This window comes from Anomaloglossus baeobatrachus, chromosome 5 (assembly GCF_048569485.1).
Source record: "Anomaloglossus baeobatrachus isolate aAnoBae1 chromosome 5, aAnoBae1.hap1, whole genome shotgun sequence".
NCBI lineage: Eukaryota > Metazoa > Chordata > Amphibia > Anura > Aromobatidae > Anomaloglossus > Anomaloglossus baeobatrachus.
The window spans coordinates 544,787,918-544,932,096 of record NC_134357.1 but is presented as its reverse complement, the minus strand read 5'-3'; the positions used below and the strand labels follow the sequence as shown (position 1 = coordinate 544,932,096).

The 144,179-nt window shown below is 46.6% G+C and overlaps 1 protein-coding gene across 1 annotated transcript; it reads left to right on the top strand.

The window, feature by feature from the left end:
• Positions 1-47,857: 47,857 nt before the first annotated feature.
• Positions 47,858-143,791, top strand: LOC142312235 (uncharacterized). Its single transcript, XM_075351149.1, has 7 exons — positions 47,858-47,919; positions 66,162-66,311; positions 66,441-66,620; positions 66,703-66,826; positions 66,910-67,007; positions 67,201-67,291; positions 139,459-143,791. The coding sequence occupies exons 2-7, from the start codon at positions 66,234-66,236 to the stop codon at positions 141,078-141,080; spliced, it is 2,193 nt and encodes a 730-aa protein (XP_075207264.1). The 5' UTR covers positions 47,858-47,919; positions 66,162-66,233; the 3' UTR covers positions 141,081-143,791.
• Positions 143,792-144,179: the final 388 nt, after the last annotated feature.

Here is a 144,179-nt window from a genome sequence, read left to right as displayed (position 1 = left end):
ATACCGAGTAGAGAAGGTCCAGGGACAAAGACCCCATCCTGTACTGACACGCTGGAAGCCTGAAGTCTCCAGCCCCGGGGCCCAGAATCTCTCATTTTTTACTCCAATGTTTCTTTAATAAATCCCCTTCTCATACCGTCCTGTAGTAATGACTTTGTTCATCACGTTTTGTAGGAGAATTCATCTGAATCTATCAAAGGCCTTGTGCTCACAGTGCATTTCTTGTGTGGTTTTTTTCAATAAAGCAAGGAAAAAGCATCCCAGCAAAGTCCATGAGAATTCTGACTTGCTGTGCCCACGTTGCTTCTTTTTTCCTTGCTGTTTTTGTTGCTGAAAAAAGTAGCAGCATGTCATGTGTTTAATTTTTTCCCCAATTGACTTTAATGGAGTCAGTGAAAAACACAGGAAAAAACGTTTGTGTAATGCCCACATTGCTTTTTTTGTGCGTTTTTATGTGCTTTTTGACGTCACTGGGGTTTCTTGCAGTAGAGATGAGCGATCCTGACTGGCAAAGACTGGAAAATGTTAAAATCATACGATCTTTGTCCAGATCGGGATCGGACATCCGATCATTTACTACAAAAGATCTGGCCAAGGATCAGTAAATGATCGGATGGCAAAAATCACCCTCTCCCTGCCCATCACAGCCATGTCAAGTATTGGCATGGCTGTGATTGGCCACTGTAGAAAAAAAAGGGAAGCAAAAGGGTTAAAGCAGTACATACTTACTGAGTCCCCGCTGCTGCAGCGTTACTTCTGGGTCCAACAATTATCTCTAATGAATATTCACTACTTTTTCCGCCCACTGGCGGTATCCTATTGTTTGAAGTCAGACCATGCCCCTAGACAGCATCTATGATTGGTTGGAATCACTGGTCTATATCGTGGTATAAAATAAATAAAACAATTGATGTAGGGTCTCCCCTGTATTAATACCAGCACAACCCCCAAAACACCCCTCAAGGTCCTATGTAATCTGCACAAGGTCCCACAACGATTCAGATCTGCTACATCTGAAATGACAACACGTGATCATGGGACATTGCCTGCAGTTACAGCGTTTGGTCCAGAGTGAGCCATGATCAGCGGTGATGTCACTCAGGTTAGTTATGGTCACAGCTGGACATTCACCTGTGACCGCAGGTAACCTGAGTGATGTCACAAGGTGAATCGAGTTCATCCTGGTGTGTCACCAGGATTTCCTCCAGATCTGCTGGCATGAACTCTGCTCACCTTGTGACGTCACCAGGGTTCCCTGAACCTAGGCCTCGTGGACCTTGCTGGAGGGAACTCCGGTGACGTAGGTGCCCTAGTCTGTGAGGTGATCCGTACCTCAGTAACCCCGGGTCGTCATTGTGACATCCCAGGGTTACTATGGCAGCGATTGGGCCCCCGTGATCGCATTCCAGGGACCCGATCGCCAGGGAGTGTTAAGAGATCACTCTCTCTGCCTTCTGAATGCTGCGATTGCACTGATCGCAGCATTCAAGGGGGTTAAACTACCGGGATCGGCGCGGGTACCGCTTCGAGCAGAGAGAGCCAGGTCCCAGCGGTAATATCAGCCGGTGACCTGGTGGCAATCTGAGATCACAGCGCCTAAACCCCCATGATTGCCATGAGTAAAAAACGCACAAAAAGAAGCGCAGAAAAAAGCATGTGTAAAAACTTGCAAACACAATAAAAAATGTGCATTTTGTCAGCTGCTTTTTCCTGCAAAAACATACACAGATTTTCTGCACATAAAAACGCAACGTGGGCACATAGCCTAAATGTTATCAATTTACGTGCATGAAACAATAACCTTTATAATCCACAGCATGTGTATAAGATCAGCAGGTTTTGCAAAGCACTTCGGGTCTTTGGCCTCTGTATGTATGCCGACCTTGTGGAGAAACAGATGGGTCACATATCCCCTATGGATAATTTAGGCTATGTGCCCATGGGACTTTGCCTCAGGTTTGTCCGCAGGTTTACCGCAGCTGCTCCTCTGAATCCGCAGCTATCCATTGCTGTGGGATTCGAGCATTTTTGTTGCGGTAAACCTGCGGGACAAGTGCGGAAATACCTGAGGAATTCCCGCCCTGTATCTCCATAGTGGAAACGCAAGAATTCCGCAGATATTTCCGCATTAATAATAGACATGCAGTTACGTGCGGCTGCGGGACATCCGCAGCATAGTCCGCAGCCGCACATACCGCGACATTGATACAGCACTCCCCAAATCCCATAGGATAACATGGGGAGTGCCTGTACTTGTGCAAACCTGAGGATTTATCTGAAAAATCCAGATAAATCTGCAGGTTTTCCGCAGCAAAATCCGCGGGTACGTTGTCCCATGGACACATAGCCTTAAGGCCACTTTACATGCTGCGATATCGGTACCGATATCGCTAGCGTGGGTACCCGCCCCCATCGGTTGTGCGACATGGACAAATCGCTGCCCGTGGCGCACAACATCGCCCAGACCCGTCACACTACTTACCTGCCCTGCGACATCACTGTGACCGGCGAAACGCCTCCTTTCTAAGGGAGGCGGTTCGTTCAGCGTCACAGCGACGTCACAGCTGCGTCACTGAACCGCTGCCCAATAGAAGCGGAGGGGCGGAGATGAGCGGGACGAACATCCCGCTCACCACCTTCCTTCCGCTTTGCGGGCGGGAGGCAGGTAAGGAGAGGTTCCTCGTTCCTGCGGTGTCACACGTACCGATGTGTGCTGCCGCAGGAACGAGGAACAACTTCGTTACTGCTGCAGCAATGATATTAGAGAATGGACCCCCCTCATGTCACCGATGAGCTCATAGGTGTCACACGCAACGGCATCGCTAAAGCGACCGGATGTGCATCACAAATTCCGTGACCCCAACGAGATCGCTTGAGCGATGTCGCAGTGTGTAAAGCGGCGTTTAAGCTATGTGCCCACGGGAGCTCGCACCTATGGATATATCCGCAGGTAAGGCCGCAGGTTTCCCGCAGCAGCTCCCCGGAATCCGCAGCTATACATAGCTAGGGGATTCTAGCGAAATAGCTGCGGGCATTCATGCGACTTACCTACAGAAGTCCCGGCCTCTAGCTCCATAGTGGAGGGCCAGGATTTCCGCAGGTAAATCCTCAGGAATAATTGACATGCAGATATGTGCGGTTGCGGGACACCCGCAGCATATTCCGCAGCCACACATACCGCAGCAGTGACACAGACACTCCCCATTTCCCATAGGTAACATGGGGAGTGTCTGTGTGCCGCCCCCACATCAGCAGACGGGTTGCTCGGATCCGGATCCGCAGTGGCTCGAGGGGTTTCCGGACCCGGGGGTCGCATGGACACTGAAATAAAAAGAGACGTATATGTACGGGGATTGCTGTAGTTACTTTGTGACGCCACCCACGATGTGTGGTAACATGGAGTGCCACCACTGCGGTTGGGAGGCACCTGGGGTCAATGGAGTGGCAGCTGGTTGTTTAACCCCTCCGTGGATAGGGGAGGATGCCCCTTGGCTCAGTGTCCAGGACACGGGGAGTGATGTAGGCTGGAGGTGGTGCACTGGGCCGGATCGGGGGATGTTGGTGTACTCACTGTTGAATAATTGCACACAAGTCTGATGGTAAACAAAGGTGTCAGTGGCCGGCTGCCGCTTCCGGGTGTACTCAGGTCCCACACCCGGCTGGTGTACCGATGTCCCTTCCTCCGGCACTCTGTAATTTTCCTCACTTCTGGACAACTCCGTATGGAACGGGGAAGTCCGCTCCCGGTATGTTCTGGTTGGGAGATGTGCACGCGAAAACTGACCCTTGGGATTTCAGTGGGTGTTTGCGGATACCCTATCCCCCGTGGTGGGCTGCCGTTTCGCTGTATCTGGGCTAACAATTCTGAAGCAATGTCTGGAACCTTGCTCCCGGCCTGGTGAATTAGAGAAGGGGCTTGCGACCGTCTTCTAACTAGGGTCCAGGTACCACGCCTGTGCACGGTTTCCGGACCGGATCTCCGCTGTCGGTACCGGCGGGCTCCAACCCTGTCCCGGTCCACTTTGGATCTCCCGAGACCGGACTCCCGTCGCCTTTGGACACGGTCCACTGCTTGCCACCTAGCCAGTAGACCAGGGTCAGTACCCTGGCTACCCTCCACTAGGTTCAGCCTTGACCTCCAGAGTCTGTCACTGTCACAGACTCTTCTCCACTTGAACTCCAACTTAGACTCTCTCTGACTTCAACTACTGTGTTCCCGCCCCCAGATCCTCAAGGCCCCTAGGTGGGCGCTCCCAATCTGCCTAGTCCTGCCCACTGGTGTGTCCTTCCTACCTTGAGGGGGGTGGCTAGGATTTTGTGGCTGATGGGACCTGGTATGAGAAGGTGTTATGTGGGATGTAGTATTCTTCTGTGACCACCTGGCGGCACCAGGGCGTCACATTCCTCCTTGGTTGAATACAGCCCGTCCGCGAGCTGTCCGACCACTGACGTTTATTTTTTTTTCTAAAGGAAACGGAAAAAAGGTAAAACATGGTAAACAAACATTTCTTCTCTTTATGGAAGGCACATTTCTTAAACGTTGCATAACATAAAACATTACATTCCCTTCTTCTTCACCCGCCACCCAAACAACCTAGTTCCATGGTGCCACCGCTAAGAATGGTAATGCCTACACGGGCCGGGTAAAAGGTTCCTTACCCGGCAGTACATTTCAAGGGCCCCAAGTCTGGGGGACCCTTGTCCTGGAGGTTAGCCACCGGTTTCAGTAGTGGCTGGGCCTTGGCCGACTCCACCGCAGGCCCATCCTCCAATCTACCTCTCCAGAGGCGAGGCAGTGTAGGTGGTGAAGAATAACAAGAAGGTGAAAACAAACTGTTCTAATACCGCTGCCGGGGCAGCCTCCTACTGCAGCTTTTCCCACAAGACCACCGCCGAACAACACGGATCCCCAGTGCCACCTTCACTCACGGTACTGCACTGTCCAGAGATCCCGTTTTCTTGCTGTTTGCGGTGCGCGTACAGCTGCTCCTCTGGGTCCGGCCTCATCCACCACCAAGGGCTCCAACCCCGGATTGCCTCTTCACTTTCAACAGGCAGGAGCGAAGACGTTCAACAAGTATGAGGCTTACAACTGGTTAACCTTTGTAATTGTTCTGCTACCCTCCACCTGGGGAATACAGATGGCCTCCTCCGGAACACGAGGACGTTCAACAAGGATAGCAGTCTTTTAACTTGAAACTTGAACTTGTTTTGCAGGTTCCGGTCTCTCTAAGGCCGGGCGCCTCCTGGGCACACACTGGCAAAGTGCCTGGGCAGACCGCAGCGCCAGCAAACAGGCACCACCACTCCAACGGCAGCAGGCGGGAGCTCGTCCTCGGAGGTGGACTCTGCTTCTACTTCGTACATCTCCAGGGTATGAAGCGCTCGTGACGACAAAGCCATCGAGTAGCCATTCCCACCGAATTGAGGAACCCATTCAGGCTCCGGGGTACTGGTACCGGAGTCACTGTCCTCATGCTCCGCTGACTCTGCATCTTCAGCAGCCAATTCATCATCATCATCGTCGGAGGCCGCAGATTCTGCTCCCAGTCCCATAGGCAGCGCCTTCGCAATGTCCGTTGCTACATGCCGGGAAGATAGTATCGCTTGGATGCCTGCCAGAACTGCAGGCTCTACCGCTCTTGCGTTCGGAGCGGGAGCCGCCGCTTGTCCATCATTCAGCTCCGCTGCGGGTGCTGCCGCTCCAGCGGGGACCGCTACTCCACCATCATTCTCGGGCGCCGACATCTTCCGGTTCTTCCTCCTTGGATTTTCAACAGCAGTCTCGCGGGACCCACTGTCCTTTTCGCTTCCTGTCTGGGGAGTCACCAACCTCCGCCCGCGTTCCTAGGGCATCACACCTGTACTTGCTGAAACCTGCGGATTTATTTAGAAAATCCAGATAAATCCGCAGCTTTTCCGCGGCAAAATCCGCAGGTGCGATCTCCTGTGGGCACATAGCCTTATAGTTGTGACAGACAGCAACTTTCCATTAGAACTTATTGAAATGTCAGTTTTTCTTGTTCAAGGTCTATGCGTGTGTTTCCTGGATAGAAGTCGTACCTATTATAGTCTATGAAGTTATTGACATGTCCGTGTATTTTTACGGACTAAGTTGTCTGCACAAAGTCACTGAAAAATGTCCAATTTGAGTCAAATCTGGGAGCAAATGTGTCAATACAAGTCTATGGGGCAATGAATAAATCGTACACTACTAGGGTGCCATCCATGTGCTGTCTGTTTCTCACGGACTGTTTATTATTAGAGATTTGAGAAATCTCCATCAGTTCAGTTTTTCATCCAAGAAAAATCAATGAAATTCTGAACTAGCTTGAATGGTAAAAACTGACACTGAAGGAAACTGTGATCAAGAATACTGAGAAACCCTATGTACGAAAACAATCACTGATGTCAGAATGAGCTCAGCTTCATGTTTGGCTGCATTTAGGGATTTTAATCCTATTTGTGCATCAAAAGATGTGAGATGTGAAAAATATCTCAAGGAAGTTACATTTTTCTTGTAATTGCTGAAATGAACAGAACAATACAAGTCTCGTAATATCAGATAAAATCCAATTTTCAAACCCATCCAATTGTGATAATTCAGGTGGGGTTTGGTTGCTCCACACAGATGTATACAAAGTGAGGCCCTTCAACTCTGATTGTTTTATTTACACCACAATTTATGGATCAGCCCAATAATCAGTGGTCTGGATCTTCCTTCATTTCAAGTGCCATTTTCCAAAGCAGCTAATGGATTCGTATACCTGATATATTGCGAGATGTCACCACTAACAGCCATTCCTAGTCCCTATCTAATGCTGTTATTGTGCTGCAATGTAATAGACCAACAGATTTGGAGGTGCCAGTTTTGCATCATCCTGAGCCCCAGTAACCTTTCTAGTTTTAGTCTACGGTGACCTCTGTTCCAAGTCACATCTCTGATATACACATTTAAGGCCTCTTTTACACATCCGTATTTTCGGTACATGAAGCATCCGTTTTTTACACGGCTGCTCATGCTCCCATTATTTTCTATGGTTTCACTCACATGTCTGTGTTTTCACATGGACCATGTGCCTGTGCGGCACACGGAGACATATCCATTTTTTTCCAGTCTGACGGCTCACACAGACCCATACAAGTCTATGGATGCGTTTAAAACACGGATGGCACACTGATGGCACCTACTGGATATAACTGAAATAAATGTTCTTTTATGTGTAAAAGATGAGAAAAGCCAGAAAAATGATAAATATTAGATAGATGGATAGATAGATAGCTAGATAGCTTGTACAGCTATTTAGCAGAATTAATGACTAATTTTAGAAAAAAAATGATGTGGGATTCCCCCCAATTTTCATAACCAGCACAGGTACAGCAGCACCTGCAACCCTCAGCTGTCCCTTGGCTGTTTTTAAAAATGAGGGGATCCCACGCTGATTTTTTTTAATTATTTGAACAAATAATTAAAAAAAAGAGTATAGAGTCCCCCCATATTTCAAAACCAGCCAAGGGACAGCAGACAACTGGGGCCTTATATTTTTAGGGTGGAAAGGGCTATGGTTATTTGGCTCTTCCCAGCCTAAAATTAGCAGCCCCCAGTTGCCCCAGAGGTAGCACATCTATTATATGCGCCAAATCTGCTGCTGTATGCGACTCTTCTCATTTCCCTGGTACGGTGGCAAATGGAGAAATATATGGGGTTGATGTCAGCTGTAAATTGCCAGCTAGCATCAAGCCCTGGTATTAGTAATGGGTGGGCATCTCTCAGATATCCCTATTACTAATCCACTAGTTGAAAAATGAAAACATCTTATTAGAGCAAATACCCCGCCAATTTCCCCCTTGTTCACTAATTTATTCAAAATTTTTACAAAAAAAAGTCCAACGTAATCTATGGCGACGTCCCACAATGTTTCCCAAAAGCGAACCTGAAAAACATAAAAAGAGAAAATTATTAAAGAAATAGACACACATCCTAATTTGATTTTGGGAAAGCAAATTTGATCAACAAGTTGCATTTGCAGGGCCCCCGAGATGCCAAAAAATGGAAACAATCACATGTGACCCCATTTGGCAAACTAAACTCTATAATAAAATAATCTATTGGTGTGGTGAGTATTTTTTAACCCAAAAATTACACAGAATGTTATTATATTGGGCCGTGAAAACAAAAATCGTAGTGTTTTTCCACTACAATTTTACTGTAGCCTCAATTTTGTATTCACACAAAGGGTAACAGGAGAAAATGGAAAGGACAATTTGTTATGCAATTTAGAATGGAGATTCCACTTGAATAGATTGGGGCCTCTATTAGCGAGCCTCTCAGATGCCAGATCAGCAGAAACCCCACAATTGATGCCATATTGGAATCGTCAATGCGTAAGGAATTCATCTAGAACTGCCGTGAGTATTTTGAAAACCACAAGTGCCTCACAGAATTTAATAAAGTTGGGATAAGGAAATATAATTTTTTTGTTACCTGCAAATTTGTCAATTACATAAGAGTTAAAGAATGAAAATGACCAGACAATTTATGGCGCAAATTTTCCCTGAACGCGGCGATGCTCTAATATTTTATCAGAAACTACTGTTTGGTCATGCGTCAGGGATGAGGAGGAAGGAGCGCTATTCGGTTTTTAGAACACGGATTTTGCTAGAATGCTTTGTGGGTGACATTTGCAGAGCCCCTAAGGTGCTAGAACAGCAGAAAAATCCCCAAAGTGACCCCATTATAGAAATTGCACCTGTCAAATAAGTTATCTATGACTGAAGTGACTATTTTGTAGCATCCATGCCACGCACTTTTTCACAAAAACTACAACTATGCCAGTTTAGTGCCCATACATTGTGCCCCCATATATTGTAGTGCCCCCATACATTGTGCTCAGCTTGTGCTTCTGGAGACATGCACTCCGTAAATTAAGTTCACTCTCCCCACTACAATAATGCCACACGTGGCCGCTTACAGCGGTTTAGGCACAGGGGGCTCAGAAGGAGGGGGCATTTGGACTTGGGAACACAGATTTCATAGTATTTTATTTGGGGGTGGGAGCCATTTCCCTTATCCAGAGCTTTGGTTCTACAAGTAAGGTGGGACATCCCCACCCTGATGTTTCAAGTGACAGATGATGTACCTGAATGGAGGCTGGTTTTGTAGGGGTAAGTTAGGGGTTTAGTTAGTAACATTGAGAACATTTTTTTCATCGCTGTCACTATAATGTGATTCTGCAAAAAACCCCCACGGAACCACTCACTCTAATCAGGCAGGTGGAGACACTTTGCACTCCGTTTAGCGTTTATTTCACTCTTGTCCATTTTTTTAAGCGTGTACAGAGCTGTGGTCGTCGACATTTGTGTACTAGAAAGATGCCTAAATTGAAGACACACCACCAGAACACAAACTAGACGGAGTCTAAAGTGGCTCCATTTGCCTCATTATAGAGAGCGGTTCTGGCTGGGGTTTTGTACAGTTTTTGGGATTTACATGTACTGTAAACCCTGACTCAACGCTCAACGGAGAGAGCAGGATAAATATCAGCCGAGCCTTATACAAATTTTTGGGTGGTAAAATGAAGAGATAGACCAGCGGTACAAGTATAGTTTTATCTTTGCGTGGTTCACCATGCGGTATTAGTGATAAGACGGATTTATCCTGTGGGTCGGTGCAATTACAACAATACCAGATTTATATATTATTTTTTTTATGTTTTACTTCTATCACAGTGAAAATGCTTTTTTTTAAATAATTTTTTTACGTCTCACTATTCTGAGAGCTGTAACTTTTTTATTTTTTGGCAAACAGGGCTGCATGAGAGCTTATTTTTTGTGCGACAATTTGTAGATTTTTGGTACCATTTTGCAGTATATAACATTTTCTTTTTCGCTTTTAATTCATAGTTTTCAGATGAAGAATGAAAAAAAAACCAGCAACTCACTTGTTTTTTTTTATATTTTTTTTGCTTTTGGCAAAAATGATGATAAAACCAATTTATTCGTTGGGTCAGTATGGTTACCGTGATATCAGACTTACAGTTGTGCTCAAAAGTTTACATACCCCAGCAGATTTTTTGCTTTCTTGGCCTTTTTTCAAAGAATATGAATGATAATACAAAAACATTTTTCCACTCATGGTTAGTGGTTGAGTGAAGCCATTTATTGTCAAAGTACAGTGTTTTCTCTTTTTAAATCAACATGACAACCAAAAACATCCAAATGACCCTGATCAAAAGTTCACATACCCTGGTGATTTTGGCCTGATAACATGCACAGAAGTTAACACAAATGGGTTTGAATGGCTAATAAAGGTAACATCCTCACCTGTGACCTGTTTGCTTGTAATCAGTGTGTGTGCATAAAAGCTGAGTGAGGGGGGGGGGCGTGTCCTGGCTATGGAGGAGTGACGACGTGTTTGTCTCAGCTCCTGCCACCGGACTACATTACTGACAATTAAACCAGGCCAAGAGCCTGGAAGAAAAGGATATGCAGTGGAGGAGAAGGGAGAGCTCCCAGGGGCACAGCAGAGGAGCGTCACGGACAGAGGAGAAGGGAATTAGAGGCTTCCTTACCGGGATGAAGCAGAGGACAGCACCGCAGACATCTCCCAAGATGGAGAGGCAGGGGAAGCCCCAGCAGCAGCACAGACAGAGGGAGGAAACCACCCGGGCAGTGGAGGAGAGACAGCCAGCGTGCAAGGTCTCAGGTACAGGGGATCCCTGGAGCAGGGAGCATGGGTACAACCCCCACAATTGCTGATTGCAGACCTGCAGTGTGGAGGCCTCAGGAGGGGGAGAGGTGCCCTTACCGCTGTCACAGAAGGAGGACAATAATAAATCTCAAGCAGAGGTTCTTAAAGGGGTGGTTCACCCATATTTTTTATTGTCTAGATCGATATTATATTGAGAAACAATGTTTCTCTCAAATACCTTATGTTGTCAATAGTGCCTGTGAGAGGCGCTATTGCAGACCGCTGCTCCCCGTCCAGTGACGTACCCGTCCAATGCTGCCACGTCACATCCGTGTGGCCGGCTACAGTCTTCTTCCAGACTCTGAGCTGTGAGCGGCGTTTCACCGCTTGTCACAGCCCATTTGCTCCCCCCTCCTCCTCCCTCCTCCCTCCTAGCACAGCAGCACGACGCGTCTCCTGCTCCCCCTTCCCCCCTCCCTCCTCCCTCCTAGCACGGCACATCTCCTGCTCCCCCTCCCTCCTCCCTCCTCGCAGAACGCTGCAAGCAAGTGACGCGCTGTGAGGGAGGAGGGAGGGGGAGCAGGGAGCAGATGGGCTCAGAACGCAGCCGGCCACACGGATGTGACGTGGCAGCATTGGACAGGTACGTCACTGGACGGGGAGCAGCGGTCTGCAATAGCGCCTCTCACAGGCACTATTGACAACATAAGGTATTTGAGAGAAACATTGTTTCTCAATATAATATCGATCTAGACAATAAAAAATATGGGTGAACCACCCCTTTAATGCTGCAAATGGGGAACAGGGCCCTGCTAGTGGAAATCTCCTATGTTCAGTGAGACACAGCCTGAGTCAAAGTGTGTATGATATGGAAAAGCAAGCAGAGTTAGAGCCTGCCACAAGTACAATAAGATCACATGAACCAGGAGTGCTGACAGAACTTAATGAAATCCGGGCACACATCTCTTCTATGCCCACCAGAGAAGATATGGAGACATATATAGCAAGGCTGGAACAGGCATACCGCACAGAGCTGTCGGCCCTGAGGGGGGAGGTGGAAAGAGTGGACACTCAGAACCAAATACAGGCAGCTAAAATACAGAATATAGAAGACACCACTCAGGCACAAGGGGCTATTTTGGATCAACACTCCCGCCAAATACAATATATGGTGGAAGCAATGGACGATGCTGAAAACAGGGGCCGGAGAAACAATTTAAGGGTCCGGGGTTTACCAGAGTCTGTTGAACCTACGAATCTCCAGAGAGCCCTCCAAGTGATGTTTAATGAGATCCTGGGTGAACCATCAAGCCAACCCCTGGAGCTAGACAGAGTGCATAGAGTGCTTGGCCCTAGACCTACACAGAATGACAGACCTCGAGATGTGATTTGCAGGGTCCACCGTTATGTCCTTAAAGAGGCCATCCTGTTTAAGCTGCGCAGTGGCTTCAGTGGTTTCACCAGCATACGAGGGGAGCCAAGTCCAGATTCTGCAGGACTTATCCCGTTTCACTTTACAAAGAAGGAGAGCACTGAAACCTCTCCTGGACATGCTCCGTTCGTATGAGTTTCAATACAGCTGGGGATTTCCCTTCCGCCTGCAGGTCCGACACGCGGGAAGAATGCATGTTCTTAGGAACCCGACTGATATGCCATTGTTTGCTGCAGCCCTGGACATTCCGTTGGTGCCTATAGAGGAATGGCCGGTGTTTCCAATGGGGGGGATTGGGTGCTGCCCCAGATGGTGATCGGATGCGTGGCCCTTGAAGAGGAAGACCAGTCTGATGTTTAAGGAGTTATTGGTTTATAAACAAAAATTCATTGGGTTGTTTCTCAGTAGAATGTACCTCCCAGTTTTGCCATAATTTTTTTGCCAGGGGGATTAAGTCTTTCTGATTATGAGGGAGGGGAGTTCCCTCCCACCTTTCTGGAAGGGGGGGCACCCCTTGACGGTGTATAACACAATATTCTCTCTAGACCTTGTGTCCTCACATTATATAGGGCTCTGGCTGACAACTAAGTTGAATAATTGCTTATTGTTAGTCCGGGGCAGGGGGCTCCTTTGTAGAAAGTTCCCTCCCTGATTGGGATAACACGCCATAAAAGAGTGGCGTAGTCTCACCATCCCTAGGTTAGACAGTTTGGTATTCTCTTATACCTATACAGTTACTGTGGAGACATGGGGCTCAGTGGGTGCTCTCGTCCACTAAAACCCACCGCCTTTAGAAAGACAGCGTGGCTCAGGGCTCATCCCAACTGAACGCCAGCCTCCTTAACCGTGGGCGTAACACTACTCAGACAACACAGGGTGAGGGAACCACAATAATTAGACTTTATTGGATCCCCAAACAATTAACGGCACATAACACATAACCAGCAAAACACAAAAGTAACAGGCAACAGAGTCTCACCCTTCCGCTGGCTCACCAGGGATTTAGAATGTCCTTGCCTCAGAGGTTCCAGGGTCGCTTACCCCAATCCAGCAGCACCCCGCTTTTGGCGGGCACCCACCGAGAAAGGAATAATGCCAGATTTAGAAAGCTGTCTGAGGTCTGCAAAGTCTGTAACAGGTGATTGACCTGTCCCAACCTGAGTGTCCTCCTTAGGTAGTCCTGGTTTGATATTCCAATCCTGGCAGCCGGAGTCGAAATCCCTAGGCTGTGGATATGGTCTCCAACCGGAACCGGAGTCCCTAGATTGAAGCCATAAGATATCCTGATCCTCTAGTCAACTCCGAAGAGCTTAGACTGGATCCATCAGCATCCAACAACCTGGTGGCTTAAAGAAGTCCCTTTTTATAGCCACAGGCTTCCACTTAGATACACTGCGTTCTCATCGATTGGTTGGACAAGAGCGCCTCTCCCATTGGATGAATCTCAAGCTGCATGGACAATGTTCATCCAAATGATGTCTACAGAAAGACTGAAGATTTCTACATGGAGTCTGCAAGTCACAGACTCAACAATGGCTACTAAGGTAATCACATTAGCAATACACAACTACAATACAATGGTTACTGGAAAAGTCTGGAGAACAATACGTCTGGCTTTCAGTGGCCAACATAATTACATTGAGTCAACAAGAGTCTTGTAAAAACAATGAGGGACTTCTCCCCCGTCTATAAACAATCTATCATGCTGTCTGGCTGAATTTTAAGAAACTTTAACCCATGAGAGTCCATGTCGTCACAGTTACTTTTAGTCTTTTTAGACCCGACGTTAGGGTCTTGTTGTGACCTTGCAAGCGGGAGGCACTCTGACCTCCTTGCCTTTGGTTTCTACTGCTTTGTTGGTAGTTTCTTTTGTATTCTCGACCTTCTTACCTCTTCTCTTTTATTTCCTCTTCTCTTTCCCTGCTCTTCCTATCCTACTTGCCTGCATATCTCTCTCTCTCCCTAATCCCCGAACCTATCCCTAGAGTCCCCACCGTTCCTCCACATTGGAATGACGCAGATTAATTGGGGTTCACTAAATGTGAGGGGACTTAATGTCCCGCAAAAACGCTCCCAGATATTTTTTGACATGCACAAAAAAAAAGAGTCCATATACTATTGATCCAAGAAACACATTTTAAAACGGGCCACCTCCCCATCTTTAGAGACAGATATTACACTAACTGGGTCCACAGTTCCAACACAGAGTCAAAATCCAAGGGAGTGTCCATAGGCATCCATAAGTCCCTAGTGCACACAGTTCTAGATACACGGGTGGACACAGAGGGAAGATTTATATTCCTGAAAATTAATCTTAACTCATCCATTTTTACCATTGTCAATTGGTATCTACCGAATAGAGATCTGGCGACGACCTGCTCCTCTCTCCTGTCATCACTGGATGAATTCGCAGAAGGGACCGTGATCGTGGGCCGTGATTTAAACTTCACTTTGGACCCTAAGGTAGACACAACATCGGGACATAACTTTCTCTCAATAAGGAAACTAACGAAGGTTAAACGTTGTATACAGGAACTCAGATTAGTGGATGCATGGAGAACACTACACCCAGTAGACCGTGACTACACATATTTTTCCCCGGCTCACTCTTCGTACAGCCGCATAGACCTATTCCTTGTAAGTCAGAAGGCCCTGACATGGCAGATACAGGCCTCTATAGGCAGTATCTCTTGGTCAGGTCATGCCCCCATATTTTTGAGCCTCACTATCCCGGATGGGCCTGGGAGGCCGTGGTCTTGGCGGTTGAATGATAGTCTGCTGAGGGACCAGGGATGCCTGAAAGACCTGCAGAACACAATAGATGAATTCTTGGAGATACACTCAGGAGACACTACTTCCCCACCTGTTCAATGGGAGACACTCAAGTGTGTGTTGAGAGGGATTCTGATCAACCATGGGGCTAGGATTAAGAGGGAGAGAGCCCAAACCATTCTGTCTCTACTTCAGAATATTTCAGACCTAGAGAAGATCCATAAGCAGACATTATCCCCGGTGACACGGACAGAGCTAGTTAAAAACAGAGAGGAACTTAAATCCATTCTGGACCGACAATACGAGCGCCACAGGAATAGACTAAAAAGATTTATGTATGAATATGCGGACAAATGTGGCAGACCACTAGCTAGGTTATTACATCCGAGGGGGACCCCAGTCACATCCCTACGATCAAAAAATTGGACGGCCTTTTGACTCAGAACCCAATCCACATAGCGGAGCAGTTTCAAAAATATTATAGTGACCTTTACGACATAAGGGGCAAATTTGGGGATATGCCACAGGAAGCTTTGGAGACTAAAATAAATGATTACATACTTAAAACAGCCCTGCCGACTATACCCAATACTGAGGTTGAAAACCTAGAAGCAGACTTTACAGAGACAGAAGTGGCATCTATTATCAGGGATTCTCCCTCAGGCAAAAGCCCAGGTCCGGACGGGTTTACCCCTAAGTTCTATAAACATTTTCAGACTCAGTTATCCCCGTTCATGACCAAAGTATTTAACTCCATATCTGAAAACTCCCAGTGGGTAGCACAGTCTCTTGAAGCACACATATGTGTTATCCCCAAACTGGGAAAGGACCACTTGCTGGTTACAAATTACAGACCCATCTCACTGATTAATTTAGATTTGAAATTTTTCTCTAAAGCACTTGCCAACAGACTTGCCCCGTCCCTGCCTGGGATAATACATACGTTCCAGGTGGGATTCGTAAAAGGCCAGGAGGCACGGGACAACACCAACAAATTGTTCCTCCTGATGGCTCGGTCGAAGGCTCAGTCTCTCCCAATGTGTTTACTTTCAGTGGACGCGGAGAAGGCCTTCGACCAGGTCAGTTGGAGCTTTATGATGGCAGCCTTGAGACAGGTGGGTTTGGGTCAGAAATTTTTGGGTAGAATTGCGTCCCTGTATACGAGACCCTCAGCAAAAGTCAGGACAAATGGGTTTCTATCATCATCCTTTCTGGTCCACAATGGAATAAGACAGGGATGTCCACTGTCGCCCCTCTTATACGTCATAGTCATGGAGCACCTTGCGGTCGCCCTGAGAAACAACACAAGCATCCACGGGATAGAGGCAGGGGGGATAACCGTAAGCTGGCTCTATTTGCGGATGACCTTCTCATGTTCATTTCCCAACCACACATATCCTTCCCGTCCTTGCTCAAGAACTTCAAAGAATTTGGCAACTTAAGCAACTTCAAAGTAAATTTTTCCAAATCAGAGGCCATGAACGTGACTTTATCGGCAGAAGACCTTGCGAGAGTATCACAAAACTTCCCTTTTAAGTGGCAACCGTCAGTTTTAACCCTAGAATGCATACCTGGGGCCTCTCAGGCTTGCTTGGTCACTTGTTTTCTATGGTAGATTTCTATGGTTGCGCGTTCTAGGGTTAAAATATCTGGGAGTTATGGTACCTAGGGATCCAGCAAAAATTGTACATCACAATTTTTTCCCCTTATTAGAAAGGACAATTAGGGACTTAAAGAAATATGACAAAAAGAGATTGATGTGGTTTGGGCGTATAAACGCGATAAAAATGGATGTGTTACCGAGGTTCCTCTTTCAGACAATACCCATACAGCTACCGCTAAGTTACTTCTCCAAGATCCGGACAGCCTTGTCTGGGTTTGTCTGGGGGAACAGGAGACCCCGAACAGGAATTAAAACTCTGACCAGACACAAAAGTGACAGGGGGGCGGGGCTCCCAAATTTTCAGTTATATTACAAGGCAGCTATCCTAACGAGATTACTGGACTGGCATTTTCATGGTAATTCAAAACAATGGGTGGTGATTGAACAGGATATGCTGGGACCTCCCTTACATTTACTTCCATGGTTAGAGAAAGAAAGTAGGATCAAGATAGCGAAAGGAATGGAGTTCACGTGGACAGCGATGGGGATGTGGGATGGAGAGGTAAAAAAGGGATCTCTCTCTCAGGAGCAGGGCCCACTTACCCCCGTATTCGGTAATAAGAAGTTCCCCCCCAGGACTCCACTCCCATAGATTCGGGGGATTTACTCGGGCGGATGATACTCTTTTTTATCACGTGCTCCAGGGACACACCCTACCAACTTATACTTCCATGCAGGCCACAGGGAAAGAGATTTCCTGGATGGAATATATGCAGTTGAAATCTTTCCTCTCGTACCAGGACAGGGAGAGAAGGATGAGGACACCCCCTACTACTTTTGAGAAAGTATTTTTACAGGGGTCATCATCTGGACATGGCATCTCACTCATTTATAAAATGCTGAATCAGAGAAATAGGGTGGATAAACCTTACTTTGTCTGTAGGTGGGGAGAGGAACTGTGAGAGGATATTCCAGAGGACAATTGGAGCAGAGCGTACCTGTGGACCCACAAGCTTTCCTTGGCGTGCGCCGCTCAAGAGAAAAGTTATAAAATTCTCTCAAGGTGGTACCATTACCCGACTAAATTACATGCTATATTTCCCTCTGTGTCTGATGTGTGCTGGAGGTGTGGCACAGACACAGGTACAATGCTGCACATATGGTGGAGCTGTACTAAGCTGCAACCCTTTTGGAACTCAGTGTTCTACTTGTACAAAAAGATGAGCGGAGGTGAAATAGAAAAGTCCCCCCAGGTTGCCCTTCTTTCTATGCTCACAGGAGCTATTAAAACACAAAAAAGGGACATGTTGCGATTTTGCCTGGCGACTGCCCATATGATTATCCCACAATTTTGGAAACAGACTAGATGCCCTACGGTGCTGGATTGGTTGGAGGAGATGACAAACCTCCAGAGAATAGAGGAGCTGACAGCAGAACTAAATGGGAACACAGAATAATTTACTACAGTTTGGGGACCATGGATTATATGTTCATGGAGTCCCCAGAGTTTGTGGAGAGTTTGGCGAGCTTTTTGAACTGAGAAACGGTGGGGAGTCTCATTCCTCCCCCCCTTTTTTCTTTTCTTGCTTTCCCCCCTCTCCCCCCTTCTCTCTAATTTCCTCTTGTTTATACTTGTATCTTTCCTCTTCTTTCTTTCTTTTCTGAGCATTAATCTGCATTTTTCTAGTTTAATTTTTTATGTGAAAAGATTTATCAATAATTCATAAAACAATAGACATACAATGAGAAAGAGTATATTAGGATACGGGAAGTCAAAAGAAGTGGGAATTCTGACCTATAATTTATAAGTAGTTGTATGGTAATAGCACAAAGATAATTTGAAGAATTCCAAGAAACGTAGTAATGTAAAAATTTCTGGATGTTATCCCGGCATTGAGAAAATGATGTTTATGTATTGTAATTGCACAAATGATATGTTTGTGTGGCGCCCTGGACAAGCCAGGGGCCACAAAGAACAACACCAACACACCCCACACTCCCGGTAGGCACATCAAAGTCAAAAGAAAAACCCTTGTTGCCTTCCTCCAGGGGCTGATGTCTACACCGGGGGGTGGAGCCAGGTGGTTGGTCTCCGCCCACCGAGGAGTTCACTTTCCTGGAGGCGGGAAAACAGTTCAGTGTAGTTTGGAGGAGATAGAGATAGAGTTTGGAGGTGAAAGTGAGCAGAAGGAAGTGGTAGTTGAGCAGCCTGAAGTTGGTCCGGGTGTGTGGTCCGGACAGATCAGCAAGGTTGGCAGACGGTGGTGACCGTCTGCAGGAGTGGCCTATCGGAGTTTACCGCAAGGACCGTGGACGGGCGGTGGCCCGGCGGTACCGGACCGGTACACAAAGAGAAGTCAGCACCATCTGGCAGGGGCTTACGGACCCCGGCAAGGCTAGGAGTCGCCGTGAAATTGCCAAATTCGTTAGCGAAGGGAACCTCCTGGGTTTCCCAGCAGCCAAGTCCCTACAGAAGGCAACAGTCCAACCAAGAGAGGGAAACACAGCCACCACCAAGGCTACCATTCCCAGGGCCAGAGCCTGCGGGCAAAAGGGGCTCCTCTGGCCCATATCCAAGCCGGGGAGCGTGTTACCGGTGGGAACCCATTGGAACCGTTCCACTACTTAGGTGCAGGGAAAGGCAGTCACCATCAACCTGCCGGGAGAAACAACACCGCAGCCGTCTGTGGGACCTGTCCATCCAGCCGTGTGTTTTACCGAAAACTGTGTCCTCATCATTGGCTGAGTGAGTACTCCCGCGACCCTGCACCTCACCAGGTCCCGTAACCCGCCTGCCATCCATTCCCTACCCCATCACCGGGCCCCGGGACAACAAACCCCCTACCCATGGAGGGGAGAACCAACATCCAAGCTGCTCCCTGTCATCGCTCCCGGGATCCCCGTCCAGAGCAGCGGTGGTGTCACCAATCTCACCACAACCGTGGGTGGTGTCACGGACAATATCCAATCCCCACAATCAAATCCCCTTTTCACTCACGGGCGAGGAGCGCCGCTTGAGGCCCCGGGATCCGGCCCACAGCTCGTGCCACCACCGAGCAGCAGTAGCCGCAGCAGCCGGACCCGAGCAGTGGGTGAGCGCAGCGCACCTCCTCCGCCCGCGACATTTGTATGTTGACAACAGTTTCATCAATAAAACAGATTTGAAATAAAAGCTGAGTGAGTTTCTGGGAACCAGACAGACTCTTGCATCTATCATCCAGCCACGGACAGTTCTGGATTATGAGTCATGGGGAAACCAAAAGAATTGTCAACGGATCTATCGGAAAAAATATTTGAGCTGTACAAAACAGGAAAGGAATACAAAAAGATAGCCAAGGAATTGATAATGCCAATCAGCAGTGTTCAAACTGTGATTCACAAATGGAAAATCAGGAACTCTGTAAAAACAAAACCACCATCAGGTAGACCAGGGTTCCCCAACTCCAGTCCTCGAGGGCCGCCAACAGTGCATGTTTTCAGGATTTCCTTAGCATTGCATGGATGTTGGAATCATCAACTGTGCAGGCGATTAAATTATCACATGTGCAATACTAAGGAAATCCTGAAAACATGCACTGTTGGCGGCACTCGAGGACTGGAATTGGGGACCCATGAGGTAGACCAACAAAAATATAGGCCACAGCTGCCAGGAAAATTGTTTAAGATGCAAAGAAAAACCCACAAATAACATCAGCTGAAATACAGGGCTCACTTAAAACTAATGGTGTGGCTGTTTCAAGATGCACAATAAGGAGGCACTTGAAGAAAAATGGGCTGCATGGTCGAGTCTCCAGAAGAAAGCTATTACTGTGCAAATGCCACAAAGTATCTCGCCTACAACATTCCAAACAGCACAGAGACAAGCCTCCAAACTTCAGGGAACAAGGTAATTTGGAGTGATGAGACCAAAATCAAACTTTTTGGCCACAACCATAAATGCTACATTTGGAGAGGTGTCACCAAGGCCTAAGGTGAAAGGAACACCATTCCTACTGTAAAGCACGGAGGAGGACTGCTGATAATGTGCAGATGTGTAAGCTACAAAAGCACAGGAAATTTGGTCAAAGTTAAAGGAAAGATGAATGCAGCACGTTATCAGCAAATACTGGAGGCAAATTTGCACTCATCAGCCCGGAAACTGCGCATGGGACGTACTTGGAAGTTCCAACATGACAACGATCCAAAACACAAGGCCAAGTCGACCTGTCATTGGCTACAGCAGAACAAAATGAAGGTTCTGGAGTGGTCATCTCAGTCTCCTGACCTCAATATCATTGAGCCACTCTGAGAAGAACTCAAGCACACAGTTAATGCAAGAAAGCCCAGGAATTTTCAGGGACTGGAGGCTTTTTGCCAAGAAGAATAGGCAGCTTTACCATCTGAGAAAATAAAGAGCCTCATCCACAACTACCGTAAAAGACTTCAAGCTGTCATTGATGTTAGAGGAGGCAATACATGGTATTAAGACCTGGGGTATGTGATCCTTTGATCAGGGTCATTTGGATGTTTTTGGTTGTCATTAACATTTAAAAAGAGAAAACACAGTGGTTTCACGATAAATGGCTTCACCCAACCACTAACCATAAGTAGAAAAAAAGTTATTTTTGTGTTATCCTTCATATTCTTTGAAAGGAAGCAAAGATTTGTTACGATGCCATTCCTTTTGTCTCTTGTCTTATACCTTGTTATGACTTAAAAAAATGTAAATAAAGAATTTATAAAAAAAAAAAAATCTGCCGGGGTATGTAAACTTTTGAGCACAACTGTATATTTTTTTTATGCTTTGCTACTTTTACACACTAAAATCTATATTTTACAAAAATATATTTTTTTTCATCTCCATATTCAGAGAGCTGTAACTTTTTTATTTTTTTTTCCTAATGAGCCATATTGGGTCTTGTTTTTTTGCGGGACGGTTTGGCGTTTTTATTTCTACATTTTTTTTTTCAACATGACTTTTTCATTTATTTTTACTAACTTTTTTGTGTTAGTATGAGTGAGAATGCCATTTTTAGTGGGGGGTTTTACAGTATAGGCCATATGAAAATCATATAAAAAAAAGACCCCAAATATAAAATGTATTCGTTATTATTATTACACATTACAGTTCAAAAGTTTGGGGTCACCCAGACAATTTTGTCTTTTCCATGAAAAATCATTCTTTTATTTATCAAATGAGTTGCATAATGAATAGAAAATACAGTCCAGACATTGACGAGGTTAGAAATAATGATTTTTACTTGAAATAATAATTTTCTCCTTTAAACTTTGCTTTCGTCAAAGAATGCTCCCACTGCAGCAATTACAGCTGTACAGACATTTGGCATTCTAGCTGTTAATTTGCGGAGTTAATGTGGAGATATTTCACCCCATGCTTCCAGAAGCCCCTCCCACAAGTTGGATTGGATTGATGGGCACTTTTTGCGTACCATAGAGTCGAGCTGCTCCTAAAACAGCTCAATAGGGTTGAGATCTGGTGACTGGGCTGGCCACTCCATTACAGATAGAATACCAGCTGCCTACTTTTTCCCTAAATAGTTCATGCATAATTTGGCAGTGTGCATTGGGTCATTGTCCTGTTGTAGGATGAAATTGGCTCCAATCAAACGCTGTCCTCGGGTATGGCATGGCGTTGCATAATGGAGTGATAGCCTTTCTTATTCAAAATCCCTTTTACCTTATACAAATCTCCCACTTTACCAGCACCAAAGCAGACCCCAGACCATCACATTACCTCCACCATGCGTGACAGATGGCATCATAAACTCTTCCAGCATCTTTTCACTTATTCTGCATCTCACAAATGTTCTTTTGTGTGATTCAAACACCTCAAACTTCAATTTATCTGTCCATAACACTTTTTTCCAATCTTCCTCTGTCCAATGTCTGTGTTATTTTGCCCATATTAATCTTTTCCTTTTATTAGCCAGTCTCAGATATGGTTTTATTCTTTGCCACTCTGCCCTGAAGGCCAGCATCCCGGAGGCGCCTCTTCACTGTAGACGTTGACACTGACGTTTTTCAGGTTCTATTTAATGAAGCTGCCAGTTGAGGACCTGTGAGGTGTCGATTTCTCAAACTAGAGACTCTAATGTACTTGTCTTGTTGCTCAGTTGTGCAGCGGGGCCTCCCACTTCTCTTTCTACTCTGGTTAGAGCCTGTTTGTGCTCTCCTCTGAAGGGAGTAATACACATCGTTGTAGGAAATCTTCAGTTTCTTGGCAATTTCTTGCATGGAATATCCTTCATTTCTAAGAAAAAGAATAGACTGTCGAGTTTCACATGAAAGTTCTCTTTTTCTGGCCCTTTTGAAAGTTTAATGGAACCAACAAATGTAATGCTCCAGATTCTCAACTAGCTCAAAGGAAGGTCAGTTTTATAGCTTCTCTAATCAGCAAAACTGTTTTCAGCTGTGCTAACATACTTGCACAAGGGTTTTCAAGGTATTTCTTAGCCTTCTAACATAGTTAGCAAACACAATGTACCATTAGAACACTGGAGTGGTGGTTGTTGGAAATGGGCCTCTATACACCTACACTACAGTTCAAAAGTTTAGGGTCACTTAGATATTTCCTTATTTTTGAAAGAAAAGCACATTTTTTTCAATGAAGCTAGCATTACAATAAACAAAAATACATTCTATACATTGCTAATGTGGTTAATGACTATTCTAGCTTCAAACGTCTGGTTTTTAGTGCAATATCTACATAGGTGTATAGAGGCCATTTCCAACAAAGGAGGGGGATAACAGATGAAATGCAGCTCGCCCCCGGGGCCAACAAACCTCATTACCATAGCAAAAGGTAATATTTTATAAAGTTGTAATTTAGGTCTAAAAGGGGGGCCAATAGCAAGATGAACCTTTATAGAATGCAGCCCATGATCTGCAGAAGGGGATTCTTTTAGTTTAATAGCGAAAATTCTGGTGCAAGGTTCCCTTTAAGAAGAGGAAGACTGGAGCATGGTCAGACCAAATTAATGAGTCAATGTGAGAGGCTGGGTCAAACGAGAGCAGTTTGTCATGCCTCGGCCCATGGGTCCAACCCATACTGGGCAGGCGGTCGGCACCCAGCACGCCTAAGTCGCTCTCTTTCTTTCTATACAAGTTACTCACTCGGTACTCCGTCCTGGACTTCCCTCCTGCTCTCCACCTGTGGCTTGTTCTTCCATGTTTGCCCTGAACAGGACTTCCAGAATCTTCCTTAGGCAACGCCCACCGCATCCTGCTGGGATTTAAAGGGCCAGTTTGCCGTAACCTGGAAGTGCTTCCTGGTCCATCGCAGAGAAGCACTGGACATATAAGGCATACACCTCTCCCGAGAGGTGCCTGAGGAATGTCTTCCTGTCCCTTGTGGCATTGCTTCCGTCAGGTCCCTGTTCTCGGTCTTGGCTGTTTATCCTTGTCCCTGTTCCTTGTCTCTGCTCAGAGGTGCTCATGCCTGCCCTCTGTTCCAGTCCTTACCTGGGGTTCCTGTGTCCCACAGAGTCCACACCTGGTCAGCTTTAAATACCCTGCTTCAGCTTGCTTAACCGGTTCAAGCACCACTTGTAGAGGTCCATCCTGATACGTCTGGTGTCTATGTACTTTCTGCTACTGGATTGAGTCCTGGCTCAGTGTTTTCATCTATCTCCACTTTGGACCGGACTCTGCTGATGCTCAGGTCGTACCTGCTGTTTATTGCTAGTCAGCCATACCTACTGGTAACTGGACTTCTCTGGTGCTGGTCACACGTGAACTCTATACTCTATAGCATCACTGGAGAAATAGACAGGAACTGAACATCCAAAAATCATCAGTTGATCTAATGCCAGTAGGCAAAAATGTAAATACCTGAACATGAGGTTTTTGGTTTAACATTCTGACCAGACTGTATAAAGACCATTGTCACGTCATGGTGAACATCTGAGTGGGTCCCTAATTTATCTGAAGCCTTATAGGTGCAACACCGCGTGCCAACCACCGCTTCAACGACAGGCGCTAGCAGGACAGGTAACCTGGTGCCTCATAACACTCATGCTGCAAGGCTCCGTCCCCATGATTCCAAGCTACGACGTTCCACTGGTCGCCACACAGCACAAACACCATGTGAAAAGAGCTGGACAACTCAGCTTCCACAAGCTCCCAGTATGTGAACAGAGATCAAAAAAAGGAACCCCTCCTTGCAGTCTCCTGCTAATCAAAAACACCTGTGCCAAATGGACCTGTGGAGACATCTGGCGTCTACGTCCTTTTGGCTACTGAACCAAGGCCTGGCTCAGTGTTACCATCTACCTCCACTTTGGACTGGACTCCGCTGATGCGCAGGTCATATCTGCTGTGTATTACTACTCAGCCATATCTACGGGTAACTGGACTTCTCTGGTGCTAGTCGCACATAAACTCTGGACTCTATTCTAGCATCCCTGTTATTTAGCGACAGTCACGCTTTGTCTGAATACGTTCCTGGAGTCAGCTGCCACAGTCCTCTGTGATCCAATGGCTTCACTACCGTGCTCATTTGCAGGGAGCGCAGCTGATTGCACAGGCCATGAACCCTGCTGTCCCAGCATTCTCAGCCGAATGGAGAATTCGCCCATGTGCGTTCAGAACAACACGGACTCACGACCATTCTACAAGCTATGGACACTCAATTGAGCTCCCTGCAGTTGGCAGATCCCATAACCTCCAACACTCAACTCACCAACCTCCAACAAGAACTCTCTTGCAAAGAAGGTACACAAAGGCAGGTGCTGGAGTACATTGCCTCCCTGGACGAACGATTGACATCCCTGTAAAATGTGACCTGCCAAGCCACTACACCATCAATTATGTTGCCTATCCCAGTCGGCTGCCTGCTCCCTCACCTCAGTAGACCTCCACTGTATCGAGGGGATCCAAAGCTTTGTTGTGGGTTTCTCAATTAGTGAACTTTCATCTCCTGCTGCAGCAGTTTCCCGCTAACGCCGCCAAAGTGGCCTTTCTGGCTTCCCACTTAAAGGCAGAGGCCCTGGACTGGATCAATCTGACTCTTGAAAGGCTTGATCCTCTGGTCTCCGATCTGCCTCTCTTCCTGGAGAGCTTCCGGAGAGTATTTGATGAACCTGACCCCATTGCATCAGCCACCAAAGCCCTGTTTGACCTGCAGCAAGGGGACCTCATCGTGGGTCCATACGCAATAAGATTCAGCAAACTATCTTCTGAGCTACAGTGGACCAATGAGCCATTGGTAAGAGCATTCTATCCTGTAAGATCAATAACCAGTTGGCTTGTCACATTTTACCTTCCTCTCTGGATGACCTCAGTAGCTTGGCCGTTCAAATTGACCTGTGCTTTCAGGAACATGCTTGAGAGAGAGTCTGATATAGGAGGCCATCTCGCCCAGTATCCACTATTCTGAGGTCCTCAGTTCTTTGTGCCAGTGTGTCCTCCGTTCCAACAGTCTCTGATGCAATGGAGGTGGAAAGAGTCAAGCTGCCAAAGATCTGGCAGAGAGAGAGATTGGCAAAGAACCTGCGTGTGTACTGTGGCAGTGTGACCCATCTCCTTTGCTGCTGTCCCGAGAGGCCAAAAAACTTCTGCACGTAGGCCAGGTAAGGGAGGCCTCCCTAGGTGACAATGATCCTTCCCTAACCCTGATCATGTCTGTCCAGATCTCTTGGAATAGTACTTGGCTCTCAGAGATGGCCTATCTCGACTCAGGTTCTGTGGGGAACTTCATCCAACAGGCGCTGGTCACTCATTTCAGGATTCCCATCTTCGCACCGTTTTCTCACCTCCGTGGGTGGGAAGACTCCTCAAGGACTCAGTGATCAGCATCACTGAATAGGTGGAAATGCAAATTGGCGCTCTTCATAAGGAGAAGCTTGCCTTTTTTTGTGCTGCCCAACCTCTATCCCACAGCACTGTTCAGTCTGACTTGGTTACGGAAACATGAGCCTGTCTTAGACTGGCGCACTGGTGATGTACTCCGTTGGGAACAGTCCTGCCAAGAGAGGTGGGTAACATCTCAGTGTCTTCAGGATACCCGCAAAATACCTGCTGCTCTGTCTGGGTTCCTCGCAGCGTACTAGTCATCCGCCGACGTTTGTGATAAAAAAAAGAAGCAGAAACGTTGTCCCCTCATAGACTATACGATTGCCCTATTAACCTAATTTTGGGGTCAACTCCTCCCAGGGGCCAAATTTACCCTGTCTCTCTGGCTGTAATAATTATAATGGAAAACTCAGGAATATTTTTCTGTGGAGCAAAAACACAACAGAACCCGGGTTATAGGTGATAAAGTCTATATTGAAACACATGGTGATAAACAAGCAAGTGCACAGGAAAAAGTGAAAGGGGTACTTTGCACACTGTGACATCGCTAGCCGATGCTAGCGATGCCGAGCGTGATAGTACCCGCCCCCGTCGCACATGCGATATCTTGTGATAGCTGCCGTAGCGAACATTATCGCTACGGCAGCTTCACACGCACTTACCTGCCCTGCGACGCCGCTCTGGCCGGCGACCTGTCTCCTTCCTAAGGGGGCGGGTCGTGCGGCGTCACAGCGACGTCACACGACAGCCATCCAATAGAAGCGGAGGGGCGGAGATGAGTGGGACGTAAACATCCCGCCCACCTCCTTCTTTCCGCATTGGCGGTGGAGGCAGGTAAGGAGATGTTCCTCGCTCCTGCGGCTTCACACACAGCGATGTGTGCTGCCACAGGAACGAGGAACAACATCGTATCTCCTATTGGTGTGACATTATGAAAATGTCCGACGCTACACAGATCACCGATTTACGATGCTTTTGCGATCGTTTATCGGCGCATCTAGGCTTTACACGTTGCGATGTCGTTACCGGCGCTGGATGTGCGTCACTTTCGATTTGACCCCGACGATATCGCAGTAGCGATGTTGCAACGTGCAAAGTACTCCAAAGTTCATAAAGACAAAGTGAAAGTATAACTGAAGACTTTAAGGAAAGTCTCTTGATAACTTCACAGGAATATGCAATTTAGCAGTACAGTCTTTAATCCTTTGTTGACAATAGGAGATGCTTACACAAAATCTATTTAACACAGTAAACATCCAGGGAGGCCTGGGAAAGGAAATCTCTGAAAGAACAGAACTAGATGCAGAGTAAATACTAACGTCCAGAACTGTCCCGTATTCTGCTACTGCATCAATTCAAACGTGGAAGCGACAGAGCACTTACTTAAGCAAACCAGCTTACGTGTCAACAAAGACAGGTCAGGCGAGCCACAGGCAGAGGGAAAAGCACAAGCAGCTGGGAGCAGCAGGCAAGCTGGCAACAGATGAAGGTAGCAGAACCCCTGATGAACACCAACCGAAGGATCACACAGGATTTGCAGGAGTGAGTGGAGGAACTTGAGATGTCATGAGGAACAAAAAAACAGGCAGAATCTATATATATAATTGCCTTATTCTGTCTGTCTGTCTGTCTTGCTCCAAAATTGTGTCCTTACAGTGACAACCGTCGGATTGGCCGCTGGGCTCGGCCTGGCCCCGCCCCCCACATGGATTGGTCGTTTGACCAGGCCACGCCCCCTCATTCTAGGCCACGCCTCTCATGCTGTGCCGCTAGGCCACTCCCCCTCACGCTGTTCCGCTAGGCCACGCCCCTCACGCTGTGCCGCTAGGCCACGCCCCTCACGCTGTGCCGCTAGGCCACGCCCTCACGCTGTGCCGCTAGGCCACGACCCTCACGCTGACCCAATAGGCCACGACCCTCACGCTATACCGCTAGGCCACGCCTCTTAGCGCTGTGCCGCTAGGCCACGCCCCTCATGCGGTGCTGCTAGGCCACGCCCCCTCACACTAAAGCGCTAGGCCATGCCCCCTCACACTATGCCGCTAGGCCACGCCCCCTCACACTATGCCGCTAGGCCACGCCCCCTCACACTATGCCGCTAGGTCACGCCCCCTCACACTATGCTGCTAGGCCCCGCCCCGCACTATGCCACTAGGCCACGCCCCCACTATCCCACTAGGCCACGCCCCCACTGTGCCGCTAGGCCACGCCCCCCGCACACATTGGGCACCTGTACACCTCCCCCCAGGACGATGGGGGGTGAAGCATGGGGGATGCAGCACGATGGGGGGTGCACACCTCCCCCCAAAACGCACACACACCGCCACACACGCACCGCACAACACACCACACACACACTGGGAACCACAAACACCCCCCTACACAGACACCCACACACACAGACAACGCCACACACACACAAACACCGTGGCACACACAAATATACGCACATACCGCGCAACACACACATTGCACAAAACATACCTCCCTCCAAAACACACACCCGCACCCCACACCCACACGCAGATAAACTGCGCAACACACACAGCACCACACACAGACAACACTGCAGACACACAGCGCTCCACAAACAACGCAACACACACAACGAAACACACAAACAACACTGCTCTCACACCCCCCCCCACACCCAGACAACACCCAGAACATGTACAGTGTCCTACACAAACACTTGGTAACTACACACAACAACACATACAGTTAGGTCCAGAAATATTTGGACAGTGACACAAGTTTTGTTATTTTAGCTGTTTACAAAAACATGTTCAGAAATACAATTATATATATAATATGGGCTGAAAGTGCACACTCCCAGCTGCAATATGAGAGTTTTCACATCCAAATCGGAGAAAGGGTTTAGGAATCATAGCTCTGTAATGCATAGCCTCCTCTTTTTCAAGGGACCAAAAGTAATTGGACAAGGGACTCTAAGGGCTGCAATTAACTCTGAAGGCGTCTCCCTCGTTAACCTGTAATCAATGAAGTAGTTAAAAGGTCTGGGGTTGATTACAGGTGTGTGGTTTTGCATTTGGAAGCTGTTGCTGTGACCAGACAACATGCAGTCTAAGGAACTCTCAATTGAGGTGAAGCAGAACATCCTGAGGCTGAAAAAAAAGAAAACATCCATCAGAGAGATAGCAGACATGCTTGGAGTAGCAAAATCAACAGTCGGGTACATTCTGAGAAAAAAGGAATTGACTGGTGAGCTTGGGAACTCAAAAAGGCCTGGGCGTCCATGGATGACAACAGTGGTGGATGATCGCCACATACTTTCTTTGGTGAAGAAGAACCCGTTCACAACATCAACTGAAGTCCAGAACACTCTCAGTGAAGTAGGTGTATCTGTCTCTAAGTCAACAGTAAAGAGAAGACTCCATGAAAGTAAATACAAAGGGTTCACATCTAGATGCAAACCATTCATCAATTCCAAAAATAGACAGGCCAGAGTTAATTTGCTGAAAAACACCTCATGAAGCCAGCTCAGTTCTGGAAAAGTATTCTATGGACAGATGAGACAAAGATCAACCTGTACCAGAATGATGGGAAGAAAAAAGTTTGGAGAAGAACGGGAACGGCACATGATCCAAGGCACACCACATCCTCTGTAAAACATGGTGGAGGCAACGTGATGGCATGGGCATGCATGGCTTTCAATGGCACTGGGTCACTTGTGTTTATTGATGACATAACAGCAGACAAGAGTAGCCGGATGAATTCTGAAGTGTACCGGGATATACTTTCAGCCCAGATTCAGCCAAATGTCGCAAAGTTGATCGGACGGCGCTTCATAGTACAGATGGACAATGACCCCAAGCATACAGCCAAAGCTACCCAGGAGTTCATGAGTGCAAAAAAGTGGAACATTCTGCAATGGCCAAGTCAATCACCAGATCTTAACCCAATTGAGCATGCATTTCACTTGCTCAAATCCAGACTTAAGATGGAAAGACCCACAAACAAGCAAGACCTGAAGGCTGCGGCTGTAAAGGCCTGGCAAAGCATTAAGAAGGAGGAAACCCAGCGTTTGGTGATGTCCATGGGTTCCAGACTTAAGGCAGTGATTACCTCCAAAGGATTCGCAACAAAATATTGAAAATAAAAATATTTTGTTTGGGTTTGGTTTATTTGTCCAATTACTTTTGACCTCCTAAAATGTGGAGTGTTTGTAAAGAAATGTGTACAATTCCTACAATTTCTATCAGATATTTTTGTTCAAACCTTCAAATTAAACGTTACAATCTGCACTTGAATTCTGTTGTAGAGGTTTCATTTCAAATCCAATGTGGTGGCATGCAGAGCCCAACTCGCGAAAATTGTGTCACTGTCCAAATATTTCTGGACCTAACTGTATATATATATATATAACAAAAATCATACATTAACTACACAATAAATTCTAGAATACCCGATGCGTTAGAATCAGGCCACCTTCTAGTACTCAATAAAAGTCTAGAGATTGCAGCGAGGCTTATAAATGCAGGAAGAAAAAAAACGCATGGAGAGGAATGAAGCAGAAGATGCCATCTTGGAAGAGGGCAAAATGCCCAAAAGGTAATTGGGATAACCAGAGTCCTGACATTACGCTGTCTTTAGAAGCGACCTCAGGACGATCATGGATGTGGTTTCTGAAAGAATCTCTGGTGAAAGTGAGCAATTTTCTGTGGGGCACTGATGTTATCCGCAGGTTCCCAAGAGTTTTCTTCAGGATGATACCCCTGCCATCTAATTAGATACTGGAGCTTATTCATTGAAATCCTAGAATCAATAATCTCCTCCACCACAAATTGCTTTTGGCCATCAATCACCACAGGTTGTGAAGAAGGCACAACATGTCCCTGAATGTATTAGGACACACAGACTTTAGCAAGGAAACATGGAAAACTGGGTTTACCTTGATAGTCCTAGGCAGCTTTAGACAGCAGGCCGCAGAGCTCACGATACCGTTGATCTTGAGAGGATTGATGGACTTCTGTCCAAGATTCCAAGAAGGAACATTTAATTTCAGATTCTTAGTAGACAACCACACAGAGTCTCCTACCTTGAACGTGGTTGCCGGTTCCCAAAATCTAGCAGTTATTTGTAACTTTCTTTTTTATATTGTGTAATATTCTTGAGCTGAGGTCAGAGATTCCTTTAGAACTTGTTTATTCTGTCTCAAAGCAGTCAACTTCTCTTCTGCCAGAAACAGAGCATCAATTGGAGACCTAGGTAAGATACTTGGATGGTAACCCAAATTGCCAAAGAAAGGCGTTACCTTAGTAGAGGCACTCTGAAAGTTGTTGTTTGAGAATTCCAAAGTCTTCGGTCTGACCATTCGTTTGAGGGTGAAAAGTGGAGAAAGAAAGACATTAATAATGAGTGTGGAACAAATCCTCTTCCAGAATCTTTAGGTAAACTGCAATCCTCGGTCAGAGATGATCTCATCCGGAACCTCATGTAGCCGAAAACTGTTCTGGATGACCAAGCTCACTGTATCCTTAGCTGAGGGAAAGCCGGCACATTGAATAAAATGAGGGGTCTTAGTCAGTCGATCAACCACCACTAGGATCGTATTCATGCCACCCGATGTAGGCAGCTCCACAATGAATATATATAAATAGGAGAATGAGAGTCAAAAGGTGCCAAAAAAGTAAATATAATTTTATTGTTTACAATCATGAATGTGCAACCAGCAAAAAAGAGGATAAAAACACAGAGGGGTGTGAAAAAACATAATCAGGACCGCCAGAGTGGATGATATTAAAGAGTGGCCAAATACATGAACAAAGTATGCAGGGGAAATATCAAAGCGAATGTTATAAGAGCAATACATATAAAGTACATGTGCATGAATGCATGTAAATAACCCGCTCAGACACCCCCAAAGCATAAATAGTCCAATTCAATCATATAATAAGGTAGCATATACAAAATAACGTGGTCAGTGCATATTAAAGTGGCAAGTGCATGATCCTGAGTATGCAAAGAGGCTCCCCCATACCCCACCAACGTTCGTTTCGCCTATTTGAGCGCCGTGCTCAAGTTCGGCTTCCTCATGGAGGGAGAAGGCAGCGCCATGCTCGTTGCAGCCTAGGGGTTTATATTCTGGAGCGTACAGCTACTTCCGCGCGCATCACATCCTCCAGTGATGTGCACGCACGCCAGAAGCATCCCGATGGGGGCGGGCCAGCCGTCGGGCAGCAACGCGCACGCGCGAGAGCAGGGACACGTCATCCCGCTCCCGCGAGAGCGCGGCAACCATGACGACGGCAAGCGCGCCCACAGCAGGAGGGAACAGGCGTGCTGCGCGTACAGAGGTATGCGACCATGTAAACATAGGATTCAGAAAGGAGAAATGGGGGCAACAGCCAAGGAAAACAGTAGGAATAGTATTAATGTAAAAGGCAAATCCGGTATCCTCATATACTTTATTGTAGTCAGATGTAATATGTTCAAAAGTAATAAGAATCCAATCACAGAAGAAAGGGAAGGCAGCAATCCAAAAACAGAGAACTAAAAAAATATACACAAGAAACATAGGAATTACTAGGTGCAGAAGATGTATACGTTAGCTAACAATGCAACAACGCTGAGCATGGCATATAAGAGAGAGAGAGGGAAAGCACAACAAGAATAAAAAAATTAAAAACAATGAGATGTAAAAGCACACAAACCCTGAGAGATAAAAAATAAAATCAATCCGGTGAGGATAAAAATAGGTTCGATGACCTTTTGTGCAAATCCAGCGATACCAATCCTTCCGGTGATGATATATGCCCCCAAGAAACCCTTGTCTCCAGATATAGGGACCTTCTTAAAAAAAGATTACGGTTGTCATGGAACTGAGCACTTTTGATTAGATATATCGAAAAAGATATGGTCCCCGGTGTCTGAGGATCCAGATCTTCCCATCTTTTCCCATCGATGAGGATGATTTCAGGGATAGATGGAAGGATCTGGCCCAGACCTGCTCTAAGGGCTTTTTAACATTACTTAAAGACCATAACAGTCAGTCCCTGACAACCATGGAAACTGATCTGGAGACACTGGAAAAATCTCTTAAGGAGAAATGTACTCCTGAGCAACTATCTAAAATTAATGAGGATATTGAGAGGGAACTCTCCAAAATTGAAAAGGAGACTAAAGACTACAAACTCCGGAAATTCAACAGGGATACTGCGGACTACGTTTCGCACAGTGCCTACAGGTGGCACTCTGGCTTCTCCAGGGGACGTTGTGGCTCGCGTCCTAGAGCCTCTCTCAGGGACCGTCCCCCTCTGCACGCTCCGCCGTTTCTGGTGAAGGATCTTTGTCTGAGGCATCTGGGGGCACACTCGATGTGGATGAGAGTGTCGGCGCCAGGGTTAAAGACCGTCGCAAACAACATTCTGCATGGAAAAAACCCCAGTACGTTGACAACCGTCTCCAAATTGTTAATCTTTCTGATCGTGTGCTCACAGATGCCCAGATTGAGGTCCTCTCCAAAGGATTATCTTTTTCACCGACTAATGGTTTTTATCTCTTTACAGCGGTAAAAGATATTAACCTCTTCGCCCGAAAAATACGTCTCAAGCGTTTCCATCAAAAGAGGGGTGCGGAGGCAGACAGTCCTATGGACCCTGTGGAGAGAGAGGCGCTTCGGGCTCTTGAGGACCTTCTACGTGAACAGACATCTACACATACAGGTGTGTTTCCTGATTCGCTACTGCCCAGATCCACCAGGTTCCCCCCCTTGTCCCTCTGCCCTGCATTAGAAATATTCGTGAGGTTGGTCAGTAGTGACTTCAAAAAAATTCCAACAAGAAGGACTAGAGACAACCTCACGCATAAGCAACGGGCTGCTTTAGAGGAACTTCATTCCTATAGGGATATTGTCATTAAGACGGCGGACAAGGGGGGCAACGTCGTGATCTGGGCAGTGGACAAATATGAAAAAGAGGCAATGAGACAACTGAGGGATAGGAAGTCCTATACGAGGCTTCCCAGTAGCCCTCTTGCTGCATATTCCAAAGAGCTGACCTGTATCCTACAGGCGGCGCTGGAGAAAGGCATTATAGACCAGAGGATGTGTGACGGACTCTCCAATAAGACACCTAAAATTCCGACTCTGTATTTTCTACCCAAAATCCACAAAGATCCCGTCAATCCTCCGGGGCGTCCTATCGTGTCCGGCATCGAGGGGTTGTGTGAACCCATTTGTAAGTTAAATGATTTCTACCTTAACCCCTTCATGACCTTGGACGGATCTATCCGTCCAGGATCGTGTCCCGTTAAGCCCCGCCCCCTGCCGCGGGCAGGCGGCGTGGATCGGCACACATATCAGCTGTTTTCAACAGCTGACATGTGTGCCTGCTAGCCGCGGGTGGAATCGCTTCCACCCGCAGCCATTAACCCCTTAAATCTTGCTGCCAAAGTCGGGCAGCAAGATTTAAATGCGCGCGGCCATGTATCTTACTTACCGCCGCCCCCACCAGAAGTCACGTGTGTTATCACGTGACTATCGGTGATTGCCATTGTAGCACAGGGTCATGTGATGACGCCTGCTGCTATGATCTTTCACTTTCGTTTTCCCTCGGCCGAGAGCAGAGGGAAAAACAAAGTGAGTGAATCTGCTGTTTACAGCTGTATTGCTGTGATCAGCAGATAGATAATAGCGATCGGATTGCTGATTGCTATAGCCCCCTAGGGGGACTAGTAAAATAAAAAAAAGTAAAAAAAAAAGTTTTAAAAAATAAAAAAAACCCAAAAAACCTAAAAGTTCAAATCACCCCCCTTTCCCCCCATTGAAAATTAATGGGTTAAAAAATAAATAAATATACACATATTTGGTATCGCCGCGTTCAGAAATGCCCGATCTATCAAAATATAAAATCAATTAATCTGATTGGTAAACGGCGTAGTGGCAAAAAAATTCCAAACGCCAAAATTACGTTTTTTGGTCGCCGCAAGTTTTACGCAAAATGCAATAACAGGCGATCAAAACATAGCATCGGCGCAAAAATGGTATCATTATAAACGTCAGCTCGAGATGCAAAAAATAAGCCATCACTGAGCCATAGATCCCAAAAAATAAGAACGCTACGTGTTTCGGAAAATGGCGCAAAACGTGCGCCACTTTTATTGGACAAACATGTGAATTTTTTTTAACCCCTTAGATACAAGTAAACCTATACATGTTTGGTGTCTAACAAACTCGCACCGACCTGAGGCATCACATAGATACATCAGTTTTATCATATAGTGAACACGGTGAATAAAACATCCCAAAAACTATTGTGCGATCACACTTTTTTTGCAGTTTTTCCATACTTGGAATTTTTTTGCTGTTTTCCAGTACAATATATGGTAAAACCTATGGTTTCATTTAAAAGTACAACTCGTCCCGCAAAAAATAAGTCCTCATATGGCAAGATTGACGGAATAATAAAAAAGTTACGGCTCTCGGAAGAAAAGGAGCAAAAAACAAAAACGGAAAGTGCCCGGGGGCTGAAGGGGTTAAACCTTTGGTTGAGACACTCCCCTCGTATGTTAAGGACACGACGGACGTCCTGAACAGGATTGACGGCATCTTTGTGGAGGACGATGTTTTGATCGTCACTGTCGATGTGGAGAGTCTGTACACATGCATCCGACATGTGGACGGTCTGGCGGCGGTTCGCTTTTTCCTGGGGATGGACAGTCGCTGCGGCAGGATGGGGGACTTTATTCTCGAGCTGCTCCACTTTGCCCTCACCCATAATTTTTTTGTTTTTAATGATCGGTATTACCTTCAGGGGCGCGGCACTGCGATGGGCGCGGCCTGTGCGCCTTCGTACGCCAACCTCTTCCTAGGTTTCTGGGAGAGGTTGGTTTTTGGTGACGGAGGTGCGGGGGCTGGCGCCCATGTGCAGTGCTGGCTAAGGTATATCGATGATATTTTGATTTTTTGGCAGGGCACTGTGGAGCAGCTCGAGACATTTATGGGGGAACTCAACAACAATACTTTTAACATCAAATTGACGCATAAGCATAGCAGCAGCTGTGTTGACTTCCTGGACATCAAAATCTCAGTCGGTCCTGAACGGATTGTTCAGACCGACGTCCATAGGAAGGAAACGTCAGTCAACGCACTGCTGCATGCTTCTTCTGCTCATACCCCCTCCACCATCCAGGCCGTACCGACTGGCCAGTTCCTCAGGATGAGGCGAATCTGTTCGACAGACAATGCCTTGGAATAACAGTCTGCTGATCTCCAGCGCCGTTTCTGGGACCGAGGCTACAGCAACCGACCCATACAAAAGGGTTACCTTCGTGCTAGGAATACCCCTAGACCTCAGTTGCTCTCATATAAGTCTGAAAAAGGTCCTTCAGAGCCCGAATTGCGCTTCATTGGCACTTTTAACCATGAATAGCACTGGCCGGTGCTTCTATCGAATCCTGTGCTCTCGGATTTCCTTCCACGGACTCCGTTGGTTGCAGCACGCCGTGCCAAAAACCTGCAGGACATTCTGGTGGCTAGTCACTATGTCCACCCCGCCCGTAATCCATTCGGCTCCAGGGGCCCAATTGTGGGTTGTTACAAGTGCGGCCACTGTATGGCCTGTAGAAACGTGGTTCGCAGCACGACGTTTTTTTCGTCTGATGGGGCTCAGACATTTCAAATCAGAAAATACATCACATGTGGTTCCACACACGTGGTGTACTTTGCTGTGTGCCCATGCTCTCTGATCTATGTGGGGCTCACCTCCCGTGAGCTCCGCATTAGGATCAGGGAGCATGTCCGTGACTTTGAGGCAGCCAAATCGGTCACGGATATTACATTGCTTAAAACGCTGCCTCGGCACTTTAAGATCTATCACAACTGTAATTCCGCACTGTTGGAGGTACGGGGCATCGACATGGTGAGCAGCGGGTCCAGGGGTGGTAACCTCAAAAAGACACTTGTCCAATGTGAGGCACGTTGGATCCACCGCCTGGACACGCTGGTCCCAAAGGGACTCAACGAAACAATGAGTTTTACCCCGTTTCTCTGACATGCATGATTTTTCATTTTTATCCTCACCGGATTGATTTTATTTTTTATCTCTCAGGGTTTGAGTGCTTTTACATCAAATTGTTTTTAATTTTTTTATTCTTGTTGTGCTTTCCCTCTCTCTCTCTTATATGCCATGCTCAGCCTTGTTGCATTGTTAGCTAACGTATACATCTTCTGCACCTAGTAATTCCTATGTTTCTTATGTATATTTTTTTAGTTCTCTGTTTTTGGATTGCTGCCTTCCCTTTCTTCTGTGATTGGATTCTTATTACTGTTGAACATATTACATCTGACTACAATCAAGTATATGAGGATACCGGATTTGCCTTTTACATTAATACTATTCCTACTGTTTTCCTTGGCTGTTGACCCCCTTTCTCCTTTCTGAATCCTATGTTTACATGGTCACATACCTCTGTACGCGCAGCACGCCTGTTCCCTCCTGCTGTGGGCGCGCTTGCCGTCGTCATGGTTGCCGCGCTCTCGCGGGATGATGCGTTCCCGCTCTCACACGTGCGCGTTGCTGCCCGACGGCTGGCCCGCCCCCATCGGGATGCTTCTGGCATGCGTGCGCGTCACTTGAGGATGTGACGCGCGCGGAAGTAGCTGTACGCTCCAGAATATAAACCCCTAGGCTGCAACGAGCATGGCACTGCCTTCTCCCTCTCTGAGGAAGCCGAACTTGAGCACGGCGCTCAAATAGGCAAAACGTACGTTGGTGGGGTATGGGGGAGCCTCTTTGCATACTCAGGATCAAGCACTGGCCACTTTAATATGCACTGGCCACTTTATTTTGTATATGCTACCTTATTATATGATTAAATTGGACTATTTATGCTTTGGGGGTGTCTGAGCGGGTTATTTACATGCATTCATGCACATGCACTTTATATGTATTGCTCTTATAACATTCGCTTTGATATTTCCCCTGCATACTTTGTTCATGTATTTGGCCACTCTTTAATATCATCCACTCTGGCAGTCCTGATTATGTTTTTTCACACCCCTCTGTGTTTTTATCCTCTTTTTTGCTGGTTGCACATTCATGATTGTAAACAATAAAATTATATTCACTTTTTTGGCACCTTTTGACTCTCGTTCTCCTATTTATATATATGTCAGTTTGAGTCTGTGCAATGGTCTTATTGACCAATCTGGGCTAGAATCTGCTTAGGAACTCTTTTGTCTTCTGTACCCCCCTATGGACCTCCTTGATCTCCTTCCACAAGTCTTGGTCATAGATTACTCCCATGAAGTTGGCATCAGATAGAATGATCAGATAGAATGACGGGGCTCCAGGTACACAATCCGCAGCATGGATTCGGGATAAAGCATCAGCCTTCCCATTACGAGAACCTAGACAGTATTTAGTTTTGTTATTTCATTGATTTAAAAATAAATTTCAACAAGCTTGACAAGGAGACAGACATCTAGTGGATCTGAGGAACTCTAACTTGTGGTGGTCAGTTAGCACTACGATCTATTGTGCAGCTCCTTGCAGATGTTGCCTCCACTGCATGAAAGTCACAATAATAGCCAGTAGTTCCTTGTCTCCTAAATCATAATTTTTCTCTGCAGGGGAAAGTCTACAAGAAAATAAAGCACAAGGATGCAGCAGACCCTTTTCTCCAGTTCATTGGGAGAGAATAGCCCCCAATCATTATCAGAATTATCCACCTCCATGATGAATAGATGTGCTAGGTCCGGGTGGATCAACAGCAGTGCTGAGGTGAAGCAGGTCTTAAGACGATCAAAAGCTATCTGAACCTGTAATGACGGTATTAAAGGGCTTTCCCTTCTTAGTCAAGGAAGTAATGGGACGGACAATCTCTGAAAATGTTCAAATAAAATGTCTAAATAAATTTGCAAACTCGGTAAAACGTTGGATCTCTTTAACGTTCTTGGGTACTAGCCAATAAAGGATTGCCTGAACATTACCGGATTCCATGTTTGGGGAGAAATGACATAACCTAAAAAATATATCTCAGAATGTTGGAATGCACACTTGTCCAGCATGATATAAAGATGGCTCTCTTTCAGATGCTTTAAAACTGATTTGACATGTTCTTCATGTTCCTGTAAAAAGCCAGAAAAAATTAGAATATCGTCCAAACAGGTCACAATTAGTCAAATAAATCTCTAAAGATGTCATTAGTAAGATGTTGAAACATTGCAGGGGCATTATAAAGCTCAAAAGGCATCACTAGATATTCAGAATGTCCATATCGATATTTAAATGCAGTCTTCCACTCATCACCGGGATGGATACGGACAAAATTATAGGCTCCGCGGAGATCCAACTTAGAGAATATATTGGCATGACTGATTCTTTCCAATAATTCGGGAATTAAAGGCAAATGATAACTATTCCAGATGGTCACCTTATTGAGTTCCCGATAGTCGATACAGGGCCTTAGGGTCCCATCCTTCTTCTTGACAAAAAAGATAGGCGCCCCTGCTGTTGAGGAAGAAGGGCGTATGAAGTCTTTGGCCAAGTTTTCATCAATATAAACCTTCAAAGCTTGAAGCTCAGGTGCCACCAAAGGGTGTACATTACTAAAAGGAAAAGATGCCCATGGAAGCAACTCAATAGGACAGTCATAATGCCTATGCAGAGGAAGCTGATCTACTTTCTTCTTGTCACAGATGTCAGAAAATTCTTTATACACGGAAGGTAAAGTAGATACCTGTACAGGAGATTCTGAAGCTGAAGACCTAGGAACTGCTTCGGTTATAGCTAAATTGCTCCTTGTTGGAAAGGTAATCTCCTTGGTCTGCCACTTCATAGTCGGATACTGAGAACGCAACCAAGGGATACCTAGTGTGGGGACACGGGGCTCAGTGGGTGCTCTCGTCCACTAAAACCCGCCGCCTTTAGAAAGACAGCGTGGCTCAGGGCTCATCCCAACTGAACGCCGGCCTCCTTAACCGTGGGCGTAACACTACTCAGACAACACAGGATGAGGGAACCACAATAATTAGACTTTATTGGATCCCCAAACAATTGACGGCACATAACACATAACCAGCAAAACACACAAATGTAACAGGCAACAGAGTCTCACCCTTCCGCTGGCTCACCAGGGATTTAGAATGTCCTTGCCTCAGAGGTTCCAGGGCCGCTTACTCCAGTCCAGCAGCACCCCGCTTTTGGCGGGCACCCACCGAGAAAGGAATAGCGCCAGATTTAGGAAGCTGGCTGAGGTCTGCAAAGTCTGTTCCAGGTGACTGAACTGTCCCAACCTGAGTGTCCTCCTTAGGTAGTCCTGTATGATGTTAAAATCCTGGCAGCCGGAGTCGTAATCCCTAGGCTGTGGATATGGTCTCCAACCGGGTCCGGAGTCCCTAGATTGAAGCCATAAGATATCCTGATCCTCTAGTCAGCTCCAAAGAGCTTAGACTGGATCCATCAACCTTCATCCACCCTGGTGGCTTAAAGAAGTCCCTTTTATAGCCATAACTTTCCCTTAGGATACACTGCGTCCTCATCGATTGGTTGGACAAGATTGCTTCTCCCATTGGATGAATTTCAAGCTGCATGGATAATGTTCATTTAAATGATGTGCATAGAAAGACTGAGGGTGTACATGTAATCTGGGAGTCACCGACTAGACAATGGCTACTAAGGTAATCATATTAGCAATACACAACTACAATACAATGGTTACTGGAAATGTCTGGCGAACAATACGTCTAGCTTTCAGTGGCCAACACAATTACATTGAGTCCACAGGAGTCTTGTAAAAACAATGAGGGACTTCTCCCCCGTCTATAAACAATTTATCATGCTGTCTGGCTGAATTTTAAGAAACTTTAACCCATGAGAGTCCATGTCGTCACATTCCTCCCCCTTCTTAATATTAGCAAGACATGATAGGCTTCCGATCATCCTTCTCCTCTTGACGGCATTGTCCTTTTTAATGGTGAGGTCAGCAACAGAGGCTCGCATCTATACACCTCCCCCTGATTACCTCCCCCAAGTTGAGCAGCCATATTGTGGACAAGCACTAAGGTGGAGTCCATGAGTTGGGCCTGCACAAATCTGCCACTATCAATCCTCCCCCAGTCAATAGCCACAGTGTGGTTAGGCTTACTCACGGTTCTTGGCTCAGAAGTGGATGATGGAGACCGGGAATGCAAACCATCCCTGGAAAAGATGTTAGAAAGATCCACATCAGGGTCCTGCTTGGCTTGGAGGTGGGTGATGGCTGCTTCAAACTGACTGGATAGTCCTTGTCCTAGGTCATTCTCCAAAATGACTGGTGTGAGCAGGTAATTCACAAGCCCCACTTTCACTCCCCTTTGAGTGGTATCCAAAACAACAGGCTTGGTGGGGCCATCTATGAACCCCACTTCAACTTCCTCCTGGCTAGACCCCAAAACAACAGGTGTTGGGAGGCTGTCCATAAACTCCATACGGACCTCTTCCTGGTCAGACCCCAAAGTAACTGGTGTGGGGACGGTGTCCATAAGCTCCACATCAGCCTTGCTCTGATTAGTCTCCACAATGACAGGTGTGGGGAGGCTGTTCACAAGTCTCACATCAACCTCTCCCTGGTCCTTTCCCGAAATAACTGGTGTGGGGACGGTGTCCATAAGCTCCACATCAGCCTTGCTCTGGTCAGTCTCCACAATGACAGGTATGGGGAAGCTGTTCACAATCTCTACCTCGACCTCTCCCTGGTCGGTCCTTAGGTCCACCTGCACACATGCCAGAGGGACGTCTGAGCGCTGGCCCTCAGCCAGGTAGACAGACAATTGGGAATCCGGTAAAGGGTCTTCCGGAGAAACAACAACTGGGCTTACCAGAGTGATGGAAGATCCAATGTCTCAAAGTCCCTGAGCCTGTATATCACCGATCTTGACCGTCTGAATGTGGGGATGGAGGTTGGCTGGTGTACGGTGTCCGGCCTGCCGTAGGGTGTGGACTGGATAAACCACTTCCTCAGCTATTGGTGTTTCTTGGGAGCAGCATTCCCCAGGTCTCGTTGGTTCATCTAGGCACATGTTGACTGGTTGGAGTGGCAGACGGGCTCCAAGCATGCGGCCTCGGTTTTGGAGACAATCTTTATCTATATGTCCATTGCGCCCACATGTATAACAGCGCCATAGATTGGGAGAGTCACAGGCCCTGTCTGTAGTCCTTTGTTTTGGCGCAGCTTCTGCTGGGTAGCGGGACCATCCTTCTCGACCGGCTGGTGTTAGTAGTACTGCAGCTGGAATCCCATAAACATATTCCAGAACATAAGCCCTCTCTTCTCTTGAGGATCTAGGCCACAATGCATCCAACAACGCTGTGGCTTGGGCCATCTTGGACAAAGTTGATTCCCGATTGTCACTAGATCCATGATGTGGCACATAGTCTACATCCTCTGGGTCAATATCGGCGGGATCCTCATCGTCCTCTGCATCATTCTGGGCATCCCAACGGACTAATTTCCGGATCAAGTCCGACCGAGTCCCAGCGCTCCAGCAGACAATCTCTCGCCTCTGGCACAGATCCTGCAGCATCCATTTACTGCAGCGGTCGTAACTCCTCTCTTGTCCTTGTCCCATGGCTGAGCTGGTGGGGTTGGACATGGCAGCGTCCGAAACCTGAATCCCTCCCCTATGGCCTGCTGGGTATGCTTATGTGCCTCCCTGGTTGTTGAGCCCTGGACGGTGTCCGAAAACACCAGTCCACTGCAGCTCCCCTGGCTGAGTGTAATTAACCCGATGTGTACTCTGGCTAGGAGTGCAGGGAGCCAGCGCTAAGCGGTGTGTGCTGGTAACGAAGGTAAATATCGGGTTGGTTACCCGATATTTACCTTAGTTACCAAGTGCAGCATCGCTTCCACGCGTCGCTGCTGGCTGGGGGCTGGTCACTGGTGAGATCTGCCTGTTTGACAGCTCACCAGCAACCAGTGTAGTGATGCTCCAGCGATCCCTGCCAGGTCAGGTTGCTGGTGGGATCGCTGGAGCTTCGCAAAGTGTGACGGTACCTTTAGGGAATGGACAGTAGTCCTTCTACCATAAAAACAAAAAAACACAATACTCAATCACATATTGTTCACAGTGACAGCGGTCAACGTGTACCAAGCAGATTGAATATACAGATAATGGAATGGTCTCACCAACTCCAAGAAGAGCCCAGGTGCAAAATGTTTCCAAGCAAGACAGGGTCCACAGTTGTTAGTGGGCCCAACTGGCCCTGAAAATTCCTAAGGAAAATAAAATCTGTGCTACCTCCCACAGGCTCAAGTCCTTACAAGGACAGTCCACTGCTCGCTATGCAAGACTGGACCCCTAAAATAACCCTTCATTTGTGCCGACGCGTTTCGTCATATTGAGTCTTCAGGGGACATGCTCTCATCTATGAAAAAGGTCCTCCAACCCAGCTAAGGCTGACTTCACACGTCAGTGAAAAACACAGACTTCACTGACGTGATAAAGGTGCATACAGTTAGGTCCAGAAATATTTGGACAGTGACACAATTTTCGCGAGTTGGGCTCTGCATGCCACCACATTGGATTTGAAATGAAACCTCTACAACAGAATTCAAGTGCAGATTGTAACGTTTAATTTGAAGGTTTGAACAAAAATATCTGATAGAAATTGTAGGAATTGTACACATTTCTTTACAAACACTCCACATTTTAGGAGGTCAAAAGTAATTGGACAAATAAACCAAACCCAAACAAAATATTTTTATTTTCAATATTTTGTTGCGAATCCTTTGGAGGTAATCACTGCCTTAAGTCTGGAACCCATGGACATCACCAAACGCTGGGTTTCCTCCTTCTTAATGCTTTGCCAGGCCTTTACAGCCGCAGCCTTCAGGTCTTGCTTGTTTGTGGGTCTTTCCATCTTAAGTCTGGATTTGAGCAAGTGAAATGCATGCTCAATTGGGTTAAGATCTGGTGATTGACTTGGCCATTGCAGAATGTTCCACTTTTTTGCACTCATGAACTCCTGGGTAGCTTTGGCTGTATGCTTGGGGTCATTGTCCATCTGTACTATGAAGCGCCGTCCGATCAACTTTGCGGCATTTGGCTGAATCTGGGCTGAAAGTATATCCCTGTACACTTCAGAATTCATCCGGCTACTCTTGTCTGCTGTTATGTCATCAATAAACACAAGTGACCCAGTGCCATTGAAAGCCATGCATGCCCATGCCATCACGTTGCCTCCACCATGTTTTACAGAGGATGTGGTGTGCCTTGGATCATGTGCCGTTCCCTTTCTTCTCCAAACTTTTTTCTTCCCATCATTCTGGTACAGGTTGATCTTTGTCTCATCTGTCCATAGAATACTTTTCCAGAACTGAGCTGGCTTCATGAGGTGTTTTTCACCAAATTTAACTCTGGCCTGTCTATTTTTGGAATTGATGAATGGTTTGCATCTAGATGTGAACCCTTTGCATTTACTTTCATGGAGTCTTCTCTTTACTGTTGACTTAGAGACAGATACACCTACTTCACTGAGAGTGTTCTGGACTTCAGTTGATGTTGTGAACGGGTTCTTCTTCACCAAAGAAAGTATGCGGCGATCATCCACCACTGTTGTCATCCGTGGACGCCCAGGCCTTTTTGAGTTCCCAAGCTCACCAGTCAATTCCTTTTTTCTCAGAATGTACCCGACTGTTGATTTTGCTACTCCAAGCATGTCTGCTATCTCTCTGATGGATTTTTTCTTTTTTTTCAGCCTCAGGATGTTCTGCTTCACCTCAATTGAGAGTTCCTTAGACCGCATGTTGTCTGGTCACAGCAACAGCTTCCAAATGCAAAACCACACACCTGTAATCAACCCCAGACCTTTTTACTACTTCATTGATTACAGGTTAACGAGGGAGACGCCTTCAAAGTTAATTGCAGCCCTTAGAGTCCCTTGTCCAATTACTTTTGGTCCCTTTAAAAAGAGGAGGCTATGCATTACAGAGCTATGATTCCTAAACCCTTTCTCCGATTTGGATGTGAAAACTCTCATATTGCAGCTGGGAGTGTGCACTTTCAGCCCATATTATATATATAATTGTATTTCTGAACATGCTTTTGTAAACAGCTAAAATAACAAAACTTGTGTCACTGTCCAAATATTTCTGGACCTAACTGTATGTCCGTTCGTGTGCCGTGATTATGCCACACGTGTGATCTGCTGCCGCTGTCTCCCCGCTGCAGCTACTTCCGGGTCGGCTGTGCAGTGCATAACTGCATACGCATGAGCATAATTAGCCGGCCTGAAAGTAGAAGAAGACAGCAGCGGCCGGAGACAGCGTCACTGGAGATGGGTGAGTTTAAAAATAATTTTATTTTAAATGTACGTGTTTTTCTGGTACTTGTTTCACGGATCACACAGTGTGGTTCGTGTGTCATCTGTGATGCCAGAAAAAAAATGGATAAGTCTCCGTACAAAAATCAATTACACGCGTGTACGCCGCACAGAGACAGAGGCCAGTGAGAAATCACTGATGTGTGTGCAGACCCACTGATTTTAATGGGTTTGCGTATGTCCGTGATTCTGGTACGTATAAAAACTGTCACATACGTACCAAAATCACTGATGTGTGAAGGGGGCCTAACACAGAGCCATAGTACTATCAGCAGTCGTTAAGAGGTTAAAACTTTAATTACTTTGATCCTTGTATACTGTAAAGAATCCATCGCCTTTTAGAGAGTGTGTGACCTTTTTGTTTGACATACAATAGTGTACAGTTCAGGGACTCCTTCCCCCTTGTAGTTGATGAGTGGTGGCAGTGTGTTCTGTAGCCGGGGTGAGTGGACGATGTCGGGGTGTGGTATTTACAATCGCTTTTCAGCTTTAAACAGAGGTTGAAGGCAAGATTGAGTGTGAGGAATCGAATTTATATTAGCCCGTGCAGGCGCACCCCACGTCACGTGCTGAGGTGGTCGTACATGACGCCCCCACACTGTAAAATATCCCCACAGTAACTAGTGCAGATAAAATGGAGGTGGCTCTGACTTTCTCATTGTACCTTAGATAAAATGGAAGAAGCCGCCTCTCCATCTACCTGAACTAAAATTGAGGCGGCTCTGTCTCTGTCATAGGTGAATGGAGGAGGATGGCGACGAGAGCTCGAACCAAACCTTAGTGATGACAGTTTGGGTAGTTGTTCATGAGTGCGAGATGAACATTGTGGGTTGTAATCTCTAGACAGATTACGTGGTCTTGTAGTGGTTATACCTGGTCAGTCATCATTCACAGATGGCGGCGCCCCCTACACCTCCTGCGCGCACACGGTCCAGCTCCCTACACCTCCTGCGCACACACGGTCCAGCTCTCTACACCACCTGCGCACACATGGTCCAGCTCCCTACACAACCTGCGCACACACGCTCCAGGTCTCTACACAACCTGCGCACACACACTCCAGCTCTCTACACAACCTGCGCACACACGCTCCAGCTCCCTACACCTCCTGCGCACACACGCTCCAGCTCCCTACACCTCCTGCGCACACACGCTCCAGCTCCCTACACCTCCTGCGCACACACGCTCCAGCTCCCTACACCTCCTGTGCGTACACGCTCCAGGTCCCTACACCTCCCATACTCACACACGCTCCAGCTCCCTACACCTCCTGTGCGTACACGCTCCAGCTCCCTACACCTCCTGCGTACACACGCTCCAGCTCCCTACACCTCCCATACTCACACACACTTGGTTTCGCTCTGTGGGCACAATAAACACACATAGTTGCGATTATAAATACACTTTCTAAACAAACTTCTGCTCAGTACACTTCATACACACAAACCTCTGCTCTGTAGGTATAGAATATACATGGCTCCGCTCTGTACACGTCCTACACACAACCCCGCACCATACACTTCACACATTGGCGACTCTGCTCCGAACATGTGTACACACGGCTCTGCTCCATACACCTCGTACACACACGGCTCCGCTCCGTACACCTCGTACACACACGGCTCTGCTCCATACACCTCGTACACACACGGCTCCGCTCCGTACACCTCATACACATAGGGCTCTGCTCCGTACACCTAGTACACACACGGCTCCGCTCCGTACACCTCGTACACACACGGCTCTGCTCCGTACACCTCGTACACACACGGCTCCGCTCCGTACACCTCATACACATAGGGCTCTGCTCCGTACACCTCGTACACACACGGCTCCGCTCCATACACCTCGTACACACACGGCTCCGCTCCATACACCTCGTACAAACACGGCTCCGCTCCGTACACCTCGTACACACACGGCTCCGCTCCGTACACCTCGTACACACACGGCTCCGCTCCGTACACCTCGTACACACACGGCTCTGCTCCGTACACCTCGTACACACACGGCTCCGCTCCGTACACCTCGTACACACACGGCTCTGCTCCGTACACCTCGTACACACACGGCTCCGCTCCATACACCTCGTACACACACGGCTCTGCTCCATCCACACTATAAACCCCTCCTGACCCCACACATAACCTTCCCCTCACCCAGCACCATGACACCCAGCACAGCAGAGTCCTGCACACACTGAGGAGCTGATCATGTGACCCCTGACTCCTCCCCTCCACGTGACATCATCACAGGTCCTGGAAGCACAGAGCAGCCATATATCTAGTGTGCGGCTCTGCAGGAGGAGGTGAGTGGAGAGTCCCCATTACTGGGGCAGGGGGCATTAACCCCTACAGCTCTGAGACTTTCTTGGGGTTTTTCTCTTGCTGATTTCTATGAATCGTGAGGTTTTTGTTCCTTTTCCTCTGATAGATACAGACGCCCCAACTATGAGAGGCCGGAAGTGAGGAAACCCGTCTGCCCTCAGTCCTCGGCCCCTTTCTGCCCTCGGTCCTCGGCCTCTTTCCTGCCTTCAGTCCTTGGGCCCCTTTCCTGCCCTTGCCACCTTTCTTGTCCCCGCATATGAAGGTTCTTAGGACCACATTTTGTCAATTCCTGTATACCCATCAACCGCGGCAAGGTGACCTTTCTTTGATGGGACCCTATCCTGGTGTCATGCCTCTCCAGGTCTAAAATTCTATAAATATATGGGCAGATACTATCTAGCATTTATTAAAACAACCCTGTGTCTGTTGGGCAGAGAGAACAATGAGAATAGCAGGCTGTCTACACCTCCAATATATACTGCAAAAAAAAAAAACTGCATCTCCAAATAAAACATAGCGAGTGTGAATGTGAACAGGTGCCAGCTGCTACAACTACAGGAAACACAAACAAAAGGATACAGCAGCACTCCTTGGTCTAGGAGAGGCCGTGAGAATAGGATAGGGTGTCATCAAATAAAGGTCACCTTGTCACAGGTGATTGCAATACAAGAATTGGCCAATTGTTGCCCTAAGAACCTACATTTTTCTCACCATGTTTTATGCAGCATTATTGCAGATTAAGTTTCATATGTTCTATGTTTGCGCATGTCTTGGCACCTACAGAATGTGGCTGTACCCTTTTTGTTTCTGGCTTTGTGTAGCTAAAGCAGCTGGCACCTGTTAACACTTGCTATGTTTCATTTGGAGATGCAGTTTTGGTGTTTGAGTGTTTTTTTGCAGTAAATATTGGAGATGTAGACAGCCTGCTATTCTGACTGTGCTCCCTACCCATCAGCCACAGGATTGTTTTAATAAATGCCAGATCGTATCTGCCCATATATTTATAGGGGTTTAGTCCAGTAGAGGCATGACACTTGGATAGGATCCCATCAAAGAAAGGTCACCTTGCCGCGGTGATGGGCATACAAGAATTGACCGATTTTTGCGCTAAAAACCTTCATTTTTCTAAGTATATTTTATATAGCATTAATACGGTTTAAATGTCATATATTCTATGTTTGCATACAAAGGACTGTTGCATCCTTTTGTTTGTGTTACATGTTATTTACTCAACCAGTTCCTCCTTGTATGAGCAGTTTCAGCAAGCTTTAGTCTAATGTGTATGGGAGCCTTAAGAGGTAACTTTAATAAAATGTTATAAAATAATAAAAATACCATCGTGCTGAGGTCCTCGCCAATCTCTGTATTTCCTGGTTTGTGCCAATGAACTGGTGGTTCCTACAGCCAATCAGTTGCCGGAGCAGTTGCCGACATAGCCAGTGATTGGGAACATGGATGAGACGTCTTAGTCAGCAACTCATCTTATCTTCCAGTCTGTACGAGACATGAGAGAATACATCATCTACACGCTCTATTTCCTGATATGTTTCCTTGTATTATCTCCAGTAATTGTATTATTACACAGGATTCTTTTTTTTTTTTAAACATATTTTATTTGATGTCAGCAAGCACATATCATCAACAAAAGAACATGTTGTTGCATTCCATAAAATTTCTCCGGATTGTACAATGCTTCTGCTACATCATTTTCTTTTTCATTGGCACAACAATTTCATCTCCATAGAATTATCTTAACAAAAATTTCCTTTAACTTAACAACCTAACCTATTTGTTCAATTCAGTTGGTCCTTTGGATGCTCCCTACCTTCAGTGTCCCTGCAATGTCTTCCACACAATACCAAGACGTGTGTTCAAATGCTTTAATTAACTGGGTGATTTCCGTCTGTGTGAAGCTTTGCTTAATAAATGTTCTCCACTTTTTGAAGAATCTTTTAGTGGACTTCTCCTTATGTTTTTCCGAATCCAGTTTGTCGTACATCATTATTGTTTTTAGGGTATCAACTATTTCTGTATTTCTCGGAGTCTGTCTTATCAGCCAATTCCTAAGTAGGCATTTCTTGACTACAAGCAATACTACGTGTATTACACCTGGAATGTGAGCACTTGCTCTGTCAGTTTCCTTGGGGCTTCTATACAGTGAAACAAACAGGACTGAGGGGTGACAGGTATAACTACTTTCCAAATCTTCAATATGTACGCCACCGCGTCCTCCCATACCCCCCTCACTCGTGGACATTCCCATATGCAGTGAAACAGTTTTGCATTATGGAGTCCACATTTAGGGCAATGGTCCAAGAAATGCACTGGTGAGCTGCTATGTGGTATATTAAAGGCGTAAATTGCGTTGTGTACTAGCTTAAATTGCATCTCCCTCCATTGTTCATTTATCATTACTTTCTTAACAGATTCCAACCCCTTAGAATTTTATCATAGATGTCCGGATCGCCCAGAGCCGTCTCCCAGGTTTTAAATATTTGCTCTTTCCAGGGGCCCTGTACTTGATCTCTCAATCGATGGTATATGATGGAAAGGGATTCATGTCCCGCTCCCTGACCAATCAATACATCAAAACTTCCCTTCTTTTCAGCCTTCCCGACCTCTTTTACCACTGATGTGTAATGTCTTGTTATTTGTAAATATTGTAGGTAATGGTGATTTTCCATGTTAAATTTTTCCGATACCTCCGCCCAGCTCAGAACTCTCCCCTCCTCAGTTTTCAGTAAATCACCCAACCTCCGTATCCCCCTCTGCTTCCATCCTTGAAATAATTTGTTTTGAGACCCTTGAATAAAATTTGGATCCTCCCACAACGGGGTAAATTATGAAAGACAATAAGGGAGTCTATACAGGTTTCTCAGTGCTCTCCAGGCCCCCACCGTGTCCTTTATTAAACAGCTCTGTTTCACGTACGTTGGTATTTTATCTAGCTTCATATGTAATACCGCTACCAAGTTAAAAGGGCTTGTTACCTCCCTCTCCAGCTGAACGTTAGAAAAGAAGGTTGTCCCATTGATCCAGTCTTTTATATGTCTGGCAAGCGCCGCTAAGTTGTACAATTTAATCATGGGCATTTGTACCCCTCCGTCTTTTTTCTGTAGAGACAGCTTTGAGTAGGCTACTCTTGGTCTCTTTCCCTGCCATAAAAATTTTACAAACGATTTTTGCAACTTGTTGATATTGGTGTGTTTCAGCAGTAAGGGAATAGTTTGTAGAGGATAGAGCAAACGGGAAAAGCTGATCATCTTTATCAGATGTGCTCTGCCAAACAGGGACAGGGAAAGATTTTTCCACCTGTCTAGCTCTTTAGTTATTTTTTCAATTAGGTGTGGATAGTTAAGTCTATATAATGACATTGAGTCTCTGCCTATTTTAATTCCTAAATAAGTGATGTAGTGGGGGGCTATGGCTACTTCTATTCCCTCACCTTGCCTATGTCCCAGGGGTGTCAAATATAGAATCTGACTTTTACTGATATTTATCCTGTAGCCTGAGAAGGAGCCAAAGTACGTCAGTTTGTCTATTATCTTCTTTAGTTGGTTTTCTGGGTCTGACATAAATAAAAGCATATCGTCTGCAAAGCAGGTTAGTTTTATCTCACTATTCCCCACCTTGATTCCTGAGAAATCTTCTGATTTTTTTAAGTATTGGGCTAGTGGTTCAAGGGCCATGTCAAACAGGAGAGGGGACAGGGGGCACCCCTGCCTAGTTCCCTTCTGTAGCTGAAAAGATTTTGACAGAAAGCCCATTGTGGAAATTCTAGCTTCAGGCGTAGCGTAAAGTGCCTCCATATAGTTCCGAAAAGTACCCATTATACCAAATTTATCTAATACTAGCCCTAACCAATGCCAATTTACATTGTCAAAGGCCTTTTCCGCGTCTAAGGCCAATAACACAGGGTTCCCCTTTATCAGGCCCGGTCTTTTTGTTCCATCTAGTACCGCCAACACTGTGCGAATGTTGAATACTGCTGACCTATTTCTAACGAACCCCACTTGATGTGGTCCTACTATCGATGGGAGGATCAATGCTAGCCGGTCTGCCAGGATTTTAGAGATTATTTTAATGTCTTGATTTAACAGCGATATGGGCCTGTATGATGAAGGGTCCGAGGGGTCTTTTCCTTGTTTGTGTATTACCTTAATATACGCCATATGGCCTGACTGTAGTAGAATTTTATTTTGGAGAGTGTAGTTGAAAACTTTTACTAAAGTGGGCATAACATCTTTCTGTAGTATTTTATAAAATTCCCCCGTCATTCCATCTGGGCCTGGGGCCTTGTTATTTTTAAGGTTTTTCACAACTGTTCTCACTTCCTCCTCTTTTATTGGGGCATTTAATATTTCCCTGTCCGATTCCGTAATTGTGGGTAATGACAGATTGTTTAGGAAGTTGCCTCCTTCTGTGTCATTTGCTGGACCTTTTTCATATAGTTTTTTGTAGAATTCTCCAAATATGTCATTGACTTTCTTTGGGTCATTGTGGCTAGCCCCAGGTGGTGTTTGTATGGGGAAACGCGTTGAGGTGGAGATAATCTATTTTCAATGAAGTTGAAGGCTCACTTTCATCAATAAAAAGGGAATTGTTGGAGAGCACCTTTATATACCTCTTTGGATTTATATGGACTGAAATCTTCCTTCCATACTATGGCGCTGCCTGAACCATTGTGTGTGTGGTCCTAAAGATAAGTTTGGGCCCTGACTCCATCCCTTATATGTGAACCTTCATTTCTGACAACTGTATATGTTCATTGTACACATTGTCTCTGTATTTATATGCAAGCGACCGATTTGGTCAATTACTTATACCTGTATATGCACGTTGGTGGTATGTTACCTTAATCTTAAATAAAAATTTATAAATTTGGAATAATTGAACTATTTACTAGCCCCAGATGGGTCCCTCAAATGAGTTATGGATGTTAAAGGAGTTATTCCCTTTGCCATTCGTGCCAGAAGCGAACCTGCCTTGTTCACGAATCTAAAATAAAGTGATGCAATTCTCTGGCCCCTCATCCTCTCTGACCTGTCCACCCACAAGTCAAATTCTGCTTTCTCTTTTATCCACTTGTTCCTATTACCAATAGATGGATTATTAATGTAGTTTGTGTATGCTTCTCTGGTCCTTCTGCTGGCTTCAGTGTATGCTTTAGTTGTTTTATTTCGCAATGCTTTCACATATCCCATTATTCTTCCCCTTAGTACTGCCTTAGCTGCGTCCCAGTATAAATGGGAGTTTTCCTCATGCTCCTTATTATCCCATGTATATTCCTGCCACCACATTTTCACCAGTTTTTGGAAGTTCTCGTCCTGGGCTAAGTGTGAAGGGAATCTCCACATTATGTCTGTTCCCTTGGGGTAGGTCTCTTCTAGGTCTAGGAGTAATGGGGCGTGATCTGATATCACCAGATCTTGTATGTCGATCCTCCTCATTTTGTTGAGTAGACCATGTGTTAGTAGAAAATAGTCTATTCTAGACCATGTGTTATGGACATGGGAGAAATGTGTGTACTCTCGGTCTGCCGGGTGTGAGTTTCGCCAAGCATCTATTACACTAGTATGTTCTGTGAATAGATTCAGCACCCTGTCATGTGTCCTGGCTACCATGCGTTTGTGTCCTGTGCCCGACCTATCTTCTTTGACGTTCATTACCGTATTAAGATCCACTCCTATTATTATGTTCCTCTCAGGGTCCTCAAAAACCTGCCTCTCCAACTCCTGGAAGAAAATCTTATTACTCTCATTTGGTGCATACACATTATAGATTTTGAGTCGTCCACATGGGGTATCAAGCAAAGCTTTTTGTATTCTCCCATCTCCATCATTTTCCTGTGTTATTACCTTACAATTTGCCTGCTTATGGAGTAGTATTAACACACCTGCTTTATTATTTTGGGCTGAGGATCCCATCACTTCTCCCACCCACATTTTGGACATTCTGGTGAAATCCTGATTTTTCAAATGGGTCTCCTGAAGTAGGGCAATGTCTAGTTTAAGCTTCTTTAAGTGCCTCAATATCATTCGTCTTTTGTGTGGCGACTGCAGGCCTTTAACGTTCCATGACACCATTTGCATCCTTCTATACTACTTGAAATCTTACTTCTTATCCTATCTTAACTAAAACCTTCTTAAAACCTGTCCACCGCGTCTCTCTCTGGTGGTGCAAAAAAAAAAAAAAGAAAAGTCAATTAAACCAACAAAATAACACCGCTATCCTATATCCTTTGTAGGAAAACACAGTTGCGGACTTCACTTTTTTTCCCGCATGTATGTAGGGACTCCTACTGATCCCTCTTTCTCTCCTCAAAATATTTTCGCTTTCTTGAGCTTCCACACTTCACTTAAAGGCATGCTAAACATAGCTACATAGCTTCATAAATATATACAAGTATCCCCAAGCCCTGAGGACTGAAAGTAGGTTGAGCCTTGACCCAGTATATAGAGGCTCATTCCCAGGAGAGATGAAGGAAAAGAAAAGAAAAGAAAGAAAAAGGAAACAAAAGGAAGAAAGGAGGGAAGAATGGAGGAGGGGTCCAGAGGATGGTTATGGGAAGGAGAAGGGTTGTAAATGGGGGAGGTGTGAATGGGATGGGGGAGATGATTGGGACGGATTGGGTGGGAGGTAGTTTGTGGGTGGGAGAAAGTGTGTAGTCGGGGGGGGCAGGAGAGGGTTTGTTTGTGGGTGGAAAAAGGGGGTGTGGGTGGGGAGGGGTGGAAAGTAGTTTGTGGGTGGGGGAGTGTAGTTGGAGGGAGTGGGAGGGGAGTGTGGGTATGGGGGTAGAGGGAGGCAGTTATGTGTGGGAGGGGGGTGTGTTTGGGTGATGGGATAATAAAGGGGTTGGGCAAGACAGGAAAAGAAAAAGGAAAGAGGAAGAAAGAAGAAGAAGAAGAAGAAAAAAAAAAGGGAGAAGCGGGGGTATGGAGAGGGACTGGGGGTGTCCGGGTTATGGTAGAGTTAACGCTTTCAGACCCACATCATGAACTCCAGACCCCCATACAAATCCCCCTCCCCCCATTGCTCCTTTACAAACAGCATCAATACTCCACATTAAACATTAGCAATTTTGCCCCTGTATGGGCTATTTTATGTCCTCACCCCCTCTGGGGAGTAGCATCCCCACTCTTTGCCAGGGGCGACGATTTTGCAAAAGTCTTGTCCACATAGCGTCTTGCCTGATCAGGGGCCATGAATGTCTCTGTACCTCCTCCTGGGGCAAAAATTTTAAGGATGGCCGGGAATTGCAAAGCAAATTTTATCTTCTTTCTGAAAAGCTCTGTGCAGACATCGCTGAAGGCTCTTCTTTTCTTTGTGACCTCCGCCGAATAGTCACTGAATATCAGAATCTTATTTCCCCTTACCACCGTGGGGGATGTCTTCTTCCGAAATGCTTGTAAGATGTTAGTTTTTTTTTTTCCAAACAATTTTTATTGATTTTACAAAATTTTATACAAAACCATAGCAAAAGAAGTATGATTGCAAAAAAAAAAACAAAAAAACCCGTACATTCATTGACAGAATATTTAAAAGAAAAGGATAACACCTCAACATGGTATTCCAAACCATTTTTCGATTTGCAATGACATACAATGAGTCAGTATTAGAAAATCCAAACGGAACACATGTAAAACAAACCCCTGAACCCCTTTGTCATCCTGTAATATTTCCAATATCAATGTTGAGCCTTGTTGTTGCCGTGACGTCTGTCCTTCCCCCTTCCCTCGAGTCCCCGCTAGTTGAACCTTAATTTTCCCAAGCTACCCTGGATTTCATTTAGAAGGTACCACTCCGAATGCCTGAAAGGTGTCACCAACTTATTTCTTCCCGTGTGAAATGAGACTCTATAAAGGTTTTCCATCTCCCAAAGAACTTGGTAGTCTTATTGTCTTTGTCCCTTTCTGCTTCTAGTTTCAGAAGATTATGTAGTTCGCCAATGACTTCCCTTGTGGATGGGGCCTCCTCCTTTATCCAATGTGTTAGGATGCACCTTTTAGCTATCATGGCTATGTCATGTATGATTGCAAATGTCTTTTTATCTTGAGTGTTCAGTCCCCCTCTAACTCCACCCTCAAAGACGTGAAAAATCCACACCATTAATTCTGGTTTGCAGTATATTTTCCATGTTGTCTGAACCAATGTTCTGACTTGATTCCAGAACCTCTTTATTGCCCTACATTCCCACAAACCATGTAGCATGTCTGTTTTTTCCTTGTGGCATTTAGGACACCGTGCATTTTTACCCGGTATGTTGAAACCCAACACCGCCCTGTGCAATATCCTAAATTGGGTGTCTCTCCAGCTCTCATTGGTGACCTGCCTCCGCATCTGCACCCATCCTTTCAGTATGTCACCCACTACTTCTCGTCCTTTCAGTTGCTTCTCCCACGCTAAAAGTGTACGACTGTCTTCCCGGGATATTAACAAACCTCTGAATGTTCGGTATATTTGAGAGACATTCACACTTGTTACATCGCACTCCATTAGCTCGTCAATCATGCTCTTGTTCAGTTCCCTTCCAATCTCTCCAAGATCCCTCATTACTCCATGCTTCAATTGTTCATATTGAATAATGTGGAAACAGTTGAGGTCATATTTATCCAGCACTTCCCGTCCTGTCAGCCACCTTCTCTCTTCCACACTCATAACATCTTTCATTTTTCTAATGCCTTTCTCTTTCCATCTAAGGAACAGTTTATTCTCCCGCCCCTTGGGGAAGTTTGGCGATGCCCAAGGATTTAGATATTTTGATACCTTCCATGAAAGTCCCAATTTCCGTCTTACCAACCTCCAGGCCAGCATGGTGTCTCGGAATATAATTGAATTTCTTATGTGACCTTCGACCTTGGACAGTGGGGAGTGTAGAATGGACGTCAGGTCCCATGGCTCCGCATACTTGTGTTCCATGCCATGATCTGGGTGTCTGCTCGTTCCTCTCAGCCAGTCAATGTCTCATGATGCACACAATGTTGTATCCCATGACGTCTGGGAAGTTTATTCCTCCCTCCTCCACTGACTTCATCAGGGTACGCAGCTTTATTCTAGGTTTCCTTCCCCTCCAAATAAAATCTGCATACGCTGAGTTGAGTCTATTGACATCCTTTAGTGTTATCAGTAACGGAATCGTTTGGAAGGGGTACAGCAACCTGGGAAAGCTCATCATTTTTATGAGATGGTATCTTGCCAATAGTGGAAGGGGTAATCCCTTCCAGCCTCTCAGTTGGTTTATAATTTTCCTAATCAGTGGACCATAGTTCAATTTGTAAATTGATTCCACCGTCCTCCCTATATACACTCCCAGGTATTTAACTGATGATTGTGCTATAGGGATCCCATTCACATGACCCTCGCTTAAGTTTCTCCCAGTTGGCCCTTGACCTCCCTTCAAATATAGAATTTCGCATTTCTTTTTGTTCAACTTGAAACCTGAGAACGATCCAAATTTTTCAATCATGTCAAGTGTCCGGGGCAGGTCCGTGCCTGAATCTCCCATAAATAAAATCACGTCGTCGGCGAAAAGTGCTATCTTCATTTCTGCTCCCCTTATGTTTATCCCTTTGAAACTATTGTGACCCTGCAGCACCCTTGATAATGGCTCAATTGCCAGGTTAAATAGTAGGGGGGATAACGGGCATCCCTGTCTCGTCCCTTTCATCAGAGGAAACACTTCCAACAGGAAGCCTGGGGTGTGTATCCTTGCTCCCGAGTTAGCATATAGATTTTTGATGTAGAGTCTCATTTTACCTATAAGCCCCGCAGCTTCCATCACCTTGTCCAACCAGCCCCAATTTACATTATCGAACGCTTTCTCAGCGTCGAGTGTGACTAAAGCAGGCCTTGCCCTTCCCTCAGTACGCCCCAGTCGAACCGCATCAACCACTATAATCGTCTTCCTGATGTTGGTCACCGCATTTCTCCCTTTAATAAACCCTACCTGATGTTCTGAAATTAACCCGGGTAGGACCATGGCCAATCTGTCAGCCATGATTTTGGCCATTATTTTTAAGTCCTGGTTGATGAGCGAGATGGGCCTGTAGCTCGAGGGGTCATCTAGATCTTTAGTTCCCTTAGGTATCAATTTAATGTATGCTATGTTGGCGTTTCTAGGGATTTCTGTTCCTCCCAGGATTGCATTAAAAACTAAGGTTAGATCTGGTGAAATCAGATCCTTAAGTGCTTTATAAAATTCGCTATTGAAACCATCAGGTCCTGGTGCCTTATTAGTGTTGAGTTCCTCTATTGTTCTTGAAACCTCTTCCTCTGCAATGTCCGCGTTTAGGGCTTCTATTTCCTCTTCCGTTAAGCTAGGCAATTGGGCTCGTTGTAGCCACTCTGACACGTCAGTCATGTCGCTATGTCCTGACCCATATAACTTCCTATAATAGTCTCCCAGCACCCTGTTAATTTCCTTGGGATCCGAAGTTGCCCCCCCACCCCTTGTTTTCAATTTAGAGATTACTGTCATTTTTCTGTTACCCTTTGCTAAATTTGCCAACATCCTCCCCGCCTTATTGCCAAATTTGTGAAGATCAGCTTGCTTGTGAGACCAAAAAAGCTGCTCTTTTTTTTTGCCCACTCGTCAAAATCCCTCTTAGCCACCAACCACCTATCTTTTGCCATGCTAGACCTGTCCGTCAAATATTTAGTATATGCTATCCGCACTGTCTCGCTGTGGGAGTTGTAACTTTCATTCGTCTTCCGTTTAATCATGGCCGCATATCCCACCAAACGCCCTCTCAAGACCGCTTTCGCCATTTCCCAGAATAGTACTGGGGTCACCCTGTGTTCCTTGTTATCTTCTGAAAACTCTTCCCACCACTCTTTAATTATCTTGTGAAAATTGTCCTGTCTGAGGAGAAATGACGGGAATCTCCAAATAATGTCTGATCCCCTCTTGAATTTCTCTCTGAGGTCCACTCTCACCGGACTGTGATCAGAGATCACCATATTCTTAATCATACAGTTTTGTGCTCCATTCACAAGTTCCATAGACATCCAAATCTGATCTATACGTGACCAACTGCCGTGTGGGTGAGAGAAGGGCGTATATTCAATGTCGTGCGGGTGAGTTAATCTCCATACGTCTTTCAGACCTACATCTTCTAATGAAACGTCTTTGTGAGCTACACCTTTGTCCCCGGATCCTAACTCTCCCTCTCCCCTCCTTCTATCCTCCACTGAGTCTGGCACTGTATTGAAGTCTCCCGCCACTATGATGTTAGATTCCTTGTCAGCTAAAATTAGGGCTTTTAGGGTGTCATGAAACTTGCTTTGGTGCGTGTTTGGACCATAAACATTATATATGCTGAGTGTTCCCGCTGGACTAGTAAGGCTGGGGCCACACGGGCACTACTGCGATCCACTTGCATGAGACTCGGCTCGTGCTGGCAGTACAGCAGAGCCGAGTGTCATGCCTGTGTCCTTGCAACTGAGGTCCGTTCGTGCGAGCAGACCTCAGCTGCGGGGGGCGGGCCGGCACTCAGGAGAGGAGGGAGGGATTTCTCTCCCTCTCTACTGTGTAGCCGGCTATTGCCATTCTCGCACTGCACTAGCAGTACACCGATGTACCGCGAGTGCAGTGCGATTTTTCTCTCGCCCCATTCACTTGAATGGGTGCGAGAGAAAGAGACTCAGCTTACAATCGCAGCATGCTGCGATTGTTTTCTCAGTCCGATTAGGGCTGAGAAAATAATCGCCCATGTGTGCTGACACAGGCTAGAATTGGTCCGAGGGGAATGCGATGTTTTATCGCACTCCACTCGCACCGATTTTCTCGCCGTGTGGCTTAGCCCTAATTGTTAAATGCTGCCATCTTCCTTGGTCGTCCTCTTCATGAGCCACCACTTCATGACTGAGCTGTTTGTTTATCAGGATCAGTGTGCCCGCCTTCCTACCTTGTGCCGCTGCCCCATACACTGAACCTACCCAGTATTTCCTCATACGGAAAAAATCCTCCCTCCCCAAGTGGGTTTCTTGTAATAGAGCAATATCCGTTTTTAGCCTTTTCAAGTGTCTTAATATCATTGCTCGCTTATTAGGTGATCTGAGGCCCTTAACGTTCCACGTTGTTAAATGCACCATGCTTGTCTAGGTAATCTGCTCTTGTCAATGCTGCCCCTCAGGACCCCTACTTCAGGAAAGACACGGCTACCCACATTGTTCTCGTAATTGACTCCCCCAGGATGACATTTCTTTTCCCCATCTTGTAAATAAAACCTTTAAAACGCAAGAAAAATAAAAAATCTGCAATTATAAAACATGTTTTCCCTTTCAAGGGACTTTCGGCTTTCCTCGCCATGTGAGTGACTTCCCCTTTTCCTGGCCAGAATATGAGGCTCCCTATTCACCCCCCTGATAAACAAGTTCTGTGCTCTATCCCCCTGGTAAAACACAACGACCTTAAATATTATGTAAGGATTAAAGCATTATGTTATATATTATAAAACCTTAACGAGAGTTCGTCAGCTGGGCTAGTCCTGGATTTGTAAGGCTGCTTTCACACATCCGGCTTGAGCTGTGCGGCTCAATCCGGCTGTGCAAGCTATGCAACGGATGCGGTGAAAACACCGCATCCTTTGCATAAGTTTTTACATGCGGCCCGTCCGGTTTTTGCCGCTTGCGGCATGCTACTGAGCATGCACAGTGGCAAAAACCGCATGCGGCGGCCGGATGCGGGTTTTGCTGCATCGCGCCGCATCCGGCTGCCATAGGCATGCATTGAAAAATGCGCCGCGTCGGCCGGATGCGGCGTGATGCGGTTTTTTTGCCGCACGAAAAAACGTGCCAGGCAATTTTCCATCCGGCCGCCGCATCGGCTAAATCTGCCGCATGCGGCAAAAACCGGATGGAACGCAAGGCCATGCGGCACAATGCGGCACTAATTAAAGTCTATGCAGGAAAAACGCAACCGGCAGCAAAAAAAAAACTTGCGATTTTCCTGCAAAGTGCCGGATTGTGCCGCATTGCAGAAACCGGAGGTGTGAAAGCAGCCTAAGGCCTTTCTGTCAAACAGATCTGGTCCATCGTGCTTGAATCTAAAAAGCAATCCAGAGAGCGAGAGTGGAAGAATAGAGAGAGAAAGAGAAAAAAAAAAAAATTCCCTTTTTCTTTCCTATTTTTCACCCTTTAACACCGAGAGTGGGAAGATCAATCAGTTCTCTCTCTATCCTCTTCACGATGGCTCGCCCCTCTCTACGTGGCATCTTTCCTTGAACAAGGGGAGCAAATATGATCCTTGAATCGACTTCTACTGGATATTCAGATGTCTCGATGCCTCCCAGAGCGCTGTTCCCTGGGACCCGACCCAGGACTAGGCTGCTGAACTGGACTTCTGCTCCTTGCTCCGCTGATTTCAGTCCATGCTTGTCTGTTTGATTGTCCCCCCTCTCCTCCCGGGCCTGTAGGGGAACCTTTTCTGTGATATTCTCCTCCATTGGAACTTTTCTCCTGTTCATCTGGCCGGTTTTTGTCGTGTTGTGATATGAGGACGTTTTTCGCTTCCTTGTGATCTTTGTAATACGAGAAAGAGCCATTGGAGTTCCTGACCTTTAGTATAGCCGGGTAGAGTAATTGGCATCTTACTCTTTTGTTGTACAGGAATGTGCATATTTTGCTGAATTCCTTCCTCCGTTTAGATACATCAGCAGAGTAATCCCCAAAGATCAGCAGTCTGTTGCCTTGGTATTGTAAGGGCCGTTTTCGGTCTCTGAAAGCCTTCAGGATTTCCTCTTTGTGCTTGTAGTCAAGGTACTTGACTATCACTTGTCTGGCTCTTGGCGGGAGTTTATTACTTGAATTTTGACCTTCACCTTTGTTCCCCTGCTGCGGCCTTAATGGTCCCACTCTGTGGGCTCTTTCCAATCTAAAGTCCGCTTTTATGCCCAGCGCCCGTGGTAGCTCCACCTCACAGATATTGTCTAGCTGGCTCATCGATACCGATTCTGGCAGCCCCACAATGCGAAGATTGTTTTGCCTCGACCTGTTTTCTAGATCTTCTGCCTTATCTTTCAGGTATTCATTGGATTTTACTAAAGTTGCTATTTGTTCTTGCATGCTCTGAATTACCTCCTCAGAGTTAGATATTATATGTTCTGTTTCTGCCAATCTATTGGAGTGGTCATTCAGTTGTTTTTGCATGGCAGCTAATGAAGATTGGATAGTTGTCTCAATGGCCACTTTAATATTCTTTAGACAGGTGAGATGTCACTTCTATTGCCAGTCTTTTATAATCCACATTAAACTCTTGTGGTTGCTTGTTTTGGCCAGCAGATGGCGGTGTTGTCTTGGTTTTTTTTATCTGTAGTGAGTTTCTGCCTCCCTGATGTCTTGCAGGAATGTGATGTCAGTGGGTCTTGTTTTATATTTCCTTTGCCAGGGGTATGTAGTGTTAGGCCTTGTGCGCACTAGGCGTTTTTGCCGCGTTTTTAGCGGCGTTTTTTACCGCGTTTTTGTGCTGAAAACGCAGTGACATTGCTTCCCCAGCAATGTCAATGGGTTTTCAGAAGTGCTGTCCTCACACAGCGTTTTTTTTTAGCTGCGTTTTTGTGGTGACCACAAAAACGCAGCATGTCAATTATTTCTGCGTTTTCCACTGCGTTTTTCACTCATTGAATTCAATGAGATGTTAAAAACGCAATGAAAAACGCATATAGCCGCGTTTCTATGACTAAAAACGCAGCTATAAACGCAAGGGGTGGGCACTACAGTGACGTGTACAGGAAGAGGATTCCTTCTGTTGGTAAACACAGAAGCAGGAATCCTCCCGGTACCGTCACCGCTGCGTCCACCTCCCATCCTGTGCACGTCAGCTCCGTGCGGCGCCATGTCTGGGCGGGAGGTGGAGGCAGCGGCGAAAAACAAAGTGAACAGTAGAAAAAAAAAAATGTCATATACTCACCTGTCTGCAGGGTCCCGATGCCATGCCCGCTCCCATCTCCTCCCGGTCCCGCCGCTCTGGCGGTGTGCAGTCTCCCCGGGGCAGGACCTTGCTTGCAGGACCTGGCGGTGGATCACCTGATGCAGTCACCTGACGCATCAGCTGATCGCGGTGTCGCCGGGTTTTTCGCGCCTGGCCGGCTATCAGCTGATCCTGCCGTCAGGGGACTTCATCAGCTGATTACCGGCAGCTCCGGCAGCGATCGTATAGGATCAGACTCCTGTCCAATCGATCGGTCCAGGAGCTGCCGGTAATCAGCACAGCACATAAGTGAGCATTATTTTTTTTTTTTTTTTCTACTGATGCATCTGCTGATTGTATAATCGGCTTTTATGCAATCAGCTGATGTGTGATGGCATTCAGGCACTTGATCCTGACACATCATCTGATCGCTTTGCCTTCCAGCAAACCGATCAGATGATATTGGATCCGGATTGGACGGCGCGGGACCCTGACCCAGGATTACTGCGGAGGGGGGTTTATTTCAATAAAGATGGAGTCACTAATTGTGTTGTGTTTTATTTCTAATAAAAATATTTTTCTCTGTGTTGTGTTTTTTTTTTATCATTACTAGAAATTCATGGTGGCCATGTCTAATATTGGCGTGACACCATGAATTTCGGGCTTAGGGCCAGCTGATAATATACAGCTAGCCCTAACTCCATTATTACCTAGCTAGCCACCCGGCTTCAGGGCAGCTGGAAGAGTTGGATACAGCGCCAGAAGATGGCGCTTCTATGAAAGCGCCATTTTCTGGGGTGGCTGCGGACTGCAATTCGCAGTGGGGGTGCCCAGAAAGCATGGGCACCCTGCACTGTGGATTCCAATCCACAGCTGCCTAGTTGTACCCGGCTGGACTCAAAAATTAGGCGAAGCCCACGTCATTTTTTTTTTTAATTATTTCATGAAATAATTAAAAAAAAAGGGCTTCTCTATATTTTTGGTTCCCAGCCGGGTACAAATAGGCAGCTGGGGGTTGGGGGCAGCCCGTACCTGCCTGCTGTACCCGGCTAGCATACAAAAATATGGCGAAGCCCATGTCATTTTTTTTTCTTTTTGGGCAAAAAACTGCATACAGTCCTGGATGGAGGATGCTGAGCCTTGTAGTTCTGCAGCTGCTGTCTGCTCTCCTGCATACACTAGTGAATGGAGGATGCTGAGACTTGTAGTTCTGCAGCTGCTGTCTGCTCTCCTGCATACACTAGTGAATGGAGGATGCTGAGACTTGTAGTTCTGCAGCTGCTGTCTGCTCTCCTGCATACACTAGTGAATGGAGGATGCTGAGACTTGTAGTTCTGCAGCTGCTGTCTGCTCTCCTGCATACACTAGTGAATGGAGGATGCTGAGACTTGTAGTTCTGCAGCTGCTGTCTGCTCTCCTGCATACACTAGTGAATGGAGGATGCTGAGACTTGTAGTTCTGCAGCTGCTGTCTGCTCTCCTGCATACACTAGTGAATGGAGGATGCTGAGACTTGTAGTTCTGCAGCTGCTGTCTGCTCTCCTCCATACACTAGTGAATGGAGGATGCTGAGACTTGTAGTTCTGCAGCTGCTGTCTGCTCTCCTGCATACACTAGTGAATGGAGGATGCTGAGACTTGTAGTTCTGCAGCTGCTGTCTGCTTTCCTCCATACACTAGTGAATGGAGGATGCTGAGACTTGTAGTTCTGCAGCTGCTGTCTGCTCTCCTGCATACACTAGTTCTGCAGCTGTCTGCTCTCCTGCATACAATGAACATTTTGAAGAAGGAAATGACATCAGACCTTTTTTTTTTTTTTTTTTCATCAACAATCTTTAATGGCATTGTGCACTGATTAAAAACGCAGTGAGCAAAAACGCAGCAAAAAACGCACCAAATCGCGGCAAAAACGCATGCGTTTTTGCCGCGTTTTTTAGCCGCGGGTGCGTTTTTTAGACAAAAACGCACAAAAACGCAGCGTGAAAAAAACGCCTAGTGCGCACATACCCTTATACTTTTTCTTTGGTGGGGTTGTCTCACTCTCCTCTCCCTGCTCCGCTGCCTTGCTGAATCCTCCCGCCTTCCTATTTCTCAGTGCTCCCCCTCCTCCATGCATCCATCTTCTTCCTCTCTTGTTTCTCCCTCCATGACCCCCTCATCCTCCCACTGTGATCCACCCTCTTCTGACCCCTGCATCCACCTGTCTCCAACTCCGTTGTAATCTGTCTGCTCAGCCGCGTCCTCCGTTGCTCTCCTGCTCCCACACAGATCCATCACGTCTTTCTCCTTCACTTCAGGCTCCGCCCCCAGCAGACTCTCCGGCGCCATGTTCAGCTCCTCTGCTCTTCTCATATCTTCAGCGTCGCCGCTCCTCCCGGGTCCCTCGCTGCCACTGGCACTCCTCAAAAGGTATCTGTCCATTGCGCTCTTCCTCCTCTTCCCCGCTGGATAAGATGTTAGTTTTATCCACCAAGTTCAAATATCTGACAATCACTGGCCTGGGTCTTGGAGGTGTGTTTGCACTTGTGTGCTGGGCTGGGGGTCCCACTCTGTGTGCCCTTTCAGCCTTGAGTGTATCAGCAATCCCCAGGGCGTGAGGTATGTCCTCCATGCATATCCCCATTAGCTGGTGAGGGGTGATAGTTTCTGGGAGCCCAATGATTCTTAAGTTGTTTCGTCTGGAGCGATTCTCGAGATCATCAATTTTATCTGCAAGTTGCTAAGATATGGTTCAGCCTAGTGACTCTTTGCACCTCTCCCAGCTCATCCTCTGCAGTGATGAGTCTATTCTCCACTGTAGCCAGTCTTTCTGATTGCTGTGAGATGGCTTCCTGCATTTGCTTCAGGGCATCAAGACACTGTCTGCTCCAGCATTTCCTGAAGCTTGGTGGTTAACATCTTTACCACCTCATCTGCTAGGGACTTGTAAGAAATGCTGAGACCTGCAGTGCTTATCTCCTGCTCACCCCCTCCCTCCTGCTGGGTAAGCTGATTACCAGGTTTATTGCTTTTCCTGGGCTTGGTCACCTCCGGAGCCATTTTAGCATTAGCAGGGCTATTCCTCTGGGCTGGGGAACATCCCTGTCCTGCAGTCCAGTTCTTGTGCACATACCTCTCCATTATGTCTGAGGGGCATGCACTCTATCTTATCTCCTCTTTCCCACCTCTTATCAGCTGGTTTGTGTGCTAGGACTGCAGGGGTCTTGATAAAGAAGCAGGAGCTCTCTTCACATGCTGCCTTCCATGGGAGCACAGGAGTCGGAAGTCCCCACACAGGATTCTTTATGATGTTACATCGTCATCTTCTCTCCATTCAGGTCCCTACAATATCGGATCCTTTCAGTGGAGATCTTCTATAGAAGAGAATTCTCCTGATTGCCCCGTGAAGGATGAATATGGACAAGGACAAGATGGCGGAGAGGATATTACACCTCACCCTAGAGATCCTCTTCCGGCTTACTGGAGAGGTGAGAGATTCTGATGACGTCACATTACATTATTCTTATCTATGGGAATAACAGATGGACAGAACTGGAGAGGGGAGGACTCTGGAAATGTCTGTAGTGAGATTTATTACTGTGTCTCTCCATAACCAGGATTACACAGTAGTGAAGAAGACCTCTAGTGAGCGCTGTCAGGACCCTGTGTCTGAGGGATGGGGAAGACCCCTGAGCCCAATCACGGGGCCTCCACCTCACCCCCCGATACATGAGGACATCAATGACCAGAAGATCCTAGAACTCACCTACAAGATGATTGAGCTGCTGACTGGAGAGGTGACACTGCTGGGAATGCTGGGACATTATACAGTAACGCTATGAAGGGATCGGGGGGTGACGGTATCATTGTATGTGTCAGGTTCCTATAAGGTGTCAGGATGTCACCGTCTATTTCTCCATGGAGGAGTGGGAGTATTTAGAAGGGCACAAAGATCTGTACAAGGACGTCATGATGGAGGTTCCCCAGCCCCTCACATCACCAGGTAATAGACAGGACTAAATACACACGGCCTATAATTATCTGTATGTAAAGAATGAATTGAGTCCCTGTATGTGTTTCCTCCAGTTCTATCCAGTAAGAGGACAACACCAGAGAGATGTCCCCGTCCTCTTCTTCCACAGGACTGTAAACAAGAAGATCCCGATGTTCCTCAGGATCATCAGGTAGATGGAGAGAAGGTGCCATGAAATCTCCCTATGATGTGTAGACGGCTGTGAAGGTCTTGTGCTCAGTCTTGTTTTATCCACCAGTATTATATGTGTTATACTTGTGTAATGAGAACTGTGGAGATGGCAGGATTAGAGCTGATCATAGATGTGACTTCTCCATCTGTGACTTTTACAATATTTGTTTCAGGGTGAATATCTGACCCATATTAATACTACAGAGACATATGTGAGGGGTGATGAGCGGTGTAAAGAGGAGATTCCTACATATGACTACCCAGGTGAGTAGTGACCACTAAATGCAGAGAAGTTACAGAATATTTAATTTAAGTGCTGGAAAAAAAAAAAAAAATATATGAAATTTTGACAAAAATAGAGTTTTCCTTGGACATGATCTCGTACTCACTGTGCTTCTGACCTCCGGATTCCCTGTTGAGTCATAATTTGATGAAACGCGTTGGGAAGGAGGGATGTGAGTGGTGACTGACAACTGGGAACCTGGGGTAATGTGTGGCAGCCATTGCCTGTCCCCCCCTGTGAACTATCAAGTCATTGGTACTGGGCTCAGGACATCAATTAGTGAGACCGTTGCTTTATTTCTCAGTCACATTTAATGTTGTTTTTGCATTCTGCTGTATACTTGGAGTTATTTATACAGCGTAGATGTGAATGGTGAGTCTTGTGATGATTTTTTATGTCTGGTTTGAACACATGCGTCACAGACCACCATGGTACCTGTTCACACAGGTTTTTCTTTTTGTGTGTTGTATGTCATTGGGTACTCAATTTTAACTGTGGTATTAAAAGTTAAGTTTTAATTATTTCTCTACCCCTGCTGTATATTCTGTTTATTTGGTAGATATCTTTCACACGCTGTACCTAAGGTCCTAGCAGCTAAACTAAATATTGTGATTTGAAAAAACCAAAGAGAAAAATTGTATGAAAAATACCCTGAATAATAATGAATAAACTGCAAGTGCTTAATAACAGGGTACTTAGTATATACATTTTTGCAAAAACGTAAGAAGCCATCCCACCTCGTCACGGTGTACCCATCTGGAACGGTCCCTAACCAACTAAAGTTAAAACCATTGGGGGGCGTGACCTGGACGGCAATGTGAAGAGACGTGTTTTTGGAGCTCTCCTGCAAACTCCCTTGATAAATCCCTGAATACCGCTGTTATCACTGCCTCAGCCGGCTGTCAGGAAGATAAGGTGGTGAGGACTTGTCTGGGGTGAGTCTGGTGGATGCAGAGTGCCATGGTCCGTCGTAGGCAAAAAGATAATGGAGTCGGGAAAGTCCCCAGCTCTCAAGATGGTGCCATGATAAGGCAGGAAGCTGAGAAAGTTAATGCAGCCTGTCAGGAGAGGATGCAGATCGCGGCAAGGCTGGAGAAGTTGGCCTGGACTCCAGAGAAATCACTTCAGCATATAGATAACAGAGGTGAGATGGGAGAGGAGGGAGAAGACAATGCCAGCTCTGATGAGATGGGGGATGGTGAAAAGCAGCAAGATAAGACAGGAGAAGTGGAGAAAACACATAGTCCAGAAAACCCCACTTTAAAGGACGTTTTTGCAGTGGTGTCTTTTTGTAAAGAGGCTCTGACTACCCTGACAAAGCAAGTTAAGGGATTACAGGCAGAGGTTGCTGACATTAAGAAAGACCTCAAGAAAGCAGATCTGAGGACAGCGGCTGTAGAGGAGAGAGTGGGGATAACAGAGGATCATATTACAAAACTACAACAGTCTGAAAAAACATTTGCACAGCAGATAGCTGAAATCATGGCAAAAAATGATGATTTAGAGAACCGCTCTAGAAGAAATAACATCCGAATTGTCGGCATCCCTGAGAAAGCGGAAGGAAGAAACCCCACTGAATATGTAGAAGACTGGCTCAGGGGGAAAATGGGTGCTAATGTCTTATCCAAGCTCTATGCCGTGGAACGTGCACACAGAGTCCCGATGCAGCCACAACCAGCAGGCAGGGGCCCTCGCACTATGCTAGCCAAGCTCCTCAACTACAGAGACAGGGACACTATACTGCGAAAGGCAAGAGACATGGAGGATCTTATGATTGACGGCCAGAGAATTTCCATATACCCGGACTACTCCATTTCTGTTCAAAAGCTACGTATGACTTTTACAGGAGTAAAGAGGCGCCTGCGAGAGGTGTGGGTGCAATACTCAATGATGTTCCCAGCTAAGCTAAGAGTGATGGCTTTGGAGCGGGTGCACTTTTTTACAACTCCGGAGGAAGCCATGCAGTGGTTGGACGCAAACGAAAAGCGGATCCGTTTGAAGGAATGAGCTGACTGTCTGAATCTGCAGTGTGTTGGAGAAGGCCGGCTGAGGCTCTACAACATCCTTAGGAGCTTACAGGGGACCCTTCTTGTGTTTTCTTTTTTTTCTCCCCTTTTTTTTTTTTTTTTTTTTCTTCTTTTTCCTCCTTCCCTTTGGGATTGAGGTAGTATGCAGGGGGAATGTGAAGGGTTTGATGTGAGCTCCGCAGGACATGGGGACTGCCTAATTAGGCGCGGTGGTGGTATTTACAATTTGAGATTCCAGTTTAATTACTGTTCGCCATTTTACTGTTATATTGGTTGAGTGGAATATGATTATACATAGACAGGGTGGGAGTGGAGAATTGTTGGAAAAGGGACGAGTTTTAAAATGTGTCTAAGAGGGGAAGGCGAGGGAGGTAGGGGGGAATTTAGTAGGGATTATGGACCAGGTTTGGAAAACCCGATGCTTCACGGGAGTACTCAAAAACAGGAAGTGGTAGGGAGCAGGAGGGGAGGGGAGCAGGGGGGGAGGGGGGAAAGGGGTAGGGTGGAGGCAGCATGGGGAGATACTACAAGGTTTGATGGTTTTACTGGGTGGGATAATGGGGGATAGAATTAAGGTGTTGAGTTGGAATATTAGAGGGTTATCAGATAGGTCTAGGAGAGCGGCATTAATTAAATATGTTCAAGACCAGAACCCATCAGTAATATGTCTACTAGAAACGCATCTCACAAAGGAGACAACACATGTTTTAAATAGGAGATGGGTGCAGAAGGCCTATCATTCCACCTTTTCCAACTATGCAAGGGGTGTATCACTGCTGATCCATAACTCTGTGCAATATGAAGAGATAGAAGTGTATGTGGATAAAGAGGGACAGTGTGTGGCCGTCAAGTGTAAAATATTTGGCAGACTCGTGTATAGCTGCAATATATATACCACCTCCATATAAGTGCACCAAACTAAGGGAGATAAGGGAGTTCTCTGAGAAGGGGGGAGTAATCCCTTTTTTACTAGTGGGGGACTTCAATAATGTGATAGATCTGTACTGGGACAGGAGTGGTAGACCTCCAGGTATCCAGGATAGTTGTATGACTTCGTTTGGCACTCTTATTGGGGAACTTGGAATGGTAGATGCCTGGCGAGTGAGGAATGGGAGGGTATCCTGCTTCTCTTGTTATTCGGCTTCGCATAACACTCTGTCCCGCATTGACATGGCTCTAGTTAGTGATCTGATGGATGCAATGATAGGCGACGTGCAATATCTGACAAGAGTGATTTCAGATCATAGCCCAATTCTAGTGTCCATACGACGGGGGACCCTGACAGGGGGAAGGAGGGGAGAGTGGAAGCTTCATCCAGCATGGATCCGTCATATTAATATGGGGAATATAGAACGGGATCTTGGGGATTTCTTTATCCACAACGAGGGTAGCACTGGTCCGCTGGTGGTATGGGATGCGATGAAGGCATACCTCAGGGGGCTCCTGTTCAGGGATATCTGTAAACGTAAAACACAGACGAGGCAGGATGAGAAAGATAGCCTGGAGGCCTTAGATAAGGCAGAGCTGGAAGCAATCCGGAGTACTACTACGGACACGAAGCAAAATCTTAGGCAGGCGCATGAACAGGTTAATAAGATGCTTTTGGAGAAGGCGGTAAGGAAGCAGGCATTCCAAAAATTGCATTTTTATGAGGAGGGAGAAAAAGTTGGTCATCTATTATCGGTCATAGCTGCAGCTCAAAGGAGTAGCTCATTTGTGCATGGTATGGACACGGGGGAGGGGACACAGGTCACTGAGGTTGAGGAGATCCTTGGGGTCTTTAAAGATTTCTATCGCACGCTATATTCTTCTATTGGAGAGATGAGGGTTGAAGAGGTGGACTCATTTCTTGAGCGAGGTGAGCTTCCGGTGTTGTCTGTAGTGGATAGAGATAAACTGGAGTCACCTATTACTATTGATGAACTGGAGGACGCTCTGCATGGCATGAGCAATGACAAGGCACCGGGAGCAGACGGGCTACCAGTTGAAATTTATAAACAGTTAGAAGAAATCCTATTACCCAAACTATTGAAAGTCTTTGAGGTGGCGGAGGGGGAAGGTGTATTGCCTGAATCTATGAGAGAAGCAATAATAGTAGTAATTCCTAAGGAGGATAAAAATCCGAGGCTTCCAGACTCTTATAGACCTATCTCGTTATTAACAGCGGACGTGAAGCTTCTGGCTAAGGTGTTGTCAAACCGGCTGACTGGAGTTATATCTAACCTAATACATATGGACCAATCAGGGTTCATGGCCAATAGGTCGACAGCTGCTAATATCAGGAGATTATATCTTAATCTACAGTTGCCGCCTGACAACCCTGGCCGGAGGGTGATTGCTTCGCTAGATGCCCAGAAAGCGTTCGATAGTGTTGAGTGGGGGTATCTGTGGAAAGTGTTAAAACATATGGGTTTTGGCCCACGGTTTGTAAAGTGGGTGCAGCTGTTGTATAATAGGCCTACTGCTAAAGTTAGAGTTAATGGTATGACCTCCTCAGCGTTTGAGTTGCACCGGGGAACGAGACAGGGCTGCCCACTATCGCCGCTCCTATTTGCTATTGCAATAGAGCCTCTGGCGGCGGCCATTAGGAAATCAAAGGAGATCCATGGATTTAAGTATGGGCATTTAGAGGAGAAAATAGCTCTTTATGCTGACGATTTATTACTTTTCTTGGGGGATCCATCAGCCTCATTGGATCATGCCATGCAGATAATAGAGAAATTTGGAGACGTTTCGGGACTGACCATTAATTGGTCTAAATCAAGCCTCTTTAAAGTGGATGGGGAAGTAGCCTGGACAAATGAGGATACTGGGGCTAACAAATTGAAGAATGTGGACGAATTTAAATATCTAGGTATCAAGATATCTCTGCCAGTAGAAAAATACATACAGGTGAACTTATGGCCTCTCCTTAAAAAATTGAGAGCCAAGGTGGATGCCTGGAACAAGCTACATTTGTCAGTTGTTGGAAGGGTTAATTTGCTAAAGATGGTAGTAATGCCTAAACTCCTATACATACTGCACAATGCCCCTGTTTGTATTTCAAGGAAAAGATTTAAAGGGATAAACTCGCTGTTTAGGGACCTGGTGTGGGGTAAAAAGCAGCCTAGGGTGCGATTAGAGACTTTACAAAGGCCAAAGGATGAGGGGGGTCTAGCAATCCCAAATCCGGAATTGTATTATATAGCGGCGCAATGTCAACACCTCAGGGGTTGGTCTGATCGAGAGAAAGATGGGGGCATTAAAGAAGTACTGGAATACATAGTGGGTAGAAGTCCATTGGTAATGGGACTAGAGGATGGTGCGGTGGGGCTCCTGGGTAGAACATCTCCTACAATGGCACTTATAAATAAGACCTGGGATAGGCTGAAAAAGGTGAGAGGGGTGACCCGGTTAACTAAGTTTACACCTATCTGGGATAACAGTAATCTCCCGGAGATTCAGAAAATGGGGAATATTGAGGAGTGGAGACGCAAGGGTGTGATATACATGCATCAGATATTGGACGGAGGAATTGTGAAATCGTTCCCGCAGTTACAGAGTGAGTTTCAGTTACCGGTGTCCGGCTGGCTCCACTACAGTCAATTAAAACATGCGATTGCAGCCCAAGTGGCTAAAAATAGTGTGGACCTACAGACTGACCTGGTACTGGAGTATGTGTGTAAGGGCAGAGGAAGCACTAAAGGGATCATTTCTGGCACATATAAAGATATACTACATACCTTTCTTTTAGACTACCCAATTAAAACTAAATCTAAATGGGAGGAGGAAGTTGGGCCGATAACGGAGGAGGTGTGGGAGAGTATCCTGGAGCATGTACCTAAACTCTCTATGGGCGAACCGGCCAGACTATCTCACCTATACGTGATTCACCGTTTATATAGGTCTCCTTTACTGATGTTTAAAATGGGGTTGAAAAGGAATTCGGAGTGTCCAAGGTGTCAGGGACCTGACGCAGGTATTTTTCACATGATGTGGTCTTGTCCGAGACTGGTCTCCTTTTGGACTAAGGTTATCAACAAGATAGGAAGAACATATGGGTGTGTCCTCCCCAGGGAACCAGTGATATGCCTATTGGGATATGTTGAGGAGCTTGGGGTGGAAAATACTATGAAAATTGTCATTGCTAGGCTGCTGTATGCGGCAAGAAAGCTAATCGCCAGGTCCTGGATTAAAAAAGACCCCCCGACCAGGGGAGAGTACATTAAAAGGGTGAAATGTATTCTTCAGCTGGAACGGGGAGTGTATGAAAGAAGGGGGAATGTTAAAATGTTTGAGAAGCTATGGTCTCCTTGGCTGCAATGCGGATAGGACGAGTGATGGACCAGTAAATTGATATGGGACGGGGATAGCCGTCTGAGACCTCTGATGTGTGTGTTTTGTTTTATTTGTGTTACTAGTTGTTCCTCCTGCACAACGGGATGGTTGCTATACTACAGTTGGAGGGTATTATAAGTGTGTACTATATGGGATGTAGTATCGGGGAGAAGTGTTGCTGCCGGGAGGGGGAGTTAAAGGGGTAATAGATGTGATAAATTTAATTTGGATGCCGATTTGTTATTCTGTTGTATGTATTCTGTTTTAATAAAAAAGTATCTGATTTAAAAAAAAAAAAGTTAAAACCATTATACATACCTGTCTTGTGTCTATCAAAACTCCAATGTGAATGGTAAAAAGTGGTCAGCAGGGTCCCAGATTAAATACACAGCAAAGTGGGAAGCAATTAGTTGTTCAGCCTCAGTATAAGGAGGGCTGCACCCCCAACTTGCAATAAAGCAAGATAGCAGACAAAAAAAACACCAAAAAACTGAGCTGTAACAAAAAAAACAGTAAACATGCAACATTACAAGCATGTAAATGGCAGCCTCTAGACAAGAAAAAAAACCAAAGAAATAAATATTGTGATTTGTTCCCTGATCCAATCTGACCAATCTGGCTTTATGCCTTCCAGATCCATCGTGGTAAATATTCGGCGTCTCCATCTCAATCTACAACTTCCAGTGGATAATCCTGGGCATAGAGTTATCTGCTCTCTCGACGCAGCCAAAGCGTTTAACTCTATTGTATGGAACTTTTTATGGGCAGTACTTAGCAAATTTGAATTGAGTGCAAATTTTATTTCCTGGATAAAAATTTTTATGTGGCAGGCCCACTGCTAGGATTAGGGATAATGGCCGGCTTATTCCCGTATTTATCTTAGCTAGGGGTACTCAACAAGGGTTGAGTACCCCTACCTCTCGCCGTTACGATTTGCGATGGCTATAGAGCCCATGGTGGCAGTCATACGAAACCATCCGAATATAGAGGGGAGCTCGAAGAAAGGTAGTGCTTTATGCCGATGACACTCTACTCTTTCTGACAGATGCTTCTAATTCATTACACATAGGAATGGAAATGATTTGGGAGATATTCCAGATTACTGATAAATTGGGGGAAGTCGGTCCTACTCCCTGTAAATAACATTGACAATATCCCTCGGTATACCTCCTCAGGACTACATATTACCTCGAAATTTAAGTACTTGGGGATTAATGTTACTGCTAGAGTGAATGACTATGAAGCCTTAACCTGACCAGTTCTTAAAAAATTTAAAAGGGAACCTGTCAGGTCCCATATGCATTGGAACCTACAGTTACAAGTGAAAACGTTGTGGTACCGTATTAGCCAGTTGAAAAATTATTGAATGTTCTCAGTGAGAGGAACAAAATTATAATTTTGTGATACCTTTTAATGGCTAACTAAAATAAAATAAAGTGATGTTACAAAGCAAGCTTTCCCATCTCTCGGGTGGGAACGCTCACTGAAAAACTCTCTGGGTGGGTAGAAAATGTCCTTAAGCCACTAGTGAGAAACACAGCCAGCTATATACAGGACACCACTGACCTTTAGAAAAAGCTATCTAGAATAGCTCCCCTACCCGAAAGTACCATCTTAGCTACCATGGATGTGGAATCTTTATACTCTAACATCCCACATGAAGATGTACTAACCGCCTGCCAAATGTTTCTTGTAGCTAATGGGATCCCTCCTGAGTCTGTATTAAGACTCACCAAATTCATCTTCACACACAACTTTTTCTCTTTTGGCGAGGAGCTATACTTACAACTAGAGTTGAGCGCGGTTCGTGGTTCTCCAGTTCGTGGCTCGAGTGATTTTGGGGACTGTTCTAGATCGAACTAGAACTCGAGCTTTTTTGCAAAAGCTCGATAGTTCTAGATACGTTCGAGAACGGTTCTAGCAGCAAAAAACCCAGCTAATTCCTAGCTGGCTTTCCGCTGTAATAGTGTAAGTCATTCTGTGACTCACACTATTATGAAATTTCAGTGTATGGTGTGCGGGAACAGCGCATTCAGATCACTGCTGTTTGGATAATGGCGATCGCCATTTTTTTTTCCTTGTCTTCCTTCCCTAAGTGCGCGCGTGTAGTGGGGCGGGCCAGCATGTCAGCCAATCCCAGACACACACACAGCTAAGTGGACTTTTAGCCAGAGAAGCAACGGCATGTGTCATAGGATGTCCATGTCACATGTCCCTGCATTATAAAAACGAGTATCTGCCCGTCCGGACGCCATTATCTCTTCTGCGTCCTTGGTGTCAGACATCACTGGCGCAGCTCCTATCGCCGATACAGCTGTATACGCTCCATACACAGCGCTGGACAGCATAGGGATAGCACTTTCTATCAGTCCTTTTAAGGGCTCATACCGGCAGGGTCAGAGCCATAGGTGACAGGTCCTGAAAACAGAGTTTAACAGCTACACAAGATGACAGCGTCTGTGTAGCTAAGGTCAGGGATTTCCTCGCTGCATTTCCCCATTAGGAGGGATAGAAAGGCAGGCTTCCTTTCCTCTACCCAGAGACCCACAACCCTGCCACTGTACCCTCCTGCCCTTTGCACACTCCAACTCATTATAACTAAGCCATTATACTAGCAAACACTCAGTGAACTTAGTGACATCCTAAACGTGGCTATTGGACTTCTGTATAGTCCCAGTAGTGCAAAGATATTTGCAGCACGTCTGGCTGCATTGCACATTCAAACTCATTATAACTAAGCCATTATACTAGCAAACACTGAGTGAACTTAGTGGCATCCTAAACGTGGCTATTGGACTTCTGTATAGTCCCAGTAGTGCAAAGATATTTGCAGCACGTCTGCCTGCATTGCACACTCAAACTCATTGTTACTAAGCCATTATACTAGCAATTTATGCTGCCAGTTTAAGGGCCGTAGTTGCATTGTCAGGGATATTTATTCTTTATTATTCTGCTGTTAATAAAGCTAGACCACTGCTGCAATCTACACCACCTCTCAATTTTTACTACCACATTTTCAGTGCACAATCTTGTCGCAATCGACATGAGTGGCAAAATGACAGATGCTGGTGGAAAGGGGAAGAGGCGTGGTGGAAAAGGAAAAAAAGGGTTTGTCCGTGGGGAAGGTGGCAAAGCTCCATTATCATCTGCTGAAGATAGACCATCTACCAGCAAAAGTAAGATGTCTACTACTTACCGTGGACAATCCGATGTGCTCCCTTTTTTACGGACACAAACAACAGGAACAACGGTAGATGATGGCCAAAAAAGGAAAATGCTTGAATGGATCTCAAGTGGTCCAACAAGTGCCCTCTCAGCCACCTCAAGTACCACATCCAAAAAACACCAGTCCTCTGAGTTGTCATCCCAATCAAACTTGCTTTCTCCCAGCTCTGAAGTCTCCATCAGCCCTGCACAGTATGGTGGAACTGAGATGGCTGAGTCTGCAGAGCTGTTCAGTCACACTATAGCCTGGGAATCAGAGGTCTGCTCCCAAGCTACAGTGAGTACAGACCAGGAAATGGTCTGCAGTGATGCCCAGAACCTTTGTGACTCTGATTCAGGCCGTGAGGACGAAGTTTCTGAGCATAATGTTGACCCTTTGTCACAAACTGTAACAACTGTGGTTATAGACAATGAGGAACATACTGATGACGATGAGACGCAGATACCAGATTGTGATGACAACTTAAATATTCGGTCAGGGCAAGAAGAGGCTCGGTCTGAGGGTGAGGGGAGTGCAAACACAACAATTGATGATGAAGTTCTAGATCCCACCTACTGTCAACCCCCAGTCAGGCACTCGAGGAGGTCAACAGAGGCGGTGGAGGAGGATGCAACCGACGACGAAGTTACTTTGCGCCTTCCTGGACAGAGTCGGAGCACTGGTAGCACGTCTACAACTGCATCATCAGCCACCACTCTGCCTCTGAGCAATAGTCGGGGGGGCTCAGCAGGTCGCATGCCCTCTAAGCCTTGCCTAGCCTGGTCCTTTTTTGACATAGAAAAAGATCGCCCAAATTATGTGATGTGTAAAATTTGTCATGATTCTGTTAGTAGAGGTCAAAACCTCAGCAGTTTGACAACTTCTTCCATGAATCGTCACATGAATAAATATCATAGGTCCCAGTGGGAAGTTCACCGTGCTGCAATGCAGCCTAGCGGAGCGAACCATCCACCGCCTGCCCCTTCCAGTGCATCCGCGCGCTCTTCATCTTCTAGGACTGTGAGGACAGCTGTCACACCTGGTTTTCCACGCACAACTTCCACCACTGTAACCGCAACAGGCAGTTTGCTTGGTAGGTCGTCAGTTGGTTTGGAAGGGGAAACAAGTGAGTGTGTACAGCTCTCTCAGACATCGATAGCACCAACGTTGGATGAAGGCAACATCATGTCTCCGCCTGCACTTTCCTCACAAACCTGCATTTTTCCAGGGACACCCTACTCAACACCGTCTACACACAGCAGCCAGATCTCTGTCCCTCAGATGTGGTCAAATAAAAGGCCATTTCCTGCGACCCATGACAAAGCTAAGAGGTTGACTCTATCCCTCTGTAAGCTCTTGGCTACCGAAATGCTGCCTTTCCTCCTAGTGGACACACAGGATTTTAGAGACCTTATGTCTGTCGCTGTGCCCCAGTACCAGATGCCTAGTCGCCACTATTTCTCTAAGAAAGGTGTGCCTGCGCTACACCAGCATGTCGCACACAACATCACTGCTTCCTTGAGAAACTCTGTGTGTGAACGGGTGCATTTCACCACCGATACTTGGACCAGTAAGCATGGACAGGGACGTTACATGTCGCTGACTGGGCACTGGGTAACTATGGTGATAGATGGTGAAGGGTCTGCTGCACAAGTCTTGCCGTCCCCACGACTTGTGTGTCAATCCTCTGTCTGTCCAAGTTCCGCCACTGCTTCTGCCTCCTCCACCTCATCTGTGTCCTCCACCTCCGCCCCAAGCCTGCCTGGTCAGGCCACCAGCGTTCTCACTGCGCAGAAGGAATCACGCACCCCTCATTACTATGCTGGCAGCAGAGCGCAACGGCATCAGGCGGTCTTTAGCTTGACATGTCTTGGGAATAGGAGTCACACAGCTGAGGAATTGTGGTCAGCTCTGCGGTCCGAGTTTAATAAATGGTTGTCTCCACTCAACCTGCAGCCTGGTAAGGCCGTGTGCGACAATTCTGCAAACCTGGGTGCGGCGCTTCGCCTGGGCAAGGTGACACACGTGCCTTGTATGGCTCACGTGTTGAACCTTGTTGTTCAGCAATTTTTAACACACTATCCCCGGCCTAGATGGCCTTCTGACCAGGGCACGAAAACTGTCTGCTCACTTCCGCCGTTCAACCGCCGCAGCTGAGCGACTTGCATCGCTCCAGAAATCTTTCGGCCTGCCGGTTCATCTCCTGAAATGCGATGTGCCGACATGCTGGAATTCGACTCTCCACATGTTACAGCGACTGTGGCAGCACCGCCGTGCCCTGGTGCAATACGTCATGACGTATAGCCTGAGACAACGAGATGCAGAGGTGGGGCAGATCACCCTGATGGAGTGGTCTCAGATCAAGGACCTATGCACCCTTCTGCACAGTTTCGACATGGCGACGAATATGTTTAGCGCTGACAATGCCATTATCAGCATGACAATTCCAGTCATTTACATGCTGGAGCACACGCTAAACACTATTTGGAGTCAGGGGGTGGGACAACAGGAAGGGGAGGAACTACAGGAGGATTCATATGCGCAATGGACAACAACATCACCAAGGTCCAGACGTTCATCATCACCAACGCGGCAGGCATGGGACCATGGGGGACAAGGATCAACAAGGGCGCATAGTAGCAGGCGAAATGTTGAGGAAGGTGCAGGAGAACATGAAGAAATGGAGGACGAACTGTCCATGGACATGGAAGACTCAGCGGATGAGGGAGACCTTGGTCAAATTTCAGTTGAAAGAGGTTGGGGGGAGATGTCAGAGGAAGAAAGAACGGGTAGCACCTCTATGCCACAAACACAGCGTGGACTTGGTCCGCATGGCACATGAGTGCCTTCTTGTTGCACTACCTCCAACATGACCCTCGTATTGTCAAAATTAGAAGTGATGATGACTACTGGCTTGCCACACTATTAGATCCCCGGTACAAGTCCAAATTTTGTGACATAATTCCAGCCATAGAAAGGGACGCACGTATGCAGGAGTATCAGCAGAAGCTGTTACTCGATCTTAGCTCGGCTTTTCCACCAAACAACCGTGCAGGTGCAGGGAGTGAATCTCCCAGTTGTAACTTGACAAACATGGGACGGTCTCGTCATCTTCAACAGTCTACCCATACCAGTAGGACTGTATCTGGTGCTGGTAACAGCAATTTTATGGAATCTTTTCATAATTTTTTTAGACCCTCCTTTGTAAGGCCACCAGAGACAACAAGTCTGACACATAGTCAACGGCTGGAGAGGATGATACAGGAGTATCTCCAAATGAACATCGATGCCATGACTTTGCAAATGGAGCCTTGCTCATTTTGGGCTTCAAATCTAGAAAAATGGCCAGAGCTCTCCAGTTACGCCTTGGAGATTTTGTCGTGTCCAGCTGCCAGCATTGTCTCTGAACGTGTCTTCAGTGCTGCTGGGTGTGTGCTGACAGATAAGCGCACGCGTCTGTCCAGTGACAATGTGGACAGACTAACGTTCATCAAAATGAACAAGTCATGGATCCACCAGGAATTTACTACCCCTGTGTCATCCTGGGGAGAGTAAATGCTTGTGGATTTGGAATGTGCTTGATGCAAATCTAGCTGTGAAGTGTACAACTAGGGCACAAGTGCTGCCACTGAATGGGTGGGTATGTGTGGGGCACAATTTTTGGAAAAAGGGACACTCCGCTTGGAGTAACCCTTGCTTACATAGTTTTAAAAAATGATCCAAGGTGCATACAGCTGGGATCAGGAAAGACTTTGCTACCTACCCCGGTGTCATCCTGGGGACGGTTAAGTATGGCGTATTTTTGAATGTGCTTGATGCAAATCTAGCTGTGAAGTGTACAACTAGGGCACAAGTGCTGCCACTGAATGGGTGGGTGTGTGTGGGGCACAACTTTTGGAAAAAAAGGGAGACTCCGCTTGGAGTAACCCTTGCTTGCTGTGTTTTTTAAAAATGTTCCAAGATGAACAGAGCTGGGATCAGGAAAGAGTTTGCTACCTACCCCGGTGCCATCCTGGGGATGGTTAAGTATGGCGTATTTTTGAATGTGCTTGATGCAAATCTACCTGTGAAGTGTACAACTGGGGCACAAGTGCTGCCACTGAAGGGGTGTCTGTGTGGCCCAATTTTTGGAAAAAAGGGAGACTCCGCTTGGAGTCACCTTGCGGTGTTTTACATGATTTTAGAAGGGCATGCCATGCCTATATCTGTGTCTCGTCCTCTTTTTCCTCGTAACGCTGTTTTGTTTTCGCATGAGAATTTGTCCTTGTCACTTTCCCATGTGTTTGTGTTGTGTTGTGAGTTGTTTGTCACCTTTTGGACACCTTTGAGGGTGTTTTCTAGGTGTTTTTATGTGTTTGTGATTGCCTGCCATTGTTTCCTATGCAGTTCGAGTTCGGTTCGTCGAACGTTCGACGAACCGAACTCGAATGGGAGCTCCGTTCGGCGAACCGACCTCGAGCCAAACCGCGACCGGTTCGCTCATCTCTACTTACAACGCACAGGAACTGCTATGGGAAGCAAAATGGCACCACAGTATGCCAACCTTTTCATGGCTAAACTGGAAAATGACTTTTTAGCATCCTGCAACCTCAAACCATTGGCCTATTTCCGTTTCATCGATGACATTATTTTAATAATCTGGACCGAATCTGAACAAGAGCTTCTAAAATTTTATGAAAAATTCAATGCATTTCATCCTACCATAAACTTGACATTGGAACACTCAAAAACAGAAATCAACTTCCTGGATACAGCCATAAAAATTCAAAATGGTTCAATCTAGACATCGGTGTATCGGAAACCTATTGACCGTCCCACATACCTCAGATGGGACAGCTTTCACCCCAAACACATTAAAAAATCCATTGTCTACAGCCAGGTCCTCAGATATAATCGTATCAGTTCCAGCACTACAGACAGGGATGAACACTTAACCCCTCTTAAAAAGACATTTCTAAACCAAGGCTACCACCCCACCTCCATAGATGACCAGATCATTAGAGCAACAAGGACCCCTAGAAGTGAACTGCTTCAATACAAACAAAAAGAGGAAAATAGTCGAGTACCTCTGGTGGTGACCTACAACCCACAGCTCGAGGTACTGAGAAGAACGGCCAAGAAACTTCACCACATTCTACACAAGGATGACCAGTTAAAAACAATATTCAAAGATCCTCCATTGCTGTGCTACAGTCAACCTCCTAATTTAAGGAGCATCATGATCCGAAGTCCTTTGCTCTCAGACACACCAAGAGGAACTTATCCTTGCAATGTAAAGAGCTGCAAAACCTGCACCCATGTAGAGACCAAAGACCGGATACAGATCCCTAACACACAGAAGGACTATAAAATTCCTGGGACATTCACATGTTCCTCCTCCAATGTGGTGTACTTAATCCTGTGCACTATATGTCCTATTGGGGGCCTCTATGTTGGAGAAACAGGACAGAGACTGAGAGCAAGGATGAGAGCTCACCGATACACAATTACAGACAAAAAAACTATATGGGAGAGAAAAGGCGCAATAGGGTCTTACCCGATATATTGGGCAAAATCATAAAGAAGTAATGCACTCACCTGATCGGGTTGTGCCAGTCACAACTCCATTGACAGCATAAAACCTGTGTTCTCCAGTTTTTTCCTTTGATGTACAGACAAAAAAAAACATTTACCTGTGGCCAAACATTTCTGTGCTTCAGGATACAACATAAACCATATGAAAGTTGTCATATTAAAAGGCAACTTCAGATCACAGAGCCATCGCAGGGTCTGGGAATACAAATTAATTTAAATGTTTAACTCTGTGGACACAGGACTCATCTTGTCAGAAGGATTTATGGCCCATTATAAAATCTGAGGAGTCTGCTCCAGAGACTCACCAGACCTCTGATTCTACATGGATATTGGGACAATAAAACTCTCACACCACTAATCAAAGCTAATTAAGGATTCACTTGCTAAGTTCAGTATTTGTTTATTTAAATGTCCTTTTATTATGCCATCCCTCTGCTCTGTTTGTGCATATATTTGTGTTTCTTCAGATATTTTGTCATACCATGCCTGATGAAGGGACCTGAGATGTCTGGAAAGCTTGCTTTGTAACATCACTTTATTTTATTTTAGTTAGCCATTAAAAAGTATCACAAGATTATTCTTTTGTTCCTCTCACTGAGAACATTCAATAACATCTCATTTGAGGCACATTTAGTAGGGTTAGATCGTCGTCAGATACTTTTAGAAGATGAATCCTTGAGAGAAATTCGTTAATCTTATTTTCTGATGGTTGTATGATACTTGTATCTTCTCTTAAATTGTATTGCTTAGAATAGTAAGCAGCAAAGGCATCCGCTATTTCATTCGGGTGTTTACATATTGTATTGTCTTTATTAATTACTAGCTGTAGTACCCGAGCGTTGCCCCGGATAGTAACTTTCTCTCTGTCTCTCTACCTGTCTCTGTGTGTCAGTCTCTGTGTGTCAGTCTCTTTCCCCGTCAGTCTCTTTCCCCGTCAGTCTCTTTCCCCGTCAGTCTCTTTCCCTGTCTCTGTCAATTTCCCTGTCTCTTTCCCTGTCTCTGTCAATTTCCCTGTCTCTTTCCCTGTCTCTGTCTCTTTCCCTGTCTCTTTCCCTGTCTCTTTCCCTGTCTCTTTCCCTGTCTGCCTCTTACTCTGTCTCTGTCTGTCTCTCTCTATCAGTCTCCCCACCGACATCTTATTACCTCACACATAAGCTTCTTATACTAACAATTTATTTTGTTCCTATAGCAACCACTCACAGGTTCTATCAATAACCGATACCTCACAGCTCCATTGACTTTAATGGAGGTAGGTTTTTTGGAGAGTAACTGTAAACGCGGGGTTAAATTTTCCCGTCAAAACATAGTCTGACGTTCCCTGAGTCCTTGTCCTTTAGCGGACATACTGTACATACATACATACATACATACACTCAGCTTTATATATTAAATTGCTGAAATTCTTGTCCTATCTTTCCTTTGCTTTATCCTAGTCATCATATATTTAGACGGCTTATTATTCAAATAATAAAACTTTGTTTTGATTTTTTTGTAGCATTCTATCATAGTCTCTAATTAATTGAGATCTCAAGTCCATTCTCAACTTTAGTCTGAGTGTTTATTGAAGGACTCAATCCGAGTGTGTTCTATGTCTTTAGGCTATGTGCACACATTGCGTTTTTTTCAGTGCAGAAAAAAACGCACCCTCTGGCAGAGGGGACAATTGTAAACAATGCGTTTTGGGAAAAACGCATAAAAAACGCATGTGTTTTTCGTGCGTTTTTTCGTGCGTTTTTCATGCGTTTTCCATGCGTTTTCTTCAGGTGCGTTTTTGACCACATGATCCAGTGACAGTGCCACAGTACATCCAGTACACCATGCCAGCCTTCCTGCAGAGATGTGAGTGTTGTCCACGGGAGAACGCAGCTGCCCATGCCCACGATTTGGGTTCAGGCTGCTGTGGACTTGCGCTATTCTACGTGCAGAGAACACTCATCTCCGCAGCATAAATTTACATCCTGAGGCTCAGGAAGCCGTGCCACAGGTCAGTTTATGCTGTGGAGAAAAGCCCAGTGGGCACGGGATTTCTAAAAATCCTTCCACTGTGCTTCTACTGCACAACACAGTGTTATGGACGCAGGGAAAACACTCTGCGCCCATAACGCTGTAAACCCTGATCGTGGGCACACAGCCAAAAATGTGTCAATGGATGTCAAACATATATAACGTCCCACCCCCCCTGCATATTCTAAGCTGGCGCCCTTTAGTGCCTTTCATATGGCACTAAAGGGTGCCTAGCCTTGTATTTAGCCTAAAAAAAAAATTATTAAAATAAATGACGTGGGGTCCCCCCTATTTTTGATAGCCAGTCAGGGTAAAGCAGGCAGCTGTAGCCTGCAAACCACAGCTGACAGCTTCATCTTGGCTGGTGATCAATTTGGAGGGCTCCCCAAGCTGTTTTTTTTTTTTTATAAGTAATTAAAAAAAACAAAAAACGTGGGGTCCCCCCAAATTAGATCACCAGCCAAGGTGAAGCTGACAGCTGGGGTCTGGTATTCTCAGGATGGGAAGAGCCATGGTTATTGGACTCTTCCCAGCCTAAACATAGCAGGCCGAAGCCGCCCCAGAAGTGGCGCATCCATTAGATGCGCCAATCCTGGCGCTTCCCCCAACTCATCCCGTTGCCCTGGTGCGGTGGCAAACGGGGTGATATATGGGGTTGATACCAGATGTGTAATGTCACCTGGCATCAAGCCCAGCAATTAGTGATGTCACGGCATCTATTTGATACCAGACATAACTAATTAACAGTAATAGCAAAAAAAATTGACAACAAAAAATAAAAAATTTATTTGAAAAAACACTCCCCAAAAACATATCCTCTTTCACCAATTTATTGAAAAGAAAAGAAAAAAAATTGGGTCCGCAGTATCCATTTTTGACGTCCCACGTCTCCTCTGGACCTTCTAGAATATGGGGGGCACGCTCAGGGAACGTGTCCCCCATTTTCTAGTAGTGCAGACCCTCCATTTGAGGAGAGTGGGTGCAAAGAATCTGCACCCACTCTCCCCGGGTCACAGCTGTTGTGTGCCGAGCAGCAGCCAGCGCAGCTCACACTGAACACAGGAAGCCGTCAGCTGCTCGGCACATGTGACCAGCACGCACTGTGAAGGAGGGGGCCGCGGGGGATCAGCGCTGTGACAGGTACGGGGGTTACCGGGGGGAAATAGGGGGTGACCTGGCAGGGCCTGGGGAGCAGTTTTCTGTCGCATGTGTTATTGCACATGCGACAGAAACAGAGGAATAGGGTACGGCTGGTGCGCTGCTGTGCGCGTGGCCGTCTTGGATTTTCGTGAGGGGGCTGGGGTTCGGGGCGGGCACTTTGGCGACTCCGGATTTCCTGAACTTTGCCAAGAAGTGAGGTCAACAGGAAACCTCTTGACCTCACTTCCAGGTAAAATGCCTGCGTTCTGTATGCCGATAAAGCATGCGGACCGCAACAAAAATGCAGCGAACTGCGATGTAGCTGCGTTCTGACCCAGATCATTGATTTCAATGGGTGGAGAACGCAGCTACAACGCAAAAAAGAAGTGACATGCTGATTCTTTTTCCGCACCGATTTTTGGCATCCAGAACGCTGTGCTTAGATACGCAGCGTGCGAATCGATTTTTAGGCTTTCTCATAGACTTTGCTGAGGAAGCTGAACGCATGCTATTTGGCACTGAAACGCTGCAGTTCTAAACGCAGCGTTTCCGCGGGAAAAAACGCAACGTGTGCACATAGCCTTAATCCTGGATGAAAGTTGTTTTATATTTTCTCTATTTATTTTCCTATTTCTACTGTTAATCTGAATGAATTTTACCCTAATAACCGCTTTATGTGCGTTCTGTAGAGTACCATATTGTTCGTTTTATAAGATGCACCTCAAATTTAGAGAGAAAAAAAAGGGATCCGTCTTATATTCTGGTTGTGTCTTACCAGGGGGCGACAGCAGTGGTGGAGCAAGGTCACAGAAGGCAGGGGCGGTGGTAAAGTAAGGCGATACTGCTGGCGGTGCGCCGGGTGTCCCAGATGCCTGCTGTAGACACTGTGAGGCAGGTTACATCTAGAAACTGTCGGCAGTGTGGGCTTCAAAGAAATCGCACCCAGAGTTTGCATGCGCACAGATAGCTCAATGACAAGTTGAGATCTCATTTGCGCACGCGTTACCTCCGGGCTCCATTTTCCTGAAGTCCGCTGCGGGGAGATCAATGGGCCAGAGGTGGCATGCGAAGATGAGATCTTGAGTCGAGAGCTCCAGCTGCACTTGTGCCGACTCCGGGCACCAATATTTGAAGCCCACACCGCCGACATTTTCAGGATGGCCCCTGCCTCCTCGCCCACAGCGAGCACCAGCATATTGCCTGCAGCACTGCGCCTGCTTCCTGTGACAATTCTCTGTTTGGATTTAAGCTTTTTGGATTTTTTTTCTTTGAACACGCACTTTCCTTTGGGTTTGAATCTCAGACAAGAGATCATGTTACATTGTTAGCCTATACGATGCGTCATTATAGCATTGGAATGACTACTATTGACATATTCTTACCCATGGATATATAATTCCCCTCCTTTTTTTTTTTTTTTTTTTGAAGAATCCTCTAAAAACATATTTCCAATATTTCTAAACATTTTGTGGAATGCCATTGTGATATATCCAGCCTATGAGCTTATGTTATTGAACATGTACCTAAATATATTAGAGGTGGTGACCATACTAGTGCACTCCGTAATAATAAAATAGTTTTTTTTTCTTCGGAAAATGCATTTTTCTTTGGCTCTGAATCTCAGATGAGAGATTATGTTAAAGTATTAGCCTATATGATACGTCAATTGTAGTACTTACATGACTAACATTGACATATTCTTACCCATAGATATGCGTTTTTTTCCTATTTCACATACAATATTTGCATTTTTGATTATTTATATATATATATATATATATATATATATAGTTAGTGACGTTGCACCTTGCAACATGGGGAATACTCACTCAGCACGAGGGCTTCAGGTAAACACGGGAGGCACTTCCTTATTCTCAGGCTGCTTTATTTAGACTTTATACAGCATACTGCCAGGACTGCATACAACAATGGCATTACAAGCAGGAGACAGGCACGTTCCCAAACACCAGGTCTCCAGGTCCAGTCCAGCACATAAGTCCAAGCCTAGCCTTCACAGACAGCAGGTTTCCTCACCACCACATACAGGCAAACCCGGCTACTTCCTCCACCACAGGAAATTCAGAGCCGGGCCATGGGTGTGTCCAGAGGCCTGACTTTTACCTCTGGGACCACACCCCGAGGTGGAGATATGGTGAACAGCCGTCCCACCCATCTCATTAGCAGTCCACAAGAAACCCGGCCCAGGTAACATACATTAACCCTCTCAGCACAGTACCTGTGATCATATCACAATATATCTATATATAGATAATATAAATAATTGTGTCAGTGCACTCTCTGCAGGAACTTGATTGATTTAGGGTGCGTGCCCATGATCAGTGACTCGCGATCCCTCAGGTAAGGACACACTGCGTCCAGGACGCAGTGAATCCTGATCTTGGACACATACCCTTAGGCTTTTGCAGGCTTTGTGTTGTATCTCTTGTGCAGCTCCTTTTGTTTTTTAGGCTATGCACCCATGGGACTATGTACCTGCGGATATATCTGCAGGTATGTCCGCAGGTTTCCCGCAGCAGCTCCCCGGAATCCGCAGCTTTCCATTTCTGCGGGATTCCAGCGAAATATCTGCGGTAAACCTGCGGACATTCATGTGCGTTACCTGCGGAGCTCTAAGGGCTCCTAGGATTTTGTTGAACACTTGTTGAAGGACCCGTGGGAGATCTTTGGAATCGATGTCTTCCTAATGCCCCTTTTTCTCAGATTGTTGCGGCGGCCCCTGTTCTCAGTTGTCCAATGCTTCTGTAAGGTAGTGACGTTGTTGAGAATGGACGTCTAAGATTTGTTGATGAGTATATGTCTCCCTGTAGGGACTGTATTTTATTTGCTTGGGTCTGTACTTGAGTATCAATTCTCTGGACATTTGAGCTATAAGTTAGAGAGTTCAGTACGATAAACATTTTCAAGCCTTGTTACAAACCTTTCTATATCTTCCCTGCAGGGTATGATATTGATGCGGGCTCGGTGGTATCTCAATTCAGCTAACACTCCCACACCATGGGTGGCCAGGATGGATGGATCACATGGAGCAGTGCTGCGTGCAGGTCCCACTACAGGCTCTATCCCTGTATGAATTTTGCAGGTGTATAGTACCTGAGGCTGATTTCCATCGTGTATAGGGAGGGGAGACGGGGAAATGCCAGGCACTTCCAAAAGGGTCATGACCCCTTGTCACGGGGTCCTTCTCCGTATCACACAATGAACAGAGCAGAAGATGGGAGATCCTTTATTCCAATCAAATTAGAAGGTCCATAAAATAATCCACTACACAGAGGGTAAAATAGTCCAGGAACACGGATACAGTCCAGTAAGGGATAAATGTCCATGTCTCTCTGGGGAGCCGCAGCTTCTCCCCCAGAGGATGAATCTTCCTGCTTGTCTCTTGTCCTTCTCCAGACAGAATAATCACCCAGGTAAGCAGAGAGTTCAGGTGGATCCCAGGCCTCCCTCCCCCAGACTTAGGGACAAAAGCCCGGCAGGGGGGGATTAACCTGCAAACAGGACAATGTACACACAAGGAATACACAGAATGGACAGTGCACCATGCCTAAAATACGAACCTACACAAAATTATACACAACCCCCCCTTCATATTCCACCATCACACCCCTGAACTCCCAACCACTGATATTGCTGCAGACTTTGTGGGTTGGTGTCCGGATAAGAGGTTGTTTCAGCCACTGTACTGCATGGTGCCTGGGTTGTGGGGTGCACTGGAGGGCCGGGACCTCGCCGTCATCCGGTATTATGAGAGAGGTGAGGGCAGGTGCTGGCGTCAATTGCGTGCCTGTCAGCTCCTTGTCATGCGGCCGCTCATCTGAGACTCCACCATATCTCAATCGCCGTCGCCCATCCAGGGTCCCACGTGAGTCACTGCAGGCCTCCACTTCATCCTGTGCTGCCACCGTAGAGCAGGTCAGAGCCTGGGCTGCAGGGGAAAGGGTAACAGCAGGCACCAGCAAGCCATTCCCCAACGAGAGCTATATCAACAGAGGGAGCGGGAATCAGTGCTGCGGGTGTACCTGGGTTGCCCTCGATGTCCAACAGCCTGGGTGAGTTCCTTATAGTGACTCTGGAGCATCGTGACCTTGCCTGGCTGACAGAGGTCTCAGAGGTCTGACCAGCATCTTGTGATGCTTCCCTTGCGCTGCACGCTATAGCATGGCTCGGGGAGCTGGCGGCCATGTTTTCTGGATCCTGGATGATGGAAACTGCCGAGACCCCTGTAAAAAATACACTGTATTCCTTTGTTGACCACTAAATGTTTTCCCTCTTCTTTTCTGACTCATAGTCTGTAGCCAAGGGCCTGAGGGTCTAATAAATCGGCAGATAACCAGGGTAGGTTAGCGAGCTGAGGTGAAGTACATCCTCACTATTTCATAGCCAAGCCATGCCACCGTGGAAGATATTTTAAACGGAAATAGAGCTTGTTAGGCATGAGCGAATTCATACTATGGAGAAGCCATATTCATGTTCAGAATATGGGGAATGTTTTGTAAATAAATCACATCTTGTTACACATTAAGAAACCCACACAGGGGAGAAGCCATATTCATGTCCAGAATGTGGGCAATATTTTGTACATAAATAATATATTGTTACTGTGAGGCATATGGTAGATCCATACATGCCAATCATATATTTCCACACATCCTATTTAGGATAGAAATCCAATGCCCAAGGTCCTGGAACAAATGGTAGGTGACAAAGTTAGTTAAAGGTTGGAAGTTCCCTGGTAAGGCCAAGACCTCTTGGTGACAAAAAGTAATTTCACTAAGGAATGGGGCAATCGATTGCTATACCCAGAGAAGCTTCAAAGAGTACTGCCAGATGGGCCCTGGCAATTGGCACTAGGGATGAGCGAGTATACGCGTTACTACTCGGTACTCGCCGAGTAGTATGGTATTCGAGCTACTCGTTACTCCGCTAGTATCCTTGTAATTACTCGTTAGGAGTAGCGAGTCCAAAGTAAGTCAATGGGAAATGTGAGTAATTGTCTGCTGAACCCTACAAAGCGGTCTGGAGGCTGAGTAAAAGGCTGAAATGGATGCAAGATTGTTTAAAAGCTGGGCGGTAAGAAGCCGCTGGCTTTTTTAAACAATCAGCTGATGCACGCTCCCCGCCCGGGTCCTTCGCTCCCTGGTGCTTCACTCCCCGTTGCCCTGTGCTTCGCTCACCATTGCCCTGTGCTTCGCTCACCATTACCCTGTGCTTCGCTCCCTGCTGCCCTGTGCTTCGCACCCCACTCCCTGGTGCTGCACTCTCCACTGCTCTGTCCTTCGCTCCCCGCTCCCTTGTGCTGTGCTCCCTGCCTGGGTCCTTTGCTTCCCGCTCCCTGGTGCTGTGCTCCCCGCCCGGTCCTAACTTAGGATCGGGCGGGGAGGCGGCAGGGGAGCGAAGCATCGGGCAGCAGGGAGAGAAGCACCAGGCGAGAGAGCAAGGCAGCAGGGAGGAAGCATCGGACGGGAAAGCAGTCGGTGAAGTCTTACCTGGCTCCCCACTGTTGTCCGCGGTGCTGTTCTTCTACTTCCGGAGCCGCTCATTGCACCTAAAGAAGTTTGCACTGCATCACCCAGCCCACTCCATGTGACAGCCGAGTGTGTAAATAAATAAACTAAAAAAGCGACGTAGGGTCGCCCCCAATTTTGATAGTCAGCCTAGATAAAACAGACAGCTGGGGGTTGGTATTCTCCCCCTGGGGGGGCACATAGTTATTTCCCCGCCCCCCCCAGGTAAGAGTATCAATCGGCAGTCGCCTCAGATTTGGCTCATCCATTAGATGTGCCATATCTGGCGTTTATCCCAGCTCATCTCAACTGCCCTGGTGCAGTGGCAATCGGGGTAATTGAAGGGGTTTATGACAGGTGATAATTGACAGAGGTGTAATTAAGTTACGACTATTCCTCCAATTGTATACCATAATAAGCAAGATGCTTATACATTTAGGATAGATTAAATCTACAACACCTAATACACTAGTGACTATTAGGTGGCTATATATTCCTATCAGAAGGAGACCCCCACATAATGTGCAGGCATAAGGTAACACGCATACAAAACGAAAAAGAAATGCACTCAAAACCAATAAGATAATAACATATATTTTATTAGAATTTATTAAAATAGTATGATTTAAAAATATACCTTACAATCATAATCGCAAAAAAACACATTTAGACTCGACACTATTGAGCACAGGAAAGAAAATATAATTCTGGAACAACAGACACCAATTATAAAATATATAAATGTAATGTTCCTCAAGTAAATTATAATAAAATATGTTTAAATTTTGGATATTATGCACCATGCCCTTAATTAGGAAATTAATTATATATATAACTGTGTATAAATATATAAAAACATATACAAAAATGTCAAGATACATGTAAAAAAAAATAAAAGAAATACATATACCGTATTTTTCGCTGTATAAGACGCACTTTTCCTCCCAAAAATTTGGGAGGAAAATGGGGGGTGCGTCTTATAATCCGAATATAGCGGTACCTGGGGGTCCTGTCTGTGCGGCGATCGGGCGGCCGGGTGCCTGTGGCTACGTGCGGGGGCATCCGGGTACCCGTGGCTGTGTGCGGGCGGCAGCCGGGTGCTGTGTGCGGGCGGCAGCCGGGTGCTGTGTGCGGGCGGCAGCCGGGTGCTGTGTGCCGGCGGCAGCCGGGTGCTGTGTGCGGGCGGCAGTCGGGTGCCACCCGCACGCAAGCACAGGTGCCCTGCCGCTTGCACGCAGGGTGGGCGGGCAGCCTGCTGGCTGCCACTCTGTGAGTGCGGGGCTGGCGGCTGTGCAGTAAGTTACCCAGTTTGTCCGCGGTCCCACTTTCAGTTGGTGGCGCCAATGAGAGCTTCATCTGCGCACGCGCTGCTCCGGGAGTCAGCGCGTGCGCAGATGGAGCCCTGGGATGAGAGCTCCATCTGTGCATGCGCCACTCCAGGCGCCATCAATTGAATCGGGACCGCGGACACACTGGGAAAACACCGCATCGGTTTGCTCCACCACTGAGCCGTCGCCACCGCTGTCACCACTGAGCCGTCACCGCCGCTGCCACCACTGAGCCGTCACCGCCGCTGCCACCACTGAGCCGTCACCGCATCTGCCACCACTGAGCCATCACCGCCGCTGCCATCACTGAGCCGTCACCGCCGCTGCTACCACTGAGCCACCATTTTAACCGGGACTGCGGACACTCTCACTGCACTGGCCTGCTGCACGACTCACCCGCCGCCGCTGCTGCCGCCACCACGGGCCCCCTGCGGCTGCTGCCGCCACGGATCCCCCGCGGCCCCTGCCACCACGGACGCCACCGCGCCTGCCACCACGGACCCACCGCGCCTGCCAGCACAACTTGTGCCTCCTGTGACCCGCTTCACCACCACTGCTGCCCCCCTCCGGTAAGAGAACACCGGAGTATAAGACGGACCCCATTTTTCTTTTTTTTTATCTTTTTGTTTATGTCTAAATTTGGGGAGCGTCTTATAATCCAGTGCGTCTTATAAAGCGAAAAATACAGTGTATATATGTGTGTATATATATATATATATAGATATAGATATAGATATAGATATAGATATAGATATAGATATAGATATATATATATATATATATATATATATATATATATATATATATATAGATATATCTATATATATAGATATATATATATATATATAATGTCCGGAACAAGACATAAAGGGTCGCACTCCACAAGGATCTGGATATCAAGTTCGTTTAATCCATATTACAAATGGGGATACAGGTGGTGGGGGTGATAAAGCCTTAATTTAGGTTGTTGCCATTCATATGATACGCATCTATCCCTTTGACACCTGTATTCCAAATTAATAATTAAACACCTTTATCGCATGCGATATCTATATCTACACAAACCAAAGACAGCCAGTCATGATCGATGCAGAATTCTGATTTATTTGAGGAAGTGAAGGGAACAATATTCAAAAAACCCTTGGCTGAGGGCCAGGGGTGCCTACTATAATCCTATTGGTTAACTTGCAAAAACAGCTCACATTGAGTTTCATAATGGTATATTAAGCTAACTCAGCATGTATTAAAATAAAAGTATGTCTTATGATAAAGTGGAAAGTCCCATGTCTGAAATTGCCAGACATGGGTGTGTTTAGATAGATCAAGCTAAATCAAGCGCCATTTTTGTTAGTCCAGCATTTTCTTGATTATATTCAATATGTATTAAATCCCATCCATAACAGTCCCCCCTTTTGAAGATAACCAAAAAATCTTTTTCATCAAGTCCATCCATCTGTCCCGGCATGTTCCAGCGTGTCTTCGCGTATACATTATGCAGGGTATTCCTAAGCTAACCCTATGACTGGGGACCCTGTTCTATCCCTCATCCCGACGGTAGACCTAAAGGCGGTCAGGGCCGGGCCTCCAGCGTACCCCTATCTCCTAACAGACCCTGATCTGAATTCACCATACCCTGAGTTCAGGACTAGGCAAGACACGCTGTATATCAAAAGGACAAAACAAATAGACTTGTTCAGCAAATGATCAAAGGGGAAGTAGAAAGCACAGGATGGCAGAAAGAAATCAGTTCCTGTCCCTTAGGTGTCCTCTTGGCCATGTTCCACAGTGGCATACAGGATCCGAGGTGAAGGGGGAGGAGTAGGAGACGATGGTGGTGGTCCTCTCATCAGTTCATACTCATCGGGGCTGGTTGCACTCAGAGCCTCATATTCCTCAGGCGGTGGTGGAAGATCATCAAAAGTGGCATGCATGGTCATCGTCTCATCCATGGATTTAGATATCATCCTCCTGATGCATGGGGCTACTCAGCACATGGTCAAGGTCAACACTGTCAAGACACAGATAAGAATAATTCCTAGTTTAATAAGCGCATCTTGCCACCCTCTCCACCACCCAAACCAAGTGTCCCATTGTTGTGTGCCTGAGTTTTTGGCCAGTTCCTCGGACAAATCAGTGAGGCCTTTTAGGCTTTAGTTATGCTACCATCGGGGCCAGTATTATTGGGTATGTAAGTACAGCAGTTAGATCCTATCATTTTACAGACTCCCCCCTTTTCTGCCAGTATCATGTCGAGGGCCATCCTATTTTGAAAGGCCATAACTGAGGTGGGTCCTAGTTGTTCAACAATTCCTTTTAGGGCGTTTCTGGTGTAATTTACGAAGCGTTGTTGGTTGTAATACAGGTAGTTTATCCAATCTACATTTTTGTTTACCGTTATTATGGGGATGATTGATTCAAAACCGGCTGCTACTTGATTTCTGGCTTTGAATTCATCCAGCACTCCTCTAGGAACACCAATTGAATCAACATAAACATGGGGGTCAAAGGATCCTTTTATTTCTGATTCCCTTTTCTGTCTGTTTAGGGGCTGGCGTTCCTGAATGGCTTTGTTCACTTCAGGCAAATGAAATATGTGGAATGGCATGAGCACTTTTACTAGGGCACATTGCCCGGTCTAAGGTACTTGTAACCGGGGTCTTATTTTCATGTCTCCACAAAGCCAGTATACATCGGGTAATTGACTATGTTGATTGGTAAACAGGGAATCATCATAAGGGCCATTGTATATTTTTATGGTATTGTTACAGAAATTTGGTAGCAATTTACCTACTGCTAGTCCCTGGGCAGTGCGTTCAAAACAGGCATAATTTCCGGGATAGGGGGTGATCCCATGCCCAACAGGTTCGTTCCACTGGTAGGGAGGGTACATATGTGCTACATGTCGGCATCTTTTTAAAAGGGCTGTGGTGTTATTGAAAAGAGACAATACGCAATAAAAACCTTTTTCATCTGTTCTGGGATCTATGGGGAAAGGAACAGTACCCAAGTGAGGCCTAGCTGTGGCACACAGAATACATGCTGACCTGTTGTTACTTATTGCGGTGTACTTCAACCACTCTAACCAGAGATTTGAGTCTGAATACCCGGTTTCCAGAGCAAGTTTGTCTTCGTAGGTCATGTCTGTCATGTATCTTGCCCCTCTCATCAGTTCCCTTATCTGTATATCCCAGGTGTGGTGTGAAGGCTTGTTCACTATATCTTTGAGCCAAAACTTTCCTGTCGCAATAGGTACAGGTATGTCCCCATATGTGCTTAGTACGTACAGTCCTTGGTCACCTTCAGTGGGATTCTCGATGTTTAAAAACATAGTCATGCACCCGTCTATTGGACAGTGAATGTCTGTGTCTTCTCCACCTCTTATGCCCCTTTCTTCCCTGAATCTGCCTTTGGTCAGTGTCATGCGAGCCAGTAAGGTTTTCCCAAACTTGTCTTTGCGTTCTACAGCTTGAGTGGGTATGTATCCCCAGTTTACATTGCCAGTGGTCCACCCGACAAAGGACCATTTTTTACAATTTGAACCCCATCCGGTTTCAGCAGAGGTTATACATATGTAATGTGTACCCCGTTGGTGTAGAAGATACTGGTTAGTGGGAGTAGGGCATGTCACTATGTCGCAATAGTCAAACTGATATGAGGCAGAGGGAACGGACACATTAAACCAGAAAGTAACCACACCATTTTCTCTGGATATTGCCCCTTGGCCAGTCACCACCCCCAAGAAAATGGAATGTAGCAGACTTATCTAGAAGATGGGAGACAGCCGTCTCCTGCTCCCGGGTCCGGCATCTTTTTGCAGTGAGATGCGTGGATCCATGGGGGTCTTCCTTCAACTTTGACAGCGGTAGTAGTCGTCAGAAGGACCTGGAATGGCCCATCGTATCTGGGCTCAAGGGTACGTCTGGTGAATTTCCTGATGAGGACCCAGTCACCTGGTTGGATCTGGTGTGAGCCTTCTAGGTCCTGAGAATCTGGAATGGAAGAGAAAACTCGAGAATGTACTTTAGTCAAATGTTTAGCCAGCTCAACAACAAACTTAGTCAGAGTATCGTACTGCAAGGATAGCTGTTGTGGAAAGTACAACCCTAATCTGGGTGCGCTACCAAACAAGATCTCATAGGGGCTCAACTTGTGGGCTCCTGTTGGGGTGTGTCTGACACTGAACAATGCAAGTGGAAGACTCTCATGCCATGGCTTCCCTGTCTCCTGCGCTGCCTTAAGCATTTTTGCTTTCAGTGTCCCATTTAACCTCTCAACTTTCCCACTACTCTGAGGGTGATACGGGGTGTGTAGAGCCAATTCAGTACCCAAGGCCTGCCATATCTCTTTGGTCAAGTTAGCAGTAAAAGCAGGCCCCTGGTCACTTTCTATGGTCTCCGGGAGTCCATAACTGCACACTATCTCCGTAAGAAGTTTCTTCATCGTTGTCTTCGCGGATTGGTTCTTGACAGGAAATGCTTCTGGCCATCCGGAAAAGATATCTATCACCACCAAGACGTATTCGAATCCTCCTGAGAGAGGCATCTGGATGTGATCTATCTGTATGCGCTGGAAGGGGTACAAAGGCTTGGGTGTACACTTCTGAGGTGTCTTCTCCGTTTTCCCAGGGTTGCATCAGGCGCAGACCAGACATCCTTTCGTGTAGTTTGCTGCTGCAGTGGAAAATCCAGGTGCATGATAGTATTCTCTCACAAGATTGTGCATCTTCATTTTTGACTGATGTCTAATGCCATGGGCCCATCTGGCCACCATCGGGTAGAGAGCACACGGAAGGCATGGTTTCCCTTTTTCCAGTATCAGATGTTTCTCATTCTGTACTGCTCCATCTTGGATCCATTTTTCTTTCTCTTCTTTCGAGGCCTGCTTCTGAAGAATACGGACCATGTCTTCCCAAGACTTTCCATCTTTCTCCTCTTCTTGTTCTTCAGGATTGGTTAGGGAGCACAACTTGGTCACTTCAATGACGAGTGCTTGCAGTGCTACTTTTTTGGCTGTTCTGTCAGCGAGGGCATTTCCCAGTGCTTCCTTTGAAGTTCCCCCAGTGTGGGCCTTGACCTTGATCACCGCGACTGTATCTGGCAATAGCAAAGGCTCCATCAGTTCTTTTATGGTGATGAAGTCTCTCGCCTTCCATATTGGTCCATAATCGTGAGCGATTCCCCATGCATAGCGGGAGTCAGAGTAAATGTTCACCTTTTTTCCCGCCGCCATCTTGCAGGCTTCAGTGAGAGCGCGTATCTCAGCTTCTTGAGCAGACAAGGATGCGGGTAGCGCCTGTGTCATCATCACAGCATCTTCTGTTACCACCGCTATACCCGTGCGATACTGCCCCTCTTTATCTGCATATCTTGATCCATCCACAAAGAGGGTTAAGTCAGGGTCTTCTAAGGGTGTATCTTTCACGGTATCAAATCCAGAGGTTTCCTGCCTCATGAGAGCAAGGCAATCATGCTGTGCTATGCCTGAGTCGACTACCTGTTCCACCAAGGTGTCAGAGGTGGGACACTCCCCCCATGGAAGAGGGAGGAGAGTAGCAGGGTTAAGGACCGCACACCGGGAGATCGTGACGTTGTCAGGAAGCAGTAGGGCGCACTGTAGCCGCAAGTGACGAGCGGCAGAGAGATGTTTTGGCTGAGTCTGTGCCAGGATGGCAGTAATGTCATGTGGAGCCTTGATCTTCAACTGGTGACCTAAAACGATGTCGGAGGTCTTGTCCAACAGCCGGTGGGTTGCAAACACAGCTCTCATGCAAGATGGTGCTCCTCGGGCGACAGGATCCAGTCTGGCTGAGTAGTATCCAATGGGCCGCTGTCTTCCTCCATGGGACTGGGTCAAAACCCCCGTTGCATGTCCTGCTTTCTCCATGACGAACAGGCAGAATGGTTTTTGATAGTCCGGCAAACCCAGGGCTAGAGAGGAAGATATGATATTTTTCAGCTTGTAGAATGCATCTATAGCCTCCTTTGTTAAACTGAATGGCTGATTCTTCAAGCATTCATATAAAGGCTCCATCATCAGAGAGGCATCCATTATGCACGGTCGACAATATGACGTCATCCCTAGGTAGGATTGCAGTTGAGTGTGATTTTGGGGAAGTGGTATTTGTAAATCAGCAATCCCAAAATGTTAGTGTGCAAAATAGCATTAAAATATAAACCTTAAAAGAGCAACGTTAATTACTCTGATGCATACAGGTCAAGTTCAAAAAGCCATCACTATCTGAGGTGAACACACCCTGGCCACTTAAGTTAGCCAGATAGGGACACACCCGCAGGGGGTCCCGTCTAGTGATGGCCACTAGAAAAAACAAACAAGAAAAAAACAAAACAAACAAAACCAAAAGGTGATGTTGCTGTAAGCAAAGGACAATGGTCCAATTGACAAAAAACACAACAAGAGAAATAACACCTAAAAAAACAAATCAGTATGCACTCATCTTGCTGACAGTGGTCAGTCATACATGTACATAAATAGGCAGTAGACTTTTAGGTATTTATAAAAGGAATGGTCTCACCCAATCCCTTTTCATGGGAGGTCATGCAGTCTCTTGATCCTGAGCAGTAGAGTCGTCCGCCATATACTGGCCCTACCACTTCTTGGATACAAAATAATAAAACTGCTGCCCCAAACTTCCGTCCTCACAAGGACGGACCACAACTAGGTCTCAAGCTGGACCCCTATGCTGACCCTGATGACATCCCGACGCGTTTCGTCACTCAGACTCCTCAGGGGACATAATAATCGTCAGTCAGGTCCTTGCTGCCAGCCCTCACCAAACCATAGTGTCAGAGATTCTGGCGTGGCCAAAACTGGGGTCATTTAAACATATGAGTCGTATCATTACTCCAATCAGGAGGTACAGCTCACCTGATGTTTATTGAGTCAAGATAATGTGGATCCTGCCATGTGGGTTTTGATTCAACATGTGTGGTTATGCCTCCTAGATGATGTAACATGCGTTCCACCGAGGTAACGCCCATGACATCCGGGAGTGCTGATCCAATCAACACCCCGATCGATGCATCAGAGTAATTGTCAGGGCCAGGTGGACGGGCAGACCCAGGAGGTGGATCCACTGGGCCGAACTCCTAGATGGTGGTAAGGGGTCCGGTAGCTGGAGCACTATAGGCAGCAGAACAGTCCGTGCACACGAATATAACGGAGATGTCCCTGGGACCACGGAGTCACTGGTGGTAGTCCGGGTGACGCAGCTCAGGTTCGGAAGCCGAGAAGATGTCAGGCGGGGTCCGGAACCTTTGGAGCGAGATGACGGGTCACCGCAGGGATCCGAGATGGTACGGACTGTCAGGATGGCAGATGGACAGCGTTCGGGGTTCGGGATTCGGTCAGGACCGGATGTCGAGGCAGGCACGGCTCTACAAGAGAGATAGGTGAGTATATACACAGAGACACCAGGAGACCTGACTCCTAGCTTAAGAAACACGAAGATCAGGCCCCGCCCCCTTGGTCATTAAACCCCTTTATACCCTGTACCTGTTTTGCATCATTTCCTGTTAATGGACGCTGGCCCTTTAAGAAAGGGTCCATGACCGCGCGCGCGCCCTAATGCGCATGCGCGCGGCCCGAGTGCCAGAAGCCAGAGCAGGAAGCTGCGAGGAGGAAGCAGCAGGGCCAGGCTGGGGCTGTGAAGCCGACGAACGCCGGGTGCGGGGACCAGGACGCTGGGGACGCGCCGGCAAAGGGTGCTGGAGAGCGGGGAGCGGCGGTGACCGGACCAAGGAACCGGGAAGCGAGGCGGGGGAGCCGGGGAGCGTGACAGGTGAGCCGGAGGGCAGCACAGGGGACCCGGGGAGCGTGACAGTACCCCCCCCCACGCCCCCCTCCCCGCAACCGGGACAGGAAGGCACGGATCAGCGGAGTACCCACATTCTCCCGGGGCTCCCAGGACCTATCCTCAGGACCATACCCTGCCCAGTCCACCAGGAAGAACTGTCGACCCCGTACGGTCTTCATGGCCACGATATCCCTTACCGCATAGATGTCGTCATCGGCAATAGGTGGAGGAGCCGAACAGGCAGCAGCGGAGAAGGGACCCAGGACAACCGGCTTGAGCGGGTAGACGTGGAATGAGTTGGGTATCCTCATCGTGGCCGGGAGCTGTAGCTTGTAGGAGACCTCATTGATCTTGTTGAGGACTTTAAACGGCCCGATGTAGCGAGGACCCAGCTTGTAGGATGGTATCTTCAATCGGACGTACTTGGATGCAAGCCAGACTAGATCTCCAGGAGAGAAACACGGAGGATCCAGACGTCTCTTGTCTGCGTGTCTTTTCATCCGCAGGGAAGCACGCCCAAGGGACGCCTTGACAGAGTCCCAAATGGTTACAAAGTCACGGGCTACAGTATCAGCAGCAGGGACATCCGAAGAAGGGGATACAGGCAATGGGACGGAGGGCTGAAGTCCGTAAACGACATGGAAGGGAGAGCTGGAGGACGACTCACTGATGTGGTGGTTATGGGAGAATTCAGCCCAAGGAAGAAGCGTGGACCAGTCGTCGTGATGGGCATTGACATAGTGACGTAAGAAAGAGGTCAAGATTTGATTGACCCTCTCCACTTGGCCATTAGACTGAGGAAGGTATGCAGATGAAAAGTCTAGAGTCACTCCCAGATGTTTGCAGAGAGCCCTCCAGAAGCGGGAGGTGAACTGAGTTCCTCTATCGGATACGATGTGTGATGGAAAGCCATGCAAGCGGAAGATGTGATGTATATAAGCGTCCGCGAGTTCCTGAGCAGAGGGCAATCCAGCCATAGGGACGAAATGAGCCATTTTAGAGAACCGATCCACCACGACCCATATGACTGTGTGTCCGGAGGACAATGGCAAGTCCGTAATAAAGTCCATCGCTATGTGTTGCCACGGAACTGAGGGTATCGGCAGAGGCAGAAGACGGCCATATGGCAGGTGTTTGGGCGTCTTGTTCCTGGCACAAGAGGAGCAGGCAGAGACGAAAGCAGCGACGTCCGTGCGAAGGGATGGCCACCAGTAATGACGTACAATCGCACCCCATGTTCTCTTCTGACCAGCATGACCGGCTGTTTTCGAGGCATGACCCCAGTGTAACACTTTTTGCCTGTCTGTCTCAGAGACATAGATCTTCCCGGGCGGTATCTTGTCCAGGGTGACAGGGGCCACCGGAATGATTTTGCTAGGACAAATGATGGGTTGGGTAGTCTCCTCCTCCTGCTCCATGGGCATGAAAGACCTGGACAAGGCATCAGCGCGTACATTCTTGTCCGCGGGTCGGAAATGGAGCTGGAAATCAAACCTGGCAAAGAATAAGGACCACCTGGCTTGCCGTGGGTTCAGTCGCTGAGCGGACCGTAGGTATTCCAGGTTCTTGTGGTCCGTGTAAATAATCACGGGGTACACTGCTCCTTCCAGAAGGTAGCGCCATTCCTCCAGAGCCAGTTTGACTGCCAAGAGCTCTCGGTCACCGATGGTGTAGTTGCGTTCAGGCGCTGAGAAGCTCTTGGAGAAGAAACCGCAAGTCACCATCTTCCCGGAGGAGGACTTCTGCATGAGCACTGCTCCGGCTCCTGAGGAGGAGGCATCCACCTCCAAGGTGAACTGGCGGTTTAACTCCGGACGGTGGAGTACAGGAGAGGAGGCAAATGCCCGCTTCAGAGAGCCAAACGCGGCGTCGGCCGCTGGTGACCAGTCCTTTGGATTACCCTCCTTCTTGGTCAAAGCGGAGAGAGGAGCAGTCAGAGCAGAGAAGTGAGGGATAAACTGGCGGTAGTAGTTGGCGAATCCCAGGAAGCGTTGGATTGCCTTCAGTCCAGAAGGAGGAGGCCAGTTGAGAATGGAGGAGACCTTCTTTGGATCCATCTGCAGTCCGGTATCAGAGATGATGTACCCCAGGAAGGGGAGAGAAGACTGCTCAAAGACACACTTCTCATACTTGGCGTACAGACGATTCTCTCTCAGTCTTTGTAGAACCAGCTGTACGTTCTCTCTGTGGGTCTGGAGGTCCGGAGAGAAGACAAGGATGTCATCCAGATACACTACCACACAGACGTAGAGAAGGTCCCGGAAAACGTCGTTCACCAGTTCTTGAAAGACGGCTGGGGCGTTACACAGGCCGAAGGGCATTACGCAGTATTCATAGTGCCCATCGCGCGTATTGAATGCGGTCTTCCATTCGTCCCCAGAGCGGATGCGTACCAGGTTGTAGGCACCCCGAAGATCCAGCTTGGTGAACACACGAGCTCCTCTAAGCCGGTCAAACAATTCGGGGATGAGCGGCAGAGGGTACTTGTTTTTTACGGTGATTTGATTCAATCCCCGGTAGTCTATGCATGGGCGTAAGTCGCCCTCTTTCTTCTTGACGAAGAAGAAACCTGCTCCAGCAGGAGAGGAGGATCTCCGAATGAATCCCCTTGCCAGGCTCTCTGTGATGTAAGTAGACATGGCCCTTGTTTCGGCTGGAGACAAGGGATATATCCGTCCTCGAGGTGGTGTTGTTCCAGGGAGCAGGTCGATGGCACAATCGTAAGGACGATGTGGCGGAAGTACCTCGGATTCCTTTTTATCAAAGACGTCTGCAAAGGACCAATAGGCCGAGGGCAGCCCCGGTAGGTTCTCTGGAACCGGAGGTCGTCGGATGGGTTGTATGGTCTTCAGGCACTTCTCATGGCACGAAGAGCCCCATCGGGTGATTTCGCCAGTACCCCAGCTGACTAATGGTTCGTGAGTCCGCAACCAGGGAAGTCCCAGCAGGATTTGATGGGACATGTGTGGGAGGACGTAGAAAGTGATGTTCTCGGTGTGCAGGGCACCGATACGCAGTTCCACCGGCTTGGTGATCCAGGAGATGGTGTCAGAGAGGGGTCTCCCATCCACGGAGGCAATCACGAGGGGCTTGTCGAGTGGAGTAACAGGCACCTGGTACTTGTCCACCGTGGCCTGCTGGATGAAATTGCCTGCTGCCCCGGAATCGAGGTATGCCTCAGCCGTGAACCGCGTCTCTCCCGTTGTCACTTGCACAGTCCACGTAACCGGGTCTGAGAGAGTCCCAGCACCTAGGGTGGCCTCTCCTACCAACCCTAGGCTTTGGAGTTTCCCGGCCTCTCTGGACAGGAACGTAGCAGGTGTGTGCCCTCTCCGCAGTAAAAGCAGAGGCCCTTGGCGAGCCGCTCAGCTCGACGTTGTTCAGACTGCCGCACTCTGTCAATCTGCATGGGCTCGTGGACGGGGACCCCAGCTGTCGATGACTGAAGTACGGCGGGCTTCTGCGGAGGAGAGGACTGCCGTACCGGACGTCTCTCACGGGACACTTCCTTGGATCGCTCCTGAAAGCGAATGTCCACTCGAGTCGCTAGGGCGATCAGGGCATCCAGGGTGGTCGGTACGTCACGACCCGCCAGCTCATCTTTAATTCGCCCCGAGAGTCCTTCCCAGAAGGCGGCGGTTAGGGCCTCGTTGTTCCACCCGAGTTCCGAAGCCAAGGTGCGAAACCGGATTGCGTATTGTCCCACCGTCAGAGTCCCCTGACGTAACCGGAGAAGAGACGAAGCAGACGCGGAGGCGCGTCCGGGCTCATCAAAGGTGCCACGGAATGCCTGCAGGAAGTCCTGGATGTTCGTGGTCACAGGATCCCCCTTCTCCCACAAGGGGTTCATCCACGCCAGTGCCTCACCCTCTAGATGGGACATGATGAAGGCGACCTTGGCTTGGTCAGAGGCAAACAAATGCGGCAGCTGCGTGAAATGGAGGGAGCATTGGTTTAAGAATCCCCTGCAGGTCTTGGGGTCTCCGGCGTACCGGGGTGGTGAGGCCAAACGAAGTCTGGAAGTATCTGAAGACGTCGCCACGGGAGCTGGAGCCGTGGGTTGACTAGTGGAAGCCCGGGATGCTGAAGTCGTAACTGCCGCTTGTAGCGTGTTCAGGCGGGCGTCCACAGAAGACATAAATTGCAGCATGCGGGTCTGAGTCTCACGCTGGCGTTGGAGTTCCTCCTGTACGGCTGCTAGTGCTGCAGCGGGCGACAGGATCCAGTCTGGCTGAGTAGTATCCAATGGGCCGCTGTCTTCCTCCATGGGACTGGGTCAAAACCCCCGTTGCATGTCCTGCTTTCTCCATGACGAACAGGCAGAATGGTTTTTGATAGTCCGGCAAACCCAGGGCTAGAGAGGAAGATATGATATTTTTCAGCTTGTAGAATGCATCTATAGCCTCCTTTGTTAAACTGAATGGCTGATTCTTCAAGCATTCATATAAAGGCTCCATCATCAGAGAGGCATCCATTATGCACGGTCGACAATATGACGTCATCCCTAGGTAGGATTGCAGTTGAGTGTGATTTTGGGGAAGTGGTATTTGTAAATCAGCAATCCCAAAATGTTAGTGTGCAAAATAGCATTAAAATATAAACCTTAAAAGAGCAACGTTAATTACTCTGATGCATACAGGTCAAGTTCAAAAAGCCATCACTATCTGAGGTGAACACACCCTGGCCACTTAAGTTAGCCAGATAGGGACACACCCGCAGGGGGTCCCGTCTAGTGATGGCCACTAGAAAAAACAAACAAGAAAAAAACAAAACAAACAAAACCAAAAGGTGATGTTGCTGTAAGCAAAGGACAATGGTCCAATTGACAAAAAACACAACAAGAGAAATAACACCTAAAAAAACAAATCAGTATGCACTCATCTTGCTGACAGTGGTCAGTCATACATGTACATAAATAGGCAGTAGACTTTTAGGTATTTATAAAAGGAATGGTCTCACCCAATCCCTTTTCATGGGAGGTCATGCAGTCTCTTGATCCTGAGCAGTAGAGTCGTCCGCCATATACTGGCCCTACCACTTCTTGGATACAAAATAATAAAACTGCTGCCCCAAACGTCCGTCCTCACAAGGACGGACCACAACTAGGTCTCAAGCTGGACCCCTATGCTGACCCTGATGACATCCCGACGCGTTTCGTCACTCAGACTCCTCAGGGGACATAATAATCGTCAGTCAGGTCCTTGCTGCCAGCCCTCACCAAACCATAGTGTCAGAGATTCTGGCGTGGCCAAAACTGGGGTCATTTAAACATATGAGTCGTATCATTACTCCAATCAGGAGGTACAGCTCACCTGATGTTTATTGAGTCAAGATAATGTGGATCCTGCCATGTGGGTTTTGATTCAACATGTGTGGTTATGCCTCCTAGATGATGTCACATGCGTTCCACCGAGGTAACGCCCATGACATCCGGGAGTGCTGATCCAATCAACACCCCGATCGATGCATCAGAGTAATTGTCAGGGCCAGGTGGACGGGCAGACCCAGGAGGTGGATCCACTGGGCCGAACTCCTAGATGGTGGTAAGGGGTCCGGTAGCTGGAGCACTATAGGCAGCAGAACAGTCCGTGCACACGAATATAACGGAGATGTCCCTGGGACCACGGAGTCACTGGTGGTAGTCCGGGTGACGCAGCTCAGGTTCGGAAGCCGAGAAGATGTCAGGCGGGGTCCGGAACCTTTGGAGCGAGATGACGGGTCACCGCAGGGATCCGAGATGGTACGGACTGTCAGGATGGCAGATGGACAGCGTTCGGGGTTCGGGATTCGGTCAGGACCGGATGTCGAGGCAGGCACGGCTCTACAAGAGAGATAGGTGAGTATATACACAGAGACACCAGGAGACCTGACTCCTAGCTTAAGAAACACGAAGATCAGGCCCCGCCCCCTTGGTCATTAAACCCCTTTATACCCTGTACCTGTTTTGCATCATTTCCTGTTAATGGACGCTGGCCCTTTAAGAAAGGGTCCATGACCGCGCGCGCGCCCTAATGCGCATGCGCGCGGCCCGAGTGCCAGAAGCCAGAGCAGGAAGCTGCGAGGAGGAAGCAGCAGGGCCAGGCTGGGGCTGTGAAGCCGACGAACGCCGGGTGCGGGGACCAGGACGCTGGGGACGCGCCGGCAAAGGGTGCTGGAGAGCGGGGAGCGGCGGTGACCGGACCAAGGAACCGGGAAGCGAGGCGGGGGAGCCGGGGAGCGTGACAGGTGAGCCGGAGGGCAGCACAGGGGACCCGGGGAGCGTGACAGTACCCCCCCCACGCCCCCCTCCCCGCAACCGGGACAGGAAGGCACGGATCAGCGGAGTACCCACATTCTCCCGGGGCTCCCAGGACCTATCCTCAGGACCATACCCTGCCCAGTCCACCAGGAAGAACTGTCGACCCCGTACGGTCTTCATGGCCACGATATCCCTTACCGCATAGATGTCGTCATCGGCAATAGGTGGAGGAGCCGAACAGGCAGCAGCGGAGAAGGGACCCAGGACAACCGGCTTGAGCGGGTAGACGTGGAATGAGTTGGGTATCCTCATCGTGGCCGGGAGCTGTAGCTTGTAGGAGACCTCATTGATCTTGTTGAGGACTTTAAACGGCCCGATGTAGCGAGGACCCAGCTTGTAGGATGGTATCTTCAATCGGACGTACTTGGATGCAAGCCAGACTAGATCTCCAGGAGAGAAACACGGAGGATCCAGACGTCTCTTGTCTGCGTGTCTTTTCATCCGCAGGGAAGCACGCCCAAGGGACGCCTTGACAGAGTCCCAAATGGTTACAAAGTCACGGGCTACAGTATCAGCAGCAGGGACATCCGAAGAAGGGGATACAGGCAATGGGACGGAGGGCTGAAGTCCGTAAACGACATGGAAGGGAGAGCTGGAGGACGACTCACTGATGTGGTGGTTATGGGAGAATTCAGCCCAAGGAAGAAGCGTGGACCAGTCGTCGTGATGGGCGTTGACATAGTGACGTAAGAAAGAGGTCAAGATTTGATTGACCCTCTCCACTTGGCCATTAGACTGAGGAAGGTATGCAGATGAAAAGTCTAGAGTCACTCCCAGATGTTTGCAGAGAGCCCTCCAGAAGCGGGAGGTGAACTGAGTTCCTCTATCGGATACGATGTGTGATGGAAAGCCATGCAAGCGGAAGATGTGATGTATATAAGCGTCCGCGAGTTCCTGAGCAGAGGGCAATCCAGCCATAGGGACGAAATGAGCCATTTTAGAGAACCGATCCACCACGACCCATATGACTGTGTGTCCGGAGGACAATGGCAAGTCCGTAATAAAGTCCATCGCTATGTGTTGCCACGGAACTGAGGGTATCGGCAGAGGCAGAAGACGGCCATATGGCAGGTGTTTGGGCGTCTTGTTCCTGGCACAAGAGGAGCAGGCAGAGACGAAAGCAGCGACGTCCGTGCGAAGGGATGGCCACCAGTAATGACGTACAATCGCACCCCATGTTCTCTTCTGACCAGCATGACCGGCTGTTTTCGAGGCATGACCCCAGTGTAACACTTTTTGCCTGTCTGTCTCAGAGACATAGATCTTCCCGGGCGGTATCTGGGCCAGGGTGACAGGGGCCACCGGAATGATTTTGCTAGGACAAATGATGGGTTGGGTAGTCTCCTCCTCCTGCTCCATGGGCATGAAAGACCTGGACAAGGCATCAGCGCGTACATTCTTGTCCGCGGGTCGGAAATGGAGCTGGAAATCAAACCTGGCAAAGAATAAGGACCACCTGGCTTGCCGTGGGTTCAGTCGCTGAGCGGACCGTAGGTATTCCAGGTTCTTGTGGTCCGTGTAAATAATCACGGGGTACACTGCTCCTTCCAGAAGGTAGCGCCATTCCTCCAGAGCCAGTTTGACTGCCAAGAGCTCTCGGTCACCGATGGTGTAGTTGCGTTCAGGCGCTGAGAAGCTCTTGGAGAAGAAACCGCAAGTCACCATCTTCCCGGAGGAGGACTTCTGCATGAGCACTGCTCCGGCTCCTGAGGAGGAGGCATCCACCTCCAAGGTGAACTGGCGGTTTAACTCCGGACGGTGGAGTACAGGAGAGGAGGCAAATGCCCGCTTCAGAGAGCCAAACGCGGCGTCGGCCGCTGGTGACCAGTCCTTTGGATTACCCTCCTTCTTGGTCAAAGCGGAGAGAGGAGCAGTCAGAGCAGAGAAGTGAGGGATAAACTGGCGGTAGTAGTTGGCGAATCCCAGGAAGCGTTGGATTGCCTTCAGTCCAGAAGGAGGAGGCCAGTTGAGAATGGAGGAGACCTTCTTTGGATCCATCTGCAGTCCGGTATCAGAGATGATGTACCCCAGGAAGGGGAGAGAAGACTGCTCAAAGACACACTTCTCATACTTGGCGTACAGACGATTCTCTCTCAGTCTTTGTAGAACCAGCTGTACGTTCTCTCTGTGGGTCTGGAGGTCCGGAGAGAAGACAAGGATGTCATCCAGATACACTACCACACAGACGTAGAGAAGGTCCCGGAAAACGTCGTTCACCAGTTCTTGAAAGACGGCTGGGGCGTTACACAGGCCGAAGGGCATTACGCAGTATTCATAGTGCCCATCGCGCGTATTGAATGCGGTCTTCCATTCGTCCCCAGAGCGGATGCGTACCAGGTTGTAGGCACCCCGAAGATCCAGCTTGGTGAACACACGAGCTCCTCTAAGCCGGTCAAACAATTCGGGGATGAGCGGCAGAGGGTACTTGTTTTTTACGGTGATTTGATTCAATCCCCGGTAGTCTATGCATGGGCGTAAGTCGCCCTCTTTCTTCTTGACGAAGAAGAAACCTGCTCCAGCAGGAGAGGAGGATCTCCGAATGAATCCCCTTGCCAGGCTCTCTGTGATGTAAGTAGACATGGCCCTTGTTTCGGCTGGAGACAAGGGATATATCCGTCCTCGAGGTGGTGTTGTTCCAGGGAGCAGGTCGATGGCACAATCGTAAGGACGATGTGGCGGAAGTACCTCGGATTCCTTTTTATCAAAGACGTCTGCAAAGGACCAATAGGCCGAGGGCAGCCCCGGTAGGTTCTCTGGAACCGGAGGTCGTCGGATGGGTTGTATGGTCTTCAGGCACTTCTCATGGCACGAAGAGCCCCATCGGGTGATTTCGCCAGTACCCCAGCTGACTAATGGTTCGTGAGTCCGCAACAAGGGAAGTCCCAGCAGGATTTGATGGGACATGTGTGGGAGGACGTAGAAAGTGATGTTCTCGGTGTGCAGGGCACCGATACGCAGTTCCACCGGCTTGGTGATCCAGGAGATGGTGTCAGAGAGGGGTCTCCCATCCACGGAGGCAATCACGAGGGGCTTGTCGAGTGGAGTAACAGGCACCTGGTACTTGTCCACCGTGGCCTGCTGGATGAAATTGCCTGCTGCCCCGGAATCGAGGTATGCCTCAGCCGTGAACCGCGTCTCTCCCGTTGTCACTTGCACAGTCCACGTAACCGGGTCTGAGAGAGTCCCAGCACCTAGGGTGGCCTCTCCTACCAACCCTAGGCTTTGGAGTTTCCCGGCCTCTCTGGACAGGAACGTAGCAGGTGTGTGCCCTCTCCGCAGTAAAAGCAGAGGCCCTTGGCGAGCCGCTCAGCTCGACGTTGTTCAGACTGCCGCACTCTGTCAATCTGCATGGGCTCGTGGACGGGGACCCCAGCTGTCGATGACTGAAGTACGGCGGGCTTCTGCGGAGGAGAGGACTGCCGTACCGGACGTCTCTCACGGGACACTTCCTTGGATCGCTCCTGAAAGCGAATGTCCACTCGAGTCGCTAGGGCGATCAGGGCATCCAGGGTGGTCGGTACGTCACGACCCGCCAGCTCATCTTTAATTCGCCCCGAGAGTCCTTCCCAGAAGGCGGCGGTTAGGGCCTCGTTGTTCCACCCGAGTTCCGAAGCCAAGGTGCGAAACCGGATTGCGTATTGTCCCACCGTCAGAGTCCCCTGACGTAACCGGAGAAGAGACGAAGCAGACGCGGAGGCGCGTCCGGGCTCATCAAAGGTGCCACGGAATGCCTGCAGGAAGTCCTGGATGTTCGTGGTCACAGGATCCCCCTTCTCCCACAAGGGGTTCATCCACGCCAGTGCCTCACCCTCTAGATGGGACATGATGAAGGCGACCTTGGCTTGGTCAGAGGCAAACAAATGCGGCAGCTGCGTGAAATGGAGGGAGCATTGGTTTAAGAATCCCCTGCAGGTCTTGGGGTCTCCGGCGTACCGGGGTGGTGAGGCCAAACGAAGTCTGGAAGTATCTGAAGACGTCGCCACGGGAGCTGGAGCCGTGGGTTGACTAGTGGAAGCCCGGGATGCTGAAGTCGTAACTGCCGCTTGTAGCGTGTTCAGGCGGGCGTCCACAGAAGACATAAATTGCAGCATGCGGGTCTGAGTCTCACGCTGGCGTTGGAGTTCCTCCTGTACGGCTGCTAGTGCTGCAGCGGGCGACAGGATCCAGTCTGGCTGAGTAGTATCCAATGGGCCGCTGTCTTCCTCCATGGGACTGGGTCAAAACCCCCGTTGCATGTCCTGCTTTCTCCATGACGAACAGGCAGAATGGTTTTTGATAGTCCGGCAAACCCAGGGCTAGAGAGGAAGATATGATATTTTTCAGCTTGTAGAATGCATCTATAGCCTCCTTTGTTAAACTGAATGGCTGATTCTTCAAGCATTCATATAAAGGCTCCATCATCAGAGAGGCATCCATTATGCACGGTCGACAATATGACGTCATCCCTAGGTAGGATTGCAGTTGAGTGTGATTTTGGGGAAGTGGTATTTGTAAATCAGCAATCCCAAAATGTTAGTGTGCAAAATAGCATTAAAATATAAACCTTAAAAGAGCAACGTTAATTACTCTGATGCATACAGGTCAAGTTCAAAAAGCCATCACTATCTGAGGTGAACACACCCTGGCCACTTAAGTTAGCCAGATAGGGACACACCCGCAGGGGGTCCCGTCTAGTGATGGCCACTAGAAAAAACAAACAAGAAAAAAACAAAACAAACAAAACCAAAAGGTGATGTTGCTGTAAGCAAAGGACAATGGTCCAATTGACAAAAAACACAACAAGAGAAATAACACCTAAAAAAACAAATAAGTATGCACTCATCTTGCTGACAGTGGTCAGTCATACATGTACATAAATAGGCAGTAGACTTTTAGGTATTTATAAAAGGAATGGTCTCACCCAATCCCTTTTCATGGGAGGTCATGCAGTCTCTTGATCCTGAGCAGTAGAGTCGTCCGCCATATACTGGCCCTACCACTTCTTGGATACAAAATAATAAAACTGCTGCCCCAAACTTCCGTCCTCACAAGGACGGACCACAACTAGGTCTCAAGCTGGACCCCTATGCTGACCCTGATGACATCCCGATGCGTTTCGTCACTCAGACTCCTCAGGGCACATAATAATCGTCAGTCAGGTCCTTGCTGCCAGCCCTCACCAAACCATAGTGTCAGAGATTCTGGCGTGGCCAAAACTGGGGTCATTTAAACATATGAGTCGTATCATTACTCCAATCAGGAGGTACAGCTCACCTGATGTTTATTGAGTCAAGATAATGTGGATCCTGCCATGTGGGTTTTGATTCAACATTTGTGGTTATGCCTCCTAGATGATGTCACATGCGTTCCACCGAGGTAACGCCCATGACATCCGGGAGTGCTGATCCAATCAACACCCCGATCGATGCATCAGAGTAATTGTCAGGGCCAGGTGGACGGGCAGACCCAGGAGGTGGATCCACTGGGCCGAACTCCTAGATGGTGGTAAGGGGTGCGGTAGCTGGAGCACTATAGGCAGCAGAACAGTCCGTGCACACGAATATAACGGAGATGTCCCTGGGACCACGGAGTCACTGGTGGTAGTCCGGGTGATGCAGCTCAGGTTCGGAAGCCGAGAAGATGTCAGGCGGGGTCCGGAACCTTTGGAGCGAGATGACGGGTCACCGCAGGGATCCGAGATGGTACGGACTGTCAGGATGGCAGATGGACAGCGTTCGGGGTTCGGGATTCGGTCAGGACCGGATGTCGAGGCAGGCACGGCTCTACAAGAGAGATAGGTGAGTATATACACAGAGACACCAGGAGACCTGACTCCTAGCTTAAGAAACACGAAGATCAGGCCCCGCCCCCTTGGACATTAAACCCCTTTATACCCTGTACCTGTTTTGCATCATTTCCTGTTAATGGACGCTGGCCCTTTAAGAAAGGGTCAATGACCGCGCGCGCGCCCTAATGCGCATGCGCGCGGCCCGAGTGCCAGAAGCCAGAGCAGGAAGCTGCGAGGAGGAAGCAGCAGGGCCAGGCTGGGGCTGTGAAGCCGACGAACGCCGGGTGCGGGGACCAGGACGCTGGGGACACGCCGGCAAAGGGTGCTGGAGAGCGGGGAGCGGCGGTGACCGGACCAAGGAACCGGGAAGCGAGGCGGGGGAGCCGGGGAGCATGACAGGTGAGCCGGAGGGCAGCACAGGGGACCCGGGGAGCGTGACAGTAATTAACGTTGCTCTTTTAAGATTTACTATTAAAGGTGTATATTTTAATGGTATTTTGCACACTAACATTTTGGGATTGCTGATTTACTAATTGTGATGGCAGGGTTCCTTTCTACTGGTCTAAATACTGATGATTGGTTGGTTGAGGCTAGAAATGTCTTTTCAGATAAAGAGCTCACACAGAAGAAATATATACCTTCCTATGGGGCAGCCTTTAATGAATTAACTCAAGTATACAGGGACCAAATTGCCTCATGGTGGGAGGTTCAGTCCCTGGAGAGCTATATTAAGGCTGGAATAGTCCCAAGGGGCCTTAGAATTCAACTGTCAGTTGGGCCACGGTATAAAAGTGCCTCCTTTGTTGCCAACTGGGAGAGAGAGGCCACTAATAGCTCCCTGAGACTGATGCAGATTATGTTGGAGGAGGAGAGGGCCACTCTCTCTCAGTTGAATATTAAACTTAAGGAATCTATTGAAGTCACCAAGAAGTATTCTGGTGAGCCAGATTTTACCAATAAAGAAAAGAAACTACAGGATAGCTTGGAAAGGTTCCAATATCACCTCAAGGAACGAAAACATAAACAGTACAATAGGGATATCTTGGACTTTAAAGATAATCGGGCCTATCAGGTCTTTAATAATCAACCACGCCCGGATATCCCTCCCACAATACCATCTTCCACGGATACTGAAACCTCCGATACTGAGGGCTTTAGGAAGTCCAAGAAAAATAAAAACAAAGGCAGAGGTAGAGGCAGGGGTGGCTATAAATCTGGGGAAAGGGTGGATTTCACTTCCCCCACTCACTTGTTTGAACCCCATTTTCTCAGAAACCGGCAATTCCACAGGGGCAAATGACACCCAACATAGAGATTATCAATTTGTCCAAAAAGGTACTTAGTCCAATAGAAATTGATTTATTAAAAAGGGGGTTATCGTTTGTGCCAACCTCCAATTTTGATTTGTTCGAGTCCATTAAAGACCTCAATTTGTTTCTCAGGAAGCTGAGGTGGAGGAAGCATTTTCTCAGGCAGGACGCCAGGGTCTGTCAAGATCTTGACATCCCGTCTGATCTACTTCCGGATGTAAGACTCTTGAGCAGTTTGGAGGAGGAAGATCCCAATTTGAGGGGTCTTGGCCCCTTTTACAAAGCTCAAAAATAAAAGCTCCAAGATTCCACCGGTTGCTGGTGACTTATCAGCAATAGATATTTTTGAGCAGTTGGTAACAAATGAACTTAAGAGTCTTTCTGTGACTGGTACCTTCTCCAAATATAATCTGGATAGCTTGGAGATCCAGGCCTTGAAAAGTTTGGAGGGTGACGACCACATTGTCATAAAACCCTCGGATAAGGGTGGCAATGTGGTCATCATGGACAAGGACAGATATGTTGATCTCTGCCTGGGATTGCTGAGTGATAGGGATGCTTATGAGATTCTTCCAGGGAACCCCACTAAGACTTATATGGAAGAGTTGAGATTAATTCTGGATGAGGGGCTGTCATTAGGAGTCATTGACAAGTCGGAATATGAGTTTCTGTTCCAAAAAAACCCTGTCATGGCAACCTTCTATTGTCTCCCTAAAATTCATAAGGGACTGGACCCCCTGAGAGGGAGACCGATTGTGTCAGGGATTAATAGCCTCACCCAGAATTGTGGAATTTACCTCGATAAAATCTTGAGGCCTTTTGTTTTGGCCCTTCAATCCCATGTTCAGGACACACCAGACCTTCTACGTAAGTTAGAGGGTATCACTGTTCAATCTAACGCCACTCTCGCTAGCATTGATGTCGAGGCTCTTTATTCCTCCATCCCGCATGAAAAAGGGATGGAGGCGGTGAGATATTTTCTCTCGACAAGGGGCACTCAGTATCAACAACACAGTGACTTCGTTTTGAGACTCCTCAATTTTTGTTTGACCAAGAATGTTTTCCTCTTCGATGGCCGTTTCTACCACCAGCTCAGGGGCACCGCGATGGGGAGCCCCTGTGCCCCATCATATGCCAACTTGCTCCTGGGCTGGTGGGAGGAGACGATTTTTATTTCTGAGACGGAGGAGGTTACACAACACTTTGAGATCTGGGCCCGCTACATAGATGACATCCTGGTGGTTTGGAATGGTGCTAGGGATGATCTATCCAACTATGTAGCGGGCCTAGATATGAACAATATTGGTCTAAAGTTTACATCGGCCTTTGAGGAGGGTGGCTCCCTCCCCTTCTTGGATGTATTGATTCGGAAAGATGCTGTGGGGAATCTACAGACATGCACCTATTATAAACCGACAGCTTCTAATTCCCTACTTCGGTGGGACAGCAGTCATCCGAAACATCTAAAAAGGGGCATACCGAAGGGACAACTTCTTCGGATTAGAAGAAATTGTTCCAGAGAAGGTGACTTCCAGGCGCAGGCGGGTGACCTGGGAGCCAAGTTCCAGGAGAGGGGGTACCCAAAAACCATTATTGAGAGAGCTTACGAGGTAGCTAAGGAGAGACCAAGAACTGAACAGTTGATCCCTAAGAAGAAAGTGGAGACCCAGGATGGAATAACCAGATTTATAACCACCTTTGACAATGGTGCGGAGAGTGTACGCCGCATACTGGGTAAACACTGGGCCATTTTACAAATGGACAGGGACTTGTGTCCAATTCTCCCGACGAGACCACAAATCACATATAGGAGAGGGAAATCCCTTTCGGACCGGCTGGTCCATAGTCATTTTGTGCGGTCAATCGAGGACAATTGGCTGACAAGGGGAGTCAAGGGATGTTTCAAATGTTCAGGTTGCATTGCGTGTCCTGTGATTCAGACCACCAAGACGTTTAGAAGTAATGTAAACCGTAGAGAGTATGTCATCCGGCATTTTATCAACTGCCGCACACAGGGGGTTATTTACAAGATTGACTGTGTTTGTGGCCTCGAATATGTCGGGAAAACTATTCGTGAGTTCAGACGGAGGATAGGTGAACACCTTGGTGACGTTGAACATCGAAGGGACACTGCGGTGGCCAGGCACGTCACCGAAAAACATGGTGGAGATGTACGTGTCCTGAGGTTTACTGGAATTGACAAGGTCCTGAGACCCAAAAGAGGGGGGGATTGGGATAGATTCATCTTGCAAAGAGAGACAAGGTGGATCTTCCAACTAGAAACCCTTTCCCCCAAGGGTCTAAATGAGCAGCTACTTTTCAACAGCTTCATTTAGTCTTTTGTGGAGGGTGTATCCCTGCCTTCTATAATTTCCTCATACCCCTTTGGTGCCTACTAAATGGAATCAGGGGAGGAATCATCGTTTTTGCCCACTCCATTTACCAATTAGGTTATGGCATCATGATTATGTCCTAGAGTCATTTATCACAAAATTTGCGTATGTACCGTTAAGTATGCAGTTACGTACGATTGTGGTAAAGGAACAACACTATGTGGATCTGATTACCTCTGAAGGGTTTGATTTGTTTCTTAAACATGTGTGGTTAATGTGCTTATTTATTGGATATAATCTCCCATACGTATCCTCTTTATTAATTGATGTTATGTGGTGCGATCGGATGAATGGAGCTATATCGGATATGTGCCTTTGCGTAGGACCGCCTCCTCCATACTCCTGATTGACACACAGGGCAGGAGGTGACGTGCGTTGTAGCGTTGACGCGCACCTCCGGTCATATGACCTCCTCCATACTCCTGATTGACACACGGGGCAGGAGGTGACGTGCGTTGTAGCGTTGACGCGCACCTCCGGTCATATGACCCTGGATAAGGGGAGGTTCCTCCTCCTCCACACTAGACATGGGGCAGGAGGTGACGCGCGGTGTGGCTCTGACGCGCACTTCCGGCCACTTGATCCTGGATAACGGGAAGTCCCTCCCCCCTAATGCCGGCGCATGTGGGAGATGTGCCCCCGCCTGGGGTGATTGATGTGACCGGCCGGAAGTGACGCGGGGGACACTTCCGGCTACATGATCCTGGGTAACAGGAAATCCCTCCCCTCTAATGCCGGTGCATATGGGATGTGTGTCCCCGTCCGGGGTGAGTGACGTGGCCGGCCGGAGGTGACGCGGGAGATTCCCGGATGTGCAACTTTAATGATCATCTATACTCCTATGGGTGAAATGCACACCGGAAGGAACGGGACTGAGTGGCACATCGATCGGGGTGTTGATTGGATCAGCACTCCCGAATGTCATGGGCGTTACCTCGGTGGAACGCATGTGACATCATCTAGGAGGCATAACCACACATGTTGAATCAAAACCCACATGGCAGGATCCACATTATCTTGACTTAATAAACATCAGGTGAGCTGTACCTCCTGATTGGAGTAATGATACGACTCATATGTTTAAATGACCCCAGTTTTGGCCACGCCAGAATCTCTGACACTATGGTTTGGTGAGGGCTGGCAGCAAGGACCTGACTGACGATTATTATGTCCCCTGAGGAGTCTGAGTGACGAAACGCGTCGCGATGTCATCAGGGTAAGCATAGGGGTCCAGCTTGAGACCTAGTTGTGGTCCGTCCTTGTGAGGACGGAAGTTTGGGGCAGCAGTTTTATTATTTTGTATCCAAGAAGTGGTAGGGCCAGTATATGGCGGACGACTCTACTGCTCAGGATCAAGAGACTGCATGACCTCCCATGAAAAGGGATTGGGTGAGACCATTCCTTTTATAAATACCTAAAAGTCTACTGCATATTTTTGTACATGTATGACTGAGCACTGTCAGCAAGATGAGTGCATACCGATTTGTTTTTTTAGGTATTATTTCTCTTGTTGTGTTTTTTGTCAATTGGACCATTGTCCTTTGCTTACAGCAACATCACCTTTTGGTTTTGTTTGTTTTGTTTTTTTCTTGTGTTTGTTTTTTCTAGTGGCCATCACTAGACGGGACCCCCTGCGGGTGTGTCCCTATCTGGCTAACTTAAGTGGCCAGGGTGTGTTCACCTCAGATAGTGATGGCTTTTTGAACTTGACCTGTATGCATCAGAGTAATTAACGTTGCTCTTTTAAAGTTTACTATTAAAGGTGGAAGTGGTATTTGCTCAACGGCTGACTTCCTGTCTGCAGTTAGATGTTTAGCTTGATGCGAGATGCAGTGTCCCAAGAACACGACTTTTTCCTGGCAGAATTGGAGTTTGTTTTTGGAAGCTTTACATCCATTCAGTGCAAGGAATTGTAGTAGTGAGATTGAGTTTTCTTGGGCTTCCTCTTTGGAATCACAGCAGAGGAGAAGATCATCGACATATTGAAGCAGGACTACATTGGGGTGAGTGATCCTCCATGGTTCTAATACATCAGTCATTGCTTGACTGAACATGGATGGGCTGTTCTGGGCCCCTTGGGGCATCACTGTCCATGTATACTGCTGGCCCTCATGGGTAAAAGCAAAAAGATGTTGACAATCTGTACTTAATGGGACACTGAAGAAAGCATTAGCTAGATCCACTACGGTGAAACAGGAGGCAGTAGATGGGATGCATGCCAGCAGAGTATGTGGGTTAGGCACTATTGGAGTGTCCAGTACTGTGGCTTCATTAACTGCACGTAAGTCTTTACCATTCTGTAGGTGGCTGGTTCTCCCTTTCTTGTTTTCTTTTTTACTAGAAACAACGGTGTGTTGCAGGGAGATTTGGTTGGTATGATTGTTCCATTCTTGAGATAGCATTCTAACTGATGAGAAATAGCAGCAGACTGTTGAATTGAGAGTGGGTATTGCGGCTTGCAGGGGAGTAAGGCTCCTGGTTTAAGCTTCACCTCCACTGGTTGGACTGGCAGTCTTCCAACATCTTCTGGACCTTGTGACCAGAGTATATCAGAGACCTGTGATAGCCAGGTGTCAGAGGTGGGCTTCACATCTTCGGATATACAGAAAAGACCGAACACTTGCGACACTTCATCCTGATCCAGGGGGGTAGTTAAAGAGACGGTACCATCATTGTTGAAAGAGATACGAGCATGCAGTTTCCTGAGCAGGTCTGTGCCTAAAAGATTCACTGGACATGTGTTGGATACCACGGGCTGTGAAAGCATGGTGTGTGTAGGTTGCAGGCTAAGATGCAAGGAACGTGTCATTGGAGTACTTCGGGTGGTTCCATCAATACCCACACATGGGACAACTTCATCTGTGAGACAATCTGGGTCAGGTAAATCTGCAAACCTAATGATGCTTCTGGCTGCACCGGTATCCACCAAAAAGGGAATGGATTTCCCTTCTACTTCCACCTGTATGGTAGGAGTAGGACCGCTAGCTTGCTTGGGGGTATGATTGTATAGCAGGTTAAAAGACGGTGGTGGACCCAGCTTGCCAATCTCCTATTGGAGAGGAGGGGGAGGTGGCAGATCAGTTGGTGATTGCTGCTGTAGGTCGTTGTGCTGAGAGAATTTCCTACAATGTCTTTTGATATGCCCAGGTTTTTTGCATCTATTGCAGATGATGTCAGACTTCTTACGTCCCTGATCCTCTCCAGGTGACTGTGCGAGTAACACATTTGTACGTGATGTGGACTTGGACACTGCTAGATTCATCTCAACACCTCTTGCTACTTGAAAGAGGGTGTCTTGGTCTTTTACTCTGTAATCAGGGGTTACTAGCTGCAGTTGTTTGCGTATGGGCTCTCGGAGACCAGAGACAAAGGATTGTACCCATGTCTGTGTATGGGCTTTCTCTCTATAGCTGAACCCCAGATCTAAAAACATCTGATTGAGTCGATGATAGAACTTTTCAACTGTCTCCCCCTTTTCCTGAACCATGTCTTGTAAGGAGACAGACTGGTGTGTAAGACGTTCTTTTGCCCATTCACATAGCCTGTGGCAGAACTGTTCCCCCGACTCATATGTCTGCAAATAAGCTGGGGAAGCACCAAACCCTCAATTCTAAACCCGATTCCATCACTGGCCAGAAAGAATCCCCAGCTTTAATTTGGGTGAGCCCATACAAATCAGAATATGTGGCAGAGTGAGTTTTCTGGATTTGGCACATCTTCCTATAGAAAGGCATTGGATGTAAATCAGGATCAGGAAGGGAATTCACAAGTACTGCCGCCTCCTGTGGCTTCCATGTCACATATTTGGGGCGTTCTTGTCTGGGACTATCATGATCATGGTGTGATGCCGTGTGTGGGCTGTCATCCTCAAATAAGGGCAGCACCTGTAATTTTTCTCTATAGCTGGAGATTGTGGGTTTGGTCTCTACTGGGGACAGTTTTGGTGGTGTGGATGTATCAGCATCGTCATATTCCTGCCCCCCCTCGGTGGCTTCTGTTGCTCCAGCAACAAATAGGCCAGTGGCCTTGGGTCCTACATTTGCTGCTGAAGAGGAACTGGGTGCGGCCCGGCTTGCAATGGCGTCTGCAGAAGAAAGGGAGGGCGGGACATAGGGCATGCCCTCCCCAGTCACAACAGGAAATAGTGGGGTGGGCTTACGTGGGCGAGGAGCCCCACACACTGCACAAGTTTCACGCCAATCAGGATTTTGAGTTAGACAAACTACACAAGTCTAACCCTCTGGGGATGACATATAGGGTGGTGGGCATTGCTTTCTAATGGGCTTGGCCACTTCCTCAGGTGCCATTTTCTGAGCTGGTGCAATATAGAAATATCTACCATCTCTGTCCCATTCCTCTTTCCATGCCAATCTTCTAACATCTCTTGATGTTCTATACCATGCCTCAGCCTCCATAAGGAGATCTTTATCTTTCAAAATCCCTCGCTTATTTAACAAAACATCTTTCCATTCCTGCTCCTCTAATCTCCCCTTCTTTGCAGTGATCCCTGCCACCTTCAGGAGCGACTTCATATCTTTAACATATTTCCTTCCTTCTCGTTCGCTTACTAATTCTTCTGCCGTTAACTTGACAGGTGTAGATTGATTAGACCCCATATTCAAAAGGGTAAACAAACTAAACTAACACGTCAATCTGGATGTCTGGTCTGTGCCGTAATGCACTTCCTCTCCTGGACCAGCGACTATACACATCCACAGAATACACAGCTTTCTCTCTCAGTCCTACCAGGAAGAAGTGTCACGTGGGTGATAGAAACTAAATTCACCCTCACTATATCTTACTTCAGCTACTAGTAACCTCTGTCCACCTTATATACACCTTATTTGAACAGTCCGTCCAGAACATCAATACTCAATGATTAAGCCCAAAATCAAGGGTTTTCCCCAATGTATTCAATCCTAGGTAAGAATACACTGACATCCACTAAAACAAGACCAATGAGTACGCATACAACGTTCAACTCACTGCTTAGCAGGAAAACCGTACCAGGTAACAGTCAGGGCTCTTTCCCCCACTTTATACAACACTGCACCTGTACATAGAAAACCCTTCCAAATCTTCTATTCCCGAAGATCAGGTCCAAGTCCTTATCAACTACTGACTATCGACCGGACACGTCACACACCAGTGTATCTCGCAGTATACACAGCAGTATACATAAACAGTTAACTAGCTACAAGTTTCTCATTTACTCAAGAAGAAACAGCTTCAAAGTATTAAAGTACATTCTCGTGACACTTCCTCTTTTTTTCCTGCTGTACGAACAAAGCACACAGGACTTCCCCTTTTAGCAGCCAGCCTTACTGCAAACACAGTGATTAGAGTGATACCAGGTGTCAAAGTCTTAATTATGACCGGGTTCAGGAGCTAGGACTTTGACAGGTCGGTCATAAAGTGTCTGGACTCTGGAAGCCGACACCTCACTCTTCCCCTGAAATTTTTTTTTAACACAGAAGGCTAAGATAAGATAACACAAATTTTCTCACCTCTTTGGAGTTTGCAACCTCCAGGCCTCTCTCTGTGGTCAAGGTAGCGTGAAGGTGATAGCACGGTTTTCCTCGGTTCCCGGACGTACGTCCGCCCTAGCCCCGCGCTGGGACGCCAAATGATAAAGCCTTAATTTAGGTTGATGCCATTCATATGATACACATCTATCCCTTTGACACCTGTATTCCAAATTAATAATTAAATACCTTTATTGCATGCGATATCTATATCTACACAAACCAAAGACAGCCAGTCATGATTGATGCAGAATTCTGATTTATTTGAGGAAGTGAAGGGAATAATATTCAAAAAACCCTTGGCTGAGGGCCAGGGGTGCCTACTATAATCCTATTGGTTAACTTGCAAAAACAGCTTACATCGAGTAATATATATGCATGCATTTCATAATGTTATATTAAGCTAACTCAGCATGTATTAAAATAAAAGTATGTCTTATGATAAAGTGGAAAGTCCCATGTCTGAAATTGCCAGACATGGGTATGTTTAGATAGATCAAGCTAAATCAAGCGCCATTTTTGTTAGTCCAGCATTTTCTTGATTCTATTCAATATGTATTAAATCCCATCCATAACAGGGGAGGTGAGTACACACCACGCCGGACGACGGCGGGCCGTTTCGCAACAAATTGCTTCCACGGGTCCAGTGCAGTCTGAGACGTAATATCCGCCCTCTTATACCAGATGGTGCGGGTAACACGTCGTCAGGTGATTTAAATGAAACATCAAATAGTTGCGAATCTGAGAAAAGCGGTGTGAACAGTGCAATACAGAATTATAATAGACAGGCAATATGTCATATAAATACATTAGCATATTTTTATGATATTAATAAAAAGATAGCCTTTTTTGAAAGAGAGAGAGCCCTTTTATCATTAGAAAAATTAAGTTTTTAATACCTAAAGAAAAACTGATAGATCGTTCCTATCATTTAAGCCAAGTGGACCCAATGCGTTCAAATCTAATATTAATCTAGATTCCCTTGGAGCAGTGAGCGATGAGTATCGCTTCCAGTGATGCTAGGGTTAACTTTAGTCACCCCTGCAAACTTAAGAAGCCGGGAATTACTATCATGGTAATCTTAAATATGCTTTATCAGGCGAGCTGAGCATATTCCTGTTGTTATCGATTTGAAATGCTCCCTAAATCTGACATATAGTGGTCGAATCGTTTTACCTATATAAAAACGATGGCAGGGGCAAAAAACAACGTATACCAGGTAGTTCGATTTGCATGAAATAAAGTCATTAACCCTAATAATCTCGCTGCCAACTTTTATGGTATCGCCAGTACAGCGGTATTCACAAAAGGGGCAGCTGCCACACTTAAAGTTGCCCTTAATTTTTTTACGATCAAGCCATGTTTTTTCTTTCCTGGTAACAAACCGATTATTAACTAACGTCACTCAAATTCTGACTTCTCCTATATGACACAAGGGGACCCTCTCTGGCTAAGTTTTGGAGGTACTTGTCACTCCTTATTAGATGCCAATGTTTCTTGATCCTCGATTTTATAGCATCAAACATTGGATTGAATTTAAATTAAAGACCCATCTATCTAATGCTGTGCTCCTGTTGTTTTGTGTTTTTTGATTATTCTTCTCATGATTGTCAGTCCTGGTTAGGGTTTTCTCGTAAGCAGCGTTGACAACTGATAGAGGGTAACCCCGCTCTGATAAACGGGTCTTTAAATCAGAGGCTTGTTCTACAAACTTCAAAATTCATTATTTACCCTTTTGAGGCTCAAGAATTGGCAATACGGGAGCGATCTTCTAGTGTGGGACGGATGTGCGCTGTTGTAGTGTAACAGATTGTTCACTGCGGTAGGTTTTCTGTGAATTTCTCTAAAAATGGTACCATCCCTCACCGACAGCTTGACGTCCAGGAACTCAAGTTCCTGGCTGCCAAAACTGGGTGAAGAGCATGTTATAACAATTAGTATTGTTAAGATATGTCACAAAATTGATGAAATCCTGTTCAGATCCGTCCCACACTAGAAAGACGTCATCCACATATCTAGCATATCTCTTTATGTGTTTCAAAAATGGGTTGTCAGCGCTGTAAACCAAATCGTCCTCCATGGCTACTAGGAAAAGATTCGCAAAAATACATGCTGCGGGAGTACCCATCGCGGTACCCCCGCATTGCATGTACCACTGGTCATCAAACTTGAAAGCATTGTGACCTAACACAAATTCAAAAGCCTCAGCAACAAATTGTATCAAGGAGGGATCTTGTTTAAAGTTGGCAAGGACTCTCTTGATAGTCTGTACACCCAGATCTTGGGGGATCCGGGTGTACAGACTCTCAATATCCAGAGACGCTAAATGAAAATTATCTTGCCATTGAAACTCATTCAACATATCAATAAAGTCCCCTGTGTCCCTGATATAAGATGGAATTAGTTTAGTAAGCGGTTTGAGCAGCCATTCCAAATACTGTGAAAGGGGTTCAGTCACTTAGCCTATCCCTGACACGATAGGGCGGCCAGGGGGGGAGGCACTGTTCTTGTGGATCTTTGGTAAATAATACCAGTGGGGGTTTTTGGGTGTGGAGGGAGCAGTTTTTCAGCCGTTTTTTTAGTTTAGTATTTTTGTGTCTACACATCTATGCAAAAAGCTTCTCAGCTTAAGGGTACTTTACACACTACGTCATCGCTAGCGATCTCGTTAGCGATGTGTAATTCTAGATCGCAAGTGCGATCATTTCAGATCGCACATAGGTCATTTTACGCATGTGCGATCTCGAAAGATCGCACTTGCGATCTAGAATTTCACATCGCTAATGAGATTGCTAGCGATGTTGTAGCATGTAAAGTACCCTTCCTTTCTCGCCTTTTCATTGGGGGACACAGACAGTGGGTTATATGGTGTCTCCAGGGGAGGCTTGACACTAGGTTTGAAAAAAGTGTTAGCTCCTCCTCCCACAGCATATAACCCCAGCTAGGCAGGAAACTAGCTCAGTTTTTTCCTAGTGTCAGCAGGGAGGCTGACATGTCTGGACTGAGCTCCACCAGAGGTGCCTCAGGCCAGCTTATTTTTACTTTTTATTTTGTTTTTCTTTTCTTATTCATTCTATTTTTGATAGGGGCAATACCAGGGTGCCTTGCCACCCCCGTTTCCCCCGTGTACGGGCAGAGGAAACCTGGCGTGCACAAGCCGTCCGTCTTCCCTCACGCCCAAGTGGTCGGGTCTGCGTACCCCTCCAGGCTCCCTGGAAGCACCTCACACCAAGGTAGCTCCAGAGGGCTAGCAGAGCCAAGAACCTGCTTCAGCCTTGAGCCGAAGATGCGTCCCCGGAATCCCCGCATCCCAGGACCGACGCGTTTTCAGACGGACCCAGGAGCAGGTAGGGAGACGGCGAGTCAGTCCCCTGCATCCAAACCGCCGCCTGGAAAGGCGCCGGTGGGGCGATGCAGGCCGTGATCCCGGGAAAGCATCATTAATTTAGCTCCCGGCATCGGCCTGCATTCTAGCAATGCCCCCTCTACTGCTCCAGAAGCCACTCCCTCAAGTGGGCCGTCTCTCCCCTCCTTGCTGCCAGAGAACACTGGACGCCATTACATGTGGGGAGCAGACACGGGTGAGATCGCCTCCTTGGCTCTGCGATTCTGCAGCACTATATACCGCTCTGCTCAGTGGTATATTGCTGTCTTTCTAGCGGTGTGTATCTGCTGGCTGGCGGTGTATATCAGCTTTTAGCAGTATATACTAACTGTGCCTGTAGGTATATACCGACTGTTTGACAGGGTGTGCTACTTTACTCAGTATATAGCAGCTCTGCATAGCAGTAATTTATAATACTGCTAGCAGCTCCTCACCCACAGCAGTCCCTTTATAATACTGCTAGAGGCTCACTGTACTTATTGTGGAACTGTTGCTGACATGCATAACCGCAAGGGTGATAAAGCTTCCCAGGCATCCTCTATGGACCTGTACTATGCTTGTACCACCTGTGGCCGCTTGTTTTTGTAATGGCCGAAGCTATCCACTATGCCAGGGCTGCGATGCCCCTACTACCGTGTCACAACAGCCTCCGCTGCCGGACCAGGAGGTCGTGCAGTCTGTGGATTTGGCTGCGGCCACTATCCAGGCAGTACCCCAGTCTGATGACGTTATTCCTGCCTAGGCTCTTCTAATGTCTAAGAGGTTAGATGACCTGGCCGCTCAGATATCCCAGCCTTCCACAGGCTCTCACAGTCTCCCCCCGGCTCAGCTCCCCCAGGGGAGCCCGCCTTCGTCTGGTGTCTCGTTCCCAGTACGTAAAAAGGCTGTCTCCAAAAGGCGCCATTGCGACCGTTATGTCTCGTCCGACTCGGACGTAATCAGTCTGACTCAGGCTCCGTGACCTTTAGTAGTCACGATTCCCAAGACTCTGACTGATTCAGATGTCCCTTCTGAGTCTAGACATATGGAAGACACATTAATTTCGGCTGTCAATCACTCTCTGTCGATTTCTGATCAGCCTTCGGACCCGACTTCTCAGGCGGCAATCAAGCGGGCCAAGAAGCCTCCTAAGTCCTTTGCCTAGGATCCGATTTTTCATCAAATCATATCTAAAACGGTGGGATCACCCTGATAAGAGGTTTAATAAAAAATCCTCCTCTTCATTCGCTTATCCCTTTCCATCGGAACTGGTTAAGCTCTGGTCAGTACCCCCCGTTATGGATCCGCCAGTATCCAGGCTGGCTAAACACACGGTTATGTCTGTCTCAGACACCGCGTCTCTCAAGGACTCGTCTGACCGTGCAATTGATGCTGCGGTCAAATCTATTTTCCAGGCTTCCAGCTCCTCTCTGCGCCCCCTGTTTGCCTTGAAATGGGTGGCGAGAGCTATGAGTGTGTGGAGTAGGAACTTGCGCAAGTTGCTTCGCTCTTGCAATATTCCTTCAGAGGCTCTTGAGATCCTTGATTTGTTCTCTCTAGCCTCTAATTACTTGCTTCACGGCTCCTTAGATGCAGCTAGTTTGTCAGCCCTAACGGCAGCCAATGCTGTTTTTTGCCCGCAGAGTCCTGTGGCTAAAGATATGGAACGCGGACAGTGCCTCCAAGAAGTCCCTGTCCACACTCCCCTTCCAGGGTCTTCGACTGTTTGGAGAATCCCTGGACAAGCTTATATCTGAGACGATGGGTGGTAAAAGTACCATTCTACCACAAAAGCGGCCTGTATCCAAAAATTTTAACGTCTTCTTGGCGCAGGCAGTCCTTTCGGCCCGCCCCCCAAAAACCATCACAGGGGTCGTCGCAACGCTCAGATCGGGGATCTGGTCCCTCAACGGACGCTTCCTGGCGTTCCCACTCCAGGCAATCTAAACCCAAGGGACCTCGCCCCGCGAAGGCCCCTTCAGCATGACGCCGGGTACCCCTCAGAGCCGACTTCTGTTGGAGGGCGGCTTCTGCTTTTTCGGGATATCTGGCTAGACCATACTCACGATACTTGGGTTTGAGAAATCGTCACCTCAGGTTACAAGATCGATTTCCATTCCCTACCGGCCATCAGGTTTCTGCGTTTTCGGCTTCCAAAGTCCACAACGCAAAGCCAGGGCTTATTTCAGGCCATAGCCTCTTTACAGAAAGCAAACGTTATCATTCCAGTGTCCCTGGAACAGCGCGGCAAAGGTTTCTATTCAAACCTCTTTGTCGTCCCCAAAAAAGATGGCTCTGTCCGTCCTATCCTGGACCTCAAAAGGCTAAACAGGTCCGTACGGATTCGGACCTTCCGAATGGAATCATTGCGAGCCGTACTGGCTGCTATGGAACCGGGAGAATTCCTAGCTTCCATAGACATTCAAGATGCTTATTTACACATCCCATATGTGTATCGCATCAACGGTTCCTTCGTTTTGCCGTAGGACACAGTCCTTTCCAATTCAGGGCCCTTCCCTTTGGACTGGCTACTGCGCCTCGGGTCTTCACAAAGGTCATGGCGGCCGTCATGTCCATTTTGCACCTCAGAGGCGTTCTGGTCATTCCCTATTTGGACGACCTACTTGTCAAGGGGAGCTCTCCTCAAGTTTGCTCAGAAAGCGTGCAAATTTGCCCAGACATGCTCTCAAGGCTAGGGTGGCTTCTCAACTCAACAAGTCATCCCTCATTCCTCATCAGCGCATCAACTTTTTAGGTATGCTGATAGACACGGTTCAGGCCTGGGGTTTTTTCTTCCAGAAGACAAGAGGTCTTCCCTGATCCAGGCCACCTAATCCCTCCGCTCCCGCCGTTACCCATCCCTCCGGAGTGGGATGAGAGTGTTAGACAAGATGGTAGCAGTTATGGAAGCCGTGTCGTTTGCCCAATTCCATTTGCGCCCTCTGCAATTGGATCTTCTGTCCTCTTGGGACAAGAATCCAGCCTCTCTAGACCGGTCAGTCCGCTTATCTCGGACTGCCCTCAGCTCCCTCGTCTGGTGGACTCAGGTCTCATCCCTATCTCAGACCTGAGTCCGCCCTGTCCACTGACACGTAGTCATGACAGATGCCAGCCTGTTAGGCTGGGGGGTGGTGTTTCTCCACCTCACTGCTCACGGACGCTGGTCTCACCCCGAGCGATCCCTTCATATCAACGTTCTGGAGATCAGGGCCATATTTCTGGCCTTCAGACCTTTCAACCCTTGCTTCTGGGCCTCCCGGGTTCGGATCCAGTCAGACAATGCCACAGCTGTGGCTTACGTCAACCGTCAGGGAGGAACTCGCAGCAGGGCAGCGATGAAAGAAGTCTCCAGGATTCTTCTTTGGGCAGAGATGCACATTCTCATTATTTCAGCTGTCCATATTCCGGGGATAGACAACTGGGCCGCAGACTTTCTCAGCAGGCAAGGTCTAGAGGCAGGGGAATGGTCCCTCCACGACGAGGTGTTCCATCAGATCACTCTTCGTTGGGGGCTCCCAGATGTGGACCTCATGGCGTCTCGGCTAAACGCCAAAGTATATCCCTTCGTATCCCGGTCGAGAGACCAGCTAGTGCTCGGCTCCGATGATCTAGTCCTCCCGTGGTCGCAGTTTCGCCTGCCATACGTTTTCCTTCCGTTCCCTCTCATTCCGAGAGTAATCATGAAAATCAAAGCAGAGGGAATCCCGGTGATCCTTGTGGCCCCGGACTGGCCCAGAAGAGCCTGGTTTCCAGAGCTCCTCCACCTTCTCGGCGACACTCCCTGGCGTCTTCCCAACCGCCCGGATCTTCTGTCGCAAGGTCCAATATTCCACCAGAATACAGCACAGCTGCATTTGACAGCGTGGCGCTTGAATCTTTGATTCTAGCCAAGTCTCATCTTTCTTCCAGGGTAGTTCATACGATGCTTAATGCTCGCAAGCCTTCCTCCACCAGCATTTATCACAGGACCTGGAAGACCTATCTGTCCTGGTGTGACCGTCATAATCGGTCACCCCTGACCTTTTCAATCCTTAATGTTCTTGCCTTTTTGCAAGACGGTATGGACTCAGGCCTTGCTCTCAATACCCTTAAAGGACAAGTTTCTGCCTTGTCAATTTTTTTCCAGAAGCAGCTGGCTTCTCGCCCTCAGGTCCGTACCTTTCTTCAAGGGATAGCGCATTTGGTCGAACCCTTATCGTCACCCCTTAGATCCCTGGGATCTGAATTTGGTTCTCGGAACACTTCAGCTTCCTCCTTTCAGACCCTTGAGAGAAATCTCTCTTCAACGGCTGTCTTGGAAAGTTGCCTTTTTAGTCGCTATTACCTCTATCAGGCGAGTGTCCGAACTGGCAGCTCTGTCCTGTCGCTCACCTTACCTGATATTCCATCATGATAAGGTGGTCCTTCGGCCTTCCCCCGCCTTCCTTCCGAAGATCGTATCCTCTTTCCACCTGAACGAGGACATTGTGTTGCCGTCATTCTGCCCGGCCCCGGTCCACTCCTTTGAGGAAGCCCTTCTCACTCTCGATCTTGTCAGGGCTCTGCGGATCTACATCTCCAGAACAGCGCCGTTGCGCAAGTCCGATGCCCTTTTCGTCCTCTCAGAAGGACACAAAAAGGGCGACCGGGCTTACAAATCCACGATTTCTCGATGGATCAGGACTGCCGTGTGGGAAACTTACAAAACACGAGGTGTTGTTCCTCCTCAATCTGTGCAGGCCCACTCTACACGAGCAGTGGGTGCCTCCTGGGCTATTCGCCATCTGGCTTCGGCGGCCCAACTTTGCAAGGCCGCTGCCTGCTCCAGTGTGCACACGTTTATAAAAATTCTATAGAGTGCATACGCATGCATCCGCTGATGCTGCTCATGGAAGACAAGTCCTTCAGGCGGCAGTGGCCCATTTATAAGTGGCCACTGCTCGTTTTTTTGACAGTGTTTGTTATGTGTTCCCTGCAGTTGCAGTTGTTAGTCAGCTCTTAGGCTGATGTTCTACACTGTTAATAGTTCAGTTCCCACCCAGGGACTGCTTTGGGACGTCCCACTGTCTGTGTCCCCCAATGAAAAGGCAAGAAAGGAAAGGGCATTTTTGTGTACTCAACGTAAAATGTCTTTCTTGGAGCCTTTCATTGGGGGACACAGCTCCAACCCTAGTGGTTTTGGTTGTCCTTCTCCTACTGCTTTTACACCACACTGAGCTAGTTTCCTGCCTAGCTGGGGTTATATGCTGTGGGAGGAGGAGCTAACACTTTTTTCAAACTTAGTGTCAAGCCTCCCCTGGAGACACCATATAACCCACTGTCTGTGTCCCCCAATGAATGGCTCCAAGAAAGACGTTTTACGGTGAGTACACAAAAATGTCCTTTTAGTCACATAGGACCAAGTAGGATCACTAAGTAATTTTTTATATACTCTGCAGTCGCTGAGCTGCCTTTCTGCTTCACTCTGGTATGCTTCCTTTGTCAAAAGAACAGTGGCGCCCCCCTTGTCCGCCCTACGGATTATGATGTCTTGCTGAGTTTTTAAAATTTTTAGTGCCTTAATTTCCTTAGAAGTCAGGTTCTCAGTAAATGTGGGATATTTAAGGGCTTCAAGATCCTTTATAACAAGTTCCTGAAAAAGGTCTATGTTGTTACCTGGAGTCAGCAGGGGACAGAAGGTGGATTTTAAACCTTTCCTAAAGGGAATAGCATTCGCCTGATCCACTGTGGTGGCAATAGGGTCCAAACTACCTTGAATATCCTCGGTAGGATCTGCAAGGCTGAGGAGTAAATGTACATCCTCATTCCTTACAGATAAATCCCTTCAGGATCCAAAAAAGCCCAATGGGCCAATTTTACATTGTGATTCACCTATTTCTGTGGGTTTGGCACTTTTCTTCTGATTTTTATAAAACTTGTTCAAATGCAGCTTCCTGCAGCCTTTGAACAGGTCTATTTGAAAATCCGTCATATTGAAGGCTTCTGGCGCGCAATAATTTAAGCCCTTCTTTAGCACAGATAACATATCAGATGTGAGAGGAAAGGTAGTGAGATTAAATACTTTATGCAAGCATCCAGCATCATTAACCAAATCATTTGCAAGATTGTTAACAGACAAGTTAGAGAAAGAGTTACCATGAGAATAGGTGGAAAGATTAGTGGAGGAACAGTGTCTCTCTGGAGGAGGTGAGAAACTCAGGTCCTCCATGAGACCTGTTTGCGTTTCCCAGGTGTGGGTTTCCCCTCTTCGTCTCCGTCTGCCCCCCCTCCTGACGCGCCTCCTAAAGGGGGGTGGCAGACGAGGAGGAAGCCTGTGGAGTAGCAGGAATAATTGTTTTCTTTTTAGACGTGGTATCCTCAGCCCTGCTAGAATCAGAGTCTATAGTCCATGCGCCTTTTTTAGGGGCTCTGTTCACATTTCTGTTAGGATATCTGTGATACGGTCTTCTAACATTCATTACAGAAAAGCGAGATTTCTTCCAAGAAAAAATCTGTTGGTTTTCATAGTCCAATTTATCTCTGATAAACTGCTCTTTCTTATTTTCTTTAATCTGTGCTTGGAGTGGTAAGAGTCTTTTATCGAGTTTTTGTAGAAAAGCTTGCCAGGCCTCCTTTGAGATGCGGTTTTCTAGTTCTTTTCTTAGTCTCAATAGTTCATTGGTAACTTTTGAATGTTCCTCCTCATTCTTTCTTAATACAATTTCTAAAAACCGCAATGAACATTCGTGCTGTACATTTTCCCACTCTTTCTTGAAAATAGGGTCATCCTGGTAAAAGGATATTTGTTTTAAGATCCGAAGACCTCGTGAGACTCGTAGGCTGTCTTGATAAGATTTTAATGATTGCACGGTCCAAAAGAGGCTAATCTCTTTTTCAGCAAGAATAGTTATTTTCGATTCTAGACTTTTATTGCCCATAATTTCCACATCCACTTTCTCGTTGCAACTAGTAAAAAACGTGGTGGCATCTTCCCTCCCCGCTAGAATACCACTTTCACTCGTATCTATAGACAAGTCAGTCATGGTGAGACAATTATAAAGAGCGTAAATATAGCAGGTGGATAAATCAATGCGTGCACTCACGGTAAAAGCACAAGTCGTTCTGTAACGTAGCGAAGTAAGAAGTACCAGTGCACCGATATACCACCGATAGGCTGCAGGCTCTGTCTCAATCCAAGAAAAGCGATCCGGTGCGTACCTCAAAGAGGGTGAGACAAATTTGTTCGGAACAAGACATGAAGAGTTGCACTCCACAAGGATCTGGATATCAAGTTCGTTTAATCCATATTACAAATGGGGATACAGGTGGTGGGGGAGGTGAGTACACACCACGCCGGACGACGGCGGGCCGTTTCGCAACAAATTGCTTCCACGGGTCCAGTGCAGTCTGAGACGTAATATCCGCCCTCTTATACCAGATGGTGCATGTACTACGTTGTCAGGTGATTTAAATGAAACATCAAATAGTTGCGAATCTGAGAAAAGCGGTGTGAACAGTGCAATACAGAATTATAATAGACAGGCAATATGTCATATAAATACATTAGCATATTTTTATAATATTAATAAAAAGATAGCCTATTTTGAAAGAGAGCCCTTTTATCATTAGAAAAATTAAGTTTTTAATACCTAAAGAAAAACTGATAGATCGTTCCTATCATTTAAGCCAAGTGGACCCAATGTGTTCAGATCTAATATTAATCTAGATTCCATTTGGAGCAGTGAGCGATGAGTATCGCCTCCAGTGATGCTAGGGTTAACTTTAGTCACCCCTGCATAATTAGTTTCTTTACATGTTAAAATCCGGTGTAATTGTGACTAAACCATCATCTCAGTAAATCTGTGTGTTTTTAATTGAAACGAGAAACATGTATGGAAATTTGTTCAACTAAATAATTTAATATGCAGATGAGATAGGTGGGTCAGTCACAAAGGAAGTAATCCACTAATTGTTTATATATATATATATATATATATATATATATATATACCGTATATACTGGCGTATAAGACGACTTTTTACCCCCTTAAAATAATGGCTACAGTGGGGGGTCGTCTTATACGCCGGATATACGGGGGGGGGGTGTATATATATATGTACACTGCAGCGTCCAGGGGAGGTGGGGGCAGCAGCTCTGGAGCACAGGGGAACGCTGCGGGCTGCAGCCTTTGATCTCCTGCACCCGCTCATATAATATGCACAGCCGCTGTCCATCTCCAATGGTGCTGAAATCGCACGCAGTGAGGGGCTGGGGCAGCGGTGCATATTATATGAGCCTGCGTCCCAGTGTGATCGCACATGCCCACCCCTGTGTTAGATTTGGCCCCCAGGCTGCTGCTCATTCTAAAATAAAAAAGCTTTACTTACCCCTGCAACGTTTCTCCCCGTGTCCCTGCTTCCACTGTGATCAGGCAGGCAGAGAGCTCAGCCTGCTGTGCCGATCACATGACCGCACCGAGAACCAGGAAGTGGAAGAACAGAAGCACGGAGCCAGACAGGAGGGAGCTCAGCGCTGGAGGAGATAAGGAAAGAGGGTTTTATTTTACTTTGGGCAGCAGCCTAGGGGCCATATCTGACACAGGGGGACTTGTGCGATCTATAGGGGCCATGGGCAGCACTATGGGGGCGATATCTGACACAGGGGGACTTGTGCGATCTATATAGGGGCCATGGGCAGCACTATGGGGGAGATATCTAACACAGGGGGACTTGTGCGATCTATATAGGGGCCATGGGCAGCACTATGGGGGCGATATCTAACACAGGGGGACTTGTGCGATCTATAGGGACCATGGGCAGCACTATGGGGGAGATATCTAACACAGGGGGACTTGTGCGATCTATATAGGGGCCATGGGCAGCACTATGGGGGCGATATCTAACACAGGGGGACGGGTGCAGGCCCCACAGAGCAGCAGAGTTGTGTGTATTTGTCTGTATGTAGCAGAGTTGTATGTGTTTGTCTGTATGTAGCAGAGTTGTATGTGTTTGTCTGTATGTAGCAGAGTTGTATGTGTTTGTCTGTATGTAGCAGAGTTGTGTGTGTTTGTCTGTATATAGCAGAGTTGTATGTGTTTGTCTGTATGTAGCAGAGTTGTATGTGTTTGTCTGTATGTAGCAGAGTTGTATGTGTTTGTCTGTATGTAGCAGAGTTGTGTGTGTTTGTATGTAGCAGAGTTGTGTGTGTTTGTCTGTATGTAGCAGAGTTGTATGTGTTTGTCTGTATGTAGCAGAGTTGTATGTGTTTGTCTGTATGTAGCAGAGTTGTGTGTGTTTGTATGTAGCAGAGTTGTGTGTGTTTGTCTGTTTGTAGCAGAGTTGTGTGTGTTTGTCTGTTTGTAGCAGAGTTGTGTGTGTTTGTCTGTTTGTAGCAGAGTTGTGTGTGTCTGTTTGTAGCAGAGTGTAGTACCATTGTTTCAGTCCAGTTGTGGCTTTATACAGCAGGGAGGAGCATTCCTTGCTGTACTAAGTGAACATTGGAGCGATTGATCTGTCAATGGCCCTTTAAAAACATATTGTACGGCTCTCGCGGAATTAAAATTAACATGTTGCAATCAAAGCAGACTTTTTTTCATTTGGGAGCGGGGTAGTCTTATACAGTGAGTATATCCCAAATTCTATATTTTTAGGGCAGAAGTTGGGGGTCGTCTTATACGCCCAGTCGTCTTATACGTCGGCATATACGGTATATATATATATATATATATATATATATATATATATACAGTGCCTACAAGTAGTATTCAACCCCCTGCAGATTTAGCAGGTTTACACATTCGGAATTAAATTGGCATTGTGACATTTGGACTGTAGATCAGCCTGGAAGTGTGAAATGCACTGCAGCAAAAAAGAATGTTATTTCTTTTTTTTTTTTTTTTTTTTAATTGTGAAAAGTTTGTTCAGAGGGTCATTTATTATTCAACCCCTCAATCCACCAGAATTCTGTTTGGTTCCCCTAAAGTATTAAGAAGTATTTCAGGCACAAAGAACAATGAGCTTCACATGTTCTGGATTCATTATCTATTTTTCCAGCCTTTTCTGACAGTTTGCTCATGATCACTTGGAGGACTCTGAGACTGGTTCAAGGTTCTCTGGTCTGATGAGACCAAGATCGAGATCTTTGGTGCCAACCACAAACGTGACGTTTGGAGACTGGATGGCACTGCATACGACCCCAAGAATACCATCCCTACAGTCAAGCATGGTGGTGGCAGCATCATGCTGTGGGGCTGTTTCTTAGCCAAGGGGCCTGGCCATCTGGTCCGCATCCATGGGAAGATGGATAGCACGGACTACCTGGAGATTTTGGCCAAGAACCTCCGATCCTCCATCAAGGATCTTAAGATGGGTCGTCATTTCATCTTCCAACAAGACAACAACCCAAAGCACACAGCCAAGAAAACCAAGGCCTGGTTCAAGAGGGAAAAAATGAAGGTGTTGCAGTGGCCTAGTCAGTCTCCTGACCTTAACCCAATTGGAAACTTGTGGAAGGAGCTCAAGATTAAAATCCACATGAGACACCCAAAGAACCTAGATAACTTGGAGAAGATCTGCATGGAGGAGTGGGCCAAGATAACTCCAGAGACCTGTGCCGGCCTGATCAGGTCTTATAAAAGACGATTATTAGCTGTTATTACAAACAAGGGTTATTCCACAAAATATTAAACCTAGGGGTTGAATAATAATTGACCCACACTTTTATGTTGAAATTTTTTTTAAATTTAACTGAGCAACATAACTTGTTGGTTTGTAAGATTTATGCATCTGTTAATAAATCCTGCTCTTGTTTGAAGTTTGCAGGCTCTAACTTATTTGCATCTTATCAAACCTGCTAAATCTGCAGGGGGTTGAATACTACTTGTAGGTACTGTATATAAAAAATGTATGTATGTATGTGTGTGTGTGCATTCACTTAATCTATAGATGTGAAAAAGGCTCACTACTAGCTGAAACGCGTTATTTTACACCTGTATGATATGATGGAATAAAGCATAAAAATATTCCAGAAGATTTGGAGTGCCGGTCCATTGTATTAGTTATACTGTGGATGCCTTCCTTGGACACGTGCACCTTAAAGGATTGTGTGCCGCCTGGAAATTCTGCTTCTGTATATGTGTCTGTGTGTGTATGTATATATATGTATATATATATATATATATATATGTGTATGTATGTGTGTGTGTATATATGTGTGTGTGTGTGTGTGTATATATGTGTGTGTGTATATGTATGTATGTATATATATATATATATATATAATATATATACCGTATTTTTCGGACTATAAGACGCACCTGACCATAAGACGCACCCTGGTTTTAGAGGAGGAAAATAGGAAAATAAAATTTTAACCAAAAAATATGGTCATGACACACTGTTATGGGGCGAGGATCTGCTGCTGACACCGTTATGGGGTAATGTCCCCAAATTCTCTACTAAGGTACCCCATTCTGGTAAGGATCCTCCTGCCTTGTATATGATCCTGCTTATATACCCCCATCCTGCTCATAATATACCCCCCATCCATCCTGCTCATAATATACCCCCCATCCATCCTGCTCATAATATACCCCCCATCCATCCTGCTCATAATATACCCCCCATACATCCTGTTCATAATATACCCCCCCATCCATCCTGCTCATGATATACCCCCATCCATCCTGCTCATGTTATTCCCCCATCCATCCTGCTCATGTTATACCCCCATCCATCCTGCTCATGTTATACCCCCATCCATCCTGCTCATGTTATACCCCCATCCATCCTGCTCATGTTATACCCCCATCCATCCTGCTCATGTTATACCCCCATCCATCCTGCTCATGTTATACCCCCATCCATCCTGCTCATGTTATACCCCCATCCATCCTGCTCATGTTATACCTCCATCCATCCTGCTCATGTTATTCCCCCATCCATCCTGCTCATGTTATTCCCCAATCCATCCTGCTCATGTTATTCCCCCATCCATCCTGCTCATGTTATACCCCCATCCATCCTGCTCATGTTATTCCCCCATCCATCCTGCTCATGTTATTCCCCCATCCATCCTGCTCATGTTATACCCCCATCCATCCTGCTCATGTTATTCCCCCATACATCCTGCTCATGTTATTCCCCCATCCATCCTGCTCATGTTATACCCCCATCCTGGTATATGGCCTGTGGCACAGAAAAAAAAAATAAACGTTTATACTCACCTTTCCTCACTCCCTGAAGCACCGATCTCTGTCTCAGCTGCAGCGCCGCTGTGTGGAGCCGTCACCGCATGTGGAGCCGTCACCGTCTGCAGCATCGCGAATCGATGTCTTCCTGTCTGTGCCGGTCAGCTGAGCTGGTGGACACTAGCGGCGCGCACAGCGATGACGTCATCGCTGTGCGCGCCGCTAGTGACCAGATCAGCTGACCGGCACAGACAGGAAGACATCGCGCGATGCTGCAGGGGGAAGGCTCCACACGCGGTGACGGGTGAGTACACTGATTCACTGCTCCCCGCGCTGATAATGATGCACGGGGGGCAGTGAATACAGCCGCACATGATCACTCCAGGCTGTAGTTGCCAGGGGTGATCACGGCCGGCTGTTAATTATGCGCGCACCCCCCCGCCCATCACCCCGCCCACCTGTCAGCGCCGTGTTCGCTGAGAGATGATGGGCGGGAGGATGGGCGTGCATATGTAATGAGCGGGCCCACGTGGTCACGGCAGGCGCTGCTGCAGCCTGCTCGTGCCCCCGATGACCCGCTCTACCGCAGCACCCACATTCCCGGCCGCAGCCCTATAGTCAGACCATAAGACGCACCCCCCACTTTCTCCCAACATTTGGGGGGGAAAAAAGTGCGTCTTATGGTCCGAAAAATACGGTATATATATAAATATATATATATATATATATATATATATATATATTTTTATATATATATATATATATATATACATAATGTAACTTGACATTTCTGTATATGTTTTTATATATTTATACACAGTTATACTGTATATATTTAATTGATTTTCTAATTAAGGGCATGGTGCATAATATCCAAAAATGTAAACAAATTTTATTAGAAATTACTCGAGGAACATTATATTTATATATTTTAGAATTAATGTCTGTTGTTCCAGAATTATATTTTCTTTCCTGTGCTCAATAGTGTTGAGACTAAATGTGTTTTTTTGCGATTACGATTGTAAGGTATATTTTTAAATCATAATAATAATTTAAAATAAATTCTAATAAAATATTTTATATTATCTTATTGGTTTTGAGTGCACTTCTTTTTCATTTTGTATTCAATATATTGGTGCTTTATCCTATATATAGTCCATATAAAAAAATATTTATTTATTTAATAGAGATTGTTTTTTAAAAGAAATTCATTTTAGTAATTATTGAATATGAATATATATATATATATATATATATATATATATTCAATAATCACTAAAAAGAATTTCTTTTAAAAAAACAGTCTATTAAATAAATAAATATTTTTTTATATAAAAAAAATATATATATATATTTTTTTTCATATGCAGTAAACATAAATCTATAAGGTAATACGCAGTATACATACATATATGTATGTATGTATATATATATACAGTTTCATCACAGGTAAGGGGTCTTTACACGCAACGATATCTCTAACGATATATCGCCGGGGTCACAGAATTCGTGACACACATCTGACGTCGTTAGCAACATCGTTGCGTGTAACACCTATGAGCGAGTGTTAACGATCAAAAATACTCACCTAATCGTTGATCGTTGACACGTCGTTCATTTTCAAAAAATCGTTGCTGGTGCTGGACGCATGTTGTTCGTCGTTCCTGAGGCATCACACATCGCTACGTGTGACACCCCAGGAACGACGAGCAACACCGTACCTGTGTCCTCCGGCAACGAAGTGGGCGTGACTTTCCTTCGGCGGCTCCGCCCCTCCGCTTCAATTCGACGCCTGCCGTGTGACGTCGCTGTGACGCCGCACGAACCGCCCCCTTATAAAAGAGGCTGTTGGCCGCCCACAGCGACGTCGCTAGGAAGGTAAGTATGTGTGACAGGGACTAGCAATTTTGTACGCCACGGGCAGCGATTTGTCCGTGACGCACAAACGACGAGCGCGGGCGCTTTCACGAGCGACATCTCTAGCGATATCGCTGCGTGTAAAGCAGCCTTTACTCACAAACGAAATCATACAGAGGAGAAACCATATTCATTTTCAGAATGTGTGGAAATGTTTTGAAACTAAACTTAATCTTGTTTCACATAAGAGAAGTCACACGAGAGAAGCCTATTTCCTGTTCAGAATGTGGAATACTGATATTTTAATGTAAAGAACATTTTTGGTGGATTTTTATACCAATATTTGGGAAGCGATATGAACAAACAATTGAACATCACGTTCTACTGGATCATGCTATGATCGTCTTAGTCTGTGAACTGTCATTATCTTAGTGAATAATTGAATTTTGCTGCATAACTTGCCATTTCTATAAACTTTTTTAAATAGAAATGTTGGAAAATATAAATTTCAAGAATATTTTATTTCAAAATAATAATTGTTTTTATTCTTGGCAGATGACCATGACAGGAGATTGGAGGGACAACTGACATCTTCTATTTTTAAATCAGATGACTTTGAGATCACACAGGATACAATTGAAGTGAATGTTATTACTCCGGATATCCCATCATCTCTTCACAGCAAAGATCTATCATCTGATCCTATGAAACAGGTTCTCTCTTCTAATTCATCGCAAACTACGAAGAAAAATACAATTCACAAAAGAGGCATGAAAAAGCAAACTGCTCTTAAAGTAAAGAAACAATTTTCAAATTCAAAATATGGAAATCGTTTTCCCCTCAAAATATCTTTTGTTAAGCATAAAAAAAGTCATACGGACGGGAATAGATATTCTTGTTCTAAGTGTGGGAGGTGTTTTAGACAGAAATCATATCTTGTTTGGCATGAGAGAAGTCATACTGAGGCTAAGTCACATTTATGTTCAGAATGTGGAAAATGTTTTGTACGAAATTCACATCTTGTTAAACATCAGAGAACTCACACAGGGGAGAAGCCATATTTATGTTCAGAATGTGGTAAATGTTTTGTAGAGAAATCACATCTTGTTAGTCACCAGAGAACTCACACAGGGGAGAAGCCATATTTATGTTCAGAGTGTGGAAAATGTTTTGCACATTCATCACATCTTGTTACACACAAGAGAAGTCACACAGGGGAAAAGCCACATTCATGTTCAGAATGTGGAAAATGTTTTGCACATAAATCAGATCTTGTTACACACAAGAGAAGACACACAGGGGAGAAGCCATATTCATGTTTAGAATGTGGGAAATGTTTTGCACATAAATCAGCTCTTGTTACACACCAGAAAAGACACACCGGGGAGAAGCCATATTCATGTTTAGAATGTGGAAAATGTTTTGTTTTGAAAGTCAATCTTGTTGTACACAAGAGACGTCACACAGGGGAGAAGCCATATTCATGTCCAGAATGTGGGAAGTGTTTTGTAGATAAAAGCCATCTTGTTATACACAAGCGAAGTCACACAGGGGAAAAGCCTTTTTCATGTTCAGAATGTGGGAAATATTTTGCAAGTAAATTAAATCTTGTTTCACATAAGAGAAGACACACAGGGGGGAAGCCTTTTTCATGTTCAGAATGTGGGAAAGGTTTTGCACAGAAATCATATCTTGATGTACACAAGAGACGCCACACAGGAGAGAAGCCTTTTTCATGTACAGAATGTGGGAAATGTTTTGTAGAGAAATCACACCTTGTTTCACATCAGACAACGCACGTAGAGGGGAAGTCTTTTATATGCTTAGAATGCGAGCAATGGTTTACATGTAAATCAGTTTTAGTTACACATCAGAGATCTCACAGAGGGGAGAAGCCTTTTTCATGTATAGAATGTGGGAAATGTTTTGTAGTGAAATCAAGACTTGTTAGACATCAGCAAATCCACACAAGGGAGAAGCCTTTTTCATGTTCAGAATGTGGGAAATGTTTTGCAGAGCAATTTCATCTTATTAAACACCACAGCAGTCACACAGGAAAGAAGTTTTTTTACTGTTCAGAATGTGGGAAATATTTTAACCAGAAATCGGATCTTACAATACACCAGAGAATTCACACAGGGAAGAAGCCATACTCCTACCTAGATTTTGAAACCTGAATTACTGGAAAATCGTATTTTGCTGACCATCAAAAATAACGTACACGGGGAGAAATTTTATAGACAAAATGTACAAAAAACATATAAGAGACCATTATATAATAAAATGAGAAATGTAAATTACTTTAGAAGTTTATGAATCAGTAGAAATTTGCTCAAACAGGCTCATGGACAGAGGAATGGGAATTTCCCCATGGTATGTGTGTCTAAATTTTCATGGTCAAAATCTATCTACTGTTCTTGATCATATTTGAAAAATGACAATTTAAACACACATACCATGAAAATTCTCATTCCTCTGTACATGAGCCTGTTTGAGCAAATTTCTACTTAGACTTTATTGGGATTACAGCATGAAACTTCTAAAAATAATACTTTTAACTTACCGGAGTTGAACCCAGTGGCATCAAGAGCACCCATAATTTATACATTCCAGAATCTCATGAACTGGAAAATTAAACAATTATGGTAGTTGATTTCAATGAACCCACTGACTATAATTTAAGCCCTAGAGATAGATCTGCTTTAAATTATTTGAAGAAAATTGACAATATTGTCATATACCCCTTAAATAAAGGGGGGGGGGCTTTGGTAATTTTAGATAGTGAATTATACAATACAGAGATTAGAATAGTGTTAGCGGATTCTAGCATTAACTATCGGCCCTTTATCCTCTATACAGAATAAATTAAATGCATTATTGTCAATGGATTTGCAAAAAGGCATAATATATAAACATGTACAGGATTATCTAATTGTGGATATGTCGATCTGTCCAATTTTTCACGCATTTCGGAAAGTGCACAAGGGGATATTTCCCTCTCCCCTTTCCGTCCAATTGTGCCAAGATTAAATTCAGTCACTGAATGATTATCCATGTGGGTGGCTCAATTATTACAAGCAATTGTTCAATCCATCACAGGATATATAAAAAACAGTAAACATCTACTAGGGGCTTTACAAAATGTAAAATGGGAACATGGTGATAAATGGATCACCTGTGTCATTTTGTCGCTTTATTCTTGCATACCCCACGATAAAGCTATTCTTGCTACCACGTATCATATCCATAAATATAAGATATATTCTCTCGGAGTTATATGAATACATTTTCCTGGTTATTAATTTTTTGTTGGAAAACAACCATTTTAAATTTAATGGAGAATTTTTTTTCTACAAACATGTGGTTGCCTGTAAAAAGTTCACATTTATTAAATAATTTATAATATAATACATCCAGATAATAGATCTATAGATGGCAGAATTTATTAATAACAGTACTTAACCCCTTAGTGACGGAGCTAATTTTCACCTTAATGACCAAACCAAATTTTGCAATTCTGACCAGTGTCACTTCATGAGGTTATAACTCTGGAACGCTTCAACGGATCCCGGAAATTCTGAGATTGTTTTTTCGTCACATATTGGACTTCATGTTGGTACCAAATTTAGGACAATATTTTTTGCGTTTATTTATGAAAAAAATTAAATTTTGGCAAAAATGTTGAAAATTTAGCAATTTTCAACTTTTGAATTTTTATACCGTTAAACCAGAGATTTCTGTGACACAAAATAGTTAATAAATAACATTTACCACATGTCTACTTTATATCTGCACAATTTTGGAAACAAAATTTTTTTTTGTTAGGAAGTTAGAAAAGTTCAAAGTTTATCAGCGATTTCTCATTTTTACATCAAAATTTACAAAACCATTTTTTTAGGGACCACATCATATTTGAAGTGACTTCGATAGGCCTAGATGACAGAAAATACCCAAAAGTGACACCATTCTAAAAACTGCACCCCCCAAAGTACTCAAAACCACATTCAAGAAGTTTATTAACCCTTCAGGTGCTTCACATGAACAAAAGCAATGTGGAATGAAAAAAAGCAAAAATTAAATTTTACCTAAAAATGTTGCTCTAACCCAAATGTATTCACTTTTAGAAGAAATAACACAGAAAAATGGACCCCAAAACTTGTTCCCCACTTTCTTATGAACGCACGGATACCCCACAAGTGGTCAGAAACCTCTGTTTGGACAAATGGGAGGGCTCGGAACAGAAGGAGCAATATTTGAATTTTGGAAAGCAAATTTGGCTGAAATAGATTGCGGGCACCATGTTGCAATTACAGGTCCGCTAAGGTACCTAAACTGAAGAAACCCCTCACAAGTGACGCCATTTTAGAAACTAGACCCCTCAAGGCTTTTATCTAGGTGTATAGTGAGCAGTTTGAATCCAAGAGTACTTCACAGAATTTGATAAGCTTAGGTTGCCATATTGAAAATTTTCATTTTTTTCCCAAAAATGTTGCTTTAGCATCATATTTCTTACTTTTTCAAGAGGCACCAACAAACCGTGGACCCAACAGGTTGTTATCCAATGTCTTATGAGCACAGGGATACCCCACATGTGGCCAAAAACCTCTGTTTGGATAAATGGGAGGGCTTGGAATGGAAGGAGCACCATTTGAATTCTGGAAAAGTTTAAATAAATTCCGGGCACCATGTCACATTTGCAGGGCCCCTTGGGTACCTATACAGCAGAAACCCCCCACAAGTGACCCCATTTTGGAAACTGGATTTTATTCAAGGAAGAGAGGAAGTCCAGCTCACCAAAGACTGACCTGCTGGTGATATTAAGAGTCCTGCGCACGGAATATGGCTCGGCAACCATCCAGAGTAAAAGATAAAGAGAAAGGTTTCCAGCGCCAAGGATGAAGTATAAAATCCTTTTTTATTAAATGACAAAAAGTAAAAATCCAGCAGGTACCATATGCATGTCAGAAAATTGCAGAACAACGCGTTTCGACGCTTCAGGTCTTAGTCATGTTCTGACTTTAAGTGTGACCAGCTCCCTTTTATCGGATCCCTCCTCCACTAGTTATAATCACATGTGTAGGTTTACTCAGGGCAACTCCTCACATAGTAATTGCAAGAGATCCGGCAAAATAGGAGTATACAATGGTAAATTCGTATGGATGAAACATATAGAGAGTGACATAAAACAACATAGAACAAAAAAATATATATAATCACATACATGTTAAAAAGTGTGGACAAAGTCCCCTTAATGGATAATATAGATTCAATATATA

What these genes read in the sequence shown, in the direction of transcription:
- LOC142312235 (XM_075351149.1), top strand. Translation starts at nt 66,234, where the DNA reads ATGAATATGGACAAGGACAAGATGGCGGAGAGGATATTACACCTCACC. An exon ending in TCTTCCGGCTTACTGGAGAG is followed by an intron (nt 66,312 to 66,440) that starts GTGAGAGATTCT and finishes CTCCATAACCAG; the next exon opens with GATTACACAGTAGTGAAGAA. An exon ending in CCAGCCCCTCACATCACCAG is followed by an intron (nt 66,827 to 66,909) that starts GTAATAGACAGG and finishes TGTTTCCTCCAG; the next exon opens with TTCTATCCAGTAAGAGGACA.